Raw genomic sequence first — 134,110 nt, forward strand, 5'->3', positions numbered from 1 at the left:
AGCAGGCCCCTCACTGAGCGCGGAGCCCGATGCGGGGCTCGATCCCCTGACCCTGAGATCATGCCTTGAGTCTAAATCAAGAGTCAGACACTCAGTGGGCAGCGCCACCCGGGCACCCTGCCCCAATTTCATTTTGAAAACACACAAACATAAAAATAAAACAAACAAACACACACACAAACATAGATTTCCATAAAAGCTAGAAAGGCGTGAAATGCTGTTAGAAATGAACTCTGAGTCAGGCAACTACAGGTTTTTGCAGTTTCTTGTACTTTTTCTTTGTCCTCCCAAATTTCTACAATGGACATGCACTTCAACAATCAGGGAGGACCATGTTCTTTAAGAATAAAGTGTAATTTTGGGCACCTGGGCGGCTCAGTTGGTTGAGCGACTGCCTTCGGCTCAGGTCATGGTCCTGGAGGCCCGGGATCGAGTCCCACATCGGGCTCCCTGCTCGGCAGGGAGCTTGCTTCTCCCTCTGACCCTCCCCCCTCTTGTGCTCTGTCTCTCATTCTCTCTCTCTTAAATAAATAAATAAAATCTTAAAAAGAAAAAAGAATAAACTGTAATTTTTATTACATCAGAGAGAGAAGCGGATTGACTGGGGAGAAGGGGAGTAGAGGGAGCCCTCAGGCTGACTGGGCCTCCCCCTGCCCCTGGCCCGGGGGGTTGGGTTGGGGGGGGACCCGGAAAGCCTGAGATGGCCCTGGGCTCTGAGTGCAAATGTGGGGATCCTTAAAGGCCGTCCTTCTGATCTCCAGCTTTCTCAGGGGAGGGCCGTGGGGCCCTGGCATGCAGCATTGCCTCTCCTGGGTGAAGTGTCACCTCAAGGCCATCAGGAGAGGGTGGGGGCTCCAAGCCGTTCCTGGACCCGCCCAGCCCAGGGGCTGCTACCTGGGTGGGCTTGCACCCTCCCCTCGGAGGCTCACTCGGCCTTGAGTGGGGGTTGGACTCCATGGAGGTTGCCATTTGGGAAAAGGACTTGGTCACCTTGGCCTGAGTAGATGAACCCTCAGCTCCAGGACATTTCAGGAACAAAGGGACAACTCTTGGCTCTCCCCTGTCTGTCTACCCCACAGGTGGTTTATTTTGCATCTGACCTCTGATCTCCCCTCCTGGCCCAGGGCTGGACCAAACAGGCCTGGGGCCAGTGGGCTTGAGGCTGATGGGGTGGCTGTCCGGAACAGGGAATGCTCCCCACAAGGCCAGAGGGTCCGAAGGGGCCCTGGGGGGAGGGCCCTGAGCAGAAGGCCCGAGGCAGGTGGTCAGAGAGCCCTGGGAAAGTGCAGGCCGTCCTCGGCCCTGGGGGCAGGTTCGGGCACCCCGGCCTCCCTGGGCGGTCCCCACATGCCGGGAGTCTGAGCCTGGATGTGTTGGCCGGCGGTAGGAAGGTCCGTAGCTGGGGTCAGAGCTGAGAGAGCGGCTGGGTTGGGCAGCTGCTCGGGCTTCAGAGAAACCTGAGGGAGAACATCCTGCTGGATCTGGCACCACCAGGGGTGTGGGGTGCAGTGCAGAGGGTGGTGAAGCCCGGGGTGTGGGGGGCAGGGGGCTAGCTGCCAGCCTGCACGTTTCCTTCGGCGAGGGGCCAAGGGTGTTCGGTTCTGGCCACGTTCCTGCTCTTCCGGGTGGACCCACGCCTGCTCTGTACACAGCAGGTGCTCAGTGAATGCAGCTAACAGGCGATAGGGTTTCCAACCCTCTTCCCATAGCGGGGAGGCATCTGTGCAGGGCGACCTCCCACAGCCCCTTCTCCCTCTGGAGGCGGGCAGCTGGTGCAAAGGGGGGTGAGGGGCGGCAGGAAATTTCTTGAAGTGACAGACAACATTTTCCTTTCTGACTAATGAGCTCCCGAACAGGGCCAGAGTAAATTAAAGTTAATTATAGTAAATTAGGACAGTAAATTAATATATACCAGGGATAGTTTTGTTTGTGATCACCAGTAAAATAATCAATACGGTAGTAATCAGAAGCAGCTCTGCCCGTCAGCCCCAAATTAGCAGTTCTTTTCTGTTCTTCGTCTAAATCACGTAATGACTCCTTCCCTCGTTGTCATAAGAACCCCTTGCTTTCCCCATGTGAGCAGGACAGTCTTCTGGTCGCTCCGGAGTCTGCACTCCCCGAGTTGCAATCCTGAGACCCCCCCTCCCCCAATAAAGGCCTGTGTTCTTTTTCATTTTCGCTTCCATTTCTCTGTCGACAGAGGTAAGCGTGTTTTCTGGAGAATTAAGAATCAGGTCTGCTTCATAAAACACACAAACTCCTCACAGAATTCGGTGTGTCGTGTCTGTCAGGGCATCTCGGGACCTGACGGTCGGGGCATAAGCTGTGGCCCCACACCCCGGGCTTCCTTTGGTGCAGAACTCCGGGACCTCCTCCGGCCGGCCTGGGCTCTCAGCCCTTGGGTCGCGGTGACACTGATGCCCACGCTTCCGTGTGAGTATTCGCTGCTGCGTTTTAAATGAATCTGATATTTTCAACCGTTATGTGTGTCTTAGTTTATTTTATTTTTTTTTAAGATTTTTTATTTTTTTTATTAGAGAGAGAGAGTACAAGCAGGGGGAGCAGCAGGTAGAGGGAGAGGGAGAAGCCGGCTCCCCACTCAGCAGGGAGCCTGACATGGGGCTCGATCCCAGGACCCTGGAATCATGACCTGGGCCGAAGGCAGCCGCTTAACCGACAGAGCCACCCAGGTGCCCCATGTGTGTCTTAGTTTAAATGTGCTTCTCAGGGATGGTGTATAGCAGACTTTTATTTGTGTGATTTGTTTTTTCAGCCAGAGACGACATCCTCCGTATAATTATAAGGAAATTCATTTTATTACATGGTTACCTGGATTTTATACATTGCTATTTCTAGACTTATAGTAGATGCTCTCTTAACAAAGTACAATCAGTGATATTTAGAGATTATCTGAACGCGTTCACAACATGATGGCTTTGAGCCTGCCAGCTCAGAGTCTGGTCTGGGGCCACAAGGGGCCTCGCCAGCAGATGCTTGGCAGCGCCCGTGACACCGCACCCCGGGGATTACATGTGCCTTTCCGGTGGCGTGCAGGCTGACTCAGAATTGATATCTCTACTTACATTAAGATAGAACCTTAATGTGCGTCTCCCTCCACCCCTCTCCCCTGCAGAGTGTCTGCCTCTTAGCTCCCATTTTGCCTTTGGATTTTCTGAGCACTTTGCAAGCTGTGTGGGTGCCGCACCTCGCTGGTTCACCTGACGGAAGGTTTGATGAGGTTCAGAGGCTAGAGGGGTGTGTGCACGTTTGCTCCTGAGGGAGAGGCCTGGCCAGGGGCAAGGAGTCACCTTGGATGAGGGTATCTCCACTCTTGCTCACCCCTAGCTGGCATGTTCGGTGGGGGCAGTGGGTCCTGGGTGGGGAGGTCGCCCCTTCTCGGAAGCCAAGCTGGCAATGGGCGGAGGGCCTTGGACAGAGTGGCTGGCTCACAGGGAGCCCAGCCTTCTGCCCCACGCACCCTGAGACACCTCTGGGAGGTGGGCGAGATCCTTGGGGGTGACGGGGTGGCGGTGGGAGGGAGGTCTGCGCTCCTGTCCTTTCCCAGGTCAGGCCTTCCCTCTCAGGTTCCAAGGGAGTGGAGCCTCAGTGGTTGTGCCCAGAGGGCAGAGTCAGCCCAGCCATCTGCTTTCTGCTGTCCCCTCCATCCTCCGGGCCCATCACACGGCCCCCAATGGCACCCAGGTTCCTGGGAGCTCAGGGCTGGTCCGATGGTTGGCTGTCTGTCCATCAGGATGTCTGTGACCCTCAATCCTTAAATCAGAAGGAGTTGGAAACATCCTTGCTTGTTCTGCATAAGGATGCAAGCGCTGGGTGTGAGGCCGAGGGCTGAGACAGGGGCCAGGTGGTCGGAGGAGGCCCCTGCCCATCCAGGCAGGCCTTCGGGTGGCTGCCATCTGGGGAGGGGAGCCCATTTTGCACGTGGCCCCTTGTTGGCAGGTCTGAGTCTCAGGCTTGGCAGTGTTGGGCCTGGGGACCAGCTTGCACTGACCAGACCCACATCGCCAGAGGACGAACGCCCTGGTGAACCTCCACTGGTTTCCACCGTGCTCTGCCTTGGAAAAACGTGTGCATGTGAAGGCACACATAAACGGCAAGTGGCAGGATCCTGGTGGCAGCCGGTGGCCTCCCTCTGATGGCTGCAGTGGGGCTCTGTGTTCATGCCATGGCCAAACCGACAGGGGCCGGGGGCTCTGCTCAGAGAAGGGGGGCCAGGGGCTGGGGGCTCTGCTCAGAGAAGGGGGGCCTCTGCAGTGGGACCTCGCTCCACACAGTCACGGTCACAGGGACTCAGGCTGACCGAGACCCCTCCATCGGGCAACGGCGCCATCTCCCCTGTGGTCCCCACTGCTGCCTTGGGGAACCCACACTTGGGCTCACCTGCCTGGGCTGCAAGGCCCCCTCACTTCTGCCAGGGCCCTGTCACCTGTCTGTAGGGCATCTGCCGGGGAGCACGCTGTCTCCTTCCAGCCAGCAGATCTAGATGGACGCTTTGTGCTCCTAACGCACCAACGGAACCTTGCCTGTCTGTTTCTTTTCCCTTCTTTTGTGTCATCTTTGCCTGAACAACTTTGGGCACTAGCCTCACCTCGGACTCTCAACGGCCCGCCTGTCCGGTGACAGTGACTGCTGCCACTGCCCGCAGCCAGGTGAGGACCGGAGAGCCGGTGAAGCTCTCTCATTGGCCACGGAGTGGGGAAGCTGTGGAGAAGATGCTCACACGCGGGACAGACCCTCGCTGTGGCTACCCAACCAGCTGGAGGAAGGAGGACATTCTCACATAGGAATTTCCCCCCCACTTTTAAGGGGAAGGAGAAGCATCCCTCCCCCAGCAGCCCCGCACTGACCACACCCGCAGTAAGCCCTTCTCCAGTGAGGGAAGGACCCTTCCCAGTTTCCTCCCAAACTCTAATCAAGCGGACCTTCCCTTTCTCTTCAGACTTGCCTGTGGTTCCCTGTTGCGTGGATGGAATTGCACTCCCTCCAATGTTCCTGAATAAACTAATTTTGCTGGTAAAGTAACTGGCTATTTTATTTTTAAGGTTAACAAAATCCCCTCAGGAAAGGACCTCTTTGCCTTCCCCCAGGACCCCCAACGTCTCCTGGTCCCCCTGCTTCACACCAGGCCCAGACTCGCCCATCCCTCCTGACTGTTGCCCCAGGATGGGGGGACACAGCCCATCCTGCAGGGACTCTGGGGGCCTCAGGGGCCGTGGGCCACCTGCTCAGGTTACTTTAGGGACCATAGGGGAGACTTTTATTCTTTTCAGAATGGGGTTTGGACCAGCGATTAAGCCGTCTACACAGGCAGGGAGTGACAAGGAATGCGGTCATGTTCTATGGTGTTCTTCGGGATCCTTTCAGACCTTTATGCAAAGAAGATCAAAGAAAAATATGTTCTTGTCCACTCGCAGCCCATTGTTGACAAAGGCAGCCAGTGAATCCTGCGTGGAAAACCAGCTTTCTGGAGCCAGCTCTCCTGGAGTGGCTGGTGAAAGCGGGGCGCACCCTCTCTCGTGGGCTGCATGGGGCTGGGCCGTGAATGGGCCTTGGGCCTATTTCCCACCTTCGTCACACGAGTCAGCCCTGACAGACACGCGGGTTCCTTGTTTTCCAGGTCACGAGTGCAGTTTCAGGACAAAAGCCCAAGTGGGGCAGCTGACCGCCTCCGCCAAGGGGCGCACTGTGGTGGTGACAGGCTTGCCCTCCTGACTTTGACTCCTGGCGGCCAGGGGGAGCACCCTCTGCACCCCAAGTACGTGCTGCCGGTCTGCCTGTCTCGGCTCGGATTCTGTCCCTTACCTGGCTCGCTCCCATCAGCTGCCAGCTTTCCCCTCCCCAGGCTCTGGCCACATGGGGCTCCCGTGGGCTCGGTTACCACGCAGGGTCGTGTGCACAAGTGACAGGCAGAGCTCTGAGCGGGTAGCCTTCCTTTGTGCATCAGCCTGCCGCTGTCTGTCCCCATGAAGACGCATTGGTGTGAAGTCAAACAGCCATTGTGGGCCATTTCTTGGAGCCGCGGCCCACATCCGTTAGTCTTCCGGATGCAGCTTCGCTTGGCAGAGCCATCCAGCTGGGCCCCCAGCGTCTGTGGCCGCTGCGTGGACACGACCGGGCGGCTGCATTCCCCAGACCTCTGCGTGAAGGTGGACCCAAAGATACCCCTCGTCCTGAAATTGATAAAATTCGAGGTCATTCCTAAGAGAGTTTTTTATAAGATTAGAAAAATTGTTTCTAAAACTCGTATGAACGAGCAAAGGATCCAGAGCCAAGATGTTTGAAGGACTAAAAGGTGGGCTTGATCTTCAGGGGCCCGCAGAGCTTCCTGCCGCCCCGCCCCAGGCCTGATTGGGGGGGGAGCAGGACCCCCTCTGGGCAAAGTTGGGCAGGAGAGAGGGGCCAGAGGACCAGCAGCTCGACATCTTCGAGATGGGCGACATCTTCCCAGGGAAGCCCTCTGACCTTCGCTCATCTCGGTGGTGTGGATGTGCACAGGTGTGCGCCTGGGAGTGTGGGGGGCCGTGTGTGAGCGTGGCAGTCCTTGGGGTGGGATGCCGGTCCACCAGCGGGAAGGGGCTCTGAATGGGACGTGAAAGGGCAGAACATCACAAAGGCACAAGCCTGCTGGCCGAGGACAGCTCTGACCCTCAGAAGACGGTGGGAAGGGTCGGCTGGTGGGGGCGGCACAGACCCCCTGGGGGGGCAGGGGGCACAGACCCCCTGGGTGGGTGGGGGGTGGGCAGGCTCCTCAGACCCTCGTCCAGAGCTGCTGCTGTCAAGTGAGGGGACGCCCAAGCTGATGGCCGGCAGGGCCCCAAGGAGGCAGGAGGCTCACGTGCCCTGGACGACACAGAGTCCCTCCAGTACCACACGCCAGCCCTCCCGCTCCCCCTGTGCACAGCCACACACACAGGCCGCACACGTCTGCACACGCATGTGTACATTCACAAACGTGGGCTCGCATATGCTCACCAGTGGACGCCCACACACTCACACACTGGAGCCACGGGGCAATCACTGCTTTCCTGGTGGCAAACTAGAAATAAACCCTGTGACGGGTTTAATTTACAAACTGTCACAATAACTTTTATTTTTAAAATGAGGCCCAGCTGAGGGGACACGGAAGTGCCCTGCTTGTGCAGGTAGGACACGTGCGAGCTACACAGCCCGGTGTGAGCGACCCCATCTCCCACCTGCCCACACCTGGCACGCACCTGGCAGCCACAGAAATGTGGGAGATTTCCATTTCTGGCGGTACGACCGGCTCTGCAGGCAGCCGCGGGCGCCTGGAGACGGAGCGGGAGAGGGGGCCCAGCTTCAAGGGCTCGCTGGGCCACCACCCAGACACGCTGCGTCACAGTACGGGCGATTCCCAAAGGACGCTTATATCATTTTTCTTTCATTAGAGCCGACTTCTTTTTTTTTTTTTAAGATTTTATTTATTCATTTGAGACACAGAGATAGAGAGAGAGAGAGAGAGAGAGAGCATGAGCAGGGGGAGAGGAGAGGGAGAAGCAGGCTCCCCGCTGAGCCAGGAGCCCGACGTGGGGCTCGATCCCAGGACCCCGGGATCAGGACCTGAGCCGAGGGCAGACGCTCAACGACTGAGCCACCCAGGCGCCCAGAGCTGACTTCCGATCTCGTGCTTCCTCATACCGTCCTGTCCTACTGTGGGAAGTGGCGTCCGGGTTTCTAGTTTACTTCTGGGGCCCAGGGATTGGAAGGATGAAGAAAATATGAGAGCCTGAGGCCCGAGGCCTCCCACCAGGGACCTGGAGCTGGACGGGCCGGCCCCCACCTACCGGCCAGTCAGGGAGAGGTCCCCCCGGCCCCCCCGACAAATGGCTCACGAGATCCCTGGGGGCGGCCCGTGCCGCCCTGGCCACCACCTTGTCACTTGGTCCCGCTCTCTGCCCCACCTCGCCTGAGCCCACATCTGGTTCACCTTCCTAAAGCTCACTGTCGGTTAGCAAACCAACAGTTTTATTCTTCAAAAAATATATACCAGCTCGGTCAACTTACTGTACAGGTGAAATAAGTGGAAGTTGTCTTCCTTATATTCAGAAACCCAGCCTTGAGTTAGAGGGAAGCAGCTGACAATAAAACGGGCGGGGCACCAAGCAAACCTCCCCCCGAACCTCGACGGCTTCTCCTCCCCGCACCATCGGCAGAGCGCCTGGGAGACCCAGAGCAGCCACCCGCACAGGGGACGGGAAGGTTCGGGACGACCGCCTACACAGTGGCCCGTTGCACGCATCGAGATCCCGCTCAGCGAAGAAAGCCGGCTGTGAAATAGCATCCACTGTTCTGCAGTGTGTGTGTGTAAGCCGACGTGGACGGCGCCTGTCACCTGCGCCGGGTCCTGTTCTGCGGCCCGGCTCCCCCGCACCCTTCCGTCTCTCTAAGCCAGACGCCCGACTGCTCGGCCTTGGCTGGTCCATCCCACCGGCGCCTGCAGCCTCTCTGGCCCCGGACTCCTCCTCGGCCCCTGCCCCCCGTGTGCTCTTCTCCCGGCTCCAGCGGAGCCTCGGGCACCTGAGGGAATGTGTGTTGGGCAAAGGCCACCTCGGGCACGCTGGTGGGAACGGAAGACAGAGCAGCCCCGTGGCAGGCAGGGCGCGGTTCCGGCAAAGGTTCGACACAGAAGCATCGCGTGTGGGATCCAGCAATCCCACCCTGGACTCACCCAAACTAAAGCTTGTATGAGAACGTTCACAGCGACGTCGTTCATTATTCCACCAAAAGGTGCAGAAACCTAAATGTCTACCAGCCGACGAGTGGGTAAACAACGTGGTCATCCGTATGATGGACTGTCCTTTGTCCCCAAACAAGAGTGAAGCGCCAACACTGGCTTCCGTGGGGATGAGGCGCGTGACCTCGTGCTGCGTGAACCAAGGCCACGAAGGCCACACAGGAAGGTTCATTCACACGAAATGCCCAGAAGAGGCAAATCCACAAAGAAAGAAAGGAGACTCATGGTTGAGGGGGCTGGGGGCAGGGAAGGGAGTGACGCTGAGGCTACAGGGTTTCTTTTGGGGCATGAAAGGCCCCACGGTCAGAGCTGATGCTGGTACAGCACGGTGAGTGCACTGAAGGCCCTGGCACTGCGCGCCTAAGGAAAGCCCGTCTGGCTGAGTGTGCAGCTGTCCTTGACTTTGACCTTCAGCACGGTCCACTCTCCCATCCTCTGCACCAGCTCTGAGCAGTGCTAAGGGTGATCCCTCTGCCCTCATGCCCAGCTCTGGCTGGGGTCACGGCCACGCGCCCTCCAATGTCCATGGGATCCCGACCTAGGTCCTCCGGGCCCACCGGGGAGGTGCCAGGTGATGCCGAGCAGCTCCCTGCAACCGTGGCCGCTGGGGGTAAGGCAGAGGCTTCAGAGAGGCTGATGTCCAAAACAGCTTTTATTACTGAAAAGTTTCAGCGTAAACGCAAATACTGAGTAGCAGGGCCACCCTGGAGCCACACCTCACCCTCTTTCAACACTTGGCCTCTTCCGTGTCCTTCCTACAGCCACGTGGAAGCAAGGTCTGGGGCCCGGGCTGGCGTGTGGAAATGGCTGGTTTCAATTAGCGGTGACTTCATGACCTCCTTCCCCCCACAGGCCTGGCCCTCCCCCGTCTTCCTGCATGTGGAAAACCGAATTTGCTTTACAGATTTGCATGTAGCTTAGATTTGCCATTAATAGCATTTCTCTTACAAGTTGTCCTGATTATGAAACCGTTAGAACCGAGCTAACATCTCCCAGGCCCCTCTGTGCTGTTTCCCACGCCACGGCACGAAGGCCTCCCAGACCTCTCAGTCTGTACTGCGAGGGTGAGGGTCTCCCAACTGTCCTGAGAGTCACACTTCTAGAGTCGGGCTTTCTAAACGAGAACGCAGGGCATGGCTTTAGGCAAGGGCCCGAATGGGGCATCTGCCAAGCAGAATGTCGCCTCCTCCACTGGCAGGCCTAACCCCAGCCGCACGGACAGCGCATCCCTTTCCCATGCTACCTGGCATTTTCAAAAGCCTTGGATGTTAAGGAGTTGGTGTTTTAAGCTCTGCCAGAATGACCCTGGGGTCAAATCCTTTCATGGCAGCGTGAGCCCTGGCCACTTCTCGGGGTCTCTCTCCAGTGGGCCAGGACCGAGAGCGTGGTTTTCAGGACGGGATGCCCAGAGCTTGAGACAGTTGATGTCAGGCCTGAACCACCTGCACATGAGGTTCTGCAGACAAGGGTGACCTTTGTCAGGGGATGTAGGGCCCTGGACGCTGACATGGCACCCTGTGTCCAGTTCTCAGGGGACTTCACTGGGGTTGGGACCCAGCTGTCAGGGCCCTGGGCCTGGCAGCCTGGCTATTTGAGGCCTGAGACCCTTGACGGGGGGCACTGGCCTCACCCTGTCTTGGGGATGAACACGCCTTTGTAGGTACACGGCTGTCCTCCCAGCGAGCGCTGGATGAGTGTGACCATCCCTGGAGCTTTGTGACGAAGACCAGCTCGGGGCAACTTGGAGTCCCAGGCAGTGTCACCTGTGCACAGGGCCACAAGGGGGGTGCTGCAGGAGTCCACACTGTCACATGTGCTGTTTACTGGACAAAATCCCAGTCATCACAGGTGAAATGGAGCAAGCAAAGGTAGACCCGGTCAACGTCCACGAGGACAGTGCAGGGGTGGGGTCTACGTCGGCCCTGGTGCCTGGCAGCCTGGCCTGGGTTTTCTGTCTGCAAGGGAAGGTTGCACCAGTCTCCTCCTTGGCTGTTCTCCATGCTTCTCTGCAGCTCCGCCCAGCCTGGACCAGGGACAGCGTGAGAACCTTACGGCTGTCTGGTTACCTTCGTAGTTCAAGTTCATTTCAGAAGCCATGGAAAACAGACGAGCAGAAAGGGCCGATGTTCTGTGTCATCCACCCCCAAAGGTGACTTTTGCTAACATCTGGGTCTCTGCCCTCTAACTCTGTGGCCCTGTCTTTGGGGTCAGGCCTTCCCAACCCACAGTCCTGTGGTTATTAATTGGCTATTTCTGTTTACTTCAATTCTCCAGATGTGGCCTGGCAGGGATGGGACCCAGAAACCACGGCACCTGCTCCGAAGGGCCCGGAGGACGCGCACACACTCAGACCCACGCCACACCCTTGCCACACTCCCGGGTGCTCACGCGCTCACAAGTGCATGCCCACAGCGGGTCTCCGGGGTTGCAGCGGGAAGCAGAGCTGGATTGGTGGGACGTCCCTTCTGTCCCACCTCAGCCCAGCTGCCCGAGTCTCTGCCAGAGAGCACCCTGGACCCCGAGAGCTGTCAGGACCCCACATAAAATGCCCTGACTTCGCAGACCAGAGAATGGAGGCCAGAGCAGATTGCAGAGCTGAGCGTTCCCGGGAAGTTTCCAAGGACGGGCTGCTGGTGCTGGCTCTTCTTGGAGCCCGTGTGACCCTGGGACTGAGCGAGTGGCGGGCACTCTTTGTGGAATGTGGATGGTTTGGGGAGTCCACCCAGCCTGAAATGACCACCAGGGGGCGCCATTGGCACGCAATCAGCCGCGTCCTGGGCCTGGAAATCTGTACTGTCTCGGATCCCCAGGCCACATGGGGGCAGGTCGGGTGTAAGTTTCCACAGTCTTATTTTTCACTACCCAAACATTTATGGGTTTGATTCAGTCCTGCGTTTATATGCCTAGTTTTATCCATTTGCAGATCTTTAAACAAAATGCACCGAGCACGGCAGGGACGGGGACAAGTGAGGAGGATCCTAACGCCCAGGGAGCTGTCACACCCCGCCCCTGCCTCCTTCATGTGCGTGCGGTTCTCCGCTGGGCGAGAGGTGGGCACGTTGCTGTGCATCCCCCTGGTGGCCCAGCAGAGCCCGCCCTGCGACAGGACCCCAGGAGCCTGCCCACAGGAGCTGGGTTCTGGACAGGGGTGGGGGGGGGGCGAAGGAGAAGGGGAGGCTGTGCCGCATTTGTGTGCCTGGCGGTGCCCTCTGACGGCGCCCCCACGAGGTCCAGCTGCAGGGTCCCCGGGGCCATGAGGGCTGTGGCATTGACCTGAGGGCCACGCATGTGGGTTTGGCAGCCTTCCCTCGAGCAGCAGGGAGGCTGGCGGCCTGCTCCTGGGGCCCTCATGGGGGGCGCTGAGTGGGTATAGCCCCGGCCTGTGCCGAGGGCCTGAGCCTCCCAGCTGCGCCCTCTGTACAGCCCGGTGTCATTTCTACTTCAACATAAGCAAGTAAACTGAAGTAAAGCTCTCTTTAACCAAAAAGAATGTTATTCGTTGAGCACAGAAGACTCAGTTGGTGATGAGCCGGTTTCCTGGAGGCCTGCTGGCCGGCCTCTGGGGGAGGCCAGTGCAACGCCACTCCGGAATTTTTTTTTAAGTTTTTATTGATTCGTTTATTTAAGTAATCCCTACACCCAACACAGGACTTGAACTCATGACCCTGAGATCAAGAGTCATGTGCTCTTCTGATTGAGCCAGCCGGGCGCCCTTGATTCACCCAGAATCATAATCCTTGGTATTTCCCATCCTTAGCTTCATCCAATATGTGTTTTTAAGGAGATGCCACTTTCGTTGGATGATGGGAGAAAAGAAGAAGATGGACCAGAAGGGTCTTTTATGTTGGGTGCATTTAAGCAAAGGGGTCCGTGACTAACATCCGCACACCCACAGGCCGCCCCTCCATTCCTCGGGGGGGGGCCGGAGGAGGAGGCTTGTCCAGATCAGCCCTGCTCAGTCCTTTTGAATGGGGACCCTCCCTCGAATCCATGCAGCCCGGAAGCATGAGCCCCAAATCCTCAGCTGTGGTAGCCTGGTGGGGAGGGCCGGGTGGTCTGTGACCTGAGGGGGCCCCGGGGAGCCCCACTGTGGGTCACGGCTTCTGCACGCTGTGGTGGGGAACACAGAGGCCTGGAAGTGCGAATCTACCTACAGAATCTACCCAAGAGGGGAGAGCAGAGGGACTGTGAGCTGGCTGTGTGGTGCTGCCCTATCTTCCGGAACCTTCCAGCACGGGAGCCTGTAACCCCAACTCCAAAGATGCCCAGACTTCAAGGGTCTCTGGAAAGAGCTCGCACAGGAACCAGCTGAAAGGAGTGCTGTGGGACCAGTGGGGGGTTGGGGACCCTCCTGACTCCGCCAGGACACACTGGGCCTGGGGGAGGTAACAGCCCGCGTCTTCCTGGAGGTGACAACCCTGAGGTTTCTGCCCCCACACTTCCCCACCACACACTGGTCTTCCTCCTCCTCTCACAAACTTACTCGGCCCTCCGCCCGCTGCCCGCCTCCACTGCATGGAGTATTCCAGTGTACCCCCTGAGAGAAGGGGGTGCACCCACAGGTCGCCCCCCCCACACCGCGGCGGGCATGACCTCAGCAAGAACTCGGGACGAAGGTGGTCTGAAACCAGCAGCCCGGCAGGCGGGAGGCGAGAAAGGACATTTTCAGTTATGCGGCCGTGGTTACTTAGCGCCTGAAAGAGAAAAGCCGGTGTTGCCGCACTCGAGGGAAACAGCCCGGTCTGCTGCACAGAGGATTCTGTGAGACACGGCGCTCCGCCAGCCCAGGCGGGCCGTGTGCCTGCGGGGCCAGACCTGGTCTCCCCCTGACCGACGTGCGTGCGGGGCGCCCTGCTGCCCGCAGACCCCACGCTGGTCACTGACTGGGGAGCAGCGTTTCCAAAGGTCTGACCTCACGGCTCAGGCCCGTCCCCAGCAGACACCACCCCTGCCACAGCCTGCCCATGGCTGCTCGCGGCTGTGTCAAGACCCTTCCCCAAGGCGGGGTGGGGGTGGGTCTCTGCTGCCTCCACGGGGCAGCCTCTGTCCTTGCCGTGGTCCCCAGCTGCCTGGAAACCCAACTTTAAATGGTGTCAGGTTGTCTGCAGGCATGTTCAGCTACAATGCAAGGACATGCACATGGTATCAAGACCCCCAGGCCCTTTCAGGAGAAGGGCTTTGGGGCCCCAGCAGGCGTTCGCCCCTTTCCTGCTCAGGGACCATTTCCTGCACACACCCCTGAGGCCTCTGGCGAGGCCATGGACTCTGGATTCAGGGGGAACGACCTGGCCATGAGGGAAAAGAGGAGATACTGGGCCTCTGCCAGGCTCTGGACCTGCCCAGGGAAGATGTGTGATAGGGCCCACCTCACCTAGACCCCATCCCAGAAGGGCCGAGGACAGTGCTGGCCACAGGGCATGTCAGTGCCTAGGCTCTCCCTTTCCTGCCTGACTTGCAGCTCTTCTTCCTACTCAACACTAACACACAGACCCTACACTGTAGAAGAGATTTTTAAACAAAAAATCCTAACTATCCACAGAAAAAGATGACAACAATCCATGCCAAATAGTGACAGCAATCTCTCTGAGGGTTGGGTTACCGATGATGTTAATTTTCCTCTAATTTGTCTATCTGTTTTCTAAATTGTGGACAATGAATGTGCATTTCTTTTGAAATAAGCAAACAATTTCAGAAGTCGTTTCTACAAGGGCAGCCTCTAAGGGCATTATGACCCTGGCTCTGATACAGGGTCCAGGGAGCTCTGGTCTCACACAGCACTGCTGAGACCCAGCTGGACACTTCCACACTGCAGCCGCCTGGTCTTTTGGAAAAACAGGGGCCACCAACAGGTCATGGACCTCAGTAGGTGGGCAAAGCAAATAAGACAAGGAAAGTAGGCTGAACATGATGGGAAGTTGCCTCTGGTCTCCTGGACACTGTATTTTCAAGAGACCCCACCTCCTTTGGCACACCTGACTCTCCTCAGTCACTACCCTCTCCATCTACAACCACATCTTTTACCACATCTTTTGCTCCATCCCTTGGAACTCTCCGTCTGTTTTGTACGTTGACATATCCTGATGCCTGGAACACGGCATGGTACACAGTAGGTGCTCAATAAATGTCTAGTGACTGATGGTTTCCAGCACCAACCACAGAAGGGTGCTGGACATTTAACACAATGTGAAATGTCCACAGCACAATTTACTGACATTCTGTACACCAAAGGGCTGTGTGACGTGTGCCTGTGTCACATCAGACATTTGGTGTGAGTTAATGTGAATGTGAGTGTTGTGTACGTTAGGTCCCAAGCCCCGTAAACCACGCCTGGGATTTCAACTGGATGTTTATGGGGTTATTGGGGTGTCTGACTGGGGCCAGGGGGAGGGGGTTACACACTGCCTGGCATTGCTGCCAACCTTCCAGGGACACCTTCTCCAGCCCAATTCTGATCCTTCCCAGGAGTTATAGTAGGAAGGCCCAGACAGGTCACCCTGGTGTGTCCCCCTGTCGCTAACTTGGAAGCTATAGACTTCCCCTGTGACTGGAGAAGCTGGTGTTGCCAGGATTGACCCGTCCCGGAGAGGGAGAAGACGAGGCCACCAACAAGGATGAACTGACAGATCACTCACCCAGGGCCTGGATTCAAAACTTCTGACTTTATTCGGTTAAAAAACAACACACAAAGAAACGGGTGCCGAACGGTCCAACTGCCTAAAACGGCGAACATTTGAAACTAGGTCTCTCCCCGCGCAGACCCGAGTCCCCACTGCGGCTGACAGGGTCCCGTGGGGCCCCAGAGACCATGCAGGCAAAGGCAAGCCCACGGCCCCGCTGCCCCCACCCCCACGTGCCCCTGGGATGCGGGCCCCACGGGACACGTCCCTGCGTGCGGCCGGGGCAGGGCTGGTGCCCAGACGCGTGCGCCGCAGCCCCCTTCCCAAGCTGCGCAGCAACCGTTCACCAACCCCGTCCCAGAGAGCCTCACGTTCCTGGCGCCGTGACGTCTGACGGAGAAGAACGTCGCTCCCGGTTCCCGGCCTTGGGGCCCCTTCCACGGAGGCAGTGACGGGGCCCCCTTCCCAGTCCCTAGGCAGCTCCCCACTCTCCCTCCCCGGGCACGAGTCCCCCGCGCTCTGCCAGCCGCTGCCCTGGCTGTTGCGGGGAGGGGGCAGCCAGGGCGAGGGGGGCCACTTGGGCCGCAGTCCCTCGGTTCTGGGGCCCCGGGCTGAAGGGCTGGGAGCAGGGCAGCTCCCCCAGGGCCGAGGCTCCCGTGGCGGCCGGGCCCTCCCCAGGCCCCCTGCACCCACTGGGCCCCTGGCTCCAGGTCTCAGGGGTGCTGGGAGCCCTGTCCCCGGGAGGATGAGGGCTGCGGCCCGGACGCGCAGGCCCCCTCCCCGGCCTCGCTCGTGGCCCAGGGGGAGGAGAGGATGCTGAACCCCCTCCTCAGCAGCGCCGAGGCCGCGGGGACCAGCTCTCCGCTCTGGCCCGGAGGAAGGCACTCCAGGACGCGCAGCTGCCACTGCTCCTGGGGCGCGTCCTGCAGTCTCACCACCTCGTCGGGCTCCAGCAGCAGCGTCCAGCCCTGGCCCGGGGTCCTCAGGGCCCGCCCTACTGTCATCTTGCGGAGGTAGACGGCGTCGTAGCCGCCCGCCACGGAGATGACCTGCAGGCCCCTCAGCCAGGCCTCGGCCTCGGCAGGGTCCCCCGCCCCGGTGCTGCGCAGCTCCAACACCATGGGCTCCCCCGGGGGCAGGTCCACTTTGGGAAGCCCCTGCCCTGCAGGGGGGAGGCTCGGCCAGTGCGCGCAGGTGGGGGGCCCGCCGAGCCTCCAGGGCAGGCTCTGCGTCCAGTCGGCATCCTCGGGGCCCAGGCCCAGGGGAGCTGCGTCCTGAGGCTCCAGCTCGGTGGGCACCAGGGGGGGGTCCGGGCCCACCTCCTCAGACGCCGCCGGGGCCGACGCCGCGGTGCCCGGCCCCCAGTCCACAGTCGCCCCCTGCGCGGGGTGGCCGGGGCCCTGCCCCCCGCCGAGCCCCATCCCCGGGGATGCCCCCTGCTCGGGCCCCGCCTCGCCGTGGTCCAGCAGCTCAGGGTCCCAGTCCTCGTCTTCCCAGTCTTCCAACCCCAGCAGGTCTCTGAGCTCCAGGAAGGCAGCCCTGAAGCAGGCGAAGCAGACCCCCAGCCGGCCGCCATGTCGGAGCTGATACACCCAGGACGCGTGCAGGTAGGACATGCCCTCGCCCCCGTACCGCGCGCTGACCGGCGGGCACATGGCCACGCTGCCTGCCTCCTGCGGGGGGGGGGGGGGGAGGGGGAGGGGAGGGGTGGGGGGAGGGGGAGGGGAGGGGGAGGGGCGGGGGGGGGGAGCAGAGGTGGGGGGGGGCAGGGGGGGGGGGGGGGGGGGGGGGGGGGGGGGGGGGAGTGGGAGCGGGAGGGTGGGTGGGGGGGAGGGGGGGGGCGGGGGGGGGGGCGGGTGGGGGGGGGCGGGTGGGGGGGGGGGGGGGGGGGGGGGGGGGGGGTGGGGGAGGGGGGGGGGGGGGGGGGGAGGGGGGCTGGGGGGGGGGGGAGAGGCGGGCGGGGGGCGGGGGGGGGGGGGGGGAGAGCAAGGGTTTCTCGTCCGGGTGTGCGCGGGGCGGGGTGGGGGCGCCGGGCCCCAGGCCAACAGGGATCCGCGCAGGTCGGGAAGGTCGGGCCTCAGCTTACGCGATGGCTCTCTCCCTGGGAGGCCGCAGAGGACAAGCAAGGGGTTGGTGCCCCTGGCAGGCAGGGCGGGCGGCGGCCCCCCCCGTCACTGGGAGGAGCGCGGGCAGCGGCGACGGCTTGAGACCTGGCCCTCTCAGCCCTGCCCCCTCCGCGTAGCTGCTCGCAGGCCTGTGGGGCACGCGGGCCCTCCCCACGCAACCTCCCCGGCCCCCAGTCAGCCTCGCGCGGCGGAACCTGGGAGAACCTCAGGGATCCCGACAGGGTCTGAGAAAAGCTGAGGGGACCTGATGAAGGAACCTGACGGAAGCTGACAGAACCTGAGAGAGGCCGACGGGGTCTGAGAAAACCCGATGGGAGCTGAGGGGAGCTGAGGGGAGCTGAGGGGAGCTGAGGGGAGCTGAGGGGAGCTCACGGAGTCAACCTCCCCCCCCCCACCCCCGCCCCGGCCGAGCTGACCACCTGGCCCGAGGCCAGGCTGGACCACCGGAGCGCTTCAGCCTCTCAGCCCACCCCACCCCACCCCCTGTGTCCCCCAGACCCTCTCCTCAGCCCGAGGGGTTCTCACCCTGCCTGGCACCTCCCTCCTGTGCGCGCCCCTCAGAAAGGAGGGGAGGCTGCCCACCTGGCAATATAAAGGGCCCTTTCCCATGGTGCTCTGGGCTCATCTGCATATCTCCCATGAGCCTCAGCCCACCAGGAAATGAAACTGCTGAGTCACCAGCTCCCTCCCAGGAGAGCCCTGTGTGGCGCCCCCCCCCAGGGAGGGCAGGCTGTCCCCCTCTGCCCCCCCAGCACCATCATGCCTTCCCATGTGTTGCTCCGCGCCCCTCCCCCCCAAAACTGTTCTCACTGTTCTTTCCATCTGCAGGTTTCTGAAACTGTGCCGGTGGGCACGTCTCTGATGGGTCTCGTCCCTTCGTGGGCGACCTGCCTGGTCACGGGTCCTGTCCTGTGGCTGAAAGTGCATTCCTTCTTGTTTTCTTTTGATTAAAGCTTCTTTATGAATTCTGGAAACTGATCAAGCCTCTAGTATTTACATTTTAAACACATTTCCCCCTTTTGTGGCTTATCTCACTTTGTTTAGACTCCATGGATATGGTCTAATGTGTCAGTCTTTTCTTTGAGAAAAGATCTTTTTGGTCTTTATACAGAACATCTTTAGTTCCCCAAAACCATAATGTCAGTTTCTTATATTTTTCACCTTATTCTTTCATTGTTTTGCTTGTTTCCTTTGCTTCATAATTTTTTATTTAAAAATAAGTTGCTTTTGTAAAAGAAGAAATAATAACACAAGAGTGTTATGGCTTTTTAAATAATTTACTAAATTAATCAGGTCATTTGGCCCTTCCTTCCAAACTTCCAACCAGTGCATCCAACTGCATGTGGCACATCTCCTCCAGCACATCTGGTGAGTGTCCCCAGATGAACAAGTCTGCAGCTGGGCCTGGACTGGGCAGCGCCTGCAGGAGAAGACACAACCTGCTTCTGTCATTAGCTGACAGCAAAGTTCCTTGGATCAGTTTCTCAGATTTTGCTGCGATTCAAATTGTCTCAGGCATTTGAAAAGTCCTGGTGTCCGTGTCACTCTATGTGGCACCCTGAGGTGACCCCCAGTCAGTCATCCCTTCCCTGTGATTGAAGGTGGAAACTGTGACTTATTTCTTACCAATAGAAGTAGCAAAGTTGTTGGATGTCACCCCCCTGATTACATTATATATACATACATTATTGCTTTTATAGTACATATTTTCTTTTTTTAAAATTTTATTTATTTATTTGACAGAGAGAGACACAGCGAGAGAGGGAACACAAGCAGGGGCAGTGGGAGAGGGAGAAGCAGGCTCCATGTGGAGCAGGGAACCTGGTGTGGGACTCGATCCCAGGACCCTGGGATCATGACCTGAGCCGAAGGCAGACGGTTAACCAACTGAGCCACCCAGGTGCCCTATAGTACATATTTTCATGATAACATTATGTTTTATACACACAGTATTACATACTGATATATCTTTATACATATATACATCATGTATATGTGCGCAGACCTATACGCACACATATACGTATACAAACTCCAAGCCGACTTACTCTTGCTTTCCCTTCTGGCCCTGAATAAGGAAACAACCAGGCTGTGTACACCGGGTGGAGATTGGAGCCTTTGGTCAGTGACTGGGAGGGGCGGGTGGCTGCCTCAGGAGAGTGGAGTAGGGGTATACGTTCCATGACCTGCAGGGATGCAATAACCCCCTTTCCGGCTCTTCCCAGGGCTGGGGCACTAATGAACAATAGTGGCCCTTCTGGTAAATTCTTGCTTGTCTGCTAAACCAACAAGCCATCAGCTTCCTGGCATCGCTTCTGCTGTCGATATATGCCTCTATCACAATGTGTGATTCCTTTGTTTTTCTAGCTCCCCTTCTGACCGATGACCAGAGCATAAGACTGATCCTGACTCAGGTCTCTATTTACAGAGAAGAAACTCAGGGCACAAAACAGAATAATTTAGGGAGACATTTTTCCATTTCCCTTCTCAGTACCCAGGATCATCAGACCTCTCCTCCACCAGGGACATCTTTGTAGCAGAGCCCATGCCTCTGCCCCTTACCTGCACCCCTGCTCCCCCTCCAGCATATGAGCTGTGCTGAGAACTAGGGGCTCTGCCTGCAAACGTTGCCCTGTGCCCCCACTGTGAGGTCTGGCAGAGCTGAATCCTGGCAGGTCTGAACTACCACCCATGTGCCCAGGTTCCCCTCAGCTACCTTCCCCTGAGTCGAGGGGCTTCTCTCAGTCATGAGTTCTCAAGGACTTGGCTGTTCGAGATGACATCCTGGGTGTGGGTGGGGATGGGCTGCCCATCCCTGCTGGCCTGGCTGTGAGGAGAGTGTGTCACACTGGGAAGAGGGAAGACCCTTAGACCCCAGGAAGGACAGCCTCCCCTCCCCCTCCTGCACTCCGATCCACATGGGTCCACAGTCCCGTGACCCAGAGGGCAGAGCCGGCACCATCTTCTCCTCCGTTTTCCATCGATCCATCCACTCATCTGTTCAACAGGAACTAACTGGGCACTCCTGGGGCACCCAAGGCTCCACAAGGAGCAAGGGCAGCGTGCTCGCCGCCCTCATAGGGTTCACAGACAGAAGTGGAGCAAATGGAACAAATGGCCAGCTCGGTGCTGGACGACAGTGACAAGATTCTGGGGGCAGCTGCATACACTGGACGGTTGGCAGGCCTTCCAACAGGAATTCCAACATGACCGTCCAAGGTAGGGTGAATGGCGATTTGTTCTCTGGGTGTCATGGAGACATGAGCATGGGCTTCCCAACCTCCACTCACCCTTCAGAATGCTTGGGTGAGTCACAGGAAAATCTAAAACTTAGAACAACTCAGGGTGGCCTCAGTCCTCAGGTCCCTTCACAAACAAAAGGTGGTTGCCCAGGGGCAGAGAGAGTGATAAACGTGGTGTGTGAGTCCAACAGAAGAGAATGCTCTTTACAGGAAGATCGAAACCCGATCCTAGGAGAGATCACCAAGAGACGCGAAGATTTACAGGAATAAGCTTAAAATTGCAAAACAGGATGTCCTTTTTGGAATGATATGAAGGAGTGGAAACTGGGAAGGAGCATCAGTACCTGATGGGGATTTCATTAGGATGTGGCCACCCCATGTAATATTGCGTACCCGTAAAAAACAAATTTTCAAAGAAGACCCAATGTAAAACCATCAGCCTCTGTTAAGTGAAAAGAAAAAAAGCAGGTTATAAGTTTGTATATACAGTATTGCTTTGATTTTGTGAAAGAAAAAAGTCTGTGGCCACGTATGCAAGTGTTGGGATGTGATAGGTGCAGCTGGGCTCCTGTCCTGTATACACATGTCAGGTGTCGCGTGCATGTCCGTGCCCTCTGTACACGTGTTGGGTGTTATGTGTCTGTGAGCCTGTAAAGAATGACTGAAGAGGAATGCAGAGACATCAGCTGTGACCCCCTCTGGGTGGTAGTATTATGAGTTACTGAATTTTCTTTATAGATTTCCACATTTGCTTAATTCTCTAGAATAAATATGTGCTATGACCACACCTTCCGAAGCCACTGGAAGCCCCTGGAAGTGCTTCACGGGTAGCGGTGGAGTCTAAATCAGCCCTTCTCGGTTGGGGTCCAGAGCTGAGCTCTCCCCACAGACCACCTCCCCCAGCTGCTCTCCGGCACCTGCCCGTCATTCCACTCCCTTGGAATGTGGACCCTCCAGGGCAGGCCTGGGTCCCACCCTCCACCCTTCCAGACCCCAGCCGGGGGCTGGTGCCAGGTAAGTGGACAGGACAGAGGGGGAATGTGTCCCCACCACAGCAGGGCAGGGACATCCTCCCCCTGGGCTTCTACTGCCCAAAACCCTTTGGGGGATGACTCTGGAGCCCTTGGAATCTCCCTCAAGTTCTTTTATGTCAAACCTCGTGAGTGTCCGAAGCTCCCCCCCAGCCAAGGCCGCCACGTCCCCTCAGACCCCACATGGCTAGGCACAGGCCCATCAGCCATGCTATGGTTCCTTGCAGGCAGGGGAGGCTGTGGGCCCAGCTACAGCAGCTGTGAGAAGAGCCAGATTCAGAGCGAACATCCCTCCAAGGAGGGAGCATCATGTCTTCCCCGAGTCCCCACATGACCACCTCCTTGTGGGGTGTCTGCCAGCCCAGCCCAGGCCTGATCACACTCTGCCTGGGAGGCACCCATGCCCCTGGATGCTGCCCTTAGACACGGCTGCCTCCATCCCAGGGGGTGCATTGCCAACGGGGTGTCTTCAGAACCCCCTCGAACCTCCCTGGCAGAAACACGATCATCCTGTATGAGCTTCCGGTGGCCTCCGGACAAATAACCAGAGACTTGGTGGCTTAAAGCAACACAGATTTATTCTCTCATGGTCCTGGATGTTCAAAGTCTGTGGGTCTGCAGGCCGGTTGTTTCTGGAAGCTCTCACCCTTTTCCAGCTCCTGGAGGGCACGTGCAGCCCTTCCCCCGCCTCCAGGCCAGCAGCACAGAATCCTTTCTCCTCTATTCTGTCCTCACAGCTTCTCTCTCTGACTCTGACCCCCTGCTTCCCTCTCATAAGGACCCTTGAGACGCCATGAAGCCCACTTGAATGCAAGCTAACCCCCACCCCATAAGACCCCTCACTTAATCTCATGTGCAAAGTCTCTCCAGCCTTGTCGGTGACATCGGCGCAGGTTACGGCATTAGGACGTAGGCATCTTTGGGGATCATCCAGGGGACTACCTACCCATCCTGTGCTCCTGAAGTTTCCTGCCCAGCTCTGGGATTTCCAGAAAAAGCATTTTTTCTCTCACTACACATGAGAAGTGCCTTGGCTTTGAGACCCCAGCTTTGTGTGTGGGTTTCAGGCTCTCAGCTCTGCCAGGCTGTGCTTGCTGCCCCTAACACCAAAGCCTAGCAAGACCCCCTATGCCTATGTGACGGAGGTGGGAAATGGGACAAGGAATTTGGGGTGGGGGAAACACCTCAAAATTTCAAAACTCTATTCTGTAACACTGCGCAGAAGCTGACAGTCAGATCAACGCTAAGGGGCCACTCTGGCTTCAACCCAGCCTGCTCAGGCCCCATGCCAATGGAGGCCTCCCAAAACTCTCTAAACCAGGGCCGGATCTGGCCTTTCCAGGCTTTTTGAAATTTCCCGATAGACAGATAAATAAAATTGGGGGGATAATAGGGGTTACTAACAGCTTACTTTTCTAACCAAGGCATCTTCCATAAAGACATTCTTCACACTACAGGTAAAAAGTCCATACTTCCCGACAAAAGGATTTTATTTTATTTTTTTTTAACATTTTATTTATTCGAGAGAGAGAGAGAGAGAGATAGAGCACAAGTGGGGGGGTGGGAGAGGCAAAGGCAGAGGGAGAAGCAGCCTCCCCACCGAGCAGGGAGCCCGATGCGGGGCTCGAGCCCAGGACCCCGGGATCACAACCTGAGCCGAAGGCAGACGCCTGAGCCACCCAGGCGCCCCTGACAAAAGGATTTTAAATGGAATAAATTTCACTTCATGAAAAACTCTCCTACTTTTCCTATTAGGCTTCAGAGCAAGGGGACATCTGGCCTGGAGTCGCCACGAGGGCTTCCAAGTAACTATGACTAAAACGGTAAAGAAATGGAAGAGAAGAACTTGCATGTGAATTAGAAAGAACCGTAAACACTGAGCGGGACAGTCTTGAGTGGCCAAACCCATGACTGGAGATTCAGAGCGTACTGGAAGGGTGTGCTACAGGTTGGACACAGTGGGAGACCGAATGGGTGAAATGGAAGACCGTCAGTAACAAATGAAAGCAAGAAGAGAAAAGAAGGAAACACCAGGACGGAGTTTGAGGACATGTGGGCACACTCGGGATGGAGTCCCGACATGGGGGCTCTGTGTCTGGGCAGAGCGCTGGCGGGTGGGAGCTCGAGGATATGGGAGATTGGCTGCCCGTTGTCCACCCTGGCCTGCTCTGGACGCAGGAAGGCAAGTGCAGAATCATGGTCCATCCCCAAGGGCAGTGGAGGCCAGAGCACATTCGTGGAAGGAAACCATCACCTGGATGGCAGGACCCTTGCTTAGGGCAAGGCCGTTTCCCCTCCCGGCTGGGGGTCCAGGGCTACCAAGCGTTACCCACCCTGCTAACAACCCACCACCCCCAAGGGGCTGTGGCCTCTGGAAGGCATCCACTGGAGCCAGCTCCTTTTTACTGAACCTTGTGTGCCACTGAATTTAGCAAAGCAGTCGGAAATGAGTTCCCTTTGAAAAATTTGTGGTTCCCCTCATAATCATGCTCATTATGTGTGGAGCAAACCTTTAAAGTCACATTTAATGAGAAATGTGAGATTTTCTGATTAACAATTCTCAGAGTGAATCACAGGCATGCAGAGTTACTTCTGCACAGAGCACAGTAGGTTTTAGGGGTGGGGCCCCCACAACCCCCTGGGCAGCAGCAGCCCCTGCATTCCTGTTTCCTGCAGGAGCCCTGGCCCCCTACCCCCTCCCCTGGCTCTGGACGGAGCAGTGAGCCCCTCTCCGTGGACACCCAGGTCCTCTCGGGTCCAGGCCGAGGTCAGCATGCAGAAGAGGAAGGTTCTCCTGGCCACCGTGTGGAAAAGGAAGGTTCTCCATGTCCTCCACCTACCAGGGGCTGTCCCTGGCCACCAGTATCTTCAGGCCTCTCCCTACGTCCCTCTCCCCATCCTTGGCCCCTGTTGCCTACACTCAGGACCGCCCAGCCCCTTCCCCACTGTCTGCAGAGTGTGTCCAGCATGCACACTGGATGTGCACCTGTCCTTCTCTCGTGGTGCAAATGGAGAGAGGGCCGTGGACTGTGTGGCCGACAGCTCTGCAGGATGTCCTGACCAGGAGATGGGGGACCAAGGCTGCTCCTGGAAGGGCAGGGAGCTGATTGGCTTTTTTAAGGGTTGAGTCCCTCATTCATGAGTCTTTCATGGGGGCTTAAATCCCATCCCTCTCCAGGAATACCCTCAGGAAGCCACAGCACGTGGGAGAAACCGTCCAGTGGTGTGGTCACTGGCTGTGATACACCCGTCCCCCATTTGAGGCTTCATGTCCTTCCTGGGCCAAGAGTCTTGTCCCTCTCCACACGGCAAGGAACAGCACCCCATCGACCCAGTCTCAGGGCTGACGTGACATCTCTGTGTTGAGTCACACAAGGGTGGTGCCATGGGGATCTTGAGAGAGGGACGTGGACATGGTTTTCCTCCCTGGAATGGCAGCCCTGTGCGCACAGCACATTTCCTCCCCTGAAAACCGGGCAGTCAGATTCCCACCTCACAGGCTGCGGGGAGACCTGTGGTCACCCCCCAGAGGGAAGGGGCGAGGCTGGGGAGAGGCTTCAAGGTGCGCGCCATGGCTTTATTTGGACCTTCGCCAATGAGAAGCCACAGTGAAGGCAGGCCCTTCGGGGAGTGCAAGCTCATCTGAGTCCGAAATGGGTCTCGGGGCCCTTCTCTGCTCAATGCTGCTCCTCGATGACTCACCCTAAAGCCACCTTCTGGAGCAGCTAAGACAGGTCAGGCCAAGAGCAAACGTTTCCTTTCTCTCTCGGGCCGGCATTTTCATGTCCCGCACGACAGCTCTCTTCATCAGGGTTAGGAAAGCGCTCCCGCCCACCAGGGTGCGGAGTGGCTTCTCTCCACAAACAGCCACGTTTCTAAAGGGCCCCAAGAACACCTGGGAAGAAACGAATGAACTAAGCAGAGCCAGTCCCAGCAAGCCGACCGTCAGTGCACGTTGGCTGTGGGACGCGGCGGCCGAGGGCAGGATGAAGAGCTAAGCCAGCGGGTTTCCAGTGGGTTCTTGTTCCCCGTGGATGAGGCACCAGGCCCACTTCTCTGGCTCCCGCACACCCTCTCCTCTACTGCGATGGCAGCACCGACCCCCTGGGCGGCCACCCCGGAAATCCCACCACCCGAGCTCCCACGGAGATGCGGCCCATCCGAAAGAGCATTTAATCGTGTGTTACTTCATCTGGTAACACACAAAACCTCCAGCCCTGGATGGGACTCCGGCAGGCAGACCTGGTCTGGAAGGACTGGCGTTTCTCCCCACCATGTCAGAGAGATGCTACCGCAACGCCACCGTGTAGCTGGACACTGGAGCCCATGTGGGCCCTTCCCACCAGGACTTACTGTCACCCATCCTCCCCTCGTGCACCCATTGTTCACCTGACAAATAGCTGCTGAGTGCTCATCCTAGGTTAAAAAAATCAGTGAAAAAAGAAAAACGTAAAAGACCATGTTCTGCTCTGGAGGCTGTACTTTAGTGGGGAGAGACTGACAATAGACTCCCGAGTAGTCAAGGACCATAACTTCAGATGGTAGCAAGTATGAGGAAGAAAATCAGCCAGGGGCACGGCAGGGGAGTGGGGCGTCGCTGTGGGACTGCACTGTGTGGGGGGCATGGGGGGCCCTCCAGACTGAGGAGCAGCCCTCATGGCGGGCACCCCCAGGGAGCCTCCCGGTCTTGCGCTAGCCGGACACTGGAAAGGGCAAAAGGCCAGCTTCAGGGAAGAGCGTCCTGCAGTCAAACCCCTAAGGAGTGGCTGCTGGAGGCCAGAGGCGGCTGGGGCCCTGACAGGAGAGGGGGGAGCGGGATGGGAAACGGGCCAACAAAGAGCAGTCTTCAGAACAGACAGGGAAACAGAGGCAGCTGAACTGTTTGGTTCTATAAACTCCGAACGGTGGGGCGCCTGGGCGGCTCAGTCGGTTGAGCGTCTGCCTTCGGCTCAGGTCGTCCTTGCCTTCACCGTGTGCTCACCCCCTGGAGGCAGAGGTTCTCGGGGCCTCTCTGAAGACTCTGCGGTGAATCTGTGCAAGAGATGTATGAAACCATTCCTCTCCTTTTTCGTTGCCTGTGAGGAGGAACGAAAGAAAGCTGGTAAAAACTCCTGCATCCGCGAGGAGCTGAGGGCTGAACTTCTCTTGCGATAGAAGAGCAACCATGTAAATGTTTGTTTAAACTCCAAGTATTTGGACTCCATCAGAATGCGCAGCCCTCCTTTCTCAGTCGTGATGACTACAACAGTTTTCAAGAAGGTTTTCTTTGGTGAATCACCTGATTTTTTAAACACGCTTTTCTTTTTTGTTAGGGCTTGACTCCAACTGGGTCACCTGCCCACAGATCCAAGCGTGCGAGGGCATGTAGGCTTTTTGGGTCAGGTGGTTTCTCTGAGCACAACTGGCCATGCTCAGGTCAGATTCTAAGACACGCTGGCAGAGCCTGTGCCCAGGAAAGGCCCCAGCCCCAGGTTGGCTCTGAACCCATCCAGGGGATGCAGGGTCTATGCCTGGGAACACAGTGGGTCAGTTATACTTTGATGGCCATCCCAAGGACGGAGGTCATCAAGCCAGCCAAGAAGCGGGAATGCATCCACCCCACAAACATCTCTGGAATGTTCTCTAAGCCTCAGGAGCTGCACAGGCCTCATGGACGAGACAAAGACAAGCCCTAGCAAGCTCAAAGTCACACCAGGGACTTTGGCCTTTTTCCTCTCAAGAGTCTCAGTCCTTGGGGCAGTGGGAGCCCTTAAGCTTGACCAGCACGGTCATCCTGGTCCTCTTCTAGTCTGACAAGACTTGGCCACACTCGCTTTTTTGGGTTTCTCCCCCTTCACCCTTTTCTGCTGCAAGAGCTCACATGTCCTGGGCCAGTGGAGATGGGGCCTTGGAATGAGGACAGGTCTGGGGGCCAGATTCTGGTCCCTGCTGGCCTCCAGGTCATGACTTTGGCCCTGTAAGGGCCTTGAGGCCGGTCAAATCACGTACTTTCCAGTTTGTGGCACGTCACAGTAAAGTGTCTTAGTCACAGGGTGGTTGGGTGGACCATAGCTATTTGGGGACCATGCAGAGCCTGGCTTGAGTATCAGTTAGGCTAAGACCAGGGGAGGGTGGAGGATTAATGGCCCAATATCTGTGAAAACATCTAAGTTCACCCAGGTGTCTAGGCACTGGTTCTGGAATTGTACAGCATATTGAAAACATCTGGAGAATTTAAGACACTGACTGATGCCTGGATCCCATGTGAGAATTCTGATACAACTGGTATGGGCAAATGTTGGTTTTCTGTTGATTCGTAACAAATGACCAAATTTAGGCTTAAAACAACACACATTTATTTTCTAGTTTCCATGGATTAGGAGTTGGAATATGCCTTGGCTAGGCCCCTTGCTCAGGGTCTCACACAGCTGCAGCCAAAGTGTTGGATGGACTGTGCTCTCAGCTGCCAGAATTCTTTTCCTTGTGGTTTTAGGACTGAGGGCCTCAGTTCTACTGGCTGTCAGCTGGATGCACTTTCAGGTCCCAGAGGCTGACCAGTTTCCCGCACAGTTCATGGCATGGCTGTTTCCCTCTTCAAGGCCAGGAGGAGACAGCCAGAGCTGCCTTGGGGTCTTATGTACATTCGTGGTAATGTCACTGCAGGAGGGACACCCCTTTGCCACAAAATGTGACTTCAGGCAGTAGCATCGACCCCCAGTACCACTTCTTGGTTCGAAGCAAGTCCCGGGCTCCACCTCCAATCACAGGGAGGGCATGACCACTGGGGGTCACCTCAGCTGTGTCTGCCACATGCTGTGACATGAGCAGTGGGACTCTTCAAATTCCCAAGAAAATTTTAATGTGCAACAAAATTTGAGAACCACTGATCCAAGGACCTTTGCCTTCATCTGTTCCAGACTAGCCGTGTCTCCTGCAGGCCCTGCTCAGTCCAGCTCACCAATTATGATAAATGTACCACTGGTGCAGATGTTGATAGTGGGGAGGCTACACATGTGAGGGGCAAGTGTAAATGGGAACTCTGTACCTGCTGCTTAATGTTGCTCTGTACCCAAAATGCTCTAAAAATAGTCTATGTTCAAAAAAGAGTTCAAATAAAGAGTTATTTTGAAGTGAAAGGAGCCACAAAAGGGGGAAATGTGTTTAAAATGTAAATACTAGAGGCTTGATCAGTTTCCAGAATTCATAAAGAAGCTTTAATCAAAAGAAAACAAGAAGGAATGCACTTTCAGCCACAGGACAGGACCCGTGACCAGGCAGGTCGCCCACGAAGGGACGAGACCCATCAGAGACGTGCCCACCGGCACAGTTTCAGAAACCTGCAGATGGAAAGAACAGTGAGAACAGTTTTGGGGGGAGGGGCGCGGAGCAACACATGGGAAGGCATGATGGTGCTGGGGGGGCAGAGGGGGACAGCCTGCCCTCCCTGGGGGGGGCGCCACACAGGGCTCTCCTGGGAGGGAGCTGGTGACTCAGCAGTTTCATTTCCTGGTGGGCTGAGGCTCATGGGAGATATGCAGATGAGCCCAGAGCACCATGGGAAAGGGCCCTTTATATTGCCAGGTGGGCAGCCTCCCCTCCTTTCTGAGGGGCGCGCACAGGAGGGAGGTGCCAGGCAGGGTGAGAACCCCTCGGGCTGAGGAGAGGGTCTGGGGGACACAGGCGGGTGGGGTGGGGTGGGCTGAGAGGCTGAAGCGCTCCGGTGGTCCAGCCTGGCCTCGGGCCAGGTGGTCAGCTCGGCCGGGGCGGGGGTGGGGGGGGGGAGGTTGACTCCGTGAGCTCCCCTCAGCTCCCCTCAGCTCCCCTCAGCTCCCCTCAGCTCCCCTCAGCTCCCATCGGGTTTTCTCAGACCCCGTCGGCCTCTCTCAGGTTCTGTCAGCTTCCGTCAGGTTCCTTCATCAGGTCCCCTCAGCTTTTCTCAGACCCTGTCGGGATCCCTGAGGTTCTCCCAGGTTCCGCCGCGCGAGGCTGACTGGGGGCCGGGGAGGTTGCGTGGGGAGGGCCCGCGTGCCCCACAGGCCTGCGAGCAGCTACGCGGAGGGGGCAGGGCTGAGAGGGCCAGGTCTCAAGCCGTCGCCGCTGCCCGCGCTCCTCCCAGTGACGGGGGGCCGGGGGCCGCCCGCCCTGCCTGCCAGGGGCACCAACCCCCTTGCTTGTCCTCTGCGGCCTCCCAGGGAAGAGAGCCATCGCGTAAGCTGAGGCCCGACCTTCCCGACCTGCGCGGATCCCTGTTGGCCTGGGGCCCGGCGCCCCCACCCCGCCCCGCGCACACCCGGACGAGAAACCCCTTGCTCTCCCCCCCCCCCCGCCCCCCGGCCTCGCCCCCACCTCTGCTCCCCCTCCCCCGCCCCCCGGCCTCGCCCCCACCTCTGCTCCCCTCCCCCCTCCCCCTCCCCCCCGCCCCCCGGCCTCGCCCCCACCTCTGCTCCCCCTCCCCCTCCCCCTCCCCCCCTCCCCCGCCCCTCCCCCTCCCCCCGCCCCTCCCCCTCCCCCCACCCCTCCCCCTCCCCCTCCCCCCCCCCCCGCAGGAGGCAGGCAGCGTGGCCATGTGCCCGCCGGTCAGCGCGCGGTACGGGGGCGAGGGCATGTCCTACCTGCACGCGTCCTGGGTGTATCAGCTCCGACATGGCGGCCGGCTGGGGGTCTGCTTCGCCTGCTTCAGGGCTGCCTTCCTGGAGCTCAGAGACCTGCTGGGGTTGGAAGACTGGGAAGACGAGGACTGGGACCCTGAGCTGCTGGACCACGGCGAGGCGGGGCCCGAGCAGGGGGCATCCCCGGGGATGGGGCTCGGCGGGGGGCAGGGCCCCGGCCACCCCGCGCAGGGGGCGACTGTGGACTGGGGGCCGGGCACCGCGGCGTCGGCCCCGGCGGCGTCTGAGGAGGTGGGCCCGGACCCCCCCCCTGGTGCCCACCGAGCTGGAGCCTCAGGACGCAGCTCCCCTGGGCCTGGGCCCCGAGGATGCCGACTGGACGCAGAGCCTGCCCTGGAGGCTCGGCGGGCCCCCCACCTGCGCGCACTGGCCGAGCCTCCCCCCTGCAGGGCAGGGGCTTCCCAAAGTGGACCTGCCCCCGGGGGAGCCCATGGTGTTGGAGCTGCGCAGCACCGGGGCGGGGGACCCTGCCGAGGCCGAGGCCTGGCTGAGGGGCCTGCAGGTCATCTCCGTGGCGGGCGGCTACGACGCCGTCTACCTCCGCAAGATGACAGTAGGGCGGGCCCTGAGGACCCCGGGCCAGGGCTGGACGCTGCTGCTGGAGCCCGACGAGGTGGTGAGACTGCAGGACGCGCCCCAGGAGCAGTGGCAGCTGCGCGTCCTGGAGTGCCTTCCTCCGGGCCAGAGCGGAGAGCTGGTCCCCGCGGCCTCGGCGCTGCTGAGGAGGGGGTTCAGCATCCTCTCCTACTCCCCCTGGGCCACGAGCGAGGCCGGGGAGGGGGCCTGCGCGTCCGGGCCGCAGCCCTCATCCTCCCGGGGACAGGGCTCCCAGCACCCCTGAGACCTGGAGCCAGGGGCCCAGTGGGTGCAGGGGGCCTGGGGAGGGCCCGGCCGCCACGGGAGCCTCGGCCCTGGGGGAGCTGCCCTGCTCCCAGCCCTTCAGCCCGGGGCCCCAGAACCGAGGGACTGCGGCCCAAGTGGCCCCCCTCGCCCTGGCTGCCCCCTCCCCGCAACAGCCAGGGCAGCGGCTGGCAGAGCGCGGGGGACTCGTGCCCGGGGAGGGAGAGTGGGGAGCTGCCTAGGGACTGGGAAGGGGGCCCCGTCACTGCCTCCGTGGAAGGGGCCCCAAGGCCGGGAACCGGGAGCGACGTTCTTCTCCGTCAGACGTCACGGCGCCAGGAACGTGAGGCTCTCTGGGACGGGGTTGGTGAACGGTTGCTGCGCAGCTTGGGAAGGGGGCTGCGGCGCACGCGTCTGGGCACCAGCCCTGCCCCGGCCGCACGCAGGGACGTGTCCCGTGGGGCCCGCATCCCAGGGGCACGTGGGGGTGGGGGCAGCGGGGCCGTGGGCTTGCCTTTGCCTGCATGGTCTCTGGGGCCCCACGGGACCCTGTCAGCCGCAGTGGGGACTCGGGTCTGCGCGGGGAGAGACCTAGTTTCAAATGTTCGCCGTTTTAGGCAGTTGGACCGTTCGGCACCCGTTTCTTTGTGTGTTGTTTTTTAACCGAATAAAGTCAGAAGTTTTGAATCCAGGCCCTGGGTGAGTGATCTGTCAGTTCATCCTTGTTGGTGGCCTCGTCTTCTCAGTGCCTTGGATGAGCCACCTTGACGGGTTGAAATCTCCTGGGAGCAGGAGACAGAAGTGGGGACAGTATAGGGCAGTTGAGTCAGTGTTTTGGCTCATGGTAAGCGTTTGTTTCACAGGCATTTATCACATTCTAAACACATGCACACTTAAAGGGCCATGTTGTGAACAATAATGAGTGTATCATCAAACATAGATTTTAATCAATCTAAATGTGTACCGACTAAAAAAAATTTTCAGGCAGAACATATGTAAAGAATGCTAATATATTCCAGAGACAGAGGCAGGGGGTAGGTACCAGCATCCCAGTGTGCTGTTCACTCACTGGAGTGGGATGCTCTGGAGTTCTGGGCACCAGGGTGCCGTAGGCAGGGGAGATACTTTTAATCAGGGACGATGTTCATAGCAGGTTTTCCTTCTTGCAAATGACTGATCTGGAGGTTTCTGTTGCCCTCCATTGGTGGTCTCTGGCTGACACAGCCTTCCAATGATTCAAGGATGGGCTGTTTCCCTTTCAGGGACAAATACAGCTCTAGGGGTCCATTCTGGAGGGTTTTCCTGTGCATTAGGTTTATCCTATCAAATTCGATGGCAGTCTTCCTCTCATGTATCTTTCAGAAGCAGTCCTGGTCTTAAATCATGAAGGCTTCTGATGCTAATTAAGTGAGAAAAAACTTCAACGCAGCAACAGCCTTTCAACACCCCTTGATCATTCTACAAGCATTTAGTGAGTTGGAGTCTATATTAGAACATTTACCTGCTTTCTCTCGCAAACCCAGCCTGGTCTTACTTTGTCCCTTTCCCTCTCCATCCCTCCAGATTAAACAGTCCATTTATTCATTATTCCAGCAAACTCTTGTTTTGAGCAGCCTTTTTTTTTTTTCCTTAATGACCTGGCTTCTTTGCAGAACCTCAGCACATCCTGCAGCAGGGCCCAGGCAAATGCTCAAGCTCTGTACCAGGAGACGAGAGGGTTCCTCAGCACTTCTCATCTGGAAATAGAGAAAATACCAACTCACAAGGTTGTGGTGAAAATGAAAAAACATAAAATATATCCTCAAAAGTTAAATCTATAATTACCATATGAATTATGTACCCAAATGAATTAAAAAGGTACATGCTCATAACAGCACTGTTCATGACCCACATGTCCAGATGAAGGGATAAACGAAATGTGGCATGCCCGTACAATGGAATATGCTTCACCATAAACAAGAATGAAGAACTCACCTACGCTATGGAGTGGATGCACTTCGAAACCATCCTGTTCAGTGAAAGAAGACTGTCAGGCTGTCAGTGAAAGAAGCGTGTCAAAGGCTACATGTTGTACTTACATGAAATGTCTGGAATAGGCAACTCCATACAGACAGTGGTGATAAGCGGTTGCCAGGGACTGAGGGAAAGGGAGAATGGGAAGTAACTGCTTAATGGGTGTAAGGTCTCCTTTGGGGACAATGGCAATGTTCTGGAACTGGATAGAAGTGACCGTTGCACAATAGTTAATTTTATGTGAATTTCACCTCCAATTTAAAAAATCAAATGTAAATGTTGTAGCACGTTGGTCCAGAGCAGGGATAACTGTGTTTTCTTCCCAGAGGACCTAGGGAGAACATGCCCACACACCCCCAGACATGGCGCCGGTGTGAATTATTCTGCTCTGCTTAAAGCAGCTGTAGTCCGTTCTGTTCATGGAAATTAGCTGGGGTGTGTGCAGTGGAATAGCACAGAGCCTTTCGGAGGGGTGCATGAGCTCTTATTTTTCAGATTGAGAGAAAACAGAAAATCGCAAAAGGATAGGTACAGTCCAGTCCCATTTATGAAAATTTTAAAGCACATTATTAATTGCACATAGAAAATACAAGGTGTAAAAAAAAAAAAAGTTTGGGAGTTGCCCCAAAGTCAGGGCAGTGGTACCTCTAGGGAGGGAAGAGAATGGGAATGAGGACTAGGGATGTAGTACTTCCTAAAACAACACTCAAACCAATACTAGAAATACTGTCACCTGATCTAGATGGCGGTGCCCAGCTGTGTGTTACATACTGAGAGCGTGTAAAAGTGAGGATGGCAATGGTGATGCTGCTGCTGCTGATGGTTGTGGAGGTGGCGGTGATGGTGGTGATGGAGGTGGCGGTGATGGTGGTGATGGAGGTGGTGGTGATGGTGGTGATGGAGGTGGCGGTGATGGTGGTGATGGAGGTGGCGGTGATGGTGGTGATGGAGATGGTGGTGATGGAGATGGTGGTGATGGTGGTGATGGAGGTGGTGGTGATGGTGGTGATGTAGGCGGTAGTGATGGAGATGGTGGTGATGGTGGTGATGGAGATGGTGGTGATGGAGATGGTGGTGATGGTGGTGATGGAGGTGGTGGTGATGGAGATGGTGGTGATGGTGGTGATGGAAATGGTGGTGATGGTGGTGCTGGAGGTGGTGGTGGTGGTGATGGAGGTGGTGGTGATGGTGGTGATGGAGATGGTGGTGGTGGTGATGGAGGTGGTGGTGATGGTGGTGATGGAGGTGGTGGTGATGATGATGAAGATGGTGTAGTGGTGATGATGGAGATGGTGGTGGGAAAATTGCATCTTCTGAAATGGAAAGCAAGGAATAACATTAGCAGTAGCACCAAGGGAAGGGTCTCCTGGAAAACTACAGTGAGCCATTAACTACAGAGGGGTCCTGGGGAGGTGGCGGGGCAGCCAGGGAGGTGTATCCCTGCTGGGACCTTCCTCCTGGGGAGGTGCCCTTGGCTGTGGGCAGTGCCGGGAGCCCATGGCCCTGACTGAATTCTGGGTGGGGCTACAGCCCCAATTCTCTGCCCAAGGCAGGCATCCTCAGACAGCCTTTGCCTGGACTCTGTCAGTGGTTCACTTCCCCCATCCTCCAGTCCTGCTACCTCCCTTTTATCTTTTTCAGGCAGGGTTTGGGGGGTGGTGACAGAATAAGCCTTTTTGAAAAGTCTGCGGTCCAGCTGGATGGGCACCTGTAAGGAGACTCAATGACACCAAATTCCTGTCTATGGAACCTCATTTTCCATGCAATGTAGTAATGCAATTGGAAATGAGTTCTTACAGAAAAATTGTCATTTCAAAACATGATGAACCCAAAAGCAAAACTTTAAAGTCACATTACTGAAAAGTGGAGGTTTTATGATTATAATTTATGATTTAATGGTCCACAAAGTGAATCGCAAGCATGCAGAGTTACTTCTGCACAGAGCACAGTAGGTTTTAGGGGTGGGGCCCCCACAACCCCCTGGGCAGCAGCAGCCCCTGCATTCCTGTTTCCTGCAGGAGCCCTGGCCCCCTACCCCCTCCCCTGGCTCTGGACGGAGCAGTGAGCCCCTCTCCGTGGACACCCAGGTCCTCTCGGGTCCAGGCCGAGGTCAGCATGCAGAAGAGGAAGGTTCTCCTGGCCACCGTGTGGAAAAGGAAGGTTCTCCATGTCCTCCACCTACCAGGGGCTGTCCCTGGCCACCAGTATCTTCAGGCCTCTCCCTACGTCCCTCTCCCCATCCTTGGCCCCTGTTGCCTACACTCAGGACCGCCCAGCCCTTTCCCCACTGTCTGCAGAGTGTGTCCAGCATGCACACTGGATGTGCACCTGTCCTTCTCTCGTGGTGCAAATGGAGAGAGGGCCGTGGACTGTGTGGCTGACAGCTCTGCAGGATGTCCTGACCAGGAGATGGGGGACCAAGGCTGCTCCTAGGAGGCCAGGGAGCTGACCCATGATTTTGGCGATAACTACCCTTGGTCATTTGTACATCCCAGTCTGTGGCCCTGGGACCTCAGGGCTCAGGCAACAGGCCTGGCTGCTCAGCCACCTTGGTAGCTAGCCAAGGGCTGTGTTCCTGGAGGCTTTTCCCTGTGACCCAGACATGCCTGGGTGATGGGGTGTTTGGACCAAAGGCAGCAGATAAGCCCAGACATGATGAGGCCCATCCGACTGAATCACCTGCCCGTGGAGGTGAAAATAAGGCCAAGAGCTGTGGTGGGGGTGACGCAGAGCTGCTCCTGTACAGAGATCCACAGGCTTGGGGTCTCCATCTGTCAGTGAGGAGTGGGGAGCAGTGCTCAGAGGGTCCCGGGCTCCCTGAAAATGATGGAGCCATCTGAAAAAGACCTTCCATTAAGGATGGTTAGGATTTTTCAGAGATAAAGAAAAGAATAACACCCATAGGAGGAACAGGAAATTATTAAACAGAACAGAGTCACAGCTCCAAGAGGTGGAACGGCTGGAGGGTCACAAATGAAGGACAGAATGTGGAATGTACACACAACGGAGTATTACTCAGCAGTGAAAAGGAAGGGAATTCAGACACAAGCTACATCATGGAAGAACCTTGAGGACGTTGTACTAAGGGAAAGAAGCCAGAAACTAATGGACAAATTCTGTATGACTGCACTCGTGTGAGGTCCCTAGAGTGACATCCATAGAGACAGAAAGAAGATGCAGGGATGGAGACAGGATTTGATGGGTCAGAGTTTCAAGAGTTTCAGTTCGGGAAGATAAAACACTTTTGGAGATAGTGATGGTTGCACAATGTGAATGTCATTATTGCCACTGGGTCATTGCCCTTTCAGTCTCTCGGACCCCCCACCTCCAACGTCCCCCTGCAGCGTGCACACAGGTCCACGGCTTGATTGACAACCAGAAGTCGGAGGAGCTCAGGGAGACTGAGAAGAGCAGGTAGAGCGGCGATGGCAGGAAACAGAGACGCCTTGTCCCTTCCAGGGTGAGCACTGCTCAGACCCCCGCTTGGGCGGCTGACCTCGACCTGCGGCCCTCGTGTTCCAGGGCCTGCCTTCCCCCGCCGGGCCGTCGCCTCCCCAGACCCCAGCCCTCTCTCCTCTTGCTCTGCCCAACCCCCCCAGGAGCCCTCCTTGCGCTGGACCCTCCCCCCTCCAGTGCCCCCTGCCCCCCCCCACCTCCCATGCCACCACGCCTCCCCCACGCCGAGTCCCCTCCCCCCGGCACCGCCCCCACACGCTGAGCCGCTGCCCTCCAGGACCGCCGTTCCCACCTTCCCCGCCCCCACGCCCCCCCAAGCCGCGCCCCCTCCCTCCAGCGGCCCGCTGGGCCCCGGGTTATTAATAACCGCGCCTCGCATTCTCAGCTGGCGGCCAGGCAGGTGGCAGCGACGACCGGGTTCAGAGGCGGAGCGCAGCTCTCCTGGCGGGACCTGCAGCGGACGTCCCTCCGCCGACCCCAGGAGACCCCGCGCCCCGCTCAGCGCTCGGGGACGTGCTCGGGACCGAGGCTCAGGGTGGACCCCACGCCGGGTGAGTGAGGTGAGCAAGGGGCGCCAGCTGGAGTGCCCGGCCGGCGCTGGAAAAGTGGGCGGCGGGTGTCAGAAAGGACAGGAGTGTCGAGGCAGAGGGGTGACGGCGTTGGGGCATCGGGGTGTCGGGGTGGTGGGGTGTCGGGGCGCCCTCCTGCCGGCCCCTGCGAGCGCCGGGCCCACCTGGAAGCCGCAGGTGCGCAGGGCGGGATCCGTGGGGCTTCGCATCCCTCCTGGTGGTCCCTCCTCAAGGCTTGCAGCCCTCAGGAGTGTGGGAGAGGGACCCCTGGCCGGGAGGAGGGCCGCTGGCCAGGCACCAGAGCAGAGACTGGGCCGGGTCGTAGGGTTCTGGTCACACAGGGTGGGGCGGTCCAGACTTTATCATTATTATCATAGATACTGGCCGTGCGGAGGGAGAAAGCCTGAAGCCATTATTATCCCTGGACCCTGGGAGCTGGGGTGACAGGGGCCCCTCCTCTGTGGTTAAGTATCCCACGTCCTTGGTTTCTTCCTCCCTCCCTCCCTCCCTCCCTCCCTCCCTCCCTTCCTTCTTCCTTCCTTGCTTCCTTCCTTCCTTCCTTCTTCCTTCCTTCCTTCCTTCTTTTCCTTGTGAGGATGCTCCTCATCCAGGAAGCACAGACCTTAAGGACACGTCTGTTCCCGTGTAACCACCCCACCCAGCTCAGAACATAGCATGCTCCAGTCCCCCCCACTCCCAAGGGCTCCCCAGGGCCCTCCACCGTTGACAGCCCCCCCACCCCCCGTAACCACTACTCTGACCTCCACTGTCACAGCACATCTTGTCTGTGCGTGAACTTCATGTACGGGAACCCACAGCTGCGTTCTTCTGGCTGATTTCTTTCATTCAACATAGTCATCCAGGTTATTGACTGAAGTGGGATTGCCATCTACTTCATTGCTACAGAGCATTTTAGGGAGATGTCAGAGTTTGTTTATCCACACTAGTTATTTATGGGCGTCTGGGTTGTTTTCAGCTCCTGGATATTAGGAATAGGCTGCTTGTCAATGTTCTCACTCTTGTCTTTTTTGTGGACAATCGCACTTGTTTCTCTTGGGGGCAGACTGAGAGGGACTGCTGGGGAAGAGGTCCTGTCTCACTGATAGTCCTGGGTTGCTTCCTGAAGGGGTTACGCCATTTAACACTCCCCCAGCTCCTCCGTGTGCGTCCTGACACACTCAGTCTGCCCCCCAGCTCCTCTGTGTGCACTGACACCCCGCGTCAGCCCCCAGCTCCTCCGTGTGCACTGACACCCCGCGATTTGCCCCCAGCTCCTCTGTGTGCACTGACACCCCGCGATCTGCCCCCCAGCTCCTCCGTGTACACCCTGACACCCGCGATCTGCCTTTCTGGCTCTGACCAATGCAGTGGGTGTGTGGTGGTTTTGACCTTTGTTTCCCTGATGACTACTGATGCTGGGCATCTCTTCCTGTGCTTCTTGAACATTTGGATATCCTCTTTTGAGAAGTTTCTGTTCAGATCTTCTCTTTTTCTTCCCCTCCAAACGAGTTGTTCGAGTGTATGGATTTATAGTTAGTTCATATATTTTGGTTACGAGTTCTTTGTCTTCTAATAATCTTTTCCCAGTCCATAATTTATATTTTTACTCTCTCGGTGAGGTCGCTAATTTTAATTAAGTCCATTTGTTTCCTGTTCTTTTGTGAGAAATCTTTGCCTGCCCATGGTCATGCAGGTATTCCGTGTTTCTTCCAGAAGCTTGATTGATTAATTTAACCTATTATATGCAGGTCCACAATCCACCTTGAATTATTTTTGTGTATGGCATGAGGTAGGAATCAAGACTCATTTTCCCCATGTGGATACAGAGAGATTACAAATGCTTTCTCCTCTTCACCACACACGTTTTTTTCTATTTGAACTTTTAAAATCAGTGGATATTACTTTTGCAATCTAAACAAAACGTATTTTTTATAAAACATGCAGAAGAAATAAATTGGGAGAAAGCACAGCCCTCTGCGGGTCCCCCAGCGGGGCGGGGGCGGGAGGGACCGTGCCCTCACACAGCCTCCTGGGAGTGGGAGGGGGCACCCGAGCTGATCTTTAATGAGCACCTTCTCCTGCAGACCGAGCTTGCTGCCCACAGATGCCCCCTCCCCGTCCAGCGGAGCAGCACGCCCCAGCACCAAGCCCCGCGTGAGGCAGCAGAGATGGCTCTGGGCCCCGAGCCAGTGAGCAGGTTCCCCGAGCTGGCTGCGACGGGCAGCCCTGTGCCCGAACCGTCTGGTGCCCCCAATGCATCCGTCAATGGCTCTTGGGCCGGTGCAGCAGAGCCCAGCTCCCTGGAGGACCTGGTGGCCACTAGTGCCATTGGGGCAGCGCTCTCGGCCATGGGCGTGGTGGGTGTGGCAGGCAACGTGTACACGCTGGTGGTCATGGGCCGCTTCCTGCACGCCTCGGCCTCCATGTCCGTCTACGTCATCAGCCTGGCGCTGGCTGACCTGCTCTACCTGCTCAGCATCCCCTTCATCGTGGCCACCTATGTCACCAAGCAGTGGCACTTTGGCGAAGTGGGCTGCCGGGTCCTCTTCAGCCTGGACTTCCTGACCATGCACGCCAGCATCTTCACCCTGACCGTCATGAGCAGCGAGCGCTATGCTGCCGTGCTGAGGCCCCTGGACACAGTGCGACGCTCCAAGGGCTACCGCAAGATCCTAGCTCTGGGCACGTGGCTGCTGGCCCTGCTGCTGGCCCTGCCCATGATGCTGGCCATCCGGCTGGTCCGCAGGGGCCGCAAGAGCCTCTGCCTGCCAGTCTGGGGCCAGCGTGCCCACCGCACCTACCTGACGCTGCTCTTCGGGACCAGCATCGTGGGGCCCGGCGTGGTCATCGGGCTGCTGTATGTGCGCCTGGCCCGGGCCTACTGGCTGTCCCAGCGGGCCTCCTTCCTACAGACGCGGCGGCTGCCCAACCCCAGGGTGCTCTACCTCATCCTGGGCATCGTGCTGCTCTTCTGGGCCTGTTTCCTGCCCTTCTGGCTGTGGCAGCTGCTCACCCAGTACCGTGGGGCCCAGCCGCTCACGCCCCGCGCCACGCGCATCGTCAACTACCTGACCACCTGCCTCACCTACAGCAACAGCTGCGTCAACCCCTTCCTCTACACGCTGCTCACCAGGAACTACCGCGAGCACCGGCGGCGGCCGCCCCGCCCCCGGGGAGCCAGCCGGCCGGTGCGAGCCGGCCCCCTCCTGCCACGCCGGGTCCGCTTCCAGCGCCGCTCCGGCCGCTCGCTGTCCTCCAGCGGCCCGCAGGCCACCGAGACCGCCACAGCGTCCCAGGCGGCCTCGAGAGTGGTCTGCTCCTGAGAGTCCCGCGGCCCCACACGAACGCTGGGGTCGAGGGTGGGAGGGGGCCTGAGTCCAGCAGGCAGCCTGCCCCCAGAGCCCCCGCGACTTAGTCTTCTTCCAGAAAGTTCTCTGCTCTCCCTTCTGCTTGGCTCAGTTCAGCATCATCAGCCATCTCCCTTGTGATGCCTGAAGGCCCCACTCCCAGACCACCTAGGAGGCTCTGTGGGAGGCTCAGGCCCAGAACCAGCTTCTGGAGATCCCAGCAAGCAGAGTCTCCACCACCCACAGCAGGAGACGTGAGTGCCAGCCAGTGCCTGCTGTGAGCAGTGGCGGCACACTCCTCTCCTGACTGGGGTGTGGTCCCTGTGGCACCAGCCCCGCCCCTGTCCCTGTCTGTGTTCCCGACCATTCTGCACAGTGTCAGCATTGGAACAATAAACCCTGAGCTCGGCACCCTTGTCCCGCCTCAGTGTACGGATGGCATGTTGAGGGGTGGGGGACGCCCTTCAGCACGAGGAGCCTGTCGGTCTGGCTGGGGAGGATGCACGTCTTCCTTGGAGGCTTTGCTGGTGGCTGGTCCAGCTGTCTGGACATGGTGGGCAGGTGCCACCCGGCCTGAGCCAGGCCCCAGGGTGTGGGGCCTGAGACCCTGTGGCAAGGTAGGAAAAGACGGGCCCCAGCTTGCTTAGGGACGAGGGGGCAACTGGGTAATGGCATTGCAGGCCAGGTACTGGGGGGCGGGGGGTTCAGATCACACCCCTTCTCAGCCTGGGGATTTATCTCATGCCTCCTGGGGACACTGAGGCCATCAGGCTCTGCCTGCAGAGAGCCCACGGGGAAGGGTTCTAGACCTCTCCCCACCCCCGGCAGCCTGTACACCCTGGGGCTCGGCACCCACCTGCAGGCAGGTCTCAGTGCCATCTGGGCCCTGGTCCCCTTCACGGCCCCGCTGGGATTCTGACATGTGGGCAGGCAGAGAACAGCTACTCCTGCCGCAACCCCTAAAGGTAGGGTCTGGGGCCACTGGCCCCACTTAAGACCCCAAATGCTTTCGGAAGGAAATGGCCTGAAGTTTACACCTTGACTGAGACCCCAGGTCTTTGCTTGCCAAGTCCTGATTTTAGGATGTGCCAGGAAGCCCTAGCCTCGGAGACCAGACACCCCCCAAAGCGTCCCTGCAGCCCCCATTCATCTGGACATGAGAATGTTTTGCACCATTTCTTGGAGTGATACTGAGGAAGTTACATTTTTAAAATTAAAAAAAATTTTTTTTTTTTTTTAAGTAGGCTCCATGCCCAGTGTGGAACCCAAAGCAGGGCTTGAACCCATGACCTTGAAAACAAGACTTGAGCTGAGATCATGAGCCAGACGCCCAGGCACCCCAGGAAGTTACATTTTTTAACCGGAAACTTAAGACCTGAATTGATGCACCCTCTGTGTCAGAGGGGACCTGAGTGTCCTGGTTAGTGCTCCCAGGGACACCCAGTTGTGCCGAGCAGCAAGCAGAGGGAATGGTGGAGGCAAAGGTCAGGCAGGGGCTCCGTGTCCCTATGATGGCTTGGGGGACAGAGATGAGCCTGGGAGTTGGGCGGCGTCCTGACCCCAGAGGCCTTGCACGGGGGACAGGGTTTATCTGAGATGGTAGTGGAGGCATGGAAGGACTTAGAGGCCACCAACTGGAAGGTTAGGCCACAAGCCCCTGCTTCTGGGGTCAGGAGAGGCCAGGCAGGGGGAGTAGCACAGGGCAGTGCGGGAGCTAAGCTATTCTGGGAAGTCGGCAGAGGGCTTCTGGCTGGGGGTGGGGGGGGCTGGTCCTGACTCACTGCAGGGGCCAGGGCACATCCTTGAGGGGAAAGGAGGGAGCCTGCAGGTCCTGGGAGAGGGGTGAGGCTTCAGACAGACACACACTCATCCACACAGAAGCAGGGCAGGCGTTCCTGGGAGCCACCTCCGCGGAGGAGGGAGGAAGAGCCCCAGGAAAGCAGTTTCGCTGGAGGGCCGATCAGAGCAGGGGAGACACATGGGCCGGGTCCCTGCAGGCTGAGCTGGGGCCCAGGGGCCCTTTGGAAATACAAGACGGAGGTCCTGGCCCTGTGCAGACAAGCTTCGCCTTTGCCCAGCTGGGCTTGGGACCCCTATCGGTGTGTCTGTCTGTCTCCCCCATCACTCAGGGCCAAGCCTGTGCTGCCCACCTCACGGCATAGATCCTTGAGCACGGGCCGCGTGGGTTGGCGGCCCCAGGACAGTCTGTTCCATCCAGGCCTCCAATGCCCGGGACGCTGGGTCCCAAGACGGCCCAGCTCCACTGGGGCACTGCAGGCTCAGCAGGGCAGGCTCACCTGAGGTGGCAGGGATCCCGGAGGGGGGATCTGCCTGGCAAAGGGCCAAGGCTTCGGGGTCAGAAAGGGAGAGCCCAAGGCTGCTGGCTTCACAGGCCTCACACCCACGGGCTCAGGTCTGGTCAGAAACGAAATCGAGGTCCCGCCTGCAGGAGTGTCCTGGCTGCATCCCCGAGAGACCCCCCACGGTGTCTGCCCTCATGCTCTCCCTCGTGACAAGTCTCTTCAGTCCCCGGTCCCAGCACGGCCTCCCCTGGCTGACCCCCCAATCCCTCTCCCTGCCCCCACCTCCTGCCTGGCAGACCCCCCACCCAGAGTGCTTCAGAGTTTGGAACGTTAGGCAGGTGCTCACACACGGACACACTCCATCCCACACTGGGCACATTCTGTGGCGGTGCACTCACCCCCCCCGCCACGTGGAGACCCCGCAGGCTCACTGCGGCTTCACTGGCCTCTCTGGGCCCACTGCCCACAGCCCTGGCACCCAGGACCCACTCGGTCAAGGCCAGGTGATTTACGGAGGCCTCATCTGGCTCAAGACCCACGGTCTGTCAGGCACAGTGCCCCCGGCTTTCTGGCCTCGTCGGCTGCTCTGCCTGCTCAGAGGCCGGCTGGCTCCTGCAAGGGGACCCCCTGCCCGCAGGTCCCCCCCGCCCCCCGCCAGGGCCTCAGATCCCAGTCTGGGCCCCAGGGCTCTGAGGCTGCAGAGGGTTCCAGGTGGTCCGAGCTGGGGCAGGAGCTGAAGCTCGGGAGGGCCGGACGGCAGAGGGTCCCGGGCTGCGGGGTTGCCCGGGGCCAGGGCACGAGGCGGCTGGTTGTTCGGTTACAGCCCTCCTGAGGCACGGTTACCCACCATAACACTCAGCCCCTGCAATTACTAATTTTCCATCAGTTTACAGAGCTGTGCAAGCATCATCCAATCCAGTGCCCGCACATCGGTCAGGAAAGCCAAAGCAACCGACGTAACGTAAAGAGGGTTTCTTTAAGGAACTGACTCATGCAATTAGGGGGCTGGCAAGTGTGAAATCCAGGGCAGGGGCCGGCAGGCTGGAAACTCAGGCAGGAGTTGAAGCTGCAGCCTTGGGGTGGAATTCCTTCTTTTCTGGGAAAGTTCCCTTTTTTTGCTCTTAAGGCTTTCAGTTGGATGGATGAGGCCCACCCACCCACGTGAGGGAGAACAGTCTTCTCTGCTGGAAGTTAGCTGACTGTAGATGTCCAAGCACGCTGTATTGGGGGTCAGCACCCCGCCCCTTTTCAGAGCTGAGTACGCCCTGTGGGGTCCGCCGGTGTTGTTTACCTGCCCCTCGGTTACGGGGCTGCTCTGGACACACGTGTGCACGTCTTCGTGTGAACATGTTGGCATCTCTTGGGGAGGCTCCTGTGGAATTTCCAGACTCTTTTCCACAGTGGCTTGAGGCGTCCTGTGCCCCCTGCAGCAGAGCAGGAGTCTCCCGCACCGCCTCCCCCCTCCCCCCCCTCCCCCTCCCCCCCCCCCCCCCCCCCCCCCCGCAGCCTCCCATCATCGTCCTCCCTCTGGGCATGCACCATTTTTACAATAAAAGAGCAGCTGCTCTGGGTGGACTGGGATTAATACCTGGCAGCTTAGTGACCTTGACTGTCTCTCAGAGGCAAGTGTCTGCAAGGCCCGGGGCTGCAGGCCTTGCTCAGACTAGCTGAGCTTGGTGTCAGGACGGTGCTGCTCAAGGGCTCGCGGAGGGGTGGGTGACTGAGGCTGGGCCATTCCCTTCCCAAGCCACGGCCCCTCAGCTCCTGAGCAAAGGGAGCCCAGGCTTCCTGACGTGGTAACATCTATGGGGGAGGGGTGGCCAGCAGGGCCCCTCAGGAGTCAGGGACGGCACCATGGCCGTAATCACCATAGGTGATCTCGGCTCTGTAGCACCTTGGCTCTGTGGATCATCTGAGCCCTTTTTGGCCAGATCCCCCTGTTTCCGAGAAGACATTGACCAGGTCCCCTCCTCCCCTGACCCAAGGAAGGCTCTGACCAGGCATGTCCATGGGCCTAGCTGGTCTCAGAGCAGGCTGGGAGGCTGGAGGGCTGTTCCAACGGTTCCCAGTTCCCAGGGAGGGAGGGAGGCTCAGCACCGGAGGGCCTTCTCTGTAAACCCCCTCATGTTACCTGGAGCTTAAGGTCACAGGCCTTTGCTGGGCAGCTCTCTTGGTTCAGGCTGATGGGGGCTCAGTGACCCAGGCCAGGCCTGCCTCCATAGGCTCTGGGGTCCATCTGCTGGCTCCTTGGCCAGCTTCGGAGGACACAGGGGACTGTGCCCTTTTGGCGGGGGGTGGCGACTGTCAGTTGAAATGTGATGTTTTCCCCTTTCCCAGGAAGTTCAATTTAGAGAGAAGGGTGCTGGTCGTGGGAGCCTCGTGGGTGAGCAGGGGCTTGGGCAGGGGCTCTGGGTGACTCACGGGGCTCCAGGCTGCTGCAGGAGGGGCAGAGCCAGGGAGGGACATAGCGCATCTCCCCACCACGGGCCTTCAAGCAGAAGAGACAGAGAAACAGACACAGGGAAGGAGGGCACAGGCTGTCTGCCAGAGGGAGCAGAATGCAGCCAGCAGATGCTGAGGGGTGGCCGTATGGTGCCTGGGGCTGCGGGGTTCTGCCCCAGGAGCCAAGGGTTAATGAGCCGTCCTTGGGCTGCATACTTGGCCACAGTCTATGCAGCTTTTCTGCAGATGTTTCTGCTCTTCCTGGGTGTGAAGGGGCTTCTGGTCATACTTTAGGCCGCATGTCTCAGGGTCCCAGTGCGCTCAGAAAGCTCCAGACCTATCCAGGGACCCAAGCCCCAGGGAAGGTGAGGCATGGACGTGGGGGGGACCCAGGCACCAAATCACCGTGACAACCAGGGAGACCTTCCATGGGTGCCAGGCCCAGTGTCCTGTTCAGAAAGTGGTGTCTGGCTGGCCATCGGAGGGGCCCAGCGGCCTTGGGTAATGGGACAGGAGGCCAACAGGGTCAGCCTAGGGTTGGGGGACCCCTTGGGAGCTGAGTGAAACCCCAAGGAATCAGCCCTGAGGGGATCCCTGGGGGCCAGGAGCCCAGAATGGTCCAGATGCACCCCAGACAGCATCTAGGAGCCAGAGCATCCCTCCCCTGGGCCATGCAGAGCCAGGGCAATGGGGCATGCTGGTCCAGCTTAATTAGGCCAGAAACTCGGGCCTGGGTGACCAGTTGTCCTGGTCTGCCCAGGACAGAGGGATGTCCCAGGATTTGGGACTTCCAGTGCTAAGACCTGGCCCCTCCCGGGAGTGCCCCCCCCGCCCCGACCTGGTGTCAAGAAAGAGGCAGGAACGTGGTGGGTAGCAGCCACCTCCTTGGGCCGCTCTGGGCAAGAGTTGGAGCCAGGATATGACTCCCAGCTATCCAGAGAGAGCAGGGAGCGGGAGAGAGCAGGGAGCCCGGAGGGAGCAGGGAGCCGGGAGCAGGGAGCCGGGAGCAGGGAGCCCGAGAGAGCCTGAGGGGTTGGGGGGGGCTTCCGTGGCTGAGTGAGAGGAACTTCAAGGACAGAGGCAAGGCTGGCCTCCCATAGACCCCCCTGGCCCTGGGGCCCATGAGAGAAGTCGAGCCCTGGGGGGCCAGGTTTGTATCCTGCTGGCCCCTGAGCACCCCCGCTCCTGCGGTTCCGACCCCCAACGTTGGCTGCTGTGTGTCCCGTGAACCTGGTCTGATAAATCACTTCTCACGGCCTTGTCCTACCTCCGGCTGGGGCTGGGATATGTGCTCCCACGTGTGCCGCCAGCGCCTCACAGACAACAGCCCCCCCACAGCAGGGCTGTGGAGGCCCTGGGAGCAGGTCATGGGGAAGAGGGCCAGGAGGCCCCCCGTGGATGCTCAGCCCAGGGCGCTGGGGCCCTCTGACCCCGGCCCCCACGTGCCCCGGAACGACCAGAGCCCAACGAGCTCTCAGGCCTGGGTGGCCGGGCCCTCCCTCCCTCCATCCTGCTGTTTTTCCACAATGGCCCAGAGTCCTCCCGTCCTGCCCCTGCAGCCAGGGCCCCCAGGGTCTGCACTGGGTGCCGGGACCCCAGCGCTGCCTTGGCTCACCCTTGCAGCGAGAGGAAGCCGAGTCCTGGGACGGAGCAGGGAGGGGACCAGCCAAGCTGAGCATGGAGCCACTTTTCACATAACCAGGGAGGGGACACCGGCCATATCATCCCAGATGTGTCAGCATCAAGGTCCACTCGGTAAGCATCAGACCAAACCAAACTCCCGAAGCCTGGAGGCCTCACCTGGGGTGACCTCCTTCCTGGACAGTGGGGCCCACGGAGGGGCAGCAGCAAGAAGAAGGGAGAGGCGGGAGGGAGGAGGAAGGGGAGGGGATGGGGGGCAGCAGGGGCTCGGGGCCATGGCACTGGCCGGTGCGATGCTGTGAGCCCGGAGGACCCTCCACCTGGCTCCAGCCCTGGCCCCCAGAGCAGTGGGGGCAGAGTGGAGGTGGGCAGGGTGTTGGACACAGGTGAGCACACGAGGGTGAAGGACACTCAGGGTGCTGACGAGCTGCCTAGGCATTTAAATGTTGTCCCCTCAACACCTTGACCTGCAGACGAAGAAGCAAAACAGCAAGGCCAGGCCGGGAGCTTAGAGCTCCTGTCGCCTTCGGTCACCTCACCACTGCCCCAGGCCACCCCCACCCTGCCACCCACCCTGGGGCGTTTAGGCTGCTCCTGGCTCTCTAGAAGTTTCCAGGACAGTCTGCAACGGTCATTTTCCTTCTGGATGTGTTGACCGATCCCACCTGCCCTCACCCCCAGGCTTGGAGGGAGGGTCTCTGTTCGCGCTGCGCTCAGGGTGCCCGTGCTGCTCTGGGGCCGCAGGGCTCGGGAGAGGATGGGCAACTCCCTCTGCAGTTCACCTAGAAAAGCAGTGATGACAACAGCCAGGAAGGCTGAGAAGAAAGGCGTCAGTATGATTTCCTGGGAGGAAGTAAAACGTCCCCTGAGGCTGTAAGGGCTCTGACAGGGTGGCCAGGGCTCAGGAGTGGAACAGCCTGGAGTCCAGGGTCCCCCAGGAAACGAGGCGTCCAGCACAGGAGGGAGGTAAATTCCAGCAGGGAACGTGGGCTGTGTCCCTGAGCAAAGTAAAATCCAGATGGACTTTATGTGCAGATGTGAGTCATAACATCATTAAAACAATGAAGAGAAAACACAGTGAATATATTTCTTTTTTTTTTAAAGTAAGCTCCATGCCCAGCACGGAGCCCAGCATAGGGCTGGAAACTCACGACCATGAGTTCAAGACCAGAGCTGAGATCAAGAGTCAGATGCTGGGGCGCCTGGGTGGCTCAGCCTGTTGAACGTCTGCCTTCAGCTCAGGTCATGATCTCAGGGTCCTGGGATCAAATCCCTCATCGGGCCCCCTGCTCAGTGGGGAGCCTGGTTCTCCCTCTCCCACTCCCCCTGCTTGTGCTCTCTCTCTGACAAATAAATAAATAAAATCTTAAAAAAAAAGAGAGTCAGATGCTAACCGACTGAGGCTCCCAGGTGCCCCTCGCAAGTGAATATATTTCTAGCATAAGGAATGGGAAGGCTTTTGTAAGCTGACCTAGAACCAAGAATCCACAAGGAAAAGACAGATTCAATTAGATACATCATTTAAAATTCCAATGCAGAAAAATATATTTAAGGCCAAAACAGAAATGATATCCCTGAGAACAAAGTTAGCATGACCCACCAAGAGGCAGGTAAACGCCTGTAACTCATGCTCTGGGAACCCCACTTCCAGGATTTTATCCTAAATCAAAGAGTCAGACGTAGATAAAGGTTTATATATAAAGATACTCATTCCAGCATTACTGTAAGAATCAGACATCATGGAATGTTACCCAGTTTTAAATAAATTATGGCATGGTGTTGAGAGAGGAAGGTTGTGTTCTCCGAGATTAGCAATGACGTCGATCTAAGGCACAACGGTAGAGGGGAAACAGAAGGTAAAGTTGTATAATGCAATCCCAAGTTTTATTTAAAACAAACAAGTGCGTGTGTGAATGTGTGCACACATGCACCAAAGCTGGATGGAGATGCTTGAAATTCCCACCGGTACCCTCCCATGACACGAGGACAAGGACCCGGCGATGCCCCGCCCCACGCCGCCCCGAGCTGCGCAGACCCTCCCCTCAGTGCCCCCGAAGCTGTGTCCTTGCCGCTCGCTTCGACAGACTTTGCCGCTAGGATGTCTTACAAATGGGACCCGTCAGCTGTCCATCTTCTGTGGCTGGTCTCCAGGTTTCCACGCTTGGCTTATCGGTACTTTGTTCCTTTCGTCACTGAGGAGCTTTGCAGATGGATGGACTGCCACCTGTTACCTACAGGTGGCCTTGTGGGTCCAGTCTCGGGCCATTACAGACAAAGCGGCTAGGAGCGCTGGGGAGGGAGTCTCTGCGTCCATTTCTGAGTCAATCCAGGCGTGGAGCTGCTGGGTGGTGCGTCCGTCTGGAGTAAAAACTGCTCCCCCAGCAAGTATGAGTGAGTGGTCCTGTGTCTGCGTCCACCCAGAACTGATTGTATTTTGGGTGCATTTGGGGAACGGATTTCTTTTCATAAAGGCTACTCTGTGAAGCACTAATTGCCCTCGATTGAATGGATCATGAATTCGGACTTTGGTCTGCAGGGCTGGCCTGGGGCTGGGGCAGGAGAGGCCTTTACAGGTGGGGGCACGTGCCCCTCTGGAAGACCCTAGGCAGCAGAGCCAGTGAGACAAGGACGGGCTGGGATGGGGTGCCCGGCCGCATCAGGAGGGGGGCCAAATGCCAGGCCTCAGGGCACTTCCCCTGCCCTGTCTCATTCCCCTGCACCCCCTGTTCCCCAGCCCCCACCCCAGCCGGTGCCCCGGGCAGGCTGTGGGCCCCCGCCCCCGTGGAGGGCACCCCGTGGGGAATGAGTGAGTGAGAAAATGAACTGTACTCTTGACCCGCTGCCCTTCCTCCTTTCGTTTGTCTTCTGAGTTCCGGGAGTGGTGGAGGGGGCTGCTGGGAGGCGGGGGAGAAGCCCGAAGCTGGGAGGTTTCACAGCCAAGCGGCGGTTTTGCGTCCCCGGAGGCCCCGGAGCCGAGCGGGTGGGGGTGATGGGTTTACCAGGGACAGGCACATTCCTGCCCCTCAGGCTCCAGGCGGCTCAGGCTTGGAAGGGACGGGCTGCTGACCTCCACTGCGGTGGGGCCACAGGGCACCCCCAGCCCCCCAGAGGGTGGCCTGCGGCTGTCCCACCCTCTGCAGGAAGCGTGGCCGGTGCACAGACCCACGGAGTCCGTGTCACCAGGGGAGCTGCACTTCGGACGTTCTTTATCAACAAGAAACCCACACTTCAAAGTTCCCCAGACTCATTTTCCAGGAACTCATTCTTTGGGAACTGAGTTGTACCCAAACCAGTAGCCAGTACTTTTCCCTGCCCGGGGAGCTCTCTGCTTGTGAAGACTGTGCACCCCAGACGGACCTCTGCGCTGGAGGGGGGCGGGGGTCAGTGCTTGTCTGGGTGGCCCCACAGTGCCTGTGGGGTGATGCACGGGGCCCTTTCTGGGAGGGCATCCTGAGCGGTTTGGAGAGGCCTGAACTCACCTGAGTCTGCACCTGTGCACACCCAGCTGACAGGTGCTCCGGATTTGGGTCACCTAAAGGGCCAGCCTTGGGGGGACAGGGTGCTGGGGCCCCTTTGTCCCCTGGAGAAAGCACCCAGAGCTCATCCCCAGCTGCTGGGCCACCTCCCCTCAACCAGTCACCAGGCATGAGAAAGGAGGAGAGCTCGGCCAGCGGAAGGTGGTAGCCCCCATCCCCATGTAAAGGGAGGCAGGGGTGGCCAGAGTCCAGCCTGGATCCCCACACACCCCCAAACCGTCAAACCAGGAGCCCCAGTGCCAGGGCGGATTTTTCCATTAGCATTCCAGATGGATGACGCTCGAGCAGGAAGCGGGGCTGCCAACACCAACAGCCAGGAGCTCCAGACTTGCTTTCTCCAGGCCAGCCGAGGGCCCACCCCCTGTGGGGGGCGAGGGGCCAGTTCTCCCCCAGGAGAGCCCCATCCCCTGAGCTGCCCAGGGCAGGCCCACAGGCTGGACAGCTCTGACCTGCCCCTTTCTCCCCCTGGCGGTGGAAACCGGGGTCTGGATACCGAGTGGCGGCAGAGCGGTCCGTGGCCTGGGGAGCTCTTGCCCAGCGGTCCAGCCCCCTCCCTGCCCTGCGTCCATGTGTGTACTCCCTGGTCCCCATGGGGGCCTGTGGGGAGGGTACCTCCATTTCTGCCCTCTGCCTGTCAGCCCCACCCCTGCCTCCTTCCTGTTCTGGCGCCTCCCTCCCCAAGCCCATGGCCACCAGGCAGAGCGGAGGTGGACAGTGTGCGCCCCACTGCGTGCCAGGCTGGGCAGCAGGCCACTGGCAGCCAGGAGCTGTCAAGACCGCGGAGGTGGCCCTGGGGTGGGTGACTTTAGGGGTGGGGGAGGCTCTGATGAATGGTGTGAGCAGGTGCCCACCTGTGTTGGGCAGGGGAGGGAGGGGTGCCTGAGCTGACAGTGAGGCTGGGGCACTAGCTGGGGTCTCAGGGAGGTCCGGATCCAGGCTGAGGGGACATGTGCCCCAAGCCCCTGAACACAGTGTGTCTGAGGCGAGACGTGAGGCCTCAGCTGGGGCTCCGCGGGAGGGTGCGGACCGCCAACCCCAGCCCCACCCTGCGTTGGCCTCATACAGATGGGCACAAGGAGAGGAACCACTGCATGGCCAGCACCTCACTGCCACGTGCCCCCCACCCCACAAACCCCACCAGCCTCTGGCAGCCCCCGCCGGTAAAGGCGGGTCTTGGCTGTGTGGGGTGATTGGGAAGGGTCTGTTCTGGGGGCTGGGGACCTGGAGAGGGGAGTGGCCCACCTCTTCCTGGGAACGAAGCCTTGGCCCAGTAATCCACCCTGGGTGTGTGGAGACCCCGGATGGTGCCCATCCTCCTGTCGCTTCCTCCCTCCTTTCTGCTCATGGGAATTCTCCAGGAACGGGGTCCTTTCGGGCTGACCCCCGCGCCCCCAGGTCTGTCTTCTTTAGTGAGGGAGACCAGAGAGCTCAAGCTGGGCACCAGCCAGTTGTGTGACTACGAGCCCCACCTCGTGTGTCCACAGGGCTGGGGATGGCAGCCAGGATGCCCCCAGTGTGGCCTTCTCAGGAGAAGGGACTGCCCGCACCCCTGCTCCCTGGGGTTGACCTGGCCTCAAAGGTGCTGAGCAATGTCACGGCGTGGCCTGCACATCTGTGGGGGGACGGGGCTCAGGCACCCGTCCTGGCCACTGGGTGCGGACCCTCCCCTGCCATTCTGTGGGGCTCAGCAGGCAATGGGTGGGGAAGGTTGGTTCAGGTGGGAGCAAAGGGGAGGCGGGAGGCTGGGATGGTAAACCAGAGCCCGCAAAGCCCTTCCCGGGGGGAGCAGGGGCCCAACAAAGTGGATTCAGGGCTGGCGGTCTATGCCTGCTTCTCCTGGAACTCAAGATCAAGTGAAAAACTGGTATTTACAGTGTCAGTCAGCCCAAAAGGGACTGGATGTGCCACGGACGATGCTCCCTGCCTCCCCTTCGGCCTCCCGGAGCCTGGGGGCCTGAGGTTAACGGACCTCAGCCCACTGGTGCTCCCCTGCTTGGCTTCAATCTGCTATTGCTTCCCATCTGTCCTACTGCCTGGTCCCTTGCCGCTGCCTCCCCAGGTTACACACACGGTCTGCCCCCCGGGCACCCGCGCCCTGCCTTCCCACACAGCACTGCCGGGGCACGTGCAGGGCGCCCACGTGCAGTGTGACCGGCTTGGTCTCAGGAGGATGCTGTGTCCGGCAGGACTCACGTCACTGGTGTCTTAGGTCCTCGGCCCGCACCTGTCTCCCAGAGCTGCCCACGCCCTGGACCTGCTCTACAGACCATGGCATCGTCCACATTTCAAAGTCGGTCTTCAATGGGCCGCGGTGGTTTCCAAATTTGGATGAGGCCCGGGCGAATGACTATCTATTCACAAATGGGAATTTCCACTCAGGGCCCGGGGATCCCTCCTGAAGGCAGGAGGGTACGTCGGCTCACTGCTGATTTCTGGGCCTGACGTTGACAGCACACTGAATCAAACACACAGGTGCTTGGGAGGTGAAGAGCCGCTTCCCCTAATTTACTTACAGACGAGAAACGATTAGTACAGCAGCAAATCAACATCCGGGTGATTCATAAGGCACCTTGTTCAATGGAAATGGGCCGAACCGGCGGCAGGGGCATCCGTCCGGCGTGGCTGCTCCCAGGGAGGGCGCCGTGGCCGGGGCTACGTGAACACGGGGTCTGCAATGCCGTGGTCCGGGTTGCAGGTGAAGGCGATGGTGACGGCGTAACGGGTGCCCCAGTGGACCTTCTCCACACGGTGCAGGTTCTCGGACCCCGAGGTGAAGAAGGACACCCGACCTGGGACAGAAGAGAGAAGTGACCAGGAGGCCACACATACGGCCGGCCCTGACGCAGCAATCGAGGAGAATGGGACAGGCCCGCCCGCCATGGAATGGCTGCAGCAGGAGGCAAAGCAGGCGAGGCCGCTGGGGGTGAGGGGCCCCCCAGCCCCTGTCCCGGCCCTCTTTGCGGTAGGTGGGCCCAGACTTGGGGGCGAGGTCCTGCCGCTGCCCAGGGTGCCCCGCCAAGCCAGGGGACCGCCCCAGGCCCACCCCTCACAGCCTTTCAGGTCTGACGCTTGGGATCTTACTTCTAATCCCACGTCAAACAAAACCAAACCCTGCAGAGTGATGGCAAAGCTTTAACCAAGAATCGGGGAAGATGCGTCAAGACAACGTCAAGTGCCTCGCCTCGTTAGCTCCCATCAAGTGGGGACAAAAGGCAAACACGCGGGGAGAGGCAGCTTCTGAGTCAAGAGGAGGGGATCCTCCAACCGTCAACAGACAATTCCACGTTCACTGGCTTCCGTCTCTAACTGGCCTTGCACACAGCACCACAGATTTTTCTACAAGGGAGCTGACCGTTGCAAAGCCGTAGGGGAGGAAACTGGGGTTCGGCAGGCGCCATGGCAACTGCATTTCCCTTCGAAGTTACTGCTGGAAACGCGACTGCTTCCTTCGTACTTGCAACTCAACCATAATTTTTGCAAAGGAAAGAAAGTCCATCTCAGACGTGCGCTGCTTTCTCGTTGTAAGCAAAGAACTGGACCCTGCTTGGGAACAACAGAGCAAAAGAAATCGTGGACACAGCGGAAGCCCTGTGAGTGTGAGCCCGGGGGCTCTTGGAGCTCACACACGGCGCCGTCCCCGCGAAGGAAACGCTCTTTCCCAGAGCAAGCCACAAGCACAACACTCTCTGAGACTCACATTTTTAAAAAGACATCCTGTCCTCAGTCTCTTGCACTTTGATTCAAACCTGAGCCACCGGACAAGCAGCCAGGCCTGTGTGCACGCCCGTCCACGCCCTCTGCCCCCTGTGCAGAAGGACATGGCAATGAAGTGTCTGTTGACACACAGTAAGAGTGGGGGTCTTCATGTCCCTCCCCGTGCGTCGGCACAGTTTGCAAACAGAGACCTTGGGACAGTACGAGGCCTCCCACCATTCATGCTGCTGGAGCCTCCGAGAAAGAAATTAATATTGGGGCAGAAAAGGAGGACTTGAGGAAATGATGACCCAACTTTCCCCGACATGACGAAAACCTCTGGCTTTTAGTCCAATAAGCACAGCAAACTCCAAGTGGCATAAATATAAATAAGTCCACGCCGAGGCCCAACACCGTGGAACGGATGAAATGAAAGATTTGGGAAAATCTTGGAAACAGCAGAGAAAAAAGACAGTGACCCGGTGATGGCAACTCTCAGCAAGAATGGAACCCAAATAAAGGAATGATGTTTATAAAGAGAAAGGAAAATGCTATCAGTCCTGAATTTCACAGTCAGTGAAGATGCCCGTGCGAAAAGGAGACATGTGGACATTCTCAGGAGAGCCGCTGCCAGGGGTGTGACGCATGAAGACTGAAGGAAAACGGTCCTCACTGGAAACCGGGTCTACAGGGAGGGTCCTGGGAAGCACGAGTAAGTGGGAAGGTGTGAGGCGCTGTGGCTATTTTCCTGTGGATTTCCCAGGAGGCCGAGGACACTGTGTAAGGAACGGATGCCAACTTTCATGTGGCCTCGTTGGGGGGCGGGCCGCGCTGCATCTCTCGCCCGGCAAACGCCGGTTCCCGTGACGTCTGTGGGCACAGACCAGCCTCGCCGAGCCACAGGCGGGGACGGGACAGAGGGAGTGTTATAAAATAACCTGGCAGACCCCCATCTTGTCCACCTGGAAAGAGATTCTCAGGCCCCCCAAACGCCGGTGTGATGACCTGTGGAGAAAAGTGCGACTCGGGCCGTGCAGTCCTGCCGGAGCCCCGCTGCGCTTCCTGTGTGCAGCCCAGCAACGGAGCCGGGAAGTGCGCAGTGGTGCAGATAAGCACCGGCACTACAGAAGTGCTCTGCAAGACCCCAGTGGCAGGCTGCTTGTCACCAGAACCACGAGGAGATTACCAGCAGAGGATGAAGTCATCATCTGCGTGGTGGCCAGCAGGCTGGCACCGCCAGCACCAAACACAGTAACACTGACACCGGAGGGCGGGTCCCCCAGGGCCATGTCCCCTAGGGGAACATCAAGCTGTCTGAACAATACTGCCCACCTAGTTCTATAAACGTGAAACATTTCAGAATTCAGAGAAAGGTACTTTCTGGCTTTTTACATTCTTCAGTAAATGACTTAAAATAAGATTTAGCTCAGCAACGGAGTAACCAAAAATGGGAAATAATCTCAGTTTGTGTAACCCTTCACGTCCTTTCCCTCTTGGGCCACAAGGGTGCCTCTCAAAAGCAGTGACAGGTGACACCCGGCCTTAGCACCAGAAGCTTCTCTGGTTCTTAATCCATCAAACTGCCGGAGCTGCAGGGTGTCTGGAGGCCCCTCCTGCCCGCTGACTGAGCGCGGTCTGCACCTCTTCCCGTGCTCACCCACAGAGGGAGGAGAGCAAACCCTGAGCTGCTTAATTCCCTTTTTACACCTTCGATTTCCACGCTACTGCATGTCCCATTCAGAGCTTCGACAGGGAGCGGTTTGGACCCACTGGCTTGGTCCCACAGCCGGCAGGAACATTCTGAGCCAACCCAGGTGGGCAGCCTCCCTGGTCTGACTGGGCTCCCACCAGGTGGGCGCCCAGTGAGCAAGTGAGCGCAATGCCACAGAACAGGTGAGACGTGGCCACAGGGGGACGGCATGGCCCAGGGCCCTGGACCAGGTGTCCGGGCTCTGCCTGTGAGTCTCTGGGAGTCCTGGCTGGGGCCGTGACCCCACCCTTCCCCACAAGCGCCAGAAGGGAGGGGACGGTCCCTCGGCTCAGCACACGCTCACGGGGCCGCTCTGAGTGTCCGTGCCGTGCTGGGGGCCCTGGGGGCTCCAAGACCACCTGGTCTGGGGAGGCAGGTCCCAGTTAGGTCAGGAACTGTACCTCTGGGGAGGGACAGAGCGGGAATGCACTGCAGGGAGTGGGGGGCTCGGAGGTCGGCTGTGCTGTGCGGCAGTGACCTAGGGCAGTGGGCGTGTCCAGGGCCAGCAGATGGATGGCTTGTCCAGCTGCCTGCAAGCCCAGGGCTGCCACCTGAGGGTCCTACCTGCTCTCGGCTCCACCGTCTTGTTGGCCCCCTCCTCCATGAACACAAACCGGCCCCCGCCGAAGTCGTCCAGGTAGTCGGAGAGGTAGAGCAGTGAGGTGTAATCGAAGGAGCCGTAGGTCACCTGCAGGCAGAGCACGAGGGAGCACATCAGCATCAGGGCACCCGTGGGGCACACCAGCCCAGAAGGCCGTGCTCACGCTTCCGAGGTTGGTCAACAACACATGTCCGCCTCCTAAATGAGGCCGCCGGCTGCCTTCCTGACCGCAGACACACCGCGGTCAGGCCTGCGGTCATGTGCTTTTGCCTGGGGCTCCCGCACAGCTCAGATGCGGGCAGCCGTCTCCCGGCAAAGGCAGCACATGCGGACGCTCGGCCGACAAGCCCGAGCCACAGCGATTCCCGGGACAGCGGCCGTGTCACCCGCTAAGCGGCATCTCCCACCTCCCACGTCCGCACACGAGCAAACGCGGCAACAAGTGCTCTCGCTCTTTCTTCACGTGTGGGGCAGCCCCAACCTTTGCTTCTAACTGTAGTAAATACATGTGCCATTTTAGCCAGGGGCACGAAGCGCATCAGAGTTGTGCAGCCACATCCCCACTGTCCATCCCCAGTACTTCACCTGGCATCTTCCCAAACTGACACCATCCCCCTTAAACACTCACTCCCGCCCCCCCGCCTCCTGGCACCCGCCCTTCTGTCTCTGTCTCCATCTCTGACGACCCCAGGGTCCTCATCGGGCGGACCCTACAGTGTCTGCCCTTTAGTGCGTGAGCCTCTTTGCATAGGTGCTCTTTGGGAAGACCGCGCGGGCAGTGCAAAGCAGATGGTGAAGGACGGGGTCTGGCTGGGGGCTTGTCTGAGCACGGACCCTCTGATAACCGACCCCCACCCCTGGCCTGGATGGAGGGACGTAAACAGGGGGCGGCTATCATTTGTTCCCTCAGACGCCCTGAAGTCTGGGAGGCGAGGCACTGTTCCTGACCAGGACAGACAAGGGGCACCACGTGGAGATGCTGTTTTCTCAAGGTGTCATCTGCAGGGTTTGGTTTAAAACCTCAGGCTGCTGAGGAGAAGCTGACTGCACTTCTCCAAGGGCTCACTCACACAGATCGGGATCTGGTTAATAAAGGGAATTACCGAGATACGCATTCTTTTCATGCAAAGATTGTGATGTGCAACAAACAAGGAATTTTAATCACATAATAACATTTTCCAGGCTGATGAATCGTTCAATTAGCAAGTGTGGGGTAAGAGATAAACGGAAGGGCCTAAGAACTGCAGTCCAAACCATCGCCCCCCAGCCCTGGTGGACAGCCCGACTCCCTCCTCTAAGCCGCCGGGCTGACAGCCAGTCTACATGATTCTATTGACACCTGTAGGCATCCTGGGAACGACTCAGAAGCCCCAGGCCAATCTCACGTGCCGTATTTGATCAAGGCTCAAAAAGCCTTCTCCTCCTGCAACCATCTCTACCCCATCACCATGACAACAGTCACCTCCTGACGGGAGGGGGGCCGACCAGCAAAGCTGCCATGGTGACCAAGAGCAATGTCATCCCCTCACAAACTTGGCACCATGCAACGTGAGGCTGGATTCCTATACACCTGGGGTCAGCTCCACATCCGCCACTAAGACCCCAACTCAGGTTCCCCTTGTCCAGAATCCCTTCTCCTAACAAACACCAGAGGGATAAGCCTGCGAATCTCCCAGGGCTGGGCTTCTTGAGCAGCTTCCACAGTGAACCTCATGTCCATCAAAACCATATGTGAGCCACGTAAAACCTGAGAGAGACCCCAGTGCAGTGGGTGGGGAGTCCAGGAGCCTGACCCTCTCCTACCCGCCCACCCCCAGATACTGCAGAGGAACCCTCAGAACTCGCGTGAAAAGCAGGGACCTGGTTGGGAGTGGTGGGGGTGTCTCTGTTCCTGAGCTGGAGACAAGAGCCTCGTGGATGAGGAGCAGATGCCACGTTCCAGAGTTCTCTTGTGTCTGAGGACATCTTTTTGCCAAGTCCACACGTGAGCAGCCCATGGCTGCTCGTGTGACCCCTGCTCCTGCAGACCCTTCCATGGCCTCCTGGCTCTGAGCATCGCTCTGGAGAGCCTGAGGCTGCCGACGTGTGACTGGTGGCCAGTCTCTTCCCGCCTGAAGAGTATTATCTTCAAAGTTCGAGAACGCAGCCAGGCCGCGCTCAGTGTTGTTTCTCCTGAACGGACTCCTCCTGGTGGGTGGAGGGCTGTTCTTCCTTCGTGCAGGAGATCTTCCTGGGCTCCGGCCCATGGCGGGGGCTCCCTTCTCCGTATGCAGTACGTACCCGTCCATCCTCCACACACATCGTCTTTGCCATCAGCACCATGACAACCACTTCTGCCCCTGCAACGTCTGTGATTGTCTCACAGCCAAGGTGGCACCTGTCTCCTGGTGCAGTGACGATCGGCGGTGGTTACCAACAGACCAACAGCTGCCTGAGCCATGAGGGGCAAGGGGATGGGCTGGACCACAGTGGAACCAGACTGGCGTCTGAACACACTGCAAGCCGACGCTGGGCCTCCGGCCGTGAGGCCAGAAATCCCGCAGTCCCACCCTGAGTCTGGGGAGCCCCCAGAGCATCGCTGGCCCGCTGGGAGCCCCTGGCCAAAGACGCCACTTCCATTTAAGCTGGCTTGAACTGATTACATATTGGGGTCCTCGGTTTCACTAATCACACCCTTGTGCTCATGGCCATGCATGGTGCTGCCTCCGTCAGCTCAGTCGAGATTTAACAAAGGCTGAGCATCTGGCTGGGTTGCAGAGCTGAAGCCCCATTTGCAAGCATGCGTCCCAACCTGCCCTCATCACTCATCCCAAGCTTTCCCGGTATTTTTCACTTGCTTCTTTCGTTCTAGCAACAAGGGACACAAGGGATGGTCCTGGGTCACCTGAGCACACCTGCAGCCCTCAGGTGTCCCCCAGCAGCATGCTGAGAACACGGGGGGACATGGCTGCAGTACAGATGGGGATGGGCTCCAACTCAGCAGGTCTAGATCACTGATTAGCTGGGCCTGTGCAACAGAGATCAAGGACGGGAGATCCAGAAGATCCTGAGTGGTCGAGAGATCTTCCCGTGAAGAGGCAGGATATGGGCGGAGGGCAGGCCCAAGGGGAGGCCACCTGCAGCTGTGGAGATGACAGAGGCTGCCTGGGTGGCACACGGTGGAGCTCGCAGCTCCAGCGGAGGCAGCCACGGAGGACAGGGTGCCATGGTGCCCACCACTTCCTAGTGCACATTTCACCGTCCCACGGGGACGGGTTTTACCTCCTTGATGACATCCACGGGGTTCCACAGGGTTTAGGGTCCACCCCAAATGTCAGAGAGGAAGACATCTAAAATCCCAACCACAGAAACGCCACAGGGTAGATGCTCAGAAGCCCAGGCAGAGCCAGCTCGGGCAGCCACAGACAAGCCCCTGGCACCTGTGCCGGAGAGCGGGTGCTCACCTTGTCCACGTGTGCGTGCCAATACTCGTCGTGAGCCGTCTGGGCTTGGGTGCTGTTGATGCGGGAGAAGAATGTGGGCTTTGTCAGGTACAGCGAAGACGCACTGATGCCAAAAGCCTGGGCGATCGTGAGCTGGACCTTCTGCCGCACGTCCCTGTTGGGAGGACACACGCATCACCCAGGAGCAGTGCAGCCTCTGGAGAGAACTCTCCACAGGTCCCACAGAGCCCACACAGTGCCACGCTGCAAAAAGACATGGATTACAGGAAAGCCGCCAGACGGACAGACACACACCCAGCAGCCTGGGCCTGTGTGAAGGGACACCACGTGCAGGACCGGGAACTGAGCACCGATTCCTTGCAGGAATGGCCATGGCACCAGGCCCGCTGAGGACACTCAGAGGGGGAGAGCAGCCCTCTGCATAGGGTGTGCGTGTTCCTGAGCAGGGCAGAGAGGCCTGGAGGAGGACCTCGACCCTCACTGGGAGCTACAGTGTGCACGGTCAGGGGCTGGGGCCACTGCCTGCCACAGCAGAGGTGTGGCACCCTGTGGAGACACTGGCCCCTTCCTCGCACGTCCAGGGGGCTGGGCTCCAAGCCCTGCACACGCAGCTGTGGGGTGAGGTGCAATGGGGCATTGTCCCCCACATCGGCATCCATGGCGGGGGCACCACCTCTGCCTGGACCGCTGCTGACCTGCACAGCCGAGCTCCAGGGAGCCATCTCCTTGTGGGAGGCCAGATGCAGGGGAGCAGTGCTAGACGGGTTGACCCCCATCTTTCAGGTAGACACATGACACCTGCTGCCTACCCACCTACCTACATGCCTCTACACACATGCACACTGACCTACCTACACGTACCATACAAACTTACACGCCTCTACACACACGTGCACAAGGACCTACCTACACACACCCTACACACACCCTACACACGTGTGCACACAGACCTACCTACACACACCATACAAACTTACATGCCTCTACACACACGTGCACACGGACCTACCTACATATAATACAAACTTACACCTTACACACATGTACACGTACCTACCTACACGCACCATACAGATTTACATGCCTGTACACACGTGTGCATAGAGACCTACCTACACACACCAAACTTACACCCTTACACACGCAGCATACAAACTTACACCCTACATATGCACGTGTCTGCGAGACTCAGGTACCTACCCACACGCGCCTACACATACAGGTGCCTACCCATGTACCTGCATGCACACGTATGGAACTAGGTCTAGCTCCACAAATGATGTAGCTCCAGCACAACAGGGTATCGTTGCAACATTTCCAAACCACTGGCTGATGCTTCAACATGCACACCACTAGCCAAAGGGTGCTCCCATTCCGCAGGGAGCCAACTGGGGGCGCACCAGACTTTTCCTGGGACCCCCTTAAACTCATTTCAGTAAGTAGAGCAAGCACTCTACCATCAGCGATGTTCATGGAACTTCTGCTGGGCCAACAACTACATTCAGAATGCTTCTAACCCTTCAACAGGGTAGGAGATAAGTGTGCGCTCAGCAGCTCTTATCAGCCAAGTCAGAAAAACTACTTCTGAGAATGTCAGAATTTTTTGTGGGCTTTGTTGTCTTCATCTTTGTTCACCTTCAATGCACAAAGCTTTGCCAACAGTGTTTAGCCAAATGTCCCAGTTCAACGAACCGAAAGAACTTACAGGCTCGTGGCATTCCTTCACTCTGTCATCAAACCACACACTCTGTGGATAGCACATTAATGAGGTGATGGTGCTCCTCCTGGGCTCCTGGGGGCCCGCCCCGGGCAGTCCTCCAGTTTTCAGTTCTGGTCACTGCATGTCACGCTGCACACTCTCCCTGAGGTCAGCAGACATGACAGCCAGAAAACACGGGAAGCGAGCAGACGTTTTACCTTCAGCACGTCCAGAGATGGCTCAGAGTCCGATGAAACCACGTGGACGTGGCACCAAGAGCAGCAGAAGCCCTGCTCCCGGGGGCACACTGACCACCTCTGTAATAACCCGAGGTGGAGTTCCGGGAATTTCTCACCCTGAACATTAACCATAAAGCCAACCTCAAAGCTTTCCTTCCAGCTCACAAGACATGCAGAGCAGAGCATTTTGTATTTTGTGTGAATTATCAGAATGCTTTTGTGGGAGACAGGCAGCTCTTCTGACCATGACATCGCCATGGCCTCGAGAGTCCCCAAACCTCACTCTCTTGGTCCAGCAGAAATGTTCTGTGATGATCTAGACCATAAATGAGATCAGGCTGAGATCTCATGCTGGTAATACTGTTGTCATGTCTCAGAATGCTCAATTATTTTTAACAACGGAATAGATAAAGTTAGAAAAAAGATTCCAATGGCACCTTCTAAACACTGCCATTTCCTTGACAACACTATTTGAGAATCTATTTTGAGAAGTTTTAATGATTGGGTTATTATTATGATTATTTTTTAAAGATTTCATTATTTTAAGAGAGAGAGCTGTTGTGAGCAGGGGGAGGGGTGGAGGGAGAGAAAATCTCAAGCAGACTCCCGGCTGTGCGTGGAGCCCGACGCAGGGCTCAATCCCACAACCCTGAGATCATGACCTGAGCTGAAATCAGAGTCGGACACTTAACCAGCTGAGCCATCCAGGTGCCCCAGTTATTATTTTAATAATTGTTTTACTGTGTGAAACTAATTGGTTCCTTCCATTTTTCCTCATTGATAACTACCAATCTCATTTACTAAACCCTCAGCTCTGACGGAACACAACGAACGTCCTGATGAAGTCTGCGTTCCATGCCTCCGTGGCAGCCTCCTGGCAGCCACCTCCTCTAGCACCCACATGCCCAGCAATGGCGCTCATGCTTCTTAGTTCAACAACCGACTGGGTTTTCACTCCAGAAATACAAACTCTGTTCCATACGTGAGACTCTCCCTGGGTTCTCTGCACAACCACGAGCTGTCCCCGACCGCAGTGGGATCGACACCCCTTCCTCTCTGCAGGCTCGCACTCGAATGAGACACAAATCCGCTGTTTTCCCTTCATCCGCAGTGATCGTTTTTACATTTCATAGGGCCTTGAACTTATGAACATTAAAATACTGACGCATGCTTTTCACTTAACAGTAAACACGGTAAACACAGTAAGCCAGTCACGGGGTGACTGCAGACCAGGCTCCTGCACTGCTGGTCACCTGGCCCTTTTGCGCTGCGAAACCCCGCCTCACTCCAGGCCCAGACTTCAGGGCCGACCCAGTGAGGTCACTAGTGCATGGCAGGGATCAAGGGCACCGCTCAATGCCGCTACTATTTGCATGTCAAGTTCACCCCGACCCTTCGCTTCTCTCTGGACCAGGAGCCCGGCTGCCTCCCTGGAAACGTCACCAAGGGGAAGCAGCAGCTGTTCCCAGGCCACGAGGCTACGGTAGCAACGGGCCCGCTGGCTGCTGGTCAGGGACGGGTGCTGGCACCGAGGGGACAGAAGGGCAACATGGGGTCCACGTGGTGACGAGACGCTCGGTACCGTGACGGGCATCCCTTACATGGTCTCCCCAGGGGACAGAATTGCACACTCACACAAGTATGGTAGAACCAGGGATTCTGAGCAAGACGGTGCGGGCAGCACTGGGGCCAGTTCCTGGGGGCGATGCCCTGCTCTGCTCACACCAACTTGTTGCTCTCGGGGGAAACTGGCTAAAGGGTACGTGGGATCACCCTGTGTTATTTCCCCAAACAGTCTGTGAGTCTTGATTATCTAAAAATTATAAGTTTTAGGGGCGCCTGGGTGGCTCAGTCGTTGGGTGTCTGCCTTCCGCTCAGGTCCTGGTCCCGGGGTCCTGGGATCGAGCCCCACATCGGGCTCCCTGCTCAGCGAGGAGCCTGCCTCTCCCTCTCCCACTCCCCCTGCTCGTGTTCCCTCTCTCGCTGTGTCTGTCTCTGTCAAATAAATAAAATTTTAAAAAAATAAAAATAAAAATTATAAGTTTTAATTAAAGAAAGCCACTCCCCAGTGAGGGGAGCTGTCAGGGCAGGGGGGCCATGCCTGGCGCCAGCATGTGTGGTGTGACTTGTGAGGGCACGGCCCCCTGTAGCACCCTGGGCTGCTCGTGGGGCTGTTGCAAGAGCTGCTGGACCCACTGAGGCTGGCTCTGTCTCCCTCCACCGGAGCTGTTGCGAGGGGCAGGGAACAGCCCTGGACAGACGGGGCACCACGAGGCCTCCATGGGCCTGCTCCTTCCACAGCGTCATGTGGGCTCGATGGCCTGGCTGGACCCACAGCGACTGAGGCAGGTGCTGCCCTGTGCACCACCTACTGGCCCTAAGTGATCTGGGAGAAGAGGCCAGCCCAGACAAGCCCCCTCCCTTCAGTATTTCTGGGGATGCTCATGCGGTCCATGGGTTCCCTGGCCTGGCCCCCGGGGGCAGACAGGTACCACCCCTGCGTCCACCTGCCCGGACTCTAATAAAGCGAACTGTGCATTTCAGCCTTCGTGAGACCCTCTGCTCACAATGTGCCCACGACAAGCCAGGGGCTGTGGCACATACCCCAGGGATATGCACAAGCCCTCAGCTGGGGTGGACACGGGGTGGGCGTGGTCTGGAGGGATGGTGGTCAGGTGGGTATGATGCCGGGTGGTGGTCGTTGAGGGCAATGATTGAGTGGATGTGGTCAGTGGGCATGGACTAGGTGCTGTGGTGGGATGGGCAGGGTCAGGGAAGGCGTGATCACGGTGGGTGGGGACAAGTGGGCGTGTCTAGGGGCGTGGCGCGGGCTGGTGGGCGGGGTGAAGATGGGTGGGCATGGCTGCAGAGGGTGGATGGGTGTGGCCTAGCCTGGGGAGTGGCCTAGGCCCTTGAGCAGGCGTGGCCTGTGGAGCTGGGTGGGCGTGACCGTGCTGGGCGTGGCGCGCCTGGGTTCCGCCCCTGGCTGGGCGGGCTCCCGCGGCAGCGACCCTCCGCCCTCCCCACTCAGCCTGCGCCACCTGCCTCCACGTCTGACGTCATGACTGCTTTCCTCCTCACCTGTACAACTGGAAGTCCTCTTCTGAGAAGACGGTTTGTATTTTATCTCCAAAGTATCTGTAAAAAATTGGCTGTTAACAAATGTAACGTTTCAATGGACGTCTGTTGTCAACGCTTTATTATAACCTTTGAATCTTTTCCCCATTTCCTTTAGCTTCGTTGTTTCCTCTGGGCGCTGATCTCTTTCTGTTTGTACAGTGATAACCACGTGATTAAAGGGACGGAAGTCAACGCGAGCATCAAGCTTGGGGGAATCTCTGCTTCTCTGGCCTCAGGGAGGATCGGAGTCCCAGCGGACTCTCCAGCTCTCCCGAGAGCCTGGCCAGCTTCTCACGCCTCCCACCTCTCCCTCTGGCTGTCCCTCGGCCGCAGGAAGGTCCCGCTTTCCGGAGAAGGCCCCTGAGAAGCCTCCGATGGAGCCCCAGACTATTCCCCGCGCTGAACAAGGATCCTGCCCCCGGAGAGGGGCCGCGGCCCCCAGTTCCGGCTAGGAAACGCACAGGGGTGCAGGGAGGGCCGCAGCCCCTCAGGGCTCTCACCTGTACAGGTTCACAAAGTGCTTCCCGACAGACAGGGCTCCTGAGTGCAAGTCCAAGATGGACGCCTGGAAAAGATGAGCACAGGGCAGCAGGGGCCTTGAGGTCCAGCCCGCCCTCACCCTGGGTCCGGGAGGCCGTGCCGGGTCTCAAGAGGGGGGACCCAGGGTACATACAGGACAGATCTCGTTCTCTCCTGCCCAGTCTGATTTTCTGAAAACAGTCCACAGACCTGTGAACTGTAGCTGAATCACACCCCGCCCACCCTCCCTCCTTCAGCCCTGTTGAGGTGCAACGGACAGATGAGCTGCACAATTTGATAAAGCTTTGATGTCACATACCCGTGAGCCACCATCACGATAAGAACCACATCCCAGAATTTCCTTGTACCCTCTGCCATCCTGCCTCTCTCCCCCAACTCCTCCCCACCCAGGCAACCACTGATGTGCTTCCTACCGTCTCAGACTGATGCACATTTTCCAAAATTATATGTGAATGTAATCATGTGGGATGCACTCTTTCTGGGTCTGACTGCTTCTACTCAGCATAACCACTCTGGTTCGCTCATGCTGTTGTGTCCACAGACATCCATCCCATCTTATTGCTGAGGACACTCCATGGTTTGGGGTAACACAACCACATGGGTTGTTTCCAGTTTGGGGCTATTACCAATTAAGCTGCCCTGAACACTGGCAGACAAGTCTGTGTGGACAGATGCTTTCATTCTCTTGGGTAAATCCCCAGAAGTGGAATTGCTAGGTCCTACTTTCTAAAACACCATCAAAGTGTTCTGCACCCCTGCCCACCCCACCTCTGTGGGTCTTCCCCACAACCAGGAAAAGTGGTCACCAGCAGGGGCCATTTTTATGCTATCCGGAAGTTACTATATTTCTCCTCATTGGTGCAGTGACCAGCCCAGGGGTTTGAACATAATTTGAGCTTAATAAATGTTAACTGAACTTAAAGGCATCAAATCTGGTTCCTTCGCTACAAGACAGCTTCCTGGGGGAAGGCCCAACAAAGGATAAGAGATGAGTCCATGCACAAGTGGGTTTTTAATAAAGGCTACCCCTGAATCAAACCAAACTGAAATAAAAGGAGCTTAATTTTCGGAACTCTGGGGGAAATTTTGCAGAATAAAATAAAGTCATGCAGATAATCATAGAAATACTTAGAAATTCTAGCAAAGTCCATAAACTAATCTTCCCAGGACTTTCAAACATGTGGACTGATCCGGGTCCACGGGATGGCGGTAATTCAGCCATTGCCGAACAACGCAGAGAAGACTGTATCTTCCACAGCTTCACACGCTGGGTGGAGACCCACATTCAGGACACCACATGGGAATGCAAGCTAATGTGTGGTGCTCATAGGAACAGGACCCCCAGGGGCTGCCCAGGAGGCAGATGAGACACAGGGCTGCCCTGGTCCAGCAGCTGCCGTGACTGATCGCCGCAAACTGGGGACTCAAACTAAACGGAATTTATCTCCTCACAGCTACTGAAGCCAGAGACCCTAAAATCAAGCTGTGGCCAGGGCCACGCTCCCTCTGAAGGCTCTAAGGGAGAATTCCTCCTGCTTCTTCCAGCTTCTGGTGGCTCCAGGGGTTCCCTGGCTTATGGCTGCATCCCTCCACCTCTGTCTTCCTGCGGCTTCTCCTCTGCCACACATCTCTCTCTGCCTCTCTCGCATAAGGACACTTTTGCCATTGGATTTAGGGTCCACCCCAATCCAGAATGATCTCATCTTCAGACCCTTAACTTCATGGCATCTGTAAGGACCCCTTTTTCAAATAAGGTCCTATCCCCATGTTCTGGGTGGACGCACTGGTCACAAGATCCCCTGGGACGTCCCTCCGCCCCCGGGCCCCCTGCACTCTCACACACATGGATGACAGTGCCCACACCGTGTCTGTGGGGCCTCCAGCCTGGAGACTGGGGAGCATGTGCGTCACCATGTCCCAGGAGCCCCTCCCGCTTCCAGGGCTGGCCACCCTCCTCACTGGGCTCCTAATTCACCCTCTGTCAGCCCACTGTCTGTGACCAGATCTGCCTGCCCCCAGCGGGGACCCCAGATCTGGAGCAGGCTGCTGCAACTCACTGTGAAGAGAGGGGACACTCTTGTGCCCCCTGAATGTGGTCTGTTCACACTGGCGATGTGGGGGGACACCCCAAAGCCCTGCACATTTGGTGCCTCCTTGCTCCTGGACGGACAGCAAGTTAAAGGGACAGAAAGAAAACTGAAGCAGGAACTCACCCCTCCGTCAGATCCTCCCAGGGACAGCCCCTTCTCGGCTATGCTGTGAGGGAAGGTCATTATATTCAGGATTTAGTTAGTAGAATTGTCTGTGGTATATCTAGGCAAATAACCAGCTTGATTCATGTAATGTTAATAGATTGTTTAATATTTGCGATATAAACACAAGTTCAAACCAAAGGATTCAATTTTCAAAGCTAAATGAGTAAATGGTAATATTTCCTCACCATCTTGTTAATTAAATACGACAGATTAGAAACAACTAGGCTTAATTACCATCTTTAGCACTGAGAGCTGGTGCCCACCCAAATGGGCTAAGCTACTCCCACTGGGTCCCTGGGGATGGGTCAACGCCGACTCCAGTGACTCCTGCCCAACGAGCCCCTACACTGTTATCTAGAAACAGGAGGAGCATCTCCCTGCTGGACGGGCAGCTGCGCGCATAGGCCAAAGGCTGCTTGAGGGCAGATGCCGCTCCACCTTGCACCTGTGTCTAAACAGCTCTTGTGTCTGAACAATTTGTTGCAAAATCAAAGCTTTAAGATCTTGTTTTTAAAACCCCAACAAAGAAAAATCCAGTGTCGGCTGTATCTGAGTAAGACTTCCTGCCCCGACACCAGTCATGGCTGGTTGGCCCAAGGGCTAATGCCCAGCCAACTTAGGCACAGAGACTTCACCACTCTCTTGTGAGCCCCTGCTGCAGGAGGCGTGTCTACACAGGTGCCCACCGGGGCTCCCCGAACAGCTGAGAAGGCAGCATCTCCCTAGACCTCCTATCCAGGTCAGAACCACTTCCCCTGAAGAGGGGTTAGGCCTTGGCAGGTTACAGCAGCAACAGCATCACTGAGGGCAACACCCTTTGCTCCTGGAAATTGGAAAAGCCTGCTTTTGCCCTTGGAAGCACGCAAGGAAATTCTTACGGAATTCTAAATGAATTTCTTTAAATTGTGTTTTTAGTAAAAACTGTCTGCTTCCTGTCCTGCAGACCCACTTTCCCATTTGTTTGGGACAGAAGAGGCTTGGGTACCTGCGAATCCGCTGGGCTTCGTCCCTGGTGATGACGGTGTCAGTGATGCCCCGGCCACACTTCCTAGGCGAGCAGCCTGGAGAGAGAGGAGCCAGAATGAGACGCTGACCCCAAGCTGAATCCGAACAACAAGGTCACTTGCAGCTGTTGAGGACTTACCTATAGGTGGCCCTCCCCAGGGGAACTCTGTGGGGCCGTGCCTTCCACAGGATGAGGGGGCCAGATTTGGCAAATAAAATACAGGACACCCACATAGGTATGAATTTCAGAGAGGCAACAATGACCTTTTTGGTGTAAGTGCATCCTCTGTGGGACATACTGACACCTGGCTGGACACAGCACATTCCTGGTGGCTCCACACCAGGCAGATGCTTACCCTTGGGAAGAGATCCCTGAGCCAGAGGCAGTATCCATGACAATCTGGGACCACAGATCCAGCCTTCCTAAGCCCCCGTGAGAAATCCCTTCGGGGACCACTGAAGCTGTGCTTGTAATTCTGGTCACTGTCCTGTCCCGGGGCCTGGCAAACACTGCCACCAAAGGTGCTTACCATGTGTCCCACCCTGCACTCCCTCCGACTCTCTGCAACCGGGATGTGCAGCTGCTTAGGAGCAGGAGGTAGAGAAGCTCGGATGGCACCGAGGCCAGGGTCAGGTGGATGGGGCTAGGATGAGGCAAAGCATCAGAGACAGACGGGCTGAGCAAACCCCTGGTGTTTTGGCGCACAAGGCAGGCCAGCTCCCTCGTACAGGTCCTGGCCAATGAGATGAGGCCGAACGACACTCTCAGGACAGGCTGGGCTGGCTGACCTCTAGCTTTTCATCCTTCTTCCCCCCTTGCTGTCTGGAACGTGAGCCTAGTGCCTGGAGGTAGAGTGAGTGTCCTGGAACCAGGTGAGCCACACACGGAGTCTAAGTGCTGAGGGGCTCACAGAGCACCAGGCCAGCCTGGGGAGCCTTTCTCTGTGCCTTGTTGTGTGGGAAAAATAAACTTCTACTTGGGGGCCATCAGGGGAGAGGTGCCTCAGTTCCAGGAGGCCAAATACCATCCCACTGATACAGGTGTTTTCATTATAAACCAAAGCCACATGTATGCTTTTTATAAGGGTTACTCCCTAAGCAAAATAATACAGAAAGATAAAAAAATAAAAGCAAATACAACGATAATCAAAAGAAAGCTTGGAGAGTGATATCTGTGTAACTACTGTGCTTTAAGACAAAAGAATCATTACAGGGGAAAAGAGGGTCATGTTTAGAAGTGACAGAACAATTCACCAGGAAGATGAAGACATGACAAATAGCACCGGATAGTATCATCTCAGATATGAAACAGCCAACACGAAAGACCAGTCAGGAGAGGCTGCCAGACCCACAGGCACGGTGAAGATGCCTGCTCGCCTCTCTCAGTAATTGATGCACAAAGGAGACAGAAGTCCATGAGGATGCAGACTAGGAGACTGGGAGAATCACGTAGAACTTTGCATGTAACCGTTAGAAAACGTTTTTCCAGGTACACGTAGAACATTAACAAAAACATATTATAGGTCAAAAAGAAAGTCTGAGGGGCACCTGGGTGACTCAGTCGATTGAGTGTCTGAGCTCAGGTCATGATCTCAGGGTCGTGACATCGAGCCACAACCAGCTCCATGCTCAGCTTGGAGTCTGCTTGAGATTCTCTCTCTCTCCCTCTGCCCCTCCCCCACCTGCTCATGAGCATGCGTGCACGCGCGTGAGCACTCTCTCTCTCAAATAAATAATTCCTTAAAAAAAAAGAAAGTCTCAGGGCGCCTGGGGGGCTCAGTCATTAAGCGTCTGCCTTTGGCTCCCAGGGTCCTGGGATCGAGCCCCGCATCGGGCTCCCTGCTCAGCGGGAAGCCTGCTTCTCCCTCTCCCACTCCCCCTGCTTCTGTTCCCTCTCTCACTGTGTCTCTCTCTGTCAAATAAAGAAACAAAATCTTTAAAAAAAGAAAGTCTGAGCCAATATCAAAGGACCTGTATCATACAGATTATATTATTGAGCTATAAGGCAATTAAGTTAGAAATTGATTTTTAAAAAGAGAACCAAAACCCCATGAATTTTGAATTGCTAAAACCCAGCAGGAACAGTGTTCAATGTGAGTAAGGGTCAAGAGTATAATTTGGGTGAAAAAGTGAATTTTGGATGGTTGACTCATCAGGGCATGAACATACACCCCACACACACACGGTGCAGTGCTCTGTCCAGACACCCCCACAGGGGTCGAGCCTCCATCGCATCAGGAGCCCCTTGCCCAAAGTAGAAGCCCCTACAGCTTGAGGGGCAGGAGAGAAGTCCGGAAGTTTTAAATATACCTCAGCTATTTTTTGGTATTGCGGAAATATACATAATACAAAATTTACCATTTTACATTCATAGTGTTGTGCCAACATCATCACTATTCATCTCCAGGATTTTTTCTGCTTCCCAAACTGGAACCCCGCATTGTTAAATAATAATAACTCCCAATCCCCTTACCCCCTCGTGCAAACTTTTAGTGTTGCTAAATTATTAAGTGCGTGAGAAGAGAAACTTCAGTTCTAACTGCAGAGAAATACCTCCTTGGAAGCTGGGACAGGAGAGGGAAAGGCTGAGGGAGACAGGGAGGACATGCACCCATACCAGCGAGGGAGGTGGAGCCCTTGCTCGCAGGCGCCACTTGGTGGGATCACTGGGCGGTCTTCTTCCAGGTCAGTCCAGAGCATTGCTCTCAACGAAAAAATTGACAGAATCCTGTCTTTAAGACAGTAGCGCAGGCTAGGTTTTTAAAACGGAGAAAGCGCCCAGCAGTGAGGAATGTGTGGGAAATTAAAACCCACTGGCACTGGGGTCCTGGGCTCTCCAGGGTGCTGAACCCCATGGGCGCCTCTGGGCACCACGCCCCCTCCTGCCTTCCTGCCCCCCCAACCAGGATGGGACACTTGACCTGGGGAAGGGCTTCTGGTAGTGACATTTCTTTTTTTTCTTTTTTAAGATTTTATTTATTTATTTGAGAGCGAGCAAGAGCACAAGCAAGGGAGCAGCAGGCAGAGGGAGAAGCAGACTTCCCGCCGAGCAGGGAGCCCGATGCGGGACTCGATCCTGAGACCATGACCTGAGCTGAAGGCAGACGCTCACCAAATGAGCCACCCAGGTGTCCCCAGTAGTGACATTTCTTGTTGTGACATTTTCTGCAGCGACAACACTCTATGACACTCTATAGCCAATGCCTTTTCTCGTTTCAACTTTCTCATGCTTACCTCTCCAATTCTGTTGTTGTCCCTCCAGGCAAACTGTCTCTCCGGCAGAGTGCAGGGCACCTCGGTGACTGGCAGGCCTGCCCCTGCATTTCCCAGTCCAGGTGTGGGTTAACCCACCTGAAGGAGGGAAAGTTCGCCCGTACCCCCCGGCCCCCACACCACTTTCAATCTGATTCCCACCAATTCACTGCAGCAGAACACAGACGCATCTCAGAAGAGCGCATTCCATGTTGACGTGCTGCTCTCTCCCAGACTGCAGCAGCATCGCCTACCTTCAAACCTTCGGTGACTGTCATAGTCGTCTGAGCAGGGCACCTCGATGAACCTGCCTGGTAGCATCTCACCACGGTGAGCCAGGACCTCAGTGATGCCACCATCACCCCCCAGACTGCCCCAGAGCAGCAGCCCGGCAAGCACGGCACAGGCCCCTGGGACGGCGGTTCTCAGCCACTTCCTCGGCACCTCCCGTGGGGCCCGGACACTCTTCGTGCTGAGGACAAAACACAAACGCTGTCACCCAAAGGCACCCATGTGTGCTGAGAAGACAGACCATGATGACCAGGGACCGCACCCCCACTTAGTTAGAACAAGCCTTAAACTGTTCCGCAGTAATGGAGGTCGGAGCTACTCTCAGCCAATCCAGGGGCACTCGCCAGTCTGAGAGAATATGCTGGGGAAGGTGGCCCCCAGCCACATCTGACCCATGTGCTGGCAACAAGAGGAGCTGCCAGCCAGTGTCCCTCCAGGCCCACGAAGAACCCGAATCTGTGCTGTCAATCACATTGCCTGCAACTGAAACTGACTGCCCCAAACCATGGACCAGAGCCCATGCCCACACACAGGACACAGACTAAGTGTGAGTCAAGCCCACTTCACTAAAACCACAAGCCAGCCAAGAAGAGAATAGAAGCACAATGAAAACAATTTGCAATTAAGACACTTTTTGCACAACCTGGGTTAACTACACTTCTCACTGCCATGCTGAAGCAGCACGTGTGTGCACACACATCTGTACCCATGTATGTGCCCATGGGTGCAGCTGTCTGTGTGCACGTGTGTAAATGGGAAGCTGTCTACTCTGTTGTCTAGGAAAGACTTGGTGACTGTAGGGTTCAAAGAACTCGCAAAAAAAGAAAGAAAAAAGATCAAGGCACCCTTTTAAGGAGGTATGCCCTGTTTCTTCAAGTATGCAATTAATTCCTGAAAAGCAGGGAGTCTGACTTCTATTTTTATGTCCCTCAACCCTTTGCAGTGCTATATGAATAAAACTAATTCCAATATATAAATCCCAAGGAGGGCACAGCACAGTCAGACCACGTTGAGTGGCTACCTGATCATTTTAAACAGGGACCATGGACACCGGAAGGGGAAGGGGGGGTCTACCCAGCTCAAAAAGATTCCCCACCCCGAGAACTGCTGCCCAGCCTCCAGGCCACCCAGCCTTCTCTAATTAGACCAGGGTGGGCACCTGACACCAGTGGGCCCATCACTTCCCTTCCTCCGAAATTCCAGATGGGGCAAGGAGACTGCCAGCCCATCTCAGCAGCAAATGATTGGCACCCTGACCGGCAAGGCAGAGCTGCCGGCGACCCTTCTCCCCACGGTGCAGTTGAGGAATCAGAAAGGGGGGGGTGGCGGGGGGGGGGGGGAGACGACGACAACACACGCACAGAGACACGGCATCTTCGGCCAGATTCAGATGCAACACTCCCCTCGGGGTCTGCCCAAGGGGAGCACCCTGTTTGGAGCAAGCTGGCTCAAGCTGCACCCAGAGAACCTCGCCAGAACAGAAGGGGCCTGCTTTCCAAGTCTCAGAGCAAGGTCCACGGCCCCTGGGCAAGCACTGGGGCGCAGCGATTTTTCCTGGAGCGATGAAAACACACCCTGGCTCTGAGAGCTTTAGGGAGAACCCCCTGCAAGGCTACGGGATGGGACGGTCACTTCTTCATTCATCGGGCCATCCATCCGACGGCGCTCCTATACACAGCCCTAAGGACAGCGCACAGGGACGACACGACGGGGCCTCGGAACACGTCCGCGTCGGGAGGCCGGCCGTGGAGTCCTCTGCACACAGGGTCCGGGTCAGGGAAGGATTCCCGCCCCGACTTCCCGTCCGGAGTCCGAACCCCGAGCCCCGGCGGCGCGGCACGACTCTGCAGGCCACGCCCCCGACGGGCCACGCCCCCTGTCTGACCACGCCCACCGCGCGGCCACGCCACGCCCGCCGCCGCAGCTCGCCCCTCCCCGCGCTGTCCGGTACCTGCTCGGGCGCCGGCGCTCTGTCGCCCCGCTGCCCTCGGGCGCCTTGGGCGCGCCCCTCCGCTGAGGCGCCATCGGGCCAGGCCGCTGCGGAACCGGGCCGAACGCGGGAGCCGCCCCGAGCCCCGGACGAGCGCCGCGAGAGGTTGCGCGAGGCCGGCGCGGCCGGGGACGCAGAGCGACGCACTCGACCGTCGACCCCGGGTCTGGCGGCCAGGCCCGAGCAATCGGAGGCCGAGCGCCGAGCAGGGCGGGGCGGAGCGCGGACCTGGGCGCGCACTTTGCAGGGCACCGCGCCGCCCGCGCGCCCCTCGGCCGCCCCTCCGCCCTCGGAACTCGCCGAGCCTCGGAACCTGCGGTCTGAAGTGCGTCCTCTCCCGCAGTTTGCGCCCTCTTCCCGGGGTCTCTGGTCCCTCGTCATCGGGGCCCTCCTCCGGGGTCTCCAAGTCGTCCTCTCGTCCCGGGGTCTGCAAGCCCTGCTCCCGAGCTCTCGGGGGCCCCATCCCAAGGTCTCAGGGCCCTTCTCTTGGGGTCGCAGGGTCCTCCTCCCGGGGTCACGGGGCTCTTCTTGGGGGGTCGCCAAGCTCCTCTCCTGGAGTCTCTGCGCCCTTCTCCGTGGTCTGTTTGCTTCCCTGCGGTCGGCACCACACCTGGGGGTGCTGGGACCGGCCGGTGCTCAGTCCGCGCCTGTCTCCGAAGGCCCCGCTGCTTGTTGACAGCTTTCCGTTTCCCTACAGAACCGTCCGTCCTGTGCGTGAGAAGTAAACTTAACCGGCCGTGTGGGGACACCTGGAACTCTGAAGGGGTGAACAGTGAGGCGCATCCGCGAGGAGTAAGCCTGAGAAGGTGAGTAACTCACTGATGATACAGGGAGAAGAAGGTGCTCATGCGATCGTCGGGCTGAAGAGGTCTGCCCAGCATTCCTGGCCGTGGGGAGACCAGCGCGGGTCGTCGCCTCGGGCTCCTGGCCCCACCCGAAGCCCGCCCGTTCATCTGATAGTAGTGACCTTCCAGCCGGGGGTTCGGAATAAGCTCATCTCTGTAGACTTCGTGCAGGAGGGAGTCCGAGCAGAGATTAGCACACTCATAACAAGGTGAAACAGGGACTTCTCTGGTTCTTTTCCTTTAGATTTTGCAGAGACTTAACGCCGTTAAGCCAGTGTGCCTGCCGCAGGTAGTATGTCAGCATTCCTCTTAGCGCAGCAGTGCAGCGGCGGGAGCAGGTTCTCCCTGAATATGAGGGGCTCTTCACACCGGCAGGGCACACTTCTCAGCTTGAAGGTGTTTGAGTCTAGTCTCTGGAAAATAGATTTGGCTTGTAAGATTTTTAAACAATTCAGCTTTTTTTTTTTTTTTTTAAAGATTTTATTCATTTATTTGAGAGAGAGAGAGAGAGAGAGAGCACATGAGATGGGGGAGGGTCAGAGGGAGAAGCAGACTCCCTGCTCAGCAGGGAGCCCGATGCGGGACTCGATCCCGGGACTCCAGGATCATGACCTGAGCCGAAGGCAGTCGCTTAACCAACTGAGCCACCCAGGCGCCCAAACAATTCAGCTTTAAAAGCAGGTTTCAGAATGCGTTTTCACAAAACTCATCCACCCGTCAGCTGGTAATTTGGGTAATTGCCTTGAGAATTTTGTCATTGAGATTGTTTTGAATGTAATTTCTTTAAAAAAAAATCAAACTGGTTTCTGTGTGCGTGTATTTTATCTTCCCTGTTTTATAATAGACTTCTTAAGGTCAGGGATTTATGAGTCCTCACACAGAATGAGTAGTGTGAGTTACTGAGATGTAAACGTGACCAATATGCAAAGATTTTCTTTCATTTTTCTCATCCTATCCTTTGTGTTTTTATAATAGCTGGGGGGGTGGGGCGGGGAGACTGCACTCTTTCCCAGCTACTTCACTGTCATCCAGACACTTCCTTTACTTTAATAGAAGTTAGTCAGCCCTGATATGTTCGTGGCTCATTTGCTTTTCAAATTATCAGTGGTCTGTTTTAAATCCTAGACAGTTTTCTCTGACCTAGACTAAATTTTTAGTTTCTTTTTCCGTACAGCCAAGCTGACTTGAGTTTTAGAAGCGTAAATTATTTTTAATGCTCTTGAGAGTAAATTAAAATTAAGGATAAATTTTCTACAGAAACATATTGTAGGACGTGAAAGATGTTTATATATATCCGCCTGTTTTCGCTAGCATAGTATGCACAACTTGAGACAGTCTTTAAAACAAAATTATTTCGCAGTCGTTTGTGTTATTATAGATCATAGCCATCTTATGAGGAAACCAGTGCTATTCTATTTTAGGGGCAAATAATAATTAAATGGCAGAGGTCCCTTTATTTGAACATGAGGTAGACTTCTTGATTCATTTTCATGTTGGTGAAATGAGTTTCCTCCCAGTGAATAAAGCAAACCTTGGCGTGTGGGAATTGAAGCACAGAGTGGAAGTGCAAGGCCTAAAAGGGGCCTCTGCCCGTTTATAACTTTGAATTTCTCCACTAGGAAGAAGTGCCCAGACAAGAGATTTTTGTTACATGACTTCATGAAAAATAGTGAAATGTCACGTTCTTCACCATTTAAGATGCGATTAGTTCATTTGGACCTTAAAGGAGCTCCACCAAAGGTTTCCTACCTCTCTGAGGTAAGAGCCCCTTTCCCTCTAGACAATCTCCCTTGCCTTGGGTTTGGTCTTCAAAGCTGTGAACAGTATTCTATAGAAATGTGTGCTTAGAGCGCATCCCTGGGGTTCTAGGCAGGGGCACGATGTTGGAGGCAGCATAGATTTTGAGTTTCCCCCCAAATCCCTTCATAAAACAGCAACTAGGATACCAAAAGGGAGCAGGGGGGAGGGGGGAACACAACAAAGGAGACCCACAGCCTCTTTGTTGTGGGCTGAATTGTGTCTCCCAAAAAGATAATGTTCAAATCTTAGCTACTCGTACCTATGAATGTAACCTCAGTTGGAAATAGTCTTTGCGATTATAATCAACATAAGATGAACCTTATTGGAGTAGGGTAGCCCTAATCCAGTGAGTGATGTCCTTATAAAAAGAGGGAATTTTAGGAGCGCCTGGGTGACTCAGTCAGTTAAGCGTCTGCCTTTGGCTCGGGTCATGATCTCAGAGTCCTGGGATCGGGTCCCGCATCGGGCTGCCAGGGAGCCTGCTTCTCCCTCTGCCTGCTGCTCCCCCTGCTTGTGCGCTCTCTCTCTTTCTCAAATAAATAAATAAAATCCTTTAAAAAAAAGAGAGGGATATTTATTTATTTATTAAGATTTTATTTATTTATTTGACAGAGACAGCAAGAGAGGGAACACAAGCAGGGGGAGTGGGAGAGGGAGAAGCATGCTTCCCGCGGAGCAGGGAGCCCGATGCGGGGCTCGATCCCAGGACCCCGGGACCATGACCTGAGCCGAAGGCAGACGCTTAACGACTGAGCCACCCAGGCGCCCCTTGAGAGGGATATTTAGACACGGGGGGCACCTGTGGGGACAGAGGCAGAGATTGGAGGGATGCATCTGCAAGCCAAGGGACACCAGGACTGCCAGCAACACCAGAAGCTGAAAGAGGCAAGGAAGGGTTCGTCCCTGGAGCCTTCAGAGAGAGCACTGCCCTGCCCACACCCCGATATTTTTATTTCTGACCCCTAGAACTGGAAGAGAATAAATTCTCATTGTATTAAGGCACCCAGGTTGCGGTAATTTGTTACAGCAGCCCTAGAAGACCAATACACTCTTCAACAGAAGTAGGTATGTGGGTATCCCCGTGAATCCCCAAATGCGAGTGGTACAGCATCCCACCCATGTGGAATTAGGTGCCAGGCAGGAGGTGATGGAGGAGAGAGGAAGGGATTCTGACAGGGCCAAGACCAGAAGACCCAGAAAACAGGCCCACGAGGACAGGTCCTCCATCAGAGAGGAATGGGGGAGAGGTTTCACTGGCTGCAATTTGAGAGTGAGTGCAGAAAGACTCAGAAGAAGATGCTGGAGAGGCCTAAGGCTTTCAGAAATACCTTCAGAAACTTCTAGAAAGACTGAGCCCCACATTAAGAACACAGTGTTCAGGAGAGAATCCGTGAGGAGCTGGACAGGAACACTGAAAGTAAAGCAGAGTAAAGGTTCTAACATGGGGAGCAGGGATGTGGAGGAAGGAGAGGGAGCCTCTAGCCAAAAGACAGACTAAAGCAGAAGAACAGAAGTGAGCAGACGCCATGGAAAGCATACTGTTGGGAAATAAATAAGGAAAAAGAGAATGTCACACATGAAGAGATAAAAAGCATTCTGACAAATTGAAAGAGACAGAAGATAAGCAAAGAAGGTCCCACTCGCCTACAACTGGAGCCCCCTCAGTTATCTGCTGCTGGGGGGCCAAACACCCCAAATTTTGAGGCTTAAGACAGCAATTCACCATTCCTTCTGTTTCCATAGGCTGGTGGGTGGTTCTGCTGGTCCATCCTGGGCTCCCTCCCCTGTTGGCAGTCCCCTGACAACTAGGAACACCTGATGGTCCAAGATGCTCTCACATGTGCAGCAGTCAGTGCTGGCTGTCCACTGGGCACCCGGGTTCTAGTCCTCCTTGTGGGCACCTGTCCTCTCAGAGGCTAGGCCAGCCTCTCTTAGCGTGGCCATCACAGGACAGTGCTTTGGGAGCATGGGAGCCAAAGCCGCAAGCCTTCCTGGGCCTAGTGTTCCTCTTGGAAAGCAAGTCTAAAGTCAGCCCAGATTCAAGACGGAATAGACACTGCCTCTCGATGAGGAAGGCACTGTATCATAGCCTTGTTTTCAGTTTGCAACAGTCCCCCAAGAAGAGAACCAAAGCAGTGCTGTAGGACAAATGCTCAGAAACTACAGAAACACTGTCCTGAAACTTAAGACATGTTGAGAGGGCATACCTGGGGCGCCTGGGTGGCTCGGTCAGTTGAGCATCTGACTCTTGGTTTCAGCTCAGATCATGATCTCATGGGTTGTGGGATCGAGCCTGGAGTCAGTCTCCAAGCTCTGGGCGGGGGGGTTGCTTGAGACCCTCTCCCTCTGCTCCTCCCCCCATTCATGCGCTCTCTCACTCTCTCCCTCAAATAAGAAATAAATCTTAAAAAAAGAAAGAAAAGGCATACCATATACCGAAGATGATAGACGCTAAGTAAATCTTTTAGTAAATGTATGAGACTTCAAAGAAAATGAAAACGAACAACTCTTGGGCACACAGGAAAAAGGTACAAGTTCTGTTTGAGGGAAGGTTAATTAGATCAGCATCAGATACTTTTGACAGCAGCGTTTTATGACCGAAGATGAGGGAGTAACGTATTTAAGATACTGAAGGATTTTGTATCCAACCAAATTGACCTTTGGGCGTGAAAGCCACAGGCCAGCTATTGTGAACATCCAAGAAGTGAGTGAATTTACTGAAGAGCAAGCACCAGCTGCCGCAGCATCACAGCTGGAGTAACCAAATAATTTCTGAGCGCAAATTCCTCCTTAAGGAAGCATCCCAGCCAACAGGTAATTGGAGAGCCACCGCTGTGCAGCTCCTGTTCAGTGCACTGGGTGCGAATGTCAGTGGCGGCTGAAACTGTTAGGCAGAAGTGCAAGGCACGGGTCTGGCTGAAGCCCCTCATCACTCTTGTGGGGCAGGCTGACTTGTGACTTCTAGAACCATCTGTGAAGTATGCTTGCCAAAAGAATGACACCTGGATCCAATCACCCCTTCATGTCTAATCACCAGCACGCACAAGAGTAGGAAATAGGCAAACACACTGCAGGACATCTTGAGAATACCACCCATCCAAAATTTGGGAAATCATACAAAACAGTGACTTGGTTTCTTCAACAAATAAATTCCAAATTAAAAAAGCAGAAGGGACTCTTAAAAATCAGAGAACCTTAAAAGATCCATTCAAACAGTGCAGTGTATGGACCTTCACTGGACTGGCTTCGAACAAGCCACGTGTGAAAAGATTTTAGACAGAGGAAAATTTGGGCATGGATGATATTAAAGATTTGGTTAGGTGGGATAATGGTGTTGTGGTGCGCTTTTGTAAAAAGTCTTCACCAGGGATATACATTGAAGTATGTATACGTGAACAGTTGTGTCGTCTGGGATTTGCTTAGAAATACTCCAGTGAGAAAAGCGGAAAGTAGGGGAAACGATGTTGAGTCTCGACGACGGATGCAGGAGGCTCAGCGTATCATGCCCCACGTGTGTGTATGCACGCTGGTGTGGATTTACAGCGAGGACCTTCTCCATCCCAGCCCCGTGCCTAGCATTGGGCCGGAGTATGTGTTGGGGACACCTGGGCCACCCGGCCCCACAGCCTCCTCACCACCCATGGCACAAAGGATCGCCATCAACCCCAACAGCCAAAGTGCCGAACAGGCTGCAGTGGTCAGATGGCCGCAAGAGGCTGAGAAGCAAACCAGAAGCAAAAATGCTGAGCAAATGGGAAAATGCCAAGACCATTATGTTGCGTTATCCGCATGCCTGACCTGCATTTGCTCGATCTACTCCAGGCTGGCTGCCTCTTTTTGTAATTTGCAGAAAACCACTGATTATGACTTGTCTATGGCAAAGTTTTAGCCCCCGGCTGTTTTCCTTCTTCCATCCAGCTTGCTTCAGAACGTCCCCATACTCCTGGGAAAGGAAAGTTTTGACAGACACATCAACAGGACTGTTAAAATCTTGTGGAACCTGCAGTGACCCTGGTCTGGGGAGGGGTTGCTGTTTTTGATACCTGCAGGAGGCCGCTCCGGTGGCGCCCATAATGTCTCTTTTCCACCACAGCCTTGACATCAGACTAGAAGAAAATCTCAGTTCTGTATGGTAGACATGGACTAGTCCTGATAATGCTTGAGGATAGGAATTCATATCCTTTGAAACAAAGGTAGAGGAGGAAGTGGGGGTGAGCAAGGGGAGGCCCCATGAGCGCAGCCAGGAACAGCCCACTCCCCGCCACACCCTCAGCCCCTCACTGCCTCCTGGCTGAACCGTGAGGCTGAGCCACGGCTCTGTGCCATAGGTGCAGACCCACCCTGTGCCGAGTGAACAGGTTGCAGTGTTAGAGTTTGATTTGGTGTAACACAAAGTACGCATTCCAGGTTAAATGTTTCCAGGAGAAATGTGAACGTCAAATAGAGCACATGTCCACAGGCAGGAGGACAGTTCACATGTGGCACATCTGTCACCGTCCTTCAGATGATTGCTTCCTCATAGCATCCCTGTTCCCCCAGGTCTTTCCTCTGTTCCATGCCTTGGGCGCCAATGGGCTCCTCCTCGAGTATGAAGACATGTTTCCCTATGAGGGCCACCTCAGGCTGCTGAGAGCCAAGCACGCGTACAGGTATCCCCAGCCACGGAGAAGCAGATGTGCGGGGCCACCTGGAGGTGTGGGCAGGGCAGGCGAGGGTTTGGCTGTGGTGGGGCAGCCCTCTTCTGGCGTTTAAACTCATGTCTTAGTTACAAAAATAAAATACATTTACTGGAGAGAATTTGAAAACATTTAGGGGAAGGGAGAAGATTGGGGGAGGCGGGGGGCAGGGGGAGGGGAATGCTGCTCTTTAAGGCCACACTGGAGCCCTCATCAGGAAAGGAAAGATTAAAGGGGGAGGGGTCAGAATCAGTCAAAGCAGGTGTGTGGCCACGTGTGCACCGACTTGGCCTCAGAGTTACGGTGTCCATGTAAATCAATAACACCCTAAAAAGAAAACGAGCAAAGGACATGTGGGCTGATTCCGTCCAAAAAATTAAAATGGCCGATAAGCATATGATAGTAATAAAGTGAACTAAAATGAGTGAAATGCCATTTTGGCTATCAAATTGGTGAAAGTTTTTAAAAGGTTGTGATGCTCTGTGTTCACAAGGGTGAGAAAAAGGCATCTGGCTGGTGGGCCGCTCTGGAGGGAGGTTCAGCTCTGTGTGAGAACTCCACAAGATGTTCGTGCCCCACGGGTGTGTCCAGAGTGTTAACACTGCACTGAGCTTGCTCGAAGTTTGTTCTTTTCATGCTGCTCTGTTTTTCTAATGAGGCACATGTTTTGTTCATTTGTTTGTTTTTTAAGTGGAAACAATGCTAGGGTACCTGTGGAGCTTGGAAAAGGTCTATTTGAAGTCCATACATTCATAGTACTGGTTAAGAGATGGTTCGAACACACACAGAGAAACTGGAACTCACCTTCTTCTTGAGATAGACTCGTGTATGAAAGCTGATGCCAGAGCAGGCAGCCAGCCCTTCCCGGGTGTCATCCGCGCCCCCCAGAGCATTCCCACCCTCAAGTGCACTCACCGAGGTCGTTAACCCCCAGGGGGTGAGTCCCCCCCCCAAGTGTAACCTTGAAGGTCTTTTACATTTTCTCTGTTAAAGGGGTCACCAGATCCTCTGTAAAGGGCCAGTTTTGTTGTGCAGGCTGCCTGGTCTTTGCTGCAGCAATCTGGGGGGCGGGGGGGGGGGAGGCACAAGCAGCCAGCCATGGACAGTAATGTCAATGAGTGGTCGTGGCTGAGTTCCAATAAAACTCTACTTGTGGGCACTGAAATAGGAATTTCATGTAACTTTCACATATCATAAAGTATTTTCTTCTTTTGATTTTTCTCAACCATGTTAAACTGTAGAAACCATTCTTACGTCATGGGCTGTATGAAAACAGGCAGGTGAATTTGTCCTTGAGCCCATCTGCCAACCCCTTTGTAGAATATGATTCCTTGTATGGCCTAGTTTCTTGTAAAATGACTTCAGCTTCTTTATAGAGTTCAGTAAGAATAATTGGTAAAAACCAAACCGTTACTTGAGGACATAGCAGAGCATCATTTTCCCAAATTATAGGGTGGGAGCCCTCTCTGAAACCTTAGGAATATCTTTTGAGCTTTTTGGATATAGTGACTATACTAGTTTCCCCAGGAGAGTCCCTTGCCCCAGAACCTGACAAGGGAGGGGGAGCATGAACAGGAGTACAAGCGTGAACGGGGGCTGGAATGTGAACAGGAGCTGATGTGAACAGGGGCTGGAGTGTGAATAGGAGCTGGTGTGAATGGGCTGGAGTGGAAACGGGCTAGTGTGAACAGGGCCTGGAGTGTGAACAGGAGCTGGTGTGAATGGGCTGGAGTGGGAACAGGGCCTGGGGTGGGAACAGGAGCTGGTGTGAACAGAAGCTGGAGCGTGAACAGGGGCTGGTGTGAACAGCACCTGGAGTGTGAACGGGCTGGAGTGAACTGGAGCTGGTGTGAACGGGCTGGAGTGAACTTCTGGATGATCTTTGTCTCCTAGCCCCCCTGAAATCAAGGAGATCCTACATCTGGCTACAGTGAACGAGCTAGAGGTCATTCCATTGGTGCAGACCTTTGGACACATGGAGGTAAGGGGGAGGAGCAGAAGTCACCTGGTGCCCAGGTGTGGGGCTTGGGGGCACACAGGCGGTGGCCAGCCACAGGCAGGGAGCAGCTCTTTCTCAGAAGCCCCTGCACTGTAAATGGCTGAAAAACACAGAGCTCTAGGTCAGAGCAACCTCTGTCCAAGGAATGGCAGGAAGGAGCCAGTGGGGGATGCCTGATTCCCATGGAGCCCTGAGGGTCAAGTTGTTTTCCTTTTAACTTGTATTCATCACTTAATACTGAAAATATTTTCCCAAGCTCCTATGGGATCTTCAGAAATATTTCTCACATCTGCATCAGAAGATGGACAGCAGATTAAACACAACATTGATTTAATGGCTACAGGTTCCGTGTTTTCCTCTAATGGACACAGCTGCTCTAGCCCTGTGGGCAGCCCTTCCCCGAGGTGTTCAAGCGCAGATTACTTCAGAGGCACTGTCTTCACAGCCAGCCACGCGCCCCTTCCCCTGCTGCACCCGTGTCTCCCGTGCTCAGGCCCCCAGCTTTCCTGGTTGCACTCCCTGCCGAGCTCTCTGGTCTCCTCACTTCCTGCTGCCATGGGCTACAGCCCACAGAGCATCCCTCCAGGTCACTAAATGTAGCGACATGTTCTGGCCCGTCACACTTGACTTGGGCTTTTTGCAGCCCCAGCTGCTCCCTTCCAGCCCCCCACCCCTGGCTGTGCTGCTTCTGCTAGCAGTGTGCTAGCCCCCCAGACACGGTGGGCGGTCCCCATGGCTCCTCTCAAGCTCTCCCTCCTCAGCTGACGCTCCCTCTCCAGACAGTGCCATGTCCACTCCTGCTTCCCCTTCGTCCTCCGTGACCGCCAGCGCCTGGCTCCTCTGCCCTGTTCGGGCACCCTCACCCCCTGCACTTCGGGCCATTGTGTGGTCCTGCTGCCCTTGCTCCTGTCCCAGGTCGGCACCCACCAACCCTCCACCTCCAGCCTCATGTGCCCAAAGGTCCCCGATGGTGCCGCTCGCACCCTTTTCTCCCGGTCGTCCCCCAACTCCTGCTCCTCGAGGGGCCTGCTCTCAGAGTGGGTTTGTTTTCTGGGGCCACTGCAGCAAAGGACCTCAACCAGGTCACTTAAACCCACAGAAATGTGCTCTCTCACAGTTCTGGAGGCCAGATGTCCCAGGTCGGGGTGTCCTCAGGGTTGGTTCCTTTTGGAGGAAGACTGTTAACCCGCATTTACTTGCCATCAGGATGTCCTCTTTGGTGAAATAACTGTACAAGCATTTTGCATGTTCATCTTCTGAACTGTTGAGTTCTTAAGTTCTTTGGAAATTCTGGATACAAGTCTTTTGTTAGATCTGTGATTTGCAAATATTTGCTCCCAATCTGTACTTTTATTTTTTCATTCCCTTAGTGTACTCAAAGAGCAAAACTCTCTTAATTTTGATGGGTCCAGTTTCTCAGTTTTGCTTTGATGGATTGTGCTTTTGGTGTCATTTCTAAGAACTCTGTCAGTCACCTGGTCATGAAGATTTTTCCTGTTTCCTTCTAAAGTTCTGCATTTATACACTTTCCACTCATGGTCCACATTGAGTTAATTTTTATGTAAGGTGTGAGGCTCATTGTTTTTTGCATATGCTGTGTGACCGCTTGAGATGGCCAGTCATGCCATCTTACTGAAAGATTAGCCTCTCTTTAGAATTTGGAATTTGGAATTGCTTTTGTAGCTTTGTCAAAAATCAGTTGACCTTATTTGTGATGGTGTGAACTACCCTGTTCCATTGGTCTGTGCGTCTGTTCTCAGTTGACCTTATTTGTGATGGTCTGAACTACCCTGTTCCATTGGTCTATGCGTCTGTTTCTTTGTCGGTACCATCTTGTCTGGATTATTGTAGCTTTACTGTGAATCTTAAATAAAATCAGGTAATAAGAGTCCTCCAACTTTATTCTTCTTTTTCAGAGTTGCTTTGTCTGTTCTCCCTTTGCTTCTCTGTGTGTATTTTAGACTCAGTTGTTTTTACATCTGTAAGAAACCTTGCTGGGATTGGGGCCCCTGGGTGACCTAGTCTGTTAAGCATCTGCCTTCGGCTCAGGTCATGATCTCAGGATCCTGGAATCGAGCCCCGTGTTGGGCTCCCTGCTCCGTGGGGAGTCTACCTAAGATTCTCTCCCTCTGCCCCTTCCCCCACCAGCTCGTTCTCTCTCTCTCTCAAATAAGTAAAATCTTTAAAAAAGAAGAAACCTTGTTGGGATTTTGATTGAAATTGCATTAAATATAAATCATTTTGGGGGAAAATCAGCTCTACTCTGTTGGATTTTCCAATCCATAAATATGGTATGTCAGCCTTTAATTACGATATTATTTCCCTAAGCTTTTCTTTTCTTTTCTTGATGCTTTCAAGACTTCCTATTTGTGTTTGCGTTGTAGCAGTTTGGTTTTGACTTCTAGGTTTGAGTTTCTTTCCATTTATCCTGCTTGGGTTCTGTTGAGCCTCTTGGACCTGTAGATTATTTTCACTTTTATGAAGTTTTGGGTCATGTCCTCAGGTGCTTCTGTGCCCCTTCTCTTCCCTCCACCAGGGTTCCCTTCCGCGCAAATTGGTTTGCCTGATGTCACCGCACGGGCTTCTGAGGCTCTTGGTTCTCTCCTTTTATCTCTGTTGTTCAGACTGAGTAATTCCTGTTGGTCTGTCATCACAATCACTGTTCCTTCTGACATGTCAAGTTTGCTGTGGAGCCCATTTTTCGGTATTATTAATAGTTTTCTTTAATTCTGGGAGCATTTTCAGGATAGTTTCTTTGAGTAGTCATCTGATAAATCTGATACCAGGGTCCAATTGGTTTTTCCCTGAGTCTGGATTCCACTTTCCGGTTTATTTGCACATCTCATGATTTTTGGTTGAAAATTGGATATTTCAGATAATATTGTGAATCTGACTTTTCCCCCTGCAGGTGGTTGTAAATTGTCTGCATTCAGTCTGCAGGGTCTGTCTCCCCAGCTGTGTGTGGCTACTGATGCCTCTGTTAGTGTTTTATTCATATTTGTGTTTTTGACCTGGCTTCCTAAGGGGCCACCCCTCTGTCTTCATGGCTGGTGGTCAGCCAGGGTCTGGGCAGCGGTTTGCTGGGGCCGTGAGGACCCACCCTGTGCCGCAGGGGCTGGGGACGTTGGGAGTTCAGCCAGTCCCCCGTCTGCCTCGGGTGTGTGTGTGTGTGTGTGTGTGTGTGTGTGTGTGTGTGTGTGTGATCCCCAGTCAGCTGGGGTGTGAGGAGAGTGAGTCCCCCGTCTGCCTCAGGGTGTGTGTGTGTGTGTGTGTGTGGGTGTGTGTGTGGGTGTGTGTGTGTGTGTGTGTGTGTGTGTGTGTGTGTGTGTGTGTGTGATCCCCAGTCAGCTGGGGTGTGAGGAGAGTGAGTCCCCCGTCTGCCTCAGGGTGTGTGTGTGTGTGTGTGTGTGGGTGTGTGTGTGGGTGTGTGTGTGGGTGTGTGTGTGTGTGTGTGTGTGTGTGTGATCCCCAGTCAGCTGGGGTGTGAGGAGAGTGCGTCGCCACTGTGGCTCTCATGTCCATGGTCACCCCTCACGTTTCTGGCTGGTGGCAGCTCGATCCGCATGTGAGTGAGCCTGGCTTTAACTTTTCTCCCCGGGCCCAGGTAGATCGGATGGAAAGGGCCACGAGCCAGCCACAGGCCCACCAGTGCCCTCTGGGGTGACCTGGAGCCAGCCCTTGCTCAGTTCAGCCGCAGGCTTCTGTCTCCCAGTGTCACCTCCCGTCTCTCCGCAGTTTGTGCTGAAGCATGAGGCTCTCGCTCACCTCCGAGAAGTAGCACTTTTCCCCAACACCCTGAACCCCCACGAGGCGGAGTCCCTGGCACTGGTGGGAGCCATGATCAGCCAGGTCATGGAGCTGCACCCAGGTGCCCGGTGGCTCCATGTCGGCTGTGATGAGGTGGGTCCTTCGATGCTTCTTCCACCCCTGAGCCTCACCTACCTGGTGTGTCCCTCCCAGTGCTGTAGCAGCCCCTCTTCCTCACTTCAAGGGCTCCTTGTCCCGCCTTGTGGGGTATTTTCTTACATAGAAAAATAGTCCACGTGCCAAAGGGTAAAGAAGAGTGGGCCGCGGAGACGTCCCCCGGTGAGGGTGTCCCTCCCAGCTGACCTGTGACCTCGTGCGGGCAAAGCCATGTTGCTGAGCATGGCAAGCTGCCCCCTGCGGGACAGACTAGGGCTGGGCTGTGACCCGAAACGGCCATGCTGTCCACACCCCAGCAGTGGCAGAGCCAGCCCCCACGTTGTTTATCTGCTCGCTGGCTGGTGGACACCTCGGTTATTTCTGCCCTTGGGCTGCTGTGAACGCTTGAAGGCAGTCTGGAGTGGAAGTTAGGTCTCGGTGAAGGAGGAGGGCCCCCTTCGCCAGCCCCTCCACACAGGCAGCTGCCACTGACATCCTGGCGGACACGGCCTGAGCCAGGTCTCTCCCCAGTGTGTCCGCGGTGAGGCCGGGCGATCTGGGGCCAAACCGTCCTGTGCTTCCTTCCAGGTCTATTACCTTGGAGAGGGCGAGGCCTCGAGGCGGTGGCTGCAGCAGGAGCATAACACCAAAGCAAGACTGTGTCTGTCCCACATAAAGGCGGTGGCCTGCCACGTGCTGGCCCGGCACCCTGCCACGAGGCCCCTGGTGTGGGACGACATGCTGCGGGCCATCCCCGAGGACCAGCTCTCAGGTCGGCAGGTGCATCCCCCAGGCCTCTGGTGCTGGGAGTGAGGAGACGAGCAGCTGCTGGGGGCGGACTCTGGGACCCCTGCCCCAAAGCTCTCAGTCCAGGCGACCCCCTTAGAGCCGCTTTCCAAACTTTCTCACACAAAACTGCCATTCTCCCAGAAGGCATTTGCACGTCTTACAGGAGTGCAGAGTGTTAGGTCTGAACCCGAGAGTAGCCACGGGGCCCTAATGGGCCTGGCCAGCAGGAGGAGGGGGATGGGGGTAAGAGAGTCCCACCAGGCCTTGAGTGTCCAGTGCTCCTGGCTGCCTCGGCCTCATAGGACGCTGTGGCCAGCCCTGCAGGGGCTGTGGCTGAGGCTCACGCTGGCTGCTGGTCAAGGAAAGTAGCAACCCCTCCGGCCCCAGGGCTCACCCTGTCTGAAGCTCTGGGGTGATACCAGAGACACACCCTGTGGTCTACTCAGAGCCCCAGCCCAGAGTCTGGCCATTGCCCCAGCCTCTGTAAGGCTGGGGTGTCTTCGAGGCAGCCCCGACCCATGTATGGCCATTTGGGTTCTCATAAGATTAGAGTTAAATCCAAGTAGTGGTGTGTTCCTGCTGCACCCGGGCCCGGCGCCCCCACTGCAGCATGCAGACAGACCATTTCCTCCGCAGGGAGCTCTGTGACCCCCGGCCAGGGGGGCTCACTTTTCACAGAACTCTCAGAGTCTGGTCATTGCCAAAGTTGGCCGATTTCATGGTTGCAGCATTTACTGTCAAAAACACAGCTGTGTCGAGTCTGTACTTAAAGCCCAGGCACCCTGAACAAGTCAGCCTATGCTCTGTTGTAAGGCCAGGACTGGGGGCCGCAGGGCTGTGTCGACGGCTCTCGGCTCACAGCCGCTCTCCCTCCCCCAGCATCGGGGGTACCACAGCTGGTGGAGCCCGTGCTCTGGGACTACGGGGCTGACCTGGACATCCACGGCAAAGGTCAGTACCCTGGCCATGGCCCCTGAGACCCTGGAGCCCTGACTGCCCAGCTGGGGGTGTGCGGGGGCCTCGGTCCCTTGGTTCATCAGGATCCTGCCAACAGCGTCCGCTTCCCCGAAGGCCCCTCCCCGAGTGAGCCACGGCCAGCCGTGGGAACACCCAGCACATCCTGCCTGGGTCACTTGCGAGATGTCCCGTTCTGTCTGCTCTTTTCCTAACGAGCAGGTGGACTAGGGGTCACCTGCACATGGCAGGCGTCTCTTCTCTCGCTGAGATTTCAGTCTGCCTGGAAGTGGAGCCGGCGGCTGGGGGCTCCTCCTGCTTTCTGGTCTGGACGAGTGCAGTGTCCAGGCTTGGCAGCCGCAGCTCCTCGAACCCAGGCCCATCACACCACTCACTTTCTCGCCTAGCTCTTCTCATGGAAAAGTACCGGAAGTGTGGTTTTCTCCGGCTGTGGGCTGCCAGCGCCTTTAAGGGCGCCACGGGGGCGAGCCAGGCCCTGACCCCCATCGAGCACCACCTCAGGAACAACGTGCAGTGGCTGCAGGTGGCAGCCCGTGGGCCCGCGGACATGCTGCAGGGCATCGTCCTGACTGGCTGGCAGAGGTAAGGCCACGCGGGCCCCGGGGAAGCTCTCGGGCCGACCTGCCCAGGAGGGGCCAGGCAGCTCTGGTTGTGTCCAGGACAGACCGCCCTCCTTGGCCTGTGTCCAGCCTGGGCCTCAGCCCTCCCCGGGAAGGGGGCCGGTGCTCTCGGGAGGGGAGGAGCCTGGGCACCTAACACCCCCACAGCCATCCCCCAAACTCTGCAGAGGGGACACCACTCAGGGTGTCCGGGGCCACGACACACCCTGGTCCCCTCTGCACTGTCAGCAGCCTCACCTCCAGAGCCACACGTAACTTGTCTCACGTCCGGCCGGTGTGAGACGGATTTTATCTCTTTAGGGATTTCGCGCCATTTGAAAAGTGAGCTGCAAGTGAAGCCCTGTTCCTGGCCAAGTCCTAGCCACAGGTCCATGCCTGCGATTGGGAGGGCAGAGCGGGGGGGGCAGCTGGAGGCCCCCGCCCATGCCCTGCCGACCCTCAGGCCTCCCACAGCGGAGTCAGGGTGGCCACCACAGAGCAGTAAGCCCCAGGCAGGGCCTCCGGGTGGCACATTTCCAGAGGCAGCAGCCCGCTCGAGCTTCTCGAGGCCTGTCCCGCGTGCCGGGAGAGCGTGCAGGCATCTGCCGTGCAGGCACGGGCGGCGGGAGCTGAGTGGCCCTCTCCCGTGGACCTAGGTACGACCACTTCTCCGTGCTGTGCGAGTTGCTGCCCGTGGGAATCCCGTCCCTGGCCGTCTGCCTGCAGTCACTGCTCCACGGTATGGCCCCTGCTTCTCCCGGGGCGGGGCGGGGCGGGGGGTGCGGCGCAGAGCCTGGTGCCGGACGCCCCGCTGCACCTCCTTGGAGCTGGACTGTTGTCTTCCTCCCTAGTGGAGGGGGGCTCAGCCGCCCACCCCCCTGCTGACCCCAGATGCAGTGAGCCTGTGAAAGCAGTTCACGTGGGTGGGTGCAGAAAAGGCCTCTGCTGAATGCCTGGCTGCCCAGTGCCGACCCGGGCACCCCCACTCGGGCAGAGACGTGGACTCACGGGGGCGACGGGTGCACAGGGCCTGGCTCCCGCACCGCTAGAGGCTGCACACGGTGGTAGAAGGACGGACACTGAGCCTTCCCTCTACGTGATGCCCTCTGAAGCGTTAGCTGTGAACAGTTCAGAGGAAAGGTGCTGGGACACCGCGGCCGACTCTGCTGTTGACACGGTGCTGGCTGCCACTGCCCGCCTCTGAGGTGGGCGCCGCTGCCACGGAGCCCTCCCCTCTGTGGAGACGGGCCTCCTGCCCCACCAGCTGCTCCCGCGCAAGCCTCACTGGTTCGTGTCTGTTCTGGAATGGTCCACATGTGAGAAACCGCGCTTGCCAGGTGCTGCATACGTCCTGCACACCTGTGGGCGCGCCGGCAGCACAGGCTGGTGGGTCTCCCTGGTGATGGTGCCGCTCTGCATCTTGTTTTCTCATTTTTAACATAGTGAGCCTGTTCCATGTGTTGCACAAGCAGCCCCGTCCCCAAGGTCTCCTTGGGGCTGGCACGTGCACGCTGACCTCCTCGGTCACTTTCCTGCCACCAGGCCCGCACAGTGGTGCAGGGGCCCAGCCTCTCTCTCCTCCAGAGGCCCCTCTGACCATCTCCGTCTGTGCTTGGCTGCAGGAGGCTTTGCCGAAGATGTTAAAGCAAAAGTGGAGAACTTTCTCGGGATTTCAAACCTAGAAATAACTGATTTTACAAGGTAACCCCCCCACCCCCAGCCCTGCCTCTCCCCGGACATTTGGACCCCCATCTCAGCACGACGGCTCTCGTGCAGTGAGGGGGCCGGCTCCTTCCCTGGCAGCGACATCCTGGCCCTTGTCACGCACGTCGGCCTCCACCTGCGCAGCTCCGTGGACACACTGCTGGAGAGGGACAGGTGAGTGGGCAGGGGGCTGAGCCCCACCCCACATTCCCAACAGGACAGGGTGAGGGTGGCCCGTCCTATACAGAGACTTTCTGGGGGGAACCAACTTTTTTAAAATTTCTACCAGACTCTCAAGTTTTCTCAAAGGCATTATTTTGAAACCACCGTGAGGCTGCCCTGCTAGCTGCAGAGGGTCCACCAGCGTGCATGGGTCTGCCCCCCAGGTATGTGACTGGCTGGTTCAGCCCCTACCACCGCAGGCGGAAGCTCATCCACCCGGTCATGGTCCAGCACATCCAGCCCCAGGCGCTCAGGTTAGTTGCCCCCCCTCCTGGCAGTGCCCACCCCCAGGGCTGCATGTCCTCTGGGGCTACCGGCTTTGAACCAAGACGAGCTTTCTAGGTATTGCAGCGGTGAATTCCTAGGTGAATCAATTTTGCCGAATCACCTGTGCCGTAAGCGTTCGAGAAGTCAGGGCCTTCCTGGCCTAAAAGGGTGAGGGTCACTGAATGCCCCGGGCAGGGTCCAGGACTCATCCTGGCCAGCCAGCCCTCCCTGCTGCTCTCCTGTCTCACAGCTCTGAGCTGAGGCCAACGGAGTGTCCCCACTGAGTGAAAGATGCTGTCCGGTGTCGACAGGTTCACGCCTAAAGACAAACCCTGCCAGCCAGTTGTCAAGAGCATTCTAGTTTCAGATGTGAAAACATAACTCACTTATTCCCAACCACCCTGTGAGGTCAGCACTCATAGCCCCGTTTTATGCATGGGTAAACTGAGGCATATAACCGTACCGACCCATGGGGTTGTGCAGCATGTGAGTGTAGTGCATAGGCTGTGAGCTGCCACCCAGGGGTGCCCGCCAGGCAGGCTCACCGCTGGCTGTGTCGCTCAGCCTCCTGGCCAGGTGGAGCACCTTGGTGCAGGAGCTGGAGGCCGCCCTGCATCGCGTCTTCTACCCAGACACCGTGGAGGAGTGGCTGGAGGAGAACGTGCAGCCCAGCCTGAGGCGGCTACAGGGTTTGCTACAGGACCTCCGAGAGGCAGCCAGCCCCAGGCCGCTCGCAGCTCAGGACCCCTGAGGCGCGGGGCCAGGCACCCCTGTCCAGCTGCATCTGGCCTCCCCACTATACCCGGAACCACCTGCAACAGGCCACACCCACGGTGCAGACATTTCTCGCTGCGAACGACAAATGGGAAGTGTCCAAGGAGGACACACGCTGAGGCCTGCTTACTGACCCACGTGTAGAACCTGTTGGCTTGAAATAAAAAGGAGTGGGAGCTAGAGCTCCTGCGAGTGGGACTCAGACCTCGCTCCCCCCCTGGGTCCTGCACAGTGGTCCTGAGACTCTCCTCACCCTGCAGGCCCAGCAGAGGTGGAGGGGAGCTGGCCAAACAGATCCCTCCACAACTCAGGGCATCCTCCCGTCGGGATGACCACACCAGGAACCAGTTACAGCATTTCATACTTTATTTTAGAAAAAGAAGGCTTTCAGATTTTACCACTTAAAACCTAGCTTTGGCATGTGTAAGTGATTGCATCCCCAAACTAGCGCTGCTGGTGACATCTGAGAAGGGAGCGGGTCTCCCCAGCCAGTCCTAGGCACGGCTCCTGAGTGCCCCCTCTGCGGGGACTGCTGCAGCAGCCCTGAGCCCCCCATCCTGCCTGGGTTCCTGAGGGAGCCGCCCTGGTCTAGGGCCTGCCTGAGGCCTCCCCCACCCCTGCAGGCCCAGCTGGACAGGGGCTGTCTGTGGGCTGGGGAGGCCTTAGGAGTGGCTGCAGTGCACATAGGCAGGTGGGACCCTCAACGTCCACCCTGGGCCCTTCAGACCCTGGGCAAGCACTGCACTCTAACCCCTGAGGACGTTGAGCCAGAGAAGGGCTGCAGCGTGTGGGGCATGACCCACTGGGATTCACACGGACAACATGCGAATGTGGGTGTCGTCCTGGCATCCTCAGAGCCTGACCCAGCCGCTGGCCCTGTGCACACCTGCTAAAGCCTTGCTCTCACTGGGGAGCTGAAATGCTGGGGGAGCTGGTGCTGGCGAACCTCCCTGCCCCCCCCCCCCCCGCCCCGGGGAGCCTGAGCATCCCTCCCATTTCAGAGACCTGATCCCCACACAGCTGGTGGGCAGTGGGGTACGTGTGCCCTCACGCCCCACCCATACCACCCAGGCTGGGGCCAGCCATCTGATGCCAGGAGGAGGCAGCTCTGAGGCCTGCAGAGAAGGTCAGCCTGTGGTTCTGCTCAGAGGGCGGAAGCAAGCAGCAGGAATGGCTGAAGGTCCCACGCTGGCGCTGCCAGGGACACACCCAGGCACCGGAGGAAGACTTGCCAGTGGCTCATCAGGCCTACCAGGGTGCCACCAGAACCAAGGCCAGGGGGGTTCTGTGGGCATTAGCTCTGGCTCCCCAGGCCATCAGCCTCGCTGTCACTGCTCTGAGACAGCTCCACAGGACTCTCCAGGCGGTGCAGTTCCAGGAAGGTGGCAATAAGCTTGGCGATGGCTTCCACGTCACTGGGCCAGGCCGACACCGGGAGGAAGGACAGGTTACCATGGCAGAGGTGCCTGCTGCCCACACCATTCTCCTGCTGGACCACCCACCTCTGGCACCCCCAGGGTTCCCCTCCAGGACATGGTGCCTCTGTTCTAGTCCCCACCTCACCTGACCCCAGCCCTGCCCTCTGTCCTCATGGAGACTCTCACGTCCATCCCCTCTGTCCCTGTGGAGACTCCCAACATTCCCCTAGCAGCAGGGGCAGGCCACGTTCCTCCAAGTCCTCTCCCTGGGCCCAGCCACGAAGTCCACTGTGGGAGCCACCTGATGGGAGGGCGAGGGGCACAGGTAGCCAGCTGTGGCCAATCAAGTCACCTGCCCAGCGCTTACCTGCGGTGGCCCATGACAGCACTCTGGGTGAGGGGGTGGGAGAAGCCTGTCGCAAACCGCAGCACCACCACGTAGCCTTTCCCAAAATACCGGACTTTCTCCTCCTCCACATTCACATCCCGGATGTCATTCAGCAGGACCACCACTGCGGGTGGGGGTCAGTCAGGGGTCCCCTCCTCCCCACCTGCCCCTCCCGCCTGTGTGCTGGGCACAGCCACTCTGGGGCCGTTCTCCAGAGGACGGCGTCACGGGTCCGTGGCCACAGCACAGGCTTGTGCAGAGAGTGCCATCTGGGTGAGGAGGAGCATCCAGCACACCTGTGGTCACCGTGGAAGGCCTGCCCGTGCTCTCATGAGCAGCAACACATCAGGGACGGGCTAAGATCTATGTTGCCCGTCTTTCTGCTTCATCTTCCCCCAACTGTCGAAAAATGCCTTCCTAGTGCCTAACGACCAGCCACTGAGCTAGAGGCTGCCCGGCAACGTCCGGGGTCACCCTGTGTCACCCAGCAGCCAGCTCGGACCCGTCCCATTTCTATGCCTCAGGCCTGGTCTCTGTGGTCTCGCTCACCACCCTCCATCCAGTCTGGAACAACCAGCCTCCTGCCGCACCCTGTGTCCTGCACACTCTGCATGCCTCACCTTGCTCGTGGCCAGTTCTGAAAAGAGTCAGCAGCTTCCTGTACAAGCTGAATGTCTTCAGAACCACCTGCCCAGTGCTCTTGTTGAAAACAGCTTCCTGGAAAACCGGCCAGAAGGGGATCACCCGGCTGCCGGCCTGTGTGTGCAGGCCAGCCACACATGGAACTTCCAGAGGGGGGCCTGGACTCACGGGAGGAGACACTCGGGAAGACACCCAGCTGCTCTGCCAGAGCCGAACACCCACAGCCAGACCCTCCCGGGCTCCTGTCTGTTGGGAGCACGGGGCCAGGGGGTGTAGAGAGAAAAAGGGGCATCAAAGCAGGTGCTCTCCCCAAGCAAAAGAGAAGTACAGCAGCTGAGATCATCAAAGGAATAGAGATCAAAGTTTGGAGGTCAGAGAGCACCTGAGTCCTGTGGTTCCTCATGAAGAGGACCAAGGCACGGGGAGAGTGCTGGCCACCGAGGGAGACGGACTGGCCCTCATTCTGTTCTGTGCTACTGGCAACACTAGGGAGTAAAGAATTTTGGTGGAAACAGTCATGAAAAGCTTCTACGAGAAAAATAGCTTCAGAAAATTCCTCAGCCCAGAAACCACTAAGCTAAGGTTTCAGGATGGGGAGTGTGTGAGGCCCCAGAGCCTTTCCTCCTGCTGTGATTCCCACTGCACCCTCCCGCCCTCACCTGTGCTGGCCTTACCTCCCAGTCCTCCAGGTTCTGCACGGCCACAAACAGGCAGCCCGTGACATAGAAGAGCTTCCAGCCCAGACTATCTGAAGAGCAAACACAGCATGCAGCCGGGTGAGGGGCAGCAGCAGAGAGGTGAAGGCCGACATGCCACGGGGGGGCCCTCCCCAGCTGACACTGGGTAGGGGCGGCATCTGGGGCTGGCTGACCCCGGCCCAGGGCGGCCACCCGACACTGCTGGCCCTGCCTGTCGTGCAGAACCATGTGTGAAATGCTTGGCCAGCTCTGTGCACCCTCTGCTCTCCTTCCAGTGTCTGCTGGAGACAGGAGTCAGGGCTGACCCGGCTCTGCGATCATGGCACAGTCTGTCATACTGGAGGGGAGGAACCTGCAGGGGTGGCTGGAAGTGTAGCTCAGCCTGCAGTAGAGCCTCAGGCAAACACAAGAGAGCACCTTCTCGAAGAACGTGTCATGACACGGAAGTGCCGCAGATACAAGAAGGGACAAGCACGTTAGGGAGGACGCGCCGGCGCGCGGAGCTGGGGCTGCACGTGCAAGCCAAGAGGCGGAGGCGCCTGTGGCCCCAAAGGCTGGGCCTCGGTGAGCACCACAAATGGCAGGTTCCCTCTCTTTTCTCTATTTCCCAAACGGCCAAGAAAGCTACCGGGGGTGGCGGGGGGGGGGGGGGATGCACCTCACCTCCACTGTAGTACGCAGCAGCCAGGCCAATCGACAAGATTCCTGCAGAAAGAAAAGCAAGCAAGTGCCTCCCTATTGGGCCATCACGAGCCCAGAGCCCCCTCCTCCCAGGAGCCACAGGCCCAGACAAGCAGGCCCTCCCTGGTGCCAGTGATGGCTGGGGGTGGGGGGCAGGGGGACAGAAGACCACCGGGCTCAGAAGTGGGGGAAACAGCCAGGAAGTGCACTCAGAAACATGGCAGATGCCATTCATAGGGTTCCCTAAATACGTTCCTCTACCCGAGGCTCCAGAGCTGCTGGGAAACCAGAGAAGCCGACAGGAAGGGTTTTACTCCAGCAGCACGTGGTGTGGAACGAACATAAGATGTACATAAAGAATCACGACATGGCACGTGAAGCAGAACAGGCAGGCAGCCACATGCAGGGTCACGGGAAAGATGGACCAGAGACAAGCTGCTGAAGGCACAGCCACGCCACTCTTCACAGGTCCGATCCCACCAACACCGCGCAGCTGCCCCTCCAGTGCAGGACCCTCTGATGGACAGTGAGAGGGGCGGAAGAAAAAATGGGAAGGAACTGTGGCCCATCACATAAGCCTCCAACATACACCTGCAACCAGGTGTATGGAAGCAAGTGAAAGGGATAGAGGACCTCAGAACATGCGCGATCTTAACATTAAGACATCACGTGGCGACAAAAAGGACAGATCCTCTGTAAAGGCACGAATGTAGGGCAAAAGCTGTGCGTATAGGGTAAAAGCTGGGAAGATACAAAGTAGCAAAACAACTGCTATACTTGGGGGTCACAGAACAGAGGACAGTTTCGTTTTCATCTTCTTTTAAGTTAGATTTTTCATCTGGGGGAAAATACGGACATCCTTACCAACAAGCAAAGACCAGGACCTGATGCCTGGAGCCCTCTTCAGATGGAGGCAGGAGCTGGTGCGTGACTCCACTCGCATGTACATGCCTGGACTGAGCGCGCACCACTCTCGACAGGAGACGGGGGCTGGGAAGGGCAGACACGCCAGAGCTGGAACGCCTGCTCACAGGCGCCCCGCTCCTCGCCAGCCTGGAAGCCAGTCAGCTTGTGCCCGCGGCGGTCTCTGCAGGCCCCCAGGGGCCCTCTCCTCTGCAAGGCCCTTCTCTGCTCAGCCGCGCTGACTGCACGGGGGCTCCTCGCCCGGCTCAGTACTCGCCGAGCGTCAACAGGCACCTGACCACCGGCTGGCCCGCCCTGGAAACCGCAGTCCTCGGAAACCGTCAGCCCTCCGCGGCACTCAAGCTGCCGGCACCCGAGCAGAACCCTCATCGCCCTCTGCTGGCCCCCACCCAGAACGGGAACTGAACGTCCCCTCGCGGTGTGAGTCTCCTCCGGCCGCCGGGACCACAGCCCCCGCGCGGCGGAGGGTCGGGGCGCACCAGCCCCTGCCGGAGGCACGCCGGCCCGCGCACGGCGACGCACGCAGAGCGCTGGCTGGGCTCCCGGTCCTGGGTAGCTCTCCCGATACCGCCGTGAAGTCAAATCAAACTAACGACAATAAAGGACGACTCCACTGCGACGCTCGGGTCCCGGGTCCCGGTCCACCGCCCGGCTACCCCCGACGCAGGCGGGCCGGGTCACGCCGCTCAGCAGCTCCGCCGCGGCCGGCCCCGCCCGACCCCCTCCACCGGGCCCCGCGCGCCCGGCCCGCTTCCCGCAGCTCTGAGACGCCCAGCCCCCGACGCGTCGCCCGCCCGCTGCCCGCGACGGCGGCCCGACCCCCGCGCCTACCGAGCACTCGACCCCGCGGGCGCGGGCGCGCGGCCGGGACCTGGGGCGGGCGGCCGGCCGCCGACTTCCGGGGTTGGGGGCGGGACCGCCGACTTCCGGACCGCCGGGGGCGGGGCGGCCGACTTCCGGCCTCCGCAGGGCGCGCGGGGCGGGCCTCCGGGGGCTCGGGCGGGGCCGCGGCTGACTTCCGGGCTCCGGGGAGCGAGCGGGGCCGGCTTCCGGGTTGGGGCGGGGCCGGGGCCGCACCTCGTACTCCCCTGAGGGCGGCAGAACAAGCGGCTCCCGCGGGTGCCGGCTGTCGGGGGGTGTGCCCGCCGCCAGCAAACGCGGGCAGGAAGCAGGGGGCCTGTGCTGGTGACGGCCGCCGCCCGAGAACGCCACACAGCCTTCAGACACTGTAGTGTCTTTGCAGCTTCTTAGTGAGCCTCAAGTTATTTTAAAACAAAAAGATTTTTTTAAGAGACATAGGAAACACACAAACCAATGAAAATTTTGGACTTATTTAGGTCCTGATTTAAACTAAAAAAAGGGGGGGGTGCCTGGGTGGCTCAGTCCGTTGAGCGTCTGCCTTCGACTCAAGTCATGATCCCAGCATCCTGTGATCAAGTCCTGCATCAGGCTCTCTGCTCAGCAGGGAGTCTGCTTCTCCCTCTCCCTCTGCCTGCCGCTTCCCCTGCTTGTGCGCTCACTCTCTCTCTATCAAATAAATAAAATCTTTTTTTTAAAAAAAAAAGGGATCAATTTAGGGAAACCTGGACACTAACTACATATTTGATGAAATTAAGTAATTGTAATTTGTTTTCACACATGGTAATTAATGGTATTGTGGTTATGTTTCTAAAACAATAACAAGAAATATACAAACGACAACCTAAAATTATCCTCGTATTCCTGCTGAAAATTGAGGGAATGTGTTTTCTGAGAGGTGCCGACATACATTTGGGTAATGTAGGGGTTAGACCTTCTGATTTTAACTTATGCATTTGTAAAAAGCTGAATGAACCACTATAAATTATGAAACTGAATCAAGGGAAGCTCCTTTAGGAGGGGTTGGGAGCAGGCAAAGGAAGCTCTCCCCCCAACACTGTTCTCAACTGCAGACCCAGCAGGAACCTTGCAGGTAAATACTACCTTAGCCACTACTTTAGTACCCCAGCAGAAGGAAGTTAGGTTTTCTCAAGCCCAGGCAACAAGACAGTCAATGAGAGGCAGTCACAGCTCAGCCCTCGAGAAGCCACTATTTTACTCCAACGGCCTTTTTGTTTACAACAGCCCCTCCCAACACCCCCCTTTCCTCTACAGAAGTGTGCGCCTCTCCTTTGTTCTCCCGACTTGCCTGTGGTTTTGGTGTAGCTAGCCTGGTCTGGATTGCAATTCTCTGCTATTCCCAAATAAACCCAATGTGCTGGTAAAATGACTGGCAGCTTTATTTTTAAGGTCACCAGTTGCTTTTCTTATGGTCCAATGAAATTTCCTAGGCATGATTCTCATTTCTGATCATCCTGCAAAGAGCAGACACTGATTTTATAAAATGTTTAATTTCATTATTATGAGTTAAACATTTTCGTTTTAACCCTGCAGCTGGTGTCATTTCTCCCAGAAACAGTAACTACTCATTATTTGCAAAGCAGGCGCCCGATCATCCACACACCTGCTGAGAACATCTAGTCGACTCTACTTCACACCCACCTTCGAGCGCCACCAAGGCGCCACGTGGTGCGCATCCGCGCGTGCGCACTACCGCCAGGCCCGGCCTACGTGACGCGCCTCCGGGCGGCAATGGCGATGGCCTGGCGGAGTCTGGAGACAGGCTTAAGGTGGCGCCAAGCTGACGGACCAGGAGCCCCAGGACAACTCAGGGTCGCCTCCTAGAGAGGGTCTGCCTGTCAGCCCCGTGGCGCCCCCGACCCGCGAGCCGTCGAAACGGGCGAGAGGACCCGCGGGGCCTCCCGGGCGTCCGCCGCTCTCCGCCCCCGCGCGCTCCGATTGGCTCCAGGGCCCGGCCCGCCCCTTCCCGGGGCTGTCATTGGCCTAGGCGGAGACATGTGGGAGGGAGCCGCACCGCACCATCTGCGCTCCTATTGGTTTAGTGTTGTGGCCCGCCCCTTCCCGGCGCTCTCATTGGTCAACTGGAGCCGCTGGGGGTGGTGCCGTGCCGCGGGTGACTACAACAAAGGGCGGCGGGCGCCGGGCGTCTGTGACCGAGTCTCCCGGTGCTCCACTGAGGCCGAACCCTGGCCCCCCGCCTGCCCCGCTCCAGATGAAGTGTGAGCACTGCACGCGGAAGGTGGGCCCCGCGCACTCGGGGCCGGGAATCGGTCCGGCCGGGACGGTGCTGCTGGGGGTCAGGGGGGTCGGTCCGGCCGGGGTCGGGGCTGCTGGGGTCAGGGGGTCAGTCCGGCCGGGGTCGGGGCTGCTGGGGTCAGGGGGGTCGGTCCGGCCGGGGTCGGGGCTGCTGGGGTCAGGGGGTCAGTCCGGCCGGGGTCGGGGCTGCTCGGGGTCAGGGGGTCAGTCCGGCCGGGGTCGGGGCTGCTGGGGTCAGGGGGTCAGTCCGGCCGGGGTCGGTGCTGCTGGGGGTCAGGGGGTCAGTCCGGCCGGGGTCGGTGCTGCTGGGGGTCAGGGGGTCAGTCCGGCCGGGGTCGGTGCTGCTGGGGGTCAGGGGGTCAGTCCGGCCGGGGTCGGTGCTGCTGGGGGTCAGGGGGTCAGTCCGGCCGGGGTCGGTGCTGCTCGGGGTCAGGGGGTCAATCCAGCCAGGGTCGGTGCTGCTAGGGGTCAGGGGTTCGGTCCGGCCGGGGTCGGGGCTGTTCGAGGTCAGGGAGTCAGGTCGGGTCAGGGTCGGAGCCGGGGGTCGGAGCCGCCTGCGGTCACCAGCCTCCGGGAGCCCTGGTGCCCAGAGCGGGCGGTGCGGGCCGTGGTGCCGTCCCGGGTCCCCCGTCTCCGGAATCAGCCGCTCCGGGCTCCTGTGCGTCCGCGTCATCTCGCAGACTTGGTCTCCTGTGTGACAACTGGTTCGGGTTTTACTGGGTCCAGGGCGACTGCAGGTGGTTGGTGAGCTGCGGACGCTGAACCTGCCAGATGCCCGGCGCCACTGCGGGTCAGGTTTCGTTTCCAGGTGCCTTGTAGTCACGTTACATTTGGGCTCGTGCTGGGTCTTTCCAGTTCTCGGTGCACTTGTCTGTCCTTTCTAAATATGTTTGAAGCCAAAGGGGGGCAGAAAAACAAACAAACCCAGAAAAACAAACTTCTGTTACCACTCAGGGCAGTCATAGCCAGCACAGTTCTTGATGTGGATGATTGAAACTGATCAAAACGTGTTTTTGAGGAGTTGTTATACGACTTACGTGATTGTAGTAACAAAACAGGAATGTAAGAAGGACAGGGCTGGTCGTTCGCTCCATCTGGGTAACCATAGTGACCGGGGTAGCCTTCCACACTTGCTTCTAGGCTGATAACATAAAGAGCCATTCGTTGTGGGGATGGGGATTTTTTGTTTGTTTTTCCAAAAATTAGATCATGTAAATATTCCATCATTTTCTCTTTTTTTTATTTAACATTTTACAGAGATACATTTTCAAAGCATTACACATAATTCTAGTTCATCGTATTCTAAATGTAACAAGTATCCAGGCTGTCGGTGTTGATTTACCTGTTGGTGGAAGGCCACGTTGCTGCTAGTTTTTAGTTACTGCAAGGACGGGTAGAGGAGGGTGTGCATGTGTGTCCACAAGTCCAGGTACTTCTGTTTTTGTAGAGAGGATTTCTACACAGGAGGTTAACGGATCAGAGTGTACATACATCTTTTTAAGTTGAGAGGATCAGATTAAAAGTACTTTTATATGTTCCTTTGCTTTTTCAAGGAATGTAGTAAGAAAACAAAAACCGAGGACCAAGAGAATGCTTCAGTTGATGTACCAAGTCTGGCTCAGGAGAATGGAGAGGCAAGTAATTTCTCAGTTTTGCATTAGCCTGGAGTAAATGGCTGGGGCTGTTTTTCTCCTCTTCGAGGGCTCATGTCCCTGGCACACCATTGCTCTAAGAAAGAAGATCCTAAAGTGGCGCCCTGGGGCGGGGGGGGGGGGCTTGCCGTGGGCATGCAGGGTGGTCATTCCTAGGCATGTGACCTTTGGGACAGAAGTGCCCAAAAGCAAGTGTTCTCAGAGTACACCCAGCCAAAACAAACTGTAAAGAACAAAGAAAAATATCATCTTCAGTCATTGATTAGAAATAATGGTATAATATTTAGGTCTCCAACTTTTTTAATGAAAAGTTTCATTCTGTAAAATGGGAGTTTAGGTAGGTAATTTAAAAAATAATTCAAATGTCATGATCCCGTAAGTTTATTTTTCTAGTGGTTTCTTCTCTAACTCTGTTCTTGAGGGTTTAAATCCCCCTTAGCTAGTGGTGATGGTTTAAGTTTACTGGGTAGGGGAGGTCACTCTTCCCTTGGAAAGGACTGGTACTGACTTCAATAGTGGAGAGCTGGCAGCGTGGACAGCAGCAGGTTTCACTTTAGTCTGGTGACCCCGACACAAGGTCTGGACTGACAGGACTGGTGTAGTCCCTCTTGTACCAGCTCCGTGCTCTGGCAGCTGTAGGGTTTGGCAAGCAGCAGATGAGGCAGGCACCCGGGGTGCAAAGGCAGAAGAAGCAGGGAGTGCCTGGCGCCTCCCACACCTACCCTCTGGCCTCATCACCTCGGACAGACATCTAAACCCGGGAGCCCCAGTTTCCTTATCGGTGACCTGGGGAGTTGGGTTCCTTCTCTCCCAGGGCTGTGGTAACGCAGAGATAAGGTGTGTGCACAGCCTCAGCAGGCGTCCTGCCAGCACAGTGGGCGGCACCCCAGTAGGGTGAGCAGGTCAGAGGAGGGGTGCACAGAGTGGTCTGGGGGAGGGGACAGATCATATGTTGGGGGAGAGGCGGGTGATGGAGGCAGCTGGCTTTAGGTGGCTAGAGCAGGGGAGAATGAGGGAAAGGACCTGGGAGACGGGGTGGTGGGGCCTGGGCAGTCCACCACAGTGGCAAAAGCAGGATAGAGGATGCAGCGCAGGAAGCTGAGTGCAATTTGAGTTCCACAGACACTGAGCTCCCTGTGGGATGGCGGTCTGAAGCTTGGGGAAGGAAAGAGCTCCGCTGGAGGTGAAGGTTGGAGAGGTGTTGGGGGCTGGGGGAGCTGACACTGTTCTGGGAAGTGAGGCTGATTAGAGAGAAGGTGGTGGACAGTCTTCTGCAGAATGCACATGTTGAGACAGGAGAGGGCAGAAGGAACAGGACAGGTGGGGAGGGCCAGACCCGGCCCAGGAGAGCCTGCAGAAAGAAGGACTGTGTGGTGCACAGCACACGGCACAGAGGAAGTCCTGGGAACGGCGCAGAGTGTGCTCAGGGAGACCTCTGCAGGGACAGAGCACCAGGATTCTCCGGGTAGCACAGCATTATCTGCTGGGCCCCAGCTGTGTGCCAGGCCCTGTGCTCCAGACCCTCCAAGTGGCAGCTCTGGACCCACCTGGGAGCTTGTTAGAAGTGCAAACTCTTGGGCCCCATTCAGACCTCCTGAAGCCGGGCTACCAGCTTCCTTGGGGAGCCATGGGCCTTGATGAGCTTACCAGGGGGTACAGAGCAGACTGAGAGTGGGAGTCCCCACGGGTAGCACAGAAGGGGACGTAGGGCAGAGAGGCGCCGAGTGTAGCTCTCTCCCACCATGTGACAGTGCTGTCCCCCAACCCTGGATTGTCATCCGTGTGACTCCTTGGTGTCCCTGTGGCCTGTTCTAGGGCCCTCCGGCTCTGTGTTGTCCGAAGTGTCCATGTTCTGTGTTGGTCTCATGCTGTCATTCTCCCTAGAGAAGCACATGTTAGAGTCTTTATTGAAGAATCAGACCAAAACATTTTTCTTTTGTAGAAGGGAGAATTCCGTAAGTTGGCCGATGCCAAGATATTTCTGAGTGACTGCCTGGCGTGTGACAGCTGTGTGACTGCTGAGGAAGGGCTCCAGGTTTCCCAGCAGAATGCCAAGGACTTCTTCCGCGTTCTGAACCTTAATAAGGTAGGGCCCCTGCTGGGGGGCGGGGGGGGGGGTGAGGCATGGAAGCCTCTGCTGGGCACGGCGCGCACACCTCAGCCCTGGCCCTACGTCCCTTGCCGGCGTCAGCCCTCTCTAGAGCCCCCGCCCAGGGTCACATTCCCTCACCGACGTGGTAGGACTCGAGGTCCCTAGTCTGTTCCCAGAGGCAGGACTCTGGTCTGATGGGCTTGTCGGGCTGGGGCAAGGCTGTGTCCCTCAGCTGTCCTGTAGAGCCGTGTCACTCAGCTTCGGACAGGTGAAAGGAAGGGCGGTGGGGCAGAGGGGCTGAAGCGCACACCTGCGTTTGCCACTCGCTCACGGCTGCTCTCAGGAAGTGTTCGCATACCCACCCTGCCCGCAGCAGCGCAGGTGCTGCTGGGAGCCCCCACCGCCGTCTCGGTAACAGTTGTGTGCCCGAGCGAGGCAGAGTGCGTGAGGGCTGTGGCTTCACGTGGGCACCCAGCACAGAGCACAGAGCCGAGCAGTGTTGTGCGTGTTCGCCACCACCCCTGTGGCGTGTTCCCGGCACATCAGCATCTTTAGGTCACGGTCTCGGAGACAAGTACATGTCCTTCTGTTGCCAGCATTGTGCCTGTCCCCTTCCCGGTGGTCAGGTCCGCCAGGAGGTCCGCGAGCGGGCGGCAGTCCCCGCCTGCCCTTGCTTGTCCTCCTCCGAACAGATGGCTTTAGCTCCCCCCACACTAACATCTGGATTCAGACTTCAGTGAGAAGTTTTACTCTTAAGTAGATGTTTGTAGAAACTTCTGGTAGAAATGCATACCAGTCAGCATTTCAGCTACAGAAACTGGCATAAAGAACAAAGAAATGGTCATTTCAGGACACTGGACATAGGGGAGGTTCTGGGTTGGTTGAGCCAGCTGCTCATGCAATCACACCGCAATTTCCCTTTCTCTGCTCTGCTGCCCTTTGCCCTGGGCTCAGTCTGATCCCCTGCTGGTCACAAAGCAGCTCCCTCGGGAGGGGACATGTGAGTGAGAATGGAGTGAGGCCTGGAGACCTCCCTGGCAGGGCATCAGATAAAAGGATTGGAAGCCCTGGGTCTGGCTTCTGGAGCTGGGGACAGACCACCCTCTGCCCTGCCTCTTCTGTTAGCAACTGGGACTCACCGATTCCTGCTTCCACTGATTCACACTCTCCCCCAATTCCTGCTTCCACATTTCTGTTGGGATGCATTCAGAAGCAGGAATCATGCCGTCTTTCCCATATCCAGTTGGGCCTGCACGCCCCAGCGGTGAGACCAGACCAATCCCCAGACCTGTGGTGGAAGGTTTGCCCCCAAATACCACTGTTCAGGTTTCCCCTTTACTAACTTGCTGACAACGTCTGACCCATGCAGCTCTGTCATGGTAATCCTGTATCTGCCCTAAACTCCAGGTTAGAGGGTCACGTGTGAGACTTTCTAATGCCAGCATCCTTGCCCATGCTGCTCTCCTGGGTTATGTCCCTTGTGTTAGTGATGAATTGTTCATATCTTTGTAGGGATTTCTTGAGCTGCCAGTATCAGTTTTGGTCTCAGGATGTTGATAGCCTTGTGGTTTCATGTTTGTACAGCATTTTTTAAAAAAGATTTTATTTATTGTCAGAGAGACAGAATGAGCACAAGCAGGGAGAGTGGCAGGGAGAGGGAGAAGCAGGCTCCCCGCCGAGCAGGGAGCCCGATGCGGGGCTCGATCCCAGGACCCTGGGATCATGACCTGAGCCGAAGGCAGATACTTCACTGAGCCACCCAGGCATCCCACACAGGAATTTTTTTTTTTTAAGATTTTACTTATTTATTTAATAGAGAGAGACAGCAAGAGAGGGAACGCAAGCAGGGGGAGTGGGAGAGGGAGAAGCAGGCTTCCCGCTGAGCAGGGAGCCCGATGCGGGGCTCGATCCCAGGACCCTGGGACCATGACCTGAACCGAAGGCAGACGCTTAACCAACTGAGCCACCCAGGCACCCCCCACACAGTATTTTTTAGAACAGTTTATAGGAGGTGAGAATGATCCAATCCTTAAAAGTATCCTATAATTTGGGGAGCCTGGGTGGCTCGGTCAGTTAAGCCTCTGACTCTTGGTTTCAGCTCTAGTCGTGATCTTGGGGTCATGAGATCGAGCCCTGCATTGGGCCCTGTGCTGAACGTGGAGCCCGCTTAAGTTTCTCTCTCTCCCTCTGCCTTTGCCCCACCCCCTGCTCCCTCTTCTTCTCTTTCTTAAAAAAATAAAACACATATATTTGTATATGTATGTATACAGACACACACGCACATACATACGTATATGTATACATGTATGTAAATATATATATTCTACAGTTTGCCAGAATGACCAGGGATTGAGGCCTCTTTGGGGACAGACCTCTGGACACTGTTTCAGTGTGTATGTATTTTGTTGTAATTGAAATATATTGGTGTGTGTGTATTTTTAAATTGTTATTGGGTCATTTTAGTTATTTATGGGCCAATATTGTAATTTTTTTTCCTTTAAAATTATCCACTTTCATTCAGGTATTCGCATTTATTGATAGAGTATTGTTTTTAAAAATTGACAAAATCTCTTGGGATGTCACACTTTTTAATCCTAATTTTTTTTCCGTTTCCTTAATTATACTTGCTAGTGCATGTATAGTTTATCAGTGTTTTCATAGAACAGTTACTACATTCTGTTTGACTGGATTTTTTATCACGGTGTCTTACTTCACTCTGTGTAGTCACCACACGTGTGACACTCTTCTCTTTTTCTCCCAGAAGTGTGATACCTCACAGCACAAGGTGCTGGTAGTGTCGGTGTGTCCTCAGTCTTTGCCTTATTTTGCTGCCAAATTCCGCCTCAGTGTGACTGATGCATCTAGAAGACTCTGCGGCTTCCTCAAAAGTCTGGGTGAGGCACCTTGATATTGTTGTGAGTCTACAAGGCCAGCTTACAGCTGCCCTTTGTGTCTCCAGAGTTCGGCTCCCAGGGGCACAGCCTAGACCAGACTTCCACAGGCACCTCGAGAAACTAAGAGGACCCTGCCTCTGACCCGCGATAGGCAGGCGTCCCTCACCCCCTTGCTGTGCAGACGGGTGTTGTGTGATGTCTGTGGCTGGCCCTCCAGGAGCAGCAGGTGATGGGGTGGCAGGGACATGTAGGAGGCTCCCGCGCTCGCTGAGGACTATGGTCTCGCCCCGGCTCCCACAGCCCATGGAGGGCATATGATAGAGCCACATCTGCAAGATGACCGGCATCTGGTTTCCCAGGATGCTTTCTGAAGAGCAGAGCAGGGAGGGAATGGGCTGTCTCCTGTGCACAAAAAAGGAAGATAGTCCCTCTCAAATATGCCCAAGAGCTCAGATGGGAATGAGCTGGAATGGTACCATCCAAAGTAGCGATGAGAAGGCTTCTGTGTTGTCCACTGTTGTTAGACTGCCCAACCCCGAGCCCCCACCCTCTGTGCAGGGTCTGCCCCCCGGGGTGTCCTCAAGCACACGACCACCAGGCGGGCTCAGGAGAGGAGGACTGGAGGCACTCGCCAACATGAGTTTCGATATTTCTGCTGTGGCTTCTTTTTTTTTTTTTTTTTTTTTAAGATTTTATTCATTTATTCATGAGAAACAGAGGGAGAAAGAGAGAGAGAGGCAGAGGGAGAAGCAGACTCCCTGCAGAGCAGGGAGCCCAACACAGGGCTCCATCCTAGGACCCTGGAATCATGACCTGAGCCGAAGGCAGACACTTAACTGACTGAGCCACCCAGGCGCCCAGTGGCTGCTTTTTTTAAATTGATTGATTGATTTTAGAGAGAGTGTTTGTGCAAGCACGTCAGCCGGGGGAGGGCCAGAGGGTGAGGGAATCCCAAGCAGACTCCCTACTGAGCACAGAGCCCAACATGGGTCTTGATCCCAGCACCCTGAGATCATGACCTGAGCTGAAACCAAGAGTCAAATGCTTAACCAAATGAGCCACCCAAGCACCCTGCAGTGGCGTTTAAAGACCTAAACACGTGGGGGATTACTAATAAAATAAGGTGACACTTGGAATAAATACCTGCTCCTTAAAGCACTTGGCATGGACTGGTTTCTCCACGCACTGCCTGCTGCCAGACTAGGCCACAGCCACGAGCATGGTTGTAGTCGTTCCTTCATGCTCGGGATCTGAAAAAGCTTCAGGTTTTACCAAAGTTCCTAGATACTCTCTCTTCTCATAGTGAAAGGCCCTATTTGGGGAGAGAATTTTTTAAAGTAAAGAGTTGGGCATTATATGTTAGTAAAATATACCCATAAGAAAACTCACTTAAGGTAATAGTTTAAGATGATACTTAGACATTATAATGTTTCTTTTTAAGAAAAATTGTGTGGCTGCAGATAATAAGGTTATTTAATCTACTTTGTTAAAATTATTAAAAGTATATGTTTTGTTTCAGGTTTATGTGCCAGTATTAAGAAAACTTATTTTTAAAAAACAGCTAAAAAGAGGCACCTGGATGGGATAGTCAGTTAAGCCTCCAAATCTTGATTTCGGCTCAGGTCATGATCTCAGGGTCCTGGGATTAAGCTCCAACGTCAGACTCTGTGCTCAGTGCGGGGTCTGCTTCTCCCTCTCGCTTTGCCCCTCCCCCTGCTTGCACACTCTCTCTCAAATAAATAAAATCTTTTTTAAAAAATGCTAAAAGCTTAAAAAAGAAGAAAAAAGATAGCTAGTTACAAATCAGCATAAAAATTGTGGCCATCAGAAAGGTAAGGGCTGCCAGTTTATTTAAAGATACCAAGGATCATCACAGAACGAAATCTAACCACTGACTGGAAGAGAGTGCTGCTGGTGTCTTGTAATCTTCCGTTAACTTTATGGCTACCGTGAGGTGTTTACGTAAGTATAGACATAGAACGAGAGGAAGCAAGAGAGAAAACATACGTATTTTCTTATGAAAAATGATCCATGTTTATTATTTAAAGGAAAAGGTAAGACACAGGCCTGGGCTTATGCAGCTTTGGTGCAAAGGAGGTGAGAGGGAGGCACAGAGCTCGGGGGTGCCTGTGGAGTCTGCAGACTCCCAGGGGTCCTCTGTTAGGTGACGAGAAGCTCAGCGTACCCTCTTTCCTGCAGGGGTGCACTATGTCTTCGATACAACAATAGCAGCGGATTTCAGCATCCTGGAGAGTCAGAAAGAATTCGTGCGTCGATACCAGCAGCACAGCGAGGAAGAGCCAGCGCTGCCCATGCTCACCTCCGCCTGTCCAGGTGAGCACCCAGGGCCAGTTGCCGCGCCTCCGTGCGCCAGAGGCACCATTTCTCACGGGTCTGCATTAGGGGCAGGAGCAGAGATGGGTGAGGTCAGAGGTCACAGGCCCAACACCCTGGGCGTCCTAGACCAGGAGGGAGTGGAGTGCTGGTGGGGACCCCAGCAGGTCCACCCCAGAGCCCCCCCCACCTCACCGCCCCCCCTCCCCGCATCTGGCCTGATACTTGCTGCATCCAGGGTCTTGAGCTCTTCAAGTGTAGGTTTGGAGCTTCTAGAATGTTCTTCCTAGATGATGATGCACTTTTCCTCGGGAGTTCTTTATACCCAAGTATGTCAGAACTATAACTGGTTCAGGTTCATGTCATTTCTCAAGTTCAGGGACATGAGGTGAGATTTGGTTCAAAACTAAACCTTGTCTACAATCAGCATTGTTGTTTTTGCTTCCCTATGACAGGGTAAGGAGATGAAAGCAACATCAAGGTCAGGTGATCTGACCTGGCAGATAGAATCAGGGCTGTGGGCAGTTCTGTGCTGGCTCACTGGGCATGGCTTTCTCATGCAGGGCTCGTAGGTCTTGGGGTGCACTTGCTGCCCACAGACTGAGGGATGTCTCCTGTGGGGTGTACCTCTACAGAGCTCCTGGGTGCCTCGTGCCAGGCCACTTCTCCAAGCACATCCCCTCTTGTCCCGTCCTGTCAGTGGTGGCCAGGGGGAGGGGGCAGTCTGCAGTTCTATAGGAAAGGGCCAGCGCCCAGGTAGGACGTGAGTGCTGTTGTCACCCCCATGCTGCTGGGAAGCCCACAGTCACTTCTCCGTTCTCGTGTCTCCATGGGAGCCAGCAGGGGCTGTCCAGGCCACAGGCCGGTGTGTCTGCCCCCGGGCAGCGTTTAGTAACAAGTTCCTGATCAGAGGACTCCTCAGGAAAGTGCTAACCTGTCTGGTTTCAGATGCAGGCCACCGGGGGCCCTTGGACCCTGGGACCCTGGTTCCTCCTCCCCGTCCCTGCTCGGCCCCCTGCCCCACAGGCTGGGCATCCAAAGTGGGCCCCGGCCCTTACCTGCTGCCAAACCGTTGCCTGCTGCGTGGTGCCCCTGGCCAGCCCACAGCAGCTTGCCTGCAGCACAGAGATGCCATCTGCTGGAGAGCCACGTCTGGAGGTGCCGGCCTGGTAGTGAGGCTGGAGTGGTCAGGGCCTTGCCAAGCCAGACTCACGGTGCGTGGGGCCTTGGGCCCCCAAAGGCCCACTGTTTTTGGCAGTTTTTTGTTTTTAATGTTCAGAGGCAAGGGATAAGGAGAGTCCCTCCATGGTGAGCACTGTGAATCGTGTAAGACTGATGAATCACAGACCTGTACTTCTGAAACAAATGATACATCATGTGGTAATAAAAAAAACCAGAGTCCCTCCAGGGACCACTCTCCTAGGAGCTTCTGTAGGTCACCACAGACGTTTCCTCTGCACACTCAGGCCTACATGCAGGTGATGGCTACGGGGTTTGAGTTTGTTCCTACGGGATTGTCACGTCGTCCAGCACTCCTGCTGCTCTCCTGGCCAGGAGTGGTCATGGGAAGGCAGCTGGCTGTCCCTGGGGTCTGACGCGCAGCTTCTCACTCTGCCTCTGTGCGCCCCCGTGATGCTGTGGTGTGCACACCTGTCCGTGGTGTCTGCCTCTCGCCAGGCTATGCCCAGGAGGTGAAGGAGGCGGGCTCTGGCTCCCGCAGGTCTTCTCTGACCCATGTCCCCACTGGACACCCCAGCAGCAGGGGTGAGCCCAGAGGGCACAGCGGCCCTCGGCGACTCAGGAAATGGTCAGTACCAGGCTGCGCACTTAGGCGTGGAGCATGTGTGCTATTTCTCACCGTCACCCAGGCGTGTGAAATTCTGTCCTTGCCCTAAAAAGTGGGCAGTTGTTCGCTGTTAGCTTCCAATAGGTGAGTAAAGCTGGGTGGGCTTTGTGGCTTCTGACAAGAACAGCTCTGCAGCCGAGTGGGGCCCAGTGCCCTGGGAGGATGCTCCTCTAAACTTGTCCTCCTCTTTGGGGGGATCCAGTGCACCAGTTTTCACTTCCTTCCACTCCATCCTCTCTGGTCAAGGGCTGGCAGGGGCATCTTCCAGTCTAGGGCATATGCACCTAGGGTCCTTGGGGCCCAAGGTGCCCGAATTCCCTGGGAGGTCACATGAGGAGGTGTCTGGCTTTACCTCAAGTGACGGGGTCTGGGAGCTCAGAATTCCTCGTGTGTGACGGAAGGGAGAAGGAAGCCACTGTGAGGAGGTGACGGGACCATTCTCTCCCCAGGCTGGGTCCGATACGCTGAACGGGTGCTGGGCCACCCTGTTACCCCCCACCTCTGCACCGCCAAGTCTCCCCAACAGATCATGGGCTCTCTGGTAAAGGATTACTTCGCCAGACGGCAGGTAAGCTGATTACCTCCCAGAGGGCAGCACATGGGCTGGGAGATGGGGACGTTCCCACCGGGCACATCCAGGGTGGTCTTGGCCCTAGACCGAGTGGAAACACTGTCTATCCTGGTAAGGCAGGGGCGGTGGGGGGTGGCTGGCCTTGCCCCCAGAGATGCTTGCAATGAAGGAGGCCCTGTGTGGGGTCCTGGCCTGTCCCCTAGACCACAGTGAGTAGGCATGCGACTCCCTTAGCCACTTCTGCCTTCACATGATGGGAAAACTCCCAGCCAGGCTCCTAAAGGCCTTCCCACGTCCCTCACCTGCCCTGGGTCCCCCGTGGGTGGCACCCCATGTTTAGCGGGCCCCTGTGCTGTCCCTCCCCACTGCAGGCCCCCATTCAGACCCCCCGCATGCCATCCAGGGCCGCCTCAGGAACCCTGGCAGAGGCCAGGCCTGGTTCCTTCCGGAGGTCCCCGACACCCCAGTGGCGCCCATGAGGTGGCCCCCTCCTGTGGTCGCTTCCCCAGCTGCCAGAGTGCCCACAGCCCTCAGTCAGAGGGTACATCTCTCCAGGGAACCAGTGAGGTCTGGCCCTGGAGAAACTGGAGAACACAGCGATAATGGGGACCCCACAGACCCAAAGCCGCTTCAGGAAGCCACACTCCTTTGACAGCCTTGTTCACTTTGGGGGCAGAAGAATGAACTTTGGGACTTTATCCCTCGTGCTTGCCCCGCCCCCACTGTTGGGGGAATCCAGGAGTGTGCCAGTCCTTGAGGGTCACCAGTCCTGTGGGCCTGCTGAGGGACAGCCGGGCACTGTCCTCGGGCTTTGCCCCAAGTAGGGCCTTTCTGCCGAGGCCTCACCACAGAGGCCACTCGGCAACTTCCAGCTGCTGATGTGGCTGCTGATGCCAGCTCAGCCTCAGGCACCACAGGGGCTGCCCTAATAGGTGTCACTTGGGAAGCTTCCGGAAAGTTGGAGGGTCAGCCAGCCCGGGCGACAGTCCAGCAGTGGCTTTCCTTAGTGGTGTTTGGTCAGCGTGTGCATAGGTCTGGGGAGCGGGAAGCTGGTTCAGCTCTCTTGAGCTCTTCCCTGGTGTCTCAGGCTGCTGGACCTTCCGGGTTCTGGGTGGCTCAGCCCCGAGGTGGGAGATGGTGCAGCTGCAAGGCAGGCACAGGTCACAGCTTGGTCTGCAGGAGGCTGGGCTCAGGTCCAGAGTGGCCTCAGCACGTGAGAAAGCACCTTGGGCGGGGGGTAGTTGTGGGCACCAGCTTTCAGCTGCCCCTCCTCACTTCCCCACAGCCCCACAGCCCCAAGCAGGGTTTGCTCTTTCTCCCCAGAACCTGTCCCCCGACAAGATTTTCCATGTTATTGTGGCTCCTTGCTACGATAAGAAACTGGAGGCCCTTCGAGAAGACTTTCCCACAGCTTCCCACGGCTCCCGGGGTGCTGACTGCGTACTAACCTCAGGTGAGGGGTGGGTGTGCTGGGTACGACTGGGGCCTCTGGCTGGTCGTCCTCTGAGGTCACGACAGGACCCCCGAGGGCTTGACTGCAGGCAAGCGGAGGGGGCAGCGCTCGCACGGCATGAAGAAGTCCCCTATGAGACGGACGCTGCCGACAGCAAACATGCACCAGGCAACACAGTGAGGTTTTCTCATTTAGAGTCAAGCTGGGGCCGGTGGTGCTCCAGTGACTTTGCCAGCAGCCCCCGCCCAGTGCACCTGGCGGAGAGCCTGCAACAGGTTCTCTGTGTGCTGGGGTGGAAATGACTCTCTGGCGCCCTCGAGAGCCGCTCAGCGGAATGCTGCTGTCAAGGGGTGGCTTTCGTCTGATAACCCCGAGCGGCTGCGCTTCAGGCCCTCGAGGGCAGTGACTCCTGGGCATCGGTCCCCTGACCTGAGACCTGGAAGGGCCCCCAGCGCACAGGCCCCAGGGGAAGGGAGACAGGAGGGCATCTGCTTACCTGGTCAATGGCAGGTTTTCATGAGAACCATAGGCAGGCCCCTCTTTCTTGAATGCAGAATCAGTTTTACTGTTTTTCTCACATGTTGAGTCATCTTGTGTGCATGTAATGCCATGGCAGTTGATGTAAACATTCACTGTCTCCAGCAAGGGTTTCTGGGGACCCTGGTATAAAGGGAAGTAGGAAAGTGGTTCTGATTCTCAGTTCATCTCTGTGCACACCACCGTACACTATGTAAATGCAGCTACTGTGTCTTGGTTCTCTGTCCATAGGCAGATATACACAAAAGTTTTCTGCTTCAGAAACAAAAACACGGAGAGAATGTTTGCAAAATCCCTTGTTTCAAGGGCAAAAGGAGGAATTGGACTCTGCTCTTACATTTTATCAGAATTTTTACATATTAGTGTTATGCTGCGCTAGAGATGGGTTCCTCCTCTCTGTAAGAGTGGCAGTGCCCAAGGTCACCTTAACAGAAGCTCCTGTGGGGGAGATAATCTTAGAAGCAGCTCCTAAGGAAGCGTGATGTCCTGCCGGCATGGGCTGGGTAGGTCCTTCCATGGTGCCTTACGCCTATTCTTTGTCTGTAGGTGAAATCGTTCAGATAATGGAGCAAAGTGACCTGGCAGTGAAAGACGCTGCCGTTGACACTCTGTAAGTGACTTTTGCAGGCAGGGGCACCTTGTCGGTTGGCTCCCTCCTTCATGATGAGGCCGTGGGTAGCAGAGAAATGGGGGTGTGGGGGCCCCCCCGACCTGGGGTTGCCATTTGTTGTGTCGTGGCTCAGCCCCCACCACGACCCTAGGCCATCTTTCCAGCTCTCCAGTGGAACATGAGCGGGCCCTGGTGTGCAGTGCCACCCACTGGGGGTGTGGGGAGTTGGGTTTCCGTGGGGATATTTACACGTCCGCACCCTCCACTTCTGAATTCCACGGGTTCCCTGGCATTGTGTGTCGGGACCTGCCTGAGGCTGGGTCACCTCTGGGGAAAAGCAGCTCCCTCAGTCCCTTTGCACTAAGAACAGCAGGCCAGGGTTCTGTCCTGGTAACCCTAACCAACGACCAGCGCTCCTACCACATGCATGTCTCGGGCTTCGCGCAGGGCGAGCACGGGCTGCTCGGCAGTCAGCCCTTTCGTGGAAGGCTGCCCTGAGGTGTATAGAATTGAAGCAGCTTCAGTGCCTGTGCTTGTTCTTGTCCCTGCTGGGGCGCGTGCACATGCTCTCAGGTAGCCCTCAGATTCCCAGCTCTGTCCCAAGTGTCCCAAGTATCGAGGTCTGGGGGACGCGCTGATGGCGCAGCAGAGAAGGGAGTAGCCAGCCAAGTGCACGGAGTGGGGCTTCGGCTGCTGCTTCGGCATCGGGGGTCACGGATGACTGCCTGTGCTGATTTTTTTAAAACTCAGTAACGTGAGATTCTTGCCTGAAGTCTAAATATCTGTAAAGAATTTCTCTTTTCACGGGGGATCATAAGCCTGTGGCAGTCTGACTCCTACTTGGTGTTGCTCTTCTGCCTGGCAAGGTTTGGAGGCCCGAAGGAGGAAGAGGTGAGGCGCCATGATGGAGCCAGCTCCGACGGGTACCTGGCGCACGTCTTCAGACACGCGGCCAAGCAGCTGTTTGACGAGGACGTGGGCGAGGTCACCTACCGCACCCTGAGGTCTGCCTGTGCGGTCAGCACTGCTGTCCAGGGCACACTGCCCAAAACCAGGGGGCGTGTGCGTGTGTGTGGTGTGTGCGTGTGTGCGAGCTGGGGTGGGGGGCTGTCTTATTTATAGGGCTTAGAATAGCCAAGACCAAAAAGCCTTGTTTTTATTCAGGTGTTTCATTTTGCTAACATTTCAAACTTAGATTAGAAAATGATTGTCAGGGCGCCTGGGTGGCTCAGATGGTTAAGCGACTGCCTTCAGCTCAGGTCATGATCCTGGAGTCCCGGGATCGAGTCCCACATCGGGCTCCCTGCTCAGCAGGGAGTCTGCTTCTCCCTCTGACCCTCCCCCCTCTCATGCTCTCTCTCTCTCATTCTCTCTCTCAAATAAATAAATAAAATCTTTAAAAAAAAAAAAAAAAGAAAATGATTGTCAGCCATAGAGGAAGGACTCTAGATTAAAAATCATTTTGTTGGGGCGCTTGGGGGGCTCAGGCGTTAAGCGTCTGCCTTTGGCTCAGGTCATGGTCCCAGAGTCCTGGGATCGAGCCCCACATTGGACTCCCTGCGCCTGCTTCTCCCTCTCCCACTCCCCCTGCTTGTGTTCCCTCTCTCACTGTCTCTCTCTGTCAAATAAATAAATAAAATCTTAAAAAAAAAAAAAAATCCATTGTGTTCATCTTACAGAAACAAAGACTTCCAGGAGGTCACCCTTGAAAAGAATGGGGAGGTTCTGTTACGCTTCGCTGCTGCGTACGGCTTTCGAAACGTCCAGAACGTAGTTCTGAAACTGAAGAAGGGCAGGTTCCCGTACCACTTCGTGGAGGTGCTCGCCTGCCCCGGGGGTAAGATGCGGGGTCTGGGCCACACTGCCCCCACATCCCCTGAGGAAGCAGGCCCTCGTGGGCTACCCCAGGCCTTGCTCAGTTCTGACAGCTTTGTGGGACTGTGGATGCTGCCCTGGTGGTTGTGACACAGTGGTCCCTCTCCTTCCCTCACCACATAGCAGAAGAGCCAGGTGTCCCCTTAGAACACCCCTGGGGACATAGTCCCAGAGAAGAGCCGCTGCTCGGGTGGCACCAGCTGAGAGCCTGATCTTGGTTCAGATGGCCCCACCTGTAGCCAGGTTCTGTCCTGAGTGATGGATTGGGGTGGGGGTGGGGAGACCAACGAGAGGCACCAGGGCAGGGGTCCCACAGCAGAGGCCAGACACTTACTGGTGGAGTAGGTACGGGTGTCCGGGGAGAGGATGCTATGGCCTCCAGGTGGCTGTGGGGCCACCTGTGCCCTGCTGAGTGGGGAAGGCCCACAAGATTCAAGCCTGCCTAAGGAGAGGAGGCATGGCCAGGGTGCTGGCGAAAACCTGCCAGCTTCAGGGGAGGGCCTGTGGGGGTGTGGAGGAACTGACACAGTGAGGGTGAGGAGGCAGTGGTGAGCTGGGTCTGCGGTGGAGGGGGTAGGGTGTCCAGCTCCCCTGAGCCACGGGCGGGGGCCGGGCAGACTCACCTGTGCCCTAACAGCGGGGGAGCTAGGGCCAGGGGTCTGAGGACAGGAGCAGACCTTGGGAGAGTGGGCTCCCTGGGAAAGTGAGCGGGGTCACCTGCCATGGCTGAGTGTCTTCGAGATTTGAGATCAAAAGTGCAGCTGGGTGGAGGGGCGCCTGGGCGGCTCAGTGGGTGAAGTGTCTGCCTTCGGCTCAGGTCATGATCCTGGGGTCCTGGGATCGAGTCCCGCATCGGGCTCCCTGCTCAGCGGGGAGCCTGCTTCTCCCTCTGCCACTCCCCCTCGCTCGTGCTTTCTCTCTCTCACTCTTCCTCTCTCAAATGAATAAATCCTTTTTTTAAAAAGTGCAGCTGGTGGGTACTGCCAAGGGACAAGTGGAGAGCGGTTGGCCAGGGTGGCAGTTTGCTATAAATTCTTTTAAATCAACTTAACCCTATAAATCATGCCATTATTGAATACATTTGAGAGTGAACAGCACCAGGACGTGGGATTTGGACCCTTTATCTAGGCTGTGGTGCTCAGATGTGTGGGCTCTGGTGTGGGGTCATGGGTCCGCGCCCCGTCCCCAGTCCCGCCCAGTTGGGGACCCATGCCCAGAGGCTTTATGAGATGCTAGTGGTGTGGCTGCCCATTCGCAGTCTTCCTGCTCTTCTGAAAGTCCAGATCTGCATACACAGCCAGCCAGTTCTAGAGGCTGGCAGCTTACTTCCCTTTTAGGTAAAAAAACGTTTTCTGGATAAGGTATGTAGGTAAGAATCGGAAGCATAAGGGACTATGCGCCTGTCACCTGGGGTTCTTGAGGCCTCAGGGCCCACGCATCCAGAGTCCAGCTCCAGGCTCTGGCCCCATGGTGGTGCACACCACTGCTGTTGCTTTCCTGTTCCAGAACCATGCCCTTTAAAGCAAAAGGCGGAAAAGCATAAGGTGCTTGTTTGTCTTTCAGGGTGTTTAAACGGCAGAGGCCAAGCCCAGACTGAGGATGGGCGTGCAGACAAGGCACTGCTGCGGCAGATGGAAGGCATCTACGCGGACATCCCTGTGCGGCCCCCTGAGACCAGTGCCCATGTGCAGGAGCTGTACCGGGAGTGGCTGGATGGGGCCGACTCCCCCAGAGTCCAGGAGGCCCTGCACACCATGTACAAGGGCCCAGGGCTCCCTGCGGTCAGCCGAGACATCAAGTGGTAAAGGTCGGCCCGGCTGGGAGGCAGGCTCCGTCAGCTGCCCGGGGAGGGAGGTGCGGCGGAGCGAGGGCATCGGAGACACTGCAGGAAAACCGCTCGGCTTCTCAGCTGCTACCTGGGTTTTCGGAATTATCTACCCCTGTTTGCTGGGGGCTCCCTCGCTGTTTGATGTGGTGCTATGTCTTCGTGACGTGTGCGACTGGATTATTTTGACATGAGAGGAGGATTGCCCCAATTTCTGTATCCTTTTATCTTAAGACTGAAAAATATCCCAAAGAACAAGAGTGAAGACAAACTATTATCTTTTAGGCTTAGAAAAAAATCCAAAACGTGTCCTGTGAAGAGCTAGGACCCCAGAAGTTCAGGTTCATGTGCCTCAGAGAGATCATGTGAGATGACAGGAGGCGGGCCGCTGCAGGGCATGTGGGGCCGCGGTCCACAGCCTGCCCCATTCGGCTCTTATTTTTACCCACTTACATTTCTCCTGAAATGTTTTTGCCAGAATGTGAGTCAGTTGCATCCTTTTGGAATCAGGGGCTGGTACACAAATCTGCGTTTCCAGGTTTTCTGGCCACAGTGGGCCACATCTCTCACTGCTGGGCTGCCAGAGAGTGGCAGGTGGCAGCCCCTCCCGGGACCAGACCGCTGACCCGGGGGCCCTGTGGGTGCTGGTGCTGTAGGCCCCAGACACGCACCTGTTCATTCAGCCGTTGAGGTGGACTCACCGTGAGGCGGGGAGGCCCGGCAAGGCTGCCAGGTACCTACGGTTGGAAGGACAGAGACGGGCCACCCGTGTAAGCCAGGCCGTGCGATCGAGAGGCGGTCACCTCTGTCCCTCCTGATCCTGCTGCGGTCATGCCTCCCCGCAGCCTGTGCTTCTTGAGGGGCTCTCCTCCTGCAGCCCGTGCTGCTCCCATGAGCACACCTTAAGGAGGAAGAGGGAAAGCAGTTGACCCACAAACAGGGCTCAAAGCAGCCAGAAATGTACGGAATAATGGCGCTGCACATCAGGGTGTGTCCTTGAAATGAAACACCTCTGCCAATGGCCTGGAGTTGGATTTTCAAAGCACTTGGATTTTGTTAACACGAGTGATGATGCTCCTCTTGAACCCTCCACACCATAAAGCCTCCGCAGGCTCTGTTCCCCTCATCGTGTTCTGTGTTGTGTTGGACCGGGGTACCTGTCCAGGTGGTAGCTGGGTATCGTGTGAAACTGTGTATTTCTTTCAGTCTGTTCATAATCGGGTTCATCCTCTATGGTAACTGATTATGGAATAAACAGTTGAAGAATGGGTCTGTGTGTGGAGAATCCGTGAACCTGGTGCTCCTCCCAGCCAGGGGCCAGGGTGCGCTCTGCGACAGATGCGTATGTCACACAGGCCACGCCCTCCCTCACCTCACCTTGCCCTTCTCCAGCCAAACGGCTGGCTCAGAGCAGGAGAACTGTCCTCCTGTGTCTCCTCAGTGGGCCCAGAAAGCCACCAGCCAAGTGTGCGGTCAGTTCCTCTTGCTTCAAAAGCAGCCCCTTCCAGCTCCAGCAAAGATCTCCAGTGGCCAGAGCCCGACAGACCGGGCATTATCCCACGGCTTGTTGGGTCTCCTCCACAGCTTATCTTGGGTCATGGCCACCTTCGTCCTGACTCCAGCCAAACGTGCAGAGAAGAGGGGGCGGCCCCATGGCCAGGCTGGGCTGATGCCTACAGCGTGTCTGCTAGTGAGCAGTGGGTCCCAGTGTGAGGAGGACAGGGTGAGCCCAGGTTGACATCACACCCAGCGGCCACTCCCCAGGCATGCTGTTATCAGGGCTATGGTACTCTGAGTCACCACCTAGCAGACCGGGAACGTGTCCAGCAGGTTTGCATGCGTGTCGGTCATCGTGGCAAATAGCTCTGCCCTCCAGTGCTCTGCTCTGGACCATATCAGAGCCCAGATTTTTAATGCCATTTCCACCTGGCCTTAGAGCTTGGGCCAGTTCCCACCAGTGTAGACACCGGTCCCTCCTCCTCAGCTCTGTGTGAGTGAGGAATGGAACTCCGATTGCCTACACCATCAGTTTGATGCTGGCCGAGGGTATGGAGCAAGGGCACTGTCTGTCGCAGGCCCTCAGGTGACGATGCTGACGAGAGGCTGTTCTGTGGCCTCAGCTGCTGGCCCGAAGCTGAGCAGCAGACTTTGGACACTTGTCCACAGTGGAAAGACCACTGACTCACACTGAGTCTAGGTCGGATGTGTTAGGTGAGGAAACTGAGGCCACTTGGCCAATAACATGGTCTCCCTCAGCTCGGGGGCCCAACCTTGGTACTTAGACGCACCTCCTTCCACACAGGCATTGGCTTTGTTCCCAGCCAGCCAGAGCGCTTGTCTAAAGCAAGTGAACCCTCAACTCCCGTGTTCAGGGAAGCAGAGCCTATGATGTCCTTTTGGACAGAGACTGGAACCTTATTTTCTGAATAAGGATAAGCCAGACATTTCGAAAACGGGCAAGTGCCAGGACGGAAGACTGACTTGAAAATTGAATACACACCCATGCACATCCTCGTAGATACCTGCACATGTACACATGCACACAGACACACAGGTATGCACACTTAACACATACGTACACATAAACACAGACCTAGGAGTTGGTTACTGGTGTCCGTGAGGGCAGGCTCCCACCCAGCCGTTAGCAGTTTCACTCTTGGGAACCTTCCCTGAGCAGCACCGCACACAGGTGCCCAGTGGGCAAGTACAAGACATTCTTTTTTTTTTTTTTTAAGATTTTATTTATTTATTTGAGGGAGAGAATGAGATAGAGCATGAGAGGGGGGAGGGTCAGAGGGAGAAGCAGACTCCCTGCTGAGCAGGGAGCCCGACGGGGGACTCGATCCCGGGACTCCAGGATCATGACCTGAGCCGATGGCAGTCGCCCAACCAACTGAGCCACCCAGGCGCCCAAGTACAAGACATTCTTTAGGACGTTTGCATTAAGAGTAAACAACCTGCAACACCTAACAAGGTTCCTTGGTGGAGAATGGATTAGTAATTGTATATCCAAACAGTGGGATTCGAGAGGCAGTTAAAACATAGATTTTTTTATGCACAAATAGGGAAATAACTGCAGTATGTCACCAAGGAGGCCTCAAAATAGGCCGCTGTCATAATACGTGAGCCAGTGTGGGGAGCTAGGCTCCTCTGGGCCCTCACCAGGGCCCCAAGTGGGACATGAGCCCATTTTCACAAAGACAAGTGGAGAATCGGAATGAGGAGGACGTTGGGGCCCAGGGCCCCATAGCAGTCGGGCAGGATTGAAATCACATTTGTGCAGCAGAGCTGGAACGGACCCCAGGGGACCAGCTCGTCCAGCTCTCCTCACTGTACAGATGAGGAGGCTGATATCCCAAGAGGGCAGGGTCTTTCCAAGGTCACAAGGGAAGCAGATGCAGAGTTAGGCTCCCGGCCCTTTACTCAGAACTCTTAAATCTGCTCTAATAAAAGGAATTCAACATTTCCCGAAAGTGACAGTATGAGCCCCTTTTGGTCTCCCTTTTTTAAAGTCCAGCTAGAGAGAGGAAGTGCATGTTGAAAAGACAAGAGATCAGGAAATCCATGTGCTCCCTCTGGGAAAGGAGCAGGAGCTCTGGCGAGCCACCCACACAGCCCAGCTCAAGGGTCCTCACCTGGAGGTCTCTGGGGAGGTGTGCTTAGGAGCGGGAGCAAGAAGAGTCCCGGGCCCCCATGCACCCTGAGGGCAGAGGTTTCAGAGTCAACCCTCCCTGCACCAGACCATGTCCTCTGAGCCACAGGCAGCAGTGCACAGGGACAAGAGGGGTCCTGGGTGTGTGGACATGCAAGGAAAAGGTGACAGGTGACCATGGAGGGGCCAGTGGGGTAAAATGGAGGCTGCAACCCCGGGTCTCCTCATGAGCTCAAAAGAGGAGACCCTGATCTGGAGGGTACCGGACTGTCCTGGTGAGGATTGCATTGCCCACTACTGAGGACTTGGAGGGGGGGGAGGGGGGGGGCACAAAAGGGCCACAGGTGAGGCAGTTTCTACCGAGATTTGAACTCGGATTGCTGGATTCAAAGTCCAGAGTGCTGACCATTACACCAGAGAACCACAAGACACCAGGGCCACTGTGGGGCCACCCTTGGCCTGAGCGCACCTGGAAGAAGGGACACCAAAGTGGGGATCAAGAGATAAAAGGGGGAGGGGGACCAAAACGTGGTGCAGGTCCCACCGGGACTTGAACTCGTATCACTGGATTCAGAGTCCAGAGTGCTGGCCATTACACCACGGAACCGGCTGCAGCTATGAGTCCTGCACATCCTGATGGGGAAATGGACGGGGACAGAACAGGTCTTCAGGCTACCACCCAGGAAAAGATGCGCATGTAGCAGAGGATGGTTTCGAGCCATCGACCTCTGGGTTATGGGCCCAGCACGCTTCCACTGTGCCACTCTGCTTCCCCTGGCACTACCTGGCCAGGCCCTGACTGTGATAGGTCTGGGGGTCACAGCCCCTCCACGCCAGGGGAATGAGGATGGCAGGCTCCTGCAGGGGCCGGAATAGGGCAAGGCAAATGCCCATTGACAAATAAAGTGGACTTTGGTTTTCCCTCCTTCAACTTCCTGTGGAAAGAAATCTCTGAACTCATGTCCTTTTCTGCTGTTAAAAACAAAAACCAAAAAAGTCAAGAAACACAACAGTCACAGCCCAGAGTGTCCGTGTCCCTGGGCCGTGGTGGCAGGTTCTGTAATATGGTAGTGATGGTTGGGTTTTGGAAAGGAACAAAAACAATGTTTATCCCCATCATTTGAAAATGACTCCTAGTTCACACGATTATGAATAAACTGTTCTTTTAATTCTACTTCTTCTCTTGGTCTACTTCTTTTCTGTGACCTATAAAGTTGTTTCTCCAATACAAAACTGCTTTCAAGTGTTAGGACACCTTGCTGTTCATCTTTATAATTTGAAAAAAAAAACATAAATAAAACCCTGCCCTTTCAAAGATGAACTACTCCCAAGAACATTCTGGATATAAATCCTTTGAGGGAAAAAAAAAAACTTTCATGTTGAACCTTTTCAAGTAAAAAGCATGTACGGAACCTGCCATTGTAGATAGTGGTCTCCTCTCGCGAATCAACAGAAGCATCAGGAAAGAGACACACGGCCTGAAGCGGCCGAGGTCAAACTGAATGTCAGCCAGGATGCTCAGAGGACATGGCGGCAGGGAGTTCAATGAGCAGGGCTCAAGGAGGCCGGTAAGCACTCCACGGCTAGCCACTGCCCTGGGCAGTCGGGATGCTGAGGCCCGGGAGCAGTTCCTGCCCCTGTGAGCGCTGAGGATGGAGTGGCCACCAAACAGGAGCAGTGGCCTTGCTCAGTGCAGCGTGAGCCCACCCGCCGGCGGGAAGTGCTGAGTACTCAGCCTTTCTTCCCTCCCCTCTAATCTCCTCGCCAGGGCTTCCCACTGGCTGCAGCCCCTTGGCTCGCTTGCCCTCCAGCGGCCTGGCTCGTCTCAGAAAAGAGGTGAGCCTGGAAGCAAACGTAAGACACCCAGAACTGGGGGGCACAGCCCTGACCTCAGACTACGACGCGACCACCGAGGGCGTTTAAGGGCGAGTGCGGGTGAAGGAGGACCTGAAGCGGAGGCCCGGGCAAAGGCAGCTGGCGGGGCTTCCACGGCACCGGTGACACCCCCGCAGGGCACAAGGGGCATCCATCAGGATGGGCTGGCAGCGCCACAGGGGTGAGGCTCCCTGAAACGCACCCACAGGGCCGTCCGGTGCCGGAACCTCCACCGCAGGGTCTTGAGGATGCCGTCGAGACTGACAAATCCCGGCACAGGTCAGTTGGAGACGGAGAGGCGGCCTCAGGACCAGACGGGCCAACCGCTCCGAGCAGCACACCGTGCGGACGCCGCGGCGCAGGGACCCGAGGTGGGAGTCAAGGGGCCTTGCGGGCGAACCCAAGCGCGCGATGGGCTTCCCGGCAGGCGCCCAGAATCTGAGAAGGTTCGGTTCCACCGGAAAACTCGCCAAAAGGCCTCCGCTGTGGGTGGAGACCTTTGATGGGACTGACGGAACGGCTCCACCGGGTGGACGACAGAAGCCAGAGACGTCCATCAGGCCCTTCCTGCGGCCGTCCGAGTGACGGATGGCGGACCCTGGACCCAGCGGCCCGGGGACAAGGCACGGGGCCCTAGCGCCGGCTCGCATGGCAGCGGCCCACTGGAAAGCGCGGTAGCGGGCGCGCGGGCGCGGCGGCGGCGGCCGGCCACCGGAGGCAGGCGACGCCGCTTGGGGTCACGGCCCGCGCGCCACGGTGAGGGCCAGGCAGCGAGCCCGTCCCGGGACCGTCCTGCGAGCGAGGGCACAGGGGCAAAGCCAGCGAGGTCGCGCGGTCGCCGATGAGGGCACGCGCCGCTGTCGGCGCCAAGCCACGTCCCCCTCGCGGGCAGGAGCCCTTTGGTTCACCCCGGTCCCACGTCACAGCCCGCGTCCGGCACCGCGCGCCCTCGGACTCGCCGGCCCAGCCCCTCCCACGACTCAATTCCTACACAGGCGCCCCGCCCCGCCGCCGCCCGTCACGTGGGCGGCCGGTCACGTGCTCGCGCGTACGCCCAGGGCGCGGCGTCCTCGCGCTGCCGCCCCACGCCTCGCAGGCGCGTGTGTTGGCGCGTGCGCACTCGACGGTGTGGCGCGGCGCAGCGCGGCCGGCTTGCGCCCAGGCGCCCTCCCGGGGATCAGGGGCCCGGCGGGGTCGCGGGGCGGGCGACGCGGCCTAGGAGGGGCTCCGGGACGCGGGGCGGCTGGGCCCTCGCGGCCGTGGGAAGGAAGGTAGCGACTTCGGGGCGGCCACCTTTTGCGGGGGGCCGTGATGACCCAACGCTCCCTGCCTTCGCCACCAGGGCGGTGCAGACGCTGCTCGCTCTCCTCCCCCCCGCCCCCGGAGACGGGTCCGCGGCCCCCCAGGTCCCTGGGAGCCTCGGCCCCCGGCCGGCCAGGGTCTGGGAGGGGCCGGCGCGGGATGGGCGGGGCCTCAAGCCTCTGCGCTTTGGAGCACCACTCTTACGAAAAATAGAAAACTAGGTGTGAAGGGTGAGGTTGGTTAGAGTAAGAAAAGTGGTAAACCGCACATTGTACACAGCGGATAAACGCCACAAAATTCACACAGTTAATGAAACGTTTCTCCGATCTGTTAATTCTTTGAGGGAACACAAGCAGGGGAAGGAGCAGAGGGAGAAGCCGGCTCCCCGCGGAGCGTGGAAGCCCACGCGGGGCTCGATCCCGGGGCCCCAGGATCACGATCTGAGCCGAAGGCAGTCACTTCACCGACTGAGCCACCCAGGCGCCGCCTGACATACCTCTTACATATTTTCTCCTAAATACATTGATTCAGACTTTGCCTCTCGATAGGACAAAGATTAGGTAACAAACACTATTTTTATAGAGTGGCTAGAACGATAATTCAGTCTTTGGCATAGAGGAGTTGATCAAATTGTGCTTTCTTAAAAATTATTAATAGTTTAGAGAAAAGATTGTCAGCTTTGCATTCTTATCGGCAATGCTATATGCACTTTCAGCATTGCTGTCAGATTTGGCTCAAACTCCTGTGTGAGCTGAAGGATTTCACGCTGTTTCAGGCGTCTGGATGCAGGGACCGGTCCTAAATCTGCAGTGGCCACAGAGTGTCATTGTTGGTTGCAGTATCCACGTCAAAACTAGGAAAAAAGGGAAACCACTTCCGTGTTTGTGATTCATGCATCTTACTAACTGGATCACATACTTTGTTTCCCCTCTTTAAGAATCCTAACTCTGTTTTTTCTGTGACGTGTGCGTGACCCAAGTAAACACTGTCGGTGCTCTGTGGGTCTTGGTGGTTTTTTGTTTTTTTTTTGAGTCTTCATGATTTTTGAGGGTTCTGAAGATATGATGTCTGTGGACCAATTACAAGCAAAACAATACAGGCAACTTTTAGACTTGGAAGAAGCCAGTCAACATCATGTAGCTGTTTTCCTGTTAAAAAAATAGCTCTTTCTGGGGCACCTGCTGCCTCAGTCAGTGGAGCATGTGACTCCTTTTCTCTGGGTTGTAAACTCAAGCCCCACATTTGGTGTAGAGATTACTTAAAATCTTTTTTTAAAATGCAGGACAACTAATTTTAAAAAAAGAATAGTTCTTTACAAATGTTTTGAGACGCATCTCTTGCCCCTTATACATTTACTTGATCTCTGTAAATGGAGTCATGACTTGAAACATGAATTTTTCATTATATGTGGTTGGGGGAGATTACTGCTCATCGCAACAGGTGTCATGAAGCACCATAGTACTCACTGAAGTCAATAGTCTTCAAAGTCAGCAGGTCTGGGCCCCTGGAGCGCCCTGCTGGCTGGTGGCGTCATGGTTTCCCATCCATTACCATCTTCCTTATGGTTTTTTTTTTTTTTTTTTTTTTTTTGACACAGAGAGAAAGACAACAAGAGAGAGAACACAAGCAGGGGGAGTGGGAGAGGGAGAAGCAGGCTTCCCGCGGAGCAGGGAGCCCGATGCGGGGCTCGATCCCAGGACCCTGGGACCATGACCTGAGCCGAGGGCAGACGCTTCACCGACAGCCACCCAGGCGCCCCTCCTTCTGCTTTCTTGCTTCCTGTTTAGGAGTGTCCTGGTTCTCAGAATATCTTCCATTTCTGTGTTATTTCCATTATCCATATTTTCTTAGCTATCATGATTCTTTCCTTTCATGATTTTGACCATTAGTGTTTTTGGTTTCCATTGTGATACACTTGATTTTTTGAAGTGTCTACCAGACTTTTCATTTCAGCTTTTCCTTTCAGTAACATATTTCCTTCTGGTTGTATTTGGATTTCCTGTGATCAGTATTTTAAAGTACGCATAGTTAGTCTGAACTTAAGGCAAACACGGTGCAACTCAAATGCATTCGAAAATTGCCCTTCTGCGGTGTTGGGCTCTGTGACGGCTATGATAGAATAACCACACAGCACATGCAGGGGCTCGTGTGAGTGCGTGGAGTTCTGACACTGGGACATCTTGCTTTCTTTAGGCCCCTTTGCTGTGTTACCAGTTTGAGTGTTATTTCTTCTGCAACTTCCAGACGTTGGACAAGATGCCTCAGATATGCTGAGATGTGGTCTGCACTGGCTCGCTGCAAAGACTTGACTTCTCTCGCTGTGTGCCTACGAGCAGGGCTGCACAGCACAGGCGTTCGGAGACACTTGAAAAGGGAAAACATTTGCTGGGATGATGGGGGCCACTTGTGTAGAATATGTTCCTACATGAGCGTGCTCCCATCCGACCTACATTCATGGGATAGGACCTTTGCTCAGTTGGGACATCTGATGTTGTGGGGGATGCTGCGCTCTGCTGGCTCAGTATTTCAAGCCTTGCTCCCACCCCACATGCTCCTGGTGTCTGGGGCTGGAGGACAGGACCCCCTTGGGGCAGCCTCTGGCCCGATGAGAACCTAGACAGCCGGCCGTAGCAGAGCTAGGTGGAACGCACTGCAGACCCCAAGAGGCGCCTCCCACAGCTTCCTCTCCAGGCCCCCTGCACAGGGCTATGTTCACCTTCTACCCTGCTTCAGGGCGGCACTGGAGTGGACATCCTAGCTGAGCAAAGGACCTGACCCCTAATGCTGCCAGCTCATCTCAGGCAGGGGGCCAACCCCAGCCATGTGACCCCGTGCCGCAGGCTTCACCTCCCACCATCCTGAGTGAGAGTCTCGATGTTCGCCCATGGGGGCTGGGGGTTTAATGAGCTGGTGTACGCAAAGTGCCCAGAGCAACACCTGGCACTGTCGGGTTGAAAAGGACGGCGCCGTGGCCTAGTGCTGCTTTTGCAGCAGCAGAGTAACAATCAGAGCCATAGTCTTGACCTGGTCATCCCAGCTACCCCCTCCCTGTAGGAGGTAGGGAGCTGGACCCGTTCGTGCTTCCAACCTTCCCCTCTCCACTAAGGCCTCCTCAGCACACACACACACACACACACACATCTCTGGTCCTGAAAACAACACCAGTGACCAAGAAACCCTTGCTCTGATAGCCCAGGACAAGATGCCCAGCACCCTTAGCCTGGGGGAAATGCAGCACACCCACTAACAAGGCTGCCCTTAGCACGTGTTGGGGCAACAGGAACCCTCACATGCAGCTGATGGGAACATAGAATGTTGTGGCCACTTCGGAATACAGTTTGGCAGTTCCCTCATGTTTCTCCACGGAGGTCAGGTTCTTTTGTTGGAGGATGGTGTTTGCTGCTATTTCATGGTGCAGATGGTGTCCCCATGTCTGTGCCATCTCGGGGTGCAGAGACTGACCTGTGGGGCATCCCTCTCTGTGCCATCTCGGGGTGCAGAGACTGACCCATGGGGTGTCCCCGGGTCTATGCCATCTCGGGGTGCAGAGACTGACCTGTGGGGCATCCCTCTCTGTGCCATCTCGGGTGCAGAGACTGACCTGTGGGGCATCCCTCTCTGTGCCATATCAGGGTGCAGAGACTGGCCCATGGGTTGTCCCTGGGTCTGTGCTATATAGGGCCGCAGGGTCAGGAAGTACAAGTGTGCGCACTAACCCATGGATGCAGGCATGTCTATGATTGTCTGTGTGTCTACATGAAGGTGGGAATGAGCTCCACTCTGGCCCAGATCCATGGAGTTTCTTCTAGTCTCTCCTCGCCCCTCTGTAATTCACTCTCCAGTATCAGAAATCCTCCTTGCCCACTTTTTGAAATTGTGGTGTTTCTCTTTTTGTTACCCATTCCTTAGAGGCAGGATCTCTGTTTTCTTGTATTTTTGTTGGGTTGAAACGGACCAGGCCGTGTGCGCAGTACCGCTGTGATGTGGGCCATCAGAATGCTACCCAGAGCATCACCTCTCTTCTGTGCACCCGTCCCAACGGCCTGATTTGTCTTTCCATGTCCCACCCCTGGCCCACGGACCTCCAGGATGAGGAGGGGTTTCATCCTGACCCTCATAAACTCAGGAAGGTTTCTACACAGGCCAACAAATGGCAACAAATTGGAATCAGTATTCACAACATCACTTTCCCAAACTAACTGCATTAGGCAAGTGCTGAGAGCAATCAGGAGCTCCACTGAGGCTGAGCCCCAGCAGGAGAATGTATGTGCACAATGACTGTCCTGCTGTGAGCTAAGAACGAGGCAGTTCCGGTGAAGGAGCAATTCTCACTGCATGGCAGGTGTCAGGGTGGCTAATGGAAGCGGGGGTCTTGCATGTGGGGAGCTGGGTGTGTGTGTGGGGTGGGAAGAGGCTCTCGGGGAAGGGGCCGGCTCTGTGTGAGAAGATACTCCTCCAGGTAAAGCATGCTGCTGGCTTGCATCAGGCCTCCTGCCCTCCTTGGCCTGACAGGCAGCCTGTGTCCCCTTTGCTCTCGGTGAGCCCTTGGCATCTGGCACAGGAGGCTGGGGACAAGAATCGCTCACCGAGTGGATGTGCCAGTGAACACGCACATGGGCGGTAAAGTAGCACAGGAGTCAAAGCCTGGCGGTGTCTCCTCTCAGCAGATGGGAGGACCAGCCATACCCAGGATGCTGGGAGGCCACAGGGAGCTCCAGGGATGGCTGAGCTGGGGCAACGAGGTCCCTCTGTTCAGAAGCCTCCATCAGCTGTTTAATTCATGTCTGTCCTACAGTCTGCGTTTTATATGTGTTGCACGGGCACCTTTGGGGGAGACCAATGTCAGCACAGAGATTCAGAAAGGTGGCCTGGAGGAGGAGATGCAGCTGGACCTTGATGCTAAGGCCAACTGGTGTATGGGTGGCCAGCCATGGGACACCAGTCACTACGAGGACCCCGTGCTTTCATGCCGGCCCCCAGCCAGGCCCCCTAGTGCTCTTCCCAAACTCAGATAAACATGGTTGAGAACACAGGAATGCAGGGCAACTTGTGTAGGGCCTGCCCGCCCCCTGGTCACCTTCTGACGACTGCTCTTCTGGGAGCATTGCCTTAACCAAGCAGGTAAATACATGTAGCTCCTCTGTGATGGCTGCCATGACGTGTGTGCAGGGGGCACATCTGGGCACACCCATCGACCCCCTTCCTGCCCCTGGAGTGCACAAGTGGCAACGCGCCTCTCCCCGTCTCCGAAGCCCCGAGGGATGTCTGTGGAGAAGAGATTTTGATGAAGGAGGCCTTAGAAACACTTTCAGGTCCAGTTAATATCCGTACATTTAACAATTTTCTTCTAAAAATTGGTATTATAAGATTTATCTCTAAAGCTCTCATTTGTTTGGGATGAAAGTCAATTAGGAATGTATGTATTATTCATCTATAAAGCGCACTCTTTCCTAAAGTCAGATGGAATTTAAAACATTTTACCAATTTTTACCTTTTAAGTGATCCAGTTATGTTTTCCAACCTTAATTAAAAGCAATTTTAAATTGAAATTACAAAGCGAGACATACTTATTAATTTTTTAATGGGAAAGGACAGAATCCTAGGAAATGGGAGTAGCTCCTGTTGGCGGTTGGTGAATGTTGTTGTGGACCTTTCTTGGTTGCCAGGCAGTAAGTCAGCCCCATCCGAGGCACGGGCACCCCACTTGGCACTCACCTCTCCTGTCGCTACACCTCAGCTGATTCACCGTCCGCTTCCTTCCAGTAAATAGTCAACTGGCCACCACTGATGTACATCAGAGTCATGTGTTGATCTTCTGTTTTTCAACAGAGCAGGAACAGACACCTGTGTGCAGTCAGTTCTAGAACTGCAGTCGTCACGTCAGAAAGCATTGCCGCCTTAAACTGTGCTAGATTCTAAATTACTATTTTTTAATCTTTTAAAAGATTTTATTTATTTATTTATTTATTTATTTATTTATTTATTTATTTATTAAGAGAGAGAGTGAGTAAGGGGAGGGGAGAGGGAGAGAGAGAGGGGATCCCAAGCCAGCTCCCCGCTATGTGCAGGGCTGGAGGCGGGGCTCAATCCCACGACCCTGAGATCATGACCTGAGCTGAAATCAGAGTCGGACGCTCAGTTGACTGAGCCACCCTGGTGCCCCAGGTTGTTTCACTTTCTGATTATTCTGAATAAAGCTGCTATGAAGATTCTTGTACAGGCCATTTTGCAGGCATAGGCTTTGCTTTCTCCTGGGTAAGTACTTAGGAGTGGAATGGCTGATTGTGTGTGTGTGTGTGTGTAACTTTATACAAGAAACTGACAAACTGTTTCCCACAGCGGTCATCCTGTTCTGTGTGCCCACCAACAATGTGTAAGAGTTCCAGTTCCTTCACATCATCGTCTGCACGTGGTAAGGTTGGTCTTACTAATTCTAGCCGTTATCTGGTTGTGGTTTCAGTTTGCGTTTCCCTGATGACTAATGATGGTGCACACTTTTCACAGGCTGCCTGGCCATTCATCTATCTTCTCTTGTGAGGTAGCTGCTCAAGCCTCTTGCCTATTTTTTAAAATTTAGTTTTTAAAATTATGGAGTTACAGGAGTTCTTTTATGTTTTTATTTTTAATATTTTATTTATTTATTTGACACAGAGACAGAGAGATAACAAGCGGGGGGCGGGGCAGAGGGAGAGGCAGGCTCCCGGCCCAGCAGGGAGCCCAATGCGGGGCTCCATCCCAGGACCCTGGGATCATGACCCGAGCCGAAGGCAGATGCTCAACCAACTGAGCCTCCCAGGCGCCCCTGTTTTTATTTTTTTTAAAGATTTATTTATTTTAGAGAGAGAGAGAAAGAGTTGGTGTGAGCAGCAGGAGGGGCAGAGAGAGAGAGAAGCCGACTGCCTGCTGAGCGCAGAGCCTGACACGGGGCTCAATCTCACGACCCTGAGATCACTACTTGAGCCGAAACCAAGAGTCAGCGGCTTAACCGACTGAGCCACCCAGGTGCTCCGACATGAGGAGTTCTTTTAAATTCTATTTAGGTATTCTTGTCTGGTACATGTATTATGGATATTTTCTCGGTCTGTGGCTCATACTTTCATATTTTTCGTAGTCTTTTGAAGGGCAAAATGTAAACATTTTTCATAATTCTGGTTTATCCACTTTTCCCTTTTACGGTTTTCACTGTTTGGGTTCTAAGACCCCAAAGGCACAAGGATAGTCTATTATGTTTTGGTGGTGGGGAGCTTCCTAGTCTTAGCTGTTACACACAGCTCTGTGACCCAGCTCAGGCGGTTCTGCGTGGCGTAAGGTGTGGTGAGTTCTCACTTGTGGTTGTTACTATTATTTGGATATCCAGTCGTCCCAGTGCTACCTGTTGGGTAGACTTCCGGAAGGAAACCTCCTTCTCCACTCACAACACTCCAGACACAAAATGTGTGGGTTTCCCACACCAAGCAGTTCTCCAGTCCTCTGTGGATGCCAACTGGGCGCCCTACAATTCCACCCAGTTCTGACACCAACTGCCCAGAGTTAGTGCAGGCCCCGCAGACTGTGGGCTCTGGGCCACCAGAAAGCCCCCTGCTTTAGACGCCATTTGTAAGTAATGGGTCCCAGGGAACCCACATTTCTGGCTCGGCTACAGATCAGGGGTCCCTAACACTCCCTCTCAGTTTCAGTAATTTGCTAGAATAGCTCACAAAACTCAGGGAAATACTTAGTTATGTTCACTGGTTTATTATAAAGGATATTCTAAAGAATAGAGATGAGGCGATACATAGGGTGAGGTCCAGAAGGGTCTTGGACACGGGAGCTTCTGTCCCTGTGAGTTGGGGTATATCACCCCTTCACAAACCTGGAAACTCTCTGAACCCCATACTTCAGAGACTTCTATGGAAGTTTCATAGCAGACTATTAACTCAACCTCAGGCCCCTCTCCCAGGGGATGGGGGATGGAGCTGAATATTCCAACTTCTCATCCTGGCGACCACCCTCCACCCAGGAGCCCACTTAGAGTCACCTCATCAGAAAAAAAGATGCTCCTATCACATAGTAAATTCCAAGGGATTTAGGAGCTCTGTGTCAGTAACTAGGGGCAGAGACCAAACACATACTTAAGTCTCACTTCCCTTCCCCTATTAAATAACTTTGACACCTTTGTTGAAAATCAGTGATTCCAGGAGCGCCCGGGTGGCTCCGTCGGTGAAGCGTCTGCCTTCGGCTCAAGTCATGATCCCAGGGTCCTGGGATGGAGCCCTGCATTCGGCTCCCTGCTCCGGGGGTCCTGGGATCGAGCCCCACGTCGGGCTTCTTGCTCAGCGGGGAGCCTGCTTCTCCCTCTGCCTCTGCCCCTGCTTGTGCTCTCTCTCCCTCTCTCTCTGTGTCAAATAAATAAATAAAATCTTTTTTAAAAAGTTTTAAAAAATCAATTGATTCTGTATATGGAGGTCTATTTCTGGACCTTTTATTTTGTTCCCCTGACTTGTCCGTTCTTATACCAATACCACACAACTTTACGACAGCTTTATTAGCTATCTCTTATAGATTACCAAAATCTTCTCTTTAAAAGTCAAATTAGAGAAGGCATCTTATATTCATTTGGTGCCTATAGCTACCACAGCTTTTCTATTGATTTACATTAATACGGCCACCAACCTCTCACCGTGGTTCTCTTCTAAGCTCATTCTGATTTTCTTC

At 56.3% G+C, this 134,110-nt stretch overlaps 7 protein-coding genes across 17 annotated transcripts; 4 read left to right on the forward strand and 3 right to left on the reverse strand.

The window, feature by feature from the left end:
- Positions 1-16,100: 16,100 nt before the first annotated feature.
- On the reverse strand, positions 16,101-17,055 carry LOC113912215 (testis-expressed protein 19). Its single transcript, XM_027575125.2, has one exon. The coding sequence runs from the start codon at positions 17,040-17,042 to the stop codon at positions 16,101-16,103; it is 942 nt and encodes a 313-aa protein (XP_027430926.2). The 5' UTR covers positions 17,043-17,055.
- A 12,322-nt stretch (positions 17,056-29,377) lies between these two features.
- On the forward strand, positions 29,378-41,015 carry UTS2R (urotensin 2 receptor). Of its 6 annotated transcripts, none has more exons than XM_035724398.1 (6): positions 29,378-29,403; positions 29,958-29,973; positions 32,637-32,745; positions 36,596-36,747; positions 37,129-37,303; positions 39,397-41,015. In XM_035724398.1, the coding sequence occupies exons 4-6, from the start codon at positions 36,713-36,715 to the stop codon at positions 40,633-40,635; spliced, it is 1,449 nt and encodes a 482-aa protein (XP_035580291.1). In that variant the 5' UTR covers positions 29,378-29,403; positions 29,958-29,973; positions 32,637-32,745; positions 36,596-36,712; the 3' UTR covers positions 40,636-41,015. The 6 variants fall into 6 exon arrangements, with proteins under 6 accessions (XP_035580291.1, XP_035580294.1, XP_035580293.1 ...); XM_035724401.1 differs by having other exon boundaries at positions 37,129-37,294; XM_035724400.1 differs by lacking the exon at positions 29,958-29,973 and having other exon boundaries at positions 29,379-29,403; positions 36,632-36,747.
- LOC118356353 (testis-expressed protein 19-like) lies at positions 29,958-31,303 on the forward strand. Its single transcript, XM_035724402.1, is given in 3 exon segments — positions 29,958-29,973; positions 30,312-30,677; positions 30,679-31,303. Coding segments are annotated over 2 exon segments (945 nt in total). The 5' UTR covers positions 29,958-29,973; positions 30,312-30,329; the 3' UTR covers positions 31,276-31,303.
- A 7,938-nt stretch (positions 41,016-48,953) lies between the features above and the next one.
- OGFOD3 (2-oxoglutarate and iron dependent oxygenase domain containing 3) lies at positions 48,954-74,635 on the reverse strand. Its single transcript, XM_027625813.2, has 9 exons — positions 74,421-74,635; positions 72,433-72,650; positions 68,907-68,982; positions 67,880-67,922; positions 65,627-65,691; positions 65,088-65,144; positions 60,069-60,222; positions 56,589-56,712; positions 48,954-53,370 (listed from the first exon to the last, which is right to left on the reverse strand). The coding sequence occupies exons 1-9, from the start codon at positions 74,492-74,494 to the stop codon at positions 53,234-53,236; spliced, it is 948 nt and encodes a 315-aa protein (XP_027481614.1). The 5' UTR covers positions 74,495-74,635; the 3' UTR covers positions 48,954-53,233.
- Positions 74,636-74,643: 8 nt separating this feature from the next.
- On the forward strand, positions 74,644-93,206 carry HEXD (hexosaminidase D). 4 transcript variants are annotated; one of them, XM_027625809.2, is made up of 15 exons: positions 74,644-74,784; positions 75,157-75,265; positions 76,924-77,062; positions 81,644-81,753; positions 83,674-83,761; positions 87,515-87,679; positions 88,271-88,454; positions 89,351-89,422; positions 89,833-90,028; positions 90,367-90,387; positions 90,702-90,784; positions 91,668-91,746; positions 91,822-91,923; positions 92,136-92,225; positions 92,803-93,206. In XM_027625809.2, exons 3-15 carry the CDS (start codon positions 76,964-76,966, stop codon positions 92,987-92,989), a joined length of 1,476 nt encoding a protein of 491 aa, XP_027481610.2. In that variant the 5' UTR covers positions 74,644-74,784; positions 75,157-75,265; positions 76,924-76,963; the 3' UTR covers positions 92,990-93,206. The 4 variants fall into 4 exon arrangements, with proteins under 4 accessions (XP_027481610.2, XP_027481612.2, XP_027481611.2 ...); XM_027625811.2 differs by having other exon boundaries at positions 91,849-91,923; XM_027625810.2 differs by lacking the exon at positions 90,367-90,387.
- A 154-nt stretch (positions 93,207-93,360) lies between these two features.
- Positions 93,361-98,650, reverse strand: LOC113939545 (cytochrome b-245 chaperone 1). Of its 3 annotated transcripts, XM_027625815.2 has the most exons (7): positions 98,595-98,650; positions 97,704-97,829; positions 96,822-96,863; positions 96,135-96,208; positions 95,439-95,535; positions 94,798-94,942; positions 93,361-94,427 (listed from the first exon to the last, which is right to left on the reverse strand). In XM_027625815.2, exons 2-7 carry the CDS (start codon positions 97,786-97,788, stop codon positions 94,307-94,309), a joined length of 564 nt encoding a protein of 187 aa, XP_027481616.1. In that variant the 5' UTR covers positions 97,789-97,829; positions 98,595-98,650; the 3' UTR covers positions 93,361-94,306. The 3 variants fall into 3 exon arrangements, with proteins under 3 accessions (XP_027481616.1, XP_027481617.1, XP_027481618.1); XM_027625816.2 differs by lacking the exon at positions 96,822-96,863; XM_027625817.2 differs by lacking the exon at positions 94,798-94,942.
- Positions 98,651-100,735: 2,085 nt separating this feature from the next.
- NARF (nuclear prelamin A recognition factor) lies at positions 100,736-119,851 on the forward strand. Its single transcript, XM_027624900.2, has 11 exons — positions 100,736-100,881; positions 102,452-102,532; positions 104,493-104,636; positions 107,404-107,536; positions 109,736-109,870; positions 112,166-112,284; positions 113,611-113,740; positions 114,824-114,887; positions 115,754-115,891; positions 116,567-116,724; positions 118,326-119,851. The coding sequence occupies exons 1-11, from the start codon at positions 100,855-100,857 to the stop codon at positions 118,565-118,567; spliced, it is 1,371 nt and encodes a 456-aa protein (XP_027480701.1). The 5' UTR covers positions 100,736-100,854; the 3' UTR covers positions 118,568-119,851.
- The last annotated feature ends 14,259 nt before the right edge of the window (positions 119,852-134,110 follow it).

Source organism: Zalophus californianus, chromosome 16 (genome assembly GCF_009762305.2).
Source record: "Zalophus californianus isolate mZalCal1 chromosome 16, mZalCal1.pri.v2, whole genome shotgun sequence".
NCBI classification, from domain to species: Eukaryota; Metazoa; Chordata; class Mammalia; order Carnivora; family Otariidae; genus Zalophus; species Zalophus californianus.

What these genes read in the sequence shown, in the direction of transcription:
- OGFOD3 (XM_027625813.2), bottom strand. Translation starts at nt 74,494, where the DNA reads ATGGCGCCTCAGCGGAGGGGCGCGCCCAAGGCGCCCGAGGGCAGCGGG. An exon ending in GAGCGCCGGCGCCCGAGCAG is followed by an intron (nt 72,651 to 74,420) that starts GTACCGGACAGC and finishes TTTTGTCCTCAG; the next exon opens with CACGAAGAGTGTCCGGGCCC. An exon ending in GAGGACTTCCAGTTGTACAG is followed by an intron (nt 60,223 to 65,087) that starts GTGAGGAGGAAA and finishes TCCTCCCAACAG; the next exon opens with GGACGTGCGGCAGAAGGTCC.
- NARF (XM_027624900.2), top strand. Translation starts at nt 100,855, where the DNA reads ATGAAGTGTGAGCACTGCACGCGGAAG. An exon ending in GCTCACCTCCGCCTGTCCAG is followed by an intron (nt 109,871 to 112,165) that starts GTGAGCACCCAG and finishes TTCTCTCCCCAG; the next exon opens with GCTGGGTCCGATACGCTGAA. An exon ending in GTCACCTACCGCACCCTGAG is followed by an intron (nt 115,892 to 116,566) that starts GTCTGCCTGTGC and finishes TTCATCTTACAG; the next exon opens with AAACAAAGACTTCCAGGAGG.
- HEXD (XM_027625809.2), top strand. Translation starts at nt 76,964, where the DNA reads ATGAAAAATAGTGAAATGTCACGTTCTTCACCATTTAAGATGCGATTA. An exon ending in CCTGGACATCCACGGCAAAG is followed by an intron (nt 89,423 to 89,832) that starts GTCAGTACCCTG and finishes TTTCTCGCCTAG; the next exon opens with CTCTTCTCATGGAAAAGTAC. An exon ending in GAAATAACTGATTTTACAAG is followed by an intron (nt 91,747 to 91,821) that starts GTAACCCCCCCA and finishes GCTCTCGTGCAG; the next exon opens with TGAGGGGGCCGGCTCCTTCC.
- LOC113939545 (XM_027625815.2), bottom strand. Translation starts at nt 97,788, where the DNA reads ATGTACATGCGAGTGGAGTCACGCACCAGCTCCTGCCTCCATCTGAAG. An exon ending in CAGAACTGGCCACGAGCAAG is followed by an intron (nt 94,943 to 95,438) that starts GTGAGGCATGCA and finishes CCCCACCCGCAG; the next exon opens with TGGTGGTCCTGCTGAATGAC. An exon ending in GCTGTCATGGGCCACCGCAG is followed by an intron (nt 94,428 to 94,797) that starts GTAAGCGCTGGG and finishes GGCCTGGCCCAG; the next exon opens with TGACGTGGAAGCCATCGCCA.
- UTS2R (XM_035724398.1), top strand. Translation starts at nt 36,713, where the DNA reads ATGGCAGGAAACAGAGACGCCTTGTCCCTTCCAGG. An exon ending in GACGCCTTGTCCCTTCCAGG is followed by an intron (nt 36,748 to 37,128) that starts GTGAGCACTGCT and finishes TCGCATTCTCAG; the next exon opens with CTGGCGGCCAGGCAGGTGGC. An exon ending in CCCCACGCCGGGTGAGTGAG is followed by an intron (nt 37,304 to 39,396) that starts GTGAGCAAGGGG and finishes CTTCTCCTGCAG; the next exon opens with ACCGAGCTTGCTGCCCACAG.
- LOC113912215 (XM_027575125.2), bottom strand. Translation starts at nt 17,042, where the DNA reads ATGTGCCCGCCGGTCAGCGCGCGGTACGGGGGCGAGGGCATGTCCTAC.